Below are 125,772 nucleotides of genomic sequence, written 5' to 3'. Positions count from 1 at the left end.
GCCATTCAGTGTGCATAATATATAATGCTGGTGTGTTGTTTTTTTTTAAATAAGCAAAGGAGAATATATATATATACTAGAGCAGCGGTTGTGAACTGATAGTCCACGGACCACTGATGGTCTGTGAGGTCCGAAATGTTGGCAACCGCTGGTTTAAGGAAACCTTTGGAGCAGCAGTCGCCAACTGGTGGTCCGTGGACCACTGGTGGTCCATGAGGTCCAAAAGGTTGGCGATCACTGTACTAGAGGCCCAGTGCATGGATTCGTGCACCAGTGGGGTCCCTCAGCCTGGCCTGCGCCCTCTTGCAAATCTGAAACCCGCAGTCTGACATCCCCCAAGGGATGTAGTAGTGCTCCAAGCGGCAGGCGGCCGGGGAGGAGCCCAAGCCTTGCTGCGCCTGCATCTGCTCAGTAACACTGCCCAGGAGGCGGGAGAAGCTCTGCTGCCACAGCTGCACTCACCAGCTGTGAGCCCCACTTCTGGCACCCTTGGGTCAGCTGAGCTGCGCCCCTGCTGTGGGAGCACACTGACCACCAGGGGGCAACTCCTGCATTGAGCGCCTGCCCCCTGGTGGTCAGTGCATGTCATAGCGATTGGTCGACTCATTCGGTCGCTTAGGCTTTTATATATATAGATGTACTTAATGGAAGTATTTATTTTAAGCCAAAATTAATGCTCTTTTCTTCTCTTGTTTTTCCTTATACCTGACTTTGACACTAAACAATCCATTTGCTGTGCCTGGAAGATGGGAGCGAAAGTGAAGCCGAGTTGTTACCCAAGAACAACAAAGAAAAAAAAGGAATTCAGGTTTTGACATTCAAAACAGGATCTTTGTAACAGCTTTATTGAGATGTGATTCACATACCCTATAATGTACCCATTAAAGTGTACAATTCAATGATTTAGGGTATGTTACGTTATTGTTTTTAAATTGTGGTAAAAATACATATAATTTGCCATTTTAACCATTTTTAAGCATACATGAGTTGCTTTTCCAATGTTGTGCAACCCAAAACAGAATTTTACAGAGGAAAAAATAGGCTTTGTATTCCAGCATTGTCAAGAGAGAAAGGGTTATTAAAAGTTCCTTTAGCCCTAACCGGTTTGGCTCAGTGGATAGAGCATCGGCCTGCGGACTGAAGGGTCCCGGGTTTGATTCCGGTCAAGGGCACATGCCCAGGTTGCAGGCTCAATTCCCAGTAGGGGGCATGTAGGAGGCAGCCAATCAATGATTTTCTCTCATTCAATGATATTTTTAACTCTCCCTCTCCTTTCCTCTTTGAAATCAATAAAAATATATATATTTTGCCCTAGCAGCTAGGGCCTACCTGGTTTGGCTCAGTGGATAGAGCGTCAGCCTGTGGACTGAAGGGTCCCAGGTTCAATTACAGTCAAGGGCACATGCCCAGGTTGCAGGCTCGATCCCTGGTGAGGGGCATGCAGGAGGCAGCCAATCAATGATCCTCTCTCATCATTGATGTTTCCATCTCTCTGCTCTCTCCCTTCCTCTCTGAAATCAATAAAAAGATATTAATATATATATATATATATATTTAAATGACAACCACCAAAACAGCAATAGCTGTCCAGTGTGAATGAATCAAAAAATTATACCTTAAAAAAAGAATCAAAAAATTATACCTTTAAAAAAAGAAAGCTCCTTCAGTTCCCATGTGTCCTACCAAGGGCCTGGAAGGCCATAGTTTCTGCTATGATGTACAGAAGAGTCTCCTGTCTAACATTTAAGACTCGCCCGACTGGCGTGGCTCAGTGGTTGAGGTTTGACCTATGAACCAGGAGGTCACGGTTTGATTCCCAGTCAGGGCACATGCCCAGGTTGTGGGCTTGATCCTCAGTGTGGGGCATGCAGGAGGCAGTCTATTGGTGATTCTCTCTCATCACTGATGTTTCTATCTCTCTCTCCCTCTCCCTTCCTTTCTCTGAAATCAATAAGATAAATAGATAGGTAGATAGATAGATAGATAGGTAGATAGATGATAGATAGATAGATAGATAGATAGATAGATAGATAGATATAGAGATAGACATAGAGATAAAAGTATAAAAGACTTAACCAGGAGATTGGAGATAGGGAAAAAGAGGGTACAGCATAGAAGAAATAAGAGGATGTTGTACTTCCAGGCCTGGGAGTTGATGGGAAAAAAGGAAGAGAGAAAGTAAGGCAGAGCCACAGGTTGGGATCTGGGGCAGGGAAGAGGGTGGTTCCCAGAACAAGAGCATTTCCACATTCAAGAGTCTGGATGACAACCCTTAGGCAGGATGATGGCTCCATGCCAACTTGTATGCATGCATATAAGCATAACCAATGGACGCAAGACACTGGAGGGGGAGGGGGCGTGCAGGGAAGGGAGGGAGGGCATGTGCCGGGAGTTAGGGAAGGCTGGGGGAAGGTCAATGGGGGGGAAAAAAGGAGACATATGTACTACTATTTGTAATACTTTAAACAATAAAAAAAAAAAAAAAGACAACAGGGGTGAGGGGTGGGGGGAGGTTGTCATAAGGAAGATCCAGTTTGCGTTTCTAGGCCTGGGACACTGGGTGTCGTGAAAGGCAGTTGAGAGCTTTGTGTGGCTGCTTTGGGACCCACAGTAGCAGCATGTGGTGGAGACTCAGGGGTGCCTGCTGCGCCAGTGAGTGGGGAAAGGCTGAGTCAGCAGGAGGAAGCACCGAGTCCTGACTGAACCAAGACAGAGCATGTGTTAGGAGCAGACGCCAAGCAAACAATCAGTGGCCCCAGAACCAGGACATCCGCCCATAGAGAGCTCAGCTGTATCTGACACTGCTGATTGTCTACTCAAGATCCTTGCCTCCTTTTTACTTAAACCCAAATTACGTCTGACACAGCAATGTGCCAATAACTTACGCTCACTTACGCAGACCTTACCAGGGAAGTTGGCGTAGAGGCGCTCTGGGAAGGCTTTTCCTTCCCTGCTAAATGGACACAGACACAGATATGAGAGCTGGAGTTGAAGCAGCCATGTTGTTAACCTGAGGTCATGAGCGTAAAGACAAAAGCCAGCCGGCCACGGTGGCAGAACGGAACAACTGAAAGAACAGGATTCCTCTCCTAGGAAGAGAGCTACTTATCTGGGGGCAAATATTTGATAGAAAACAAAATAGAACTACTTAGAACAATAAAATAAATATCTGAGGGCTAACAGACTGGTTAAAAAAGGAACTTCATGAAGAAAATAGAAACCACCCTAGCTGGTTTGGCTCAGTGGATAGAGCGTCAGCCTGTGGACTGAAGGGTCCTGGGTTCGATTCCAGTCAAGGGCACATGCCTGGGTTGCAGGCTTGATCCCCAGTAGGGGGCATACTGGAGGCAGCCAATCAATGATTATTTCTCATCATTGATGTTTCCATCTCTCTCTCCTTCTCCCTTCCTCTATGAAATCAATAAAAATATATTAAAAAAATAAAATAGAAACGGCTACTGAACATTTGTATTGTTTTACTATATGTTGCCTGTGTTTTATTCCAGATTCTTCAGAAAATGTACCTTACTGGTTAATACTCTTTGTGAACTTGAATTTGCTTTTGGGAGATACCACATAGTTCTGAGTCCTGCTCCAAGGTAGAAGAGGTAGACTGTGTCTAATGCTTTATTCATATGGATAAGATTCAATTTGTGTCAATTTTTTAAAATATTTTTATTGATTTCAGAGAAGAAGGGAGAGGGAGAGAGAGATAGAAACATCAACGATGAGAATCATTGATTGGCTGCCTCCTGCACACCCCCTACTGGGGATCGAGCCCGCAACCCGGGCATGTGCCCTTGGTAAGATTCAAACCTGGGACCTTTCAGTCCGCAAGCTGACGCTCTATCCACTGAGCCAAACCGGCCAGGGCCAATTTGTGTCAACTTGTTAATCCTCACCGGAGGCTATTTTTCCATTGATTTTTTTTTTTTTTAGAGAGAGAGAATGGGAGGGAGGGGTAAAGACAGAGAGAGAGAGAGAGAGAGAGAGAGAGAGAGAGAGAAGCATCAATGTGAGAGAGACACATCCATTGATTGCCTCCCATAGGTGCCCTGACCAGGGCCGGGGATTGAGCCTGCAACTGAGGTACATGCCCTTGACTGGAATCAAACCCTGGACCCTTTAGTCCGAGGGCCGACACTCTATCCACTAAGCAAAACTGGCCAGGGATCAACTTTGAATTTTATCAAACTGATGTCTATTAGTTATCAACAATCAAGTGAGACAAAAACAAATATGACTTTGAACCTGAATGTGGTACTTTGGGCCAATCATAAACAAACAACTCCTTGGAAGAGCAGTCTGTTATTATAGGCCAGATGGATAAGAGTCGAGTGTTTTAAAAATGTAGTGCACTAAAATTAGGTTGGTTTGTTAACATTACTGTTTGACACAGTTATCCCAGCAGTTTCTAATTTTAAACACTCTCTTATTCCACTTATTTTTTTTTTCCTATTCTGGAAGTTACCTATTTTTTATCTTAAACATTTCCAAAATAGGTGAGTTTCAAACCAATTTTAAATCATACTTGTTAGACTACACAGATTGCAGTAAGTGATTACATGATACATGAAAATGCTCAAAGAACCGGAGACTTAACAATACATCGCTTGAAACATACATAATAGACTTAAAAGAAAAAAACACCAGAATATCTTGTAGCTCATCCAAAGAGGAGGAATCTCTTTCCCCCCGCTGAATCTGAGCTGGTCTTCCTGACTTGCAAGATTATCGGTGGATAGCAATCGCTGTTCATGTGGAACTTAAATTCTAGTGAGGGCGGGAAGGCAGACAATAAACAATAAACAAAGTAACTATGTAATAGTAGAAAGTACTATGGAAAAATGTAGATCAAGGGAGATTGGGAGTGATTGGGTGGCGTGTTGTGTGTGTGTGTGTATGTGTGTGTGTGTGTGTGTAGACTCTTAAATCAGGTGGTCAAGGTAGTGTCACTGAGAAGGTGAAATTGAAGCCCAGAACTGCGGGAGGTAAGGGTAAATGGATTTCAAGGGGAAAGTGGTTCAAGCAAGAAAACAGACAGAGCAGATGCCCCAAGGCAGGCATGAGATACCTCTGCTCTGGCCACTCTAATCAGAGGACCATCAGAGGAACCTGTAATGTGAAATTCTCCTCTTTTTTTTTTTTTTTGTGAGATTTTTAACTATGAGTCCATAGACCTTTGGGGCAGAATTTAGAAAAACTTAACCATTTCTTTCAAATATAAATGTAGGCAATACATTCTGTTCCTACCACATGCCTGCTATGTCTGTCCTGATCTTTTTTTAAAAAGTATATGTTTATTGACTTTAGAGATGAAGAAAGAGAGCGAGAGAAACATCAATGATGAGAGAGCCATTGATTGCCTGCCTCCAGCACACCCCACACTGGGGACTGAGCCCACAACCCGGCCATGTGCCCTGAACCTCCTGGTTCATAGGTCGATGCTCAGCCACTGAGCTACGCTGACAGGTCCTGTCCTGATCTTTGATTCCCTAAATCAGTGGTCGGTAAACTGCGTCTCGCGAGCCACATGCGGCTCTTTGGCCCCTTGAGTGTGGGGCCACGAAGTTTCAATCGCACTGTACGTGCGCGCCCGCACGTGGTATTTTGTGGACGAGCCACACTCAAGGGGCTGCAGTTTGCCGACCACTGCCCTAAATCATGCAACCATATTAGCTTTCAACCACCTTCATATTTTGAGCCTTCATATATTCTTCTGTATACTAATCTATAAAACCTTTAAATTGAACCAACACGAAAAGCAGACTGTGATTGGTTCAGAGAGTCAAAAGTCAGGATAGGCATGGAGAGAGAGTGGTAAGAACAGAAGGACATTTGTTTGAAGCCCGTGAGAAATTTGCCCTGGGTCTAGTCCCACAACCTATCCTAGTCCAGTTTCACGTGTCATTCGCCAATTATGACTAACGAACTGGCCTCCACGACTGAAAACATGAACAATTCACCCTGGTATGATGGCAGTCCTCCAGGGAAGCAATCTTGTCTGTCTAGAACCATAGGAAGCTGAGTCAGGATCTACCAGTTGTATTTTCAGTGAGTCCTTGTATTACAAAAATTCCACATGTAGTCAGATTGTGAATAGTTAATTTTGTTTAGAAAATGCACTTCTAGAATTTGTGATATGTCAGACTTTCCCCATTACGACAGATATAATAAAAAGATTAGTACTATAACTTTTCTTTAAAAAAATTTCTTGATTTCAGAGTGGGAGAGGAAGAGAAAGAGATCAATGGAAACATCAATATTGAGAGAGAATCAATGATTGGCTGCCTCCTGCACTCCCTCTACTAGGGCTCAAGCGTGCAACTTGAGCATGTGCCCTGACTAGGAATTGAACTGTGATCTCCTGGTTCATATGTTGATGCTCAACCACTGAGCCACACCAACTGTTTTTTTCTACATGACCTGTTCTTTCCTTTGCTTAGGTTATAAAATATTTTTGGTATTTTTGCCCCAGTCATTCTTTCTACACTTTAAAAAATATTTCATACTTTAAAAAATCTAATAAAAGATTCAGAAAGAAAACCTAAAATATAGTGAGATTGGGGCACAGTGAACCAAATTTGGACAGGAATTAGTAAAATCATCTACATGAAAAGAAACTTAGTTGTAAGGGGATAGTCTTACTAAGCACATTTAAATCATGGGGAGGGAAGTAATTTTCCTTTTTTTTTAAATAATGCTTCACCAATTTGCATGTCATCCCTGCAGGGCCATGCTAATCTCTATTGTTCCAATTTTAGAATATGTGCTGCTGAAGCGAGCACAGAAATAATTTTTCAATATCAGCTTTAATCAATAACCACATTATTGGATATCAGATGCTGAATTTGCAAAACAAAAATGATTTTGCAAAATAGATCATCACACCAAAATGGCCAATTGATAAAGGAAAAGATTCAAAGATTTGACTCCTAACAATTTGACACATCTGTACCTCAAAAGGCATCATAAATAAGTAAAAATGTACATGACAAATCAAAAACATAATTTTACAGTGTACTTAACAAAAGGTATATATTTTTAATAGCTCCTTTAAGTAAACAAATAGAACAATGAGCAAAGGATATAAAGCCAAGTCACAGAAGAAATAACAATTGCAATAAAAACATATTCAATCTAATATAGTAATGCATCCTATATACATTTGCACAAATATTCAAACATTTACTTTTAAAATGTTTGATGCAGCAATCATTGATGTATCTCTCTCTCCCTTTCCTGACCTCCCTGAAATCAATAAAAACCTATTTAAAAATAAATAAAATGTTCACTGCAGCATTGTTAACAAAATATTGTAAACAATCCTATATAATAAAAGGCTAATATGCAAATTGTCCCCACGGGCTGGAGTTCAACCGACTGGGAGTTAGATGTGTGCTGAACACCAGGAGGTGGTGCGGAACATGGTGGCCATCGGCGACGCGGTGCTGGCAGCGGGCAGCAGTGGAGGTGCTGCCGGCCCAATGGGCCCCAATGAGAACGGCACCATGGTGGGATGGTGGAGCAGGTGAGTGGGCGGTGCCAGGCCAAGGTGGGTGCAAGCAGGCGCCCTGATCGCCCTGACGGTTGCCCCGATCACCCTGCCAGTCGCCCCACAGATCAGCCCTGATTGCCGGCCAGGCCTAGGGACCCTACCCATGCATGAATTTCATGCACTGGGCCTCTAGTATTGAATAAAATATTGTATGCTATTATGCAGCCACTAAGAATAATAGATTCGTCCAGACAACGTTGCTCAATGGTTAGGCATCTATCTATGAACTAGGAGGTCATGGTTTGATTCCTGGTCAGGGAACATGCCCGGGTTGCGGGCTCCATCCCCAGTGGGTGTGGAGGCCGATCAATGAATCTCATCATTGATGTTTCTCTCTCTCCCTTCCTCCCTGAAATCAATAAAAATAAAAAAAAATTTTAAAAAAAGGATTTCAGCCCTACTGGTCTGGCTGTGGTTGAGCATCAACCTATGAACCAGCAGATTATGGTTCAATTCCCAGTCAGGGCACATGCCCAGGTTGCAGGCTTGATCCCCAGTGGAGGGCTTGCAGGAGGTAGCTGAGCAAATGATTCTCTCTTATCATTTATGTTTCTATCTCTTCCTCTCTAAAATCAATAAAAAATGTATTTTTAAAAAAGAATAATAGATTTCAAATACTGACAAGGAAAGTGTAGCGTAATCTCACTTTTATTAAAACACATACTTATAAGACTTATATATACAAAATACTAAAAAAAATTCTTAGTATTTGCTCAGAAAAAGTTATACCAAACTGTGAACAACGAGCAATGGGAACTGAAACTTGTGATTATATAAAGGACTTTTACTTGTTTACATTTATGAAACAAATATATATATATATTACATTTATATTCAACAAAATCAAGAATTTCCATTTTGGGGAAGAAATAAACATTTTGGGTTTAGAAAATGGCTTGCTGAGAAAATAAATTTGACAAGTAACAAGTTGGGTATCCTATCTATGGGTTATTCTCCTTCAAATGCATGGCTTTGTTACTCCTTCCACTTATAATTTAAAAAGCATTTTAAACAAAGAAAAATAAAACATCTTCACCTTAATTTACTCTTTAAATGGTTATAAAAGGGTATAAATTAATTGCAAATGAAAATGCACTAAAAGTGGGACCTAAAGCCTAGACATTTAACACTAGCTAATGGGAGGGTATGAGATGTGAATTTTGCAGAAAGGCTGTTTTCTAAATTATAAAACCCACAGATTCAAATCCAAGTGTGAATCACAAAGACGTGCTCTACAACACTAGAAGGAAGGACTTCGTTCACTCTCATTTAATCTTATAGCCTCATTCTCTGCCCCCCACCCCAATGCAGTTATTTCTTTTGGAGACAAAAAAGAAAAAAAAAGATCCTGTTTTTTGGACAGCTGCACTTTTGATATTCCAATATTCTAGCTAGATTGCTGGAGACTTACAAAGCATGTTTGTTCATAGACTTCTGATTTATTAAGAATATAGTCATGGCTCTGTAATTGAACACTATAAATACTTTAACAAAATAATTTAATCCTAAACACTTAAAAGTGAATTTATAGCACTAATTCCAACAAATCTATTAAGTTGAGGAAAAAATAATTCTAAATGCTGAAGAAAAACACAGCTTGTGTGGACATGGGTTCTTGAGAACAGAGTCACGCCTTACAAGCTACTTGGGTGTTCACAATTGTTACAACACCCTTGTTTGTTTTACCTTCTAATGACAATCTACACAGTAGGAGACAGAAGGGACAAATGATTCCAGCAGAGAACCTGAAGAACAGAACCAACGGAGGAAGGCTCTTGTTGGTAGAAAGTAGACTGAATCTTTGACCACTTAAAGAAATGCAATCTTTTGAAAAAAGAAATCCGCCATTTGGTAGTTTAGCAAGGCTTTCTACTTACCTGTGCAAGGAGGTGGCAAAGAGCTGGCTTTGTTTTAGCAACCTGTGTATTACAACGCACATGCCTTTCACCCCAAGGCAAAGATTAGAAACTGGTCCCCACCCCTGAGCCAAGTCCATCCTGAAGTACAAGTGTTTGGTTATGACCTCACCTACCACACCTGGAGCCCTGTCACAGCATGGACAAGTCCAAACAGTACCTTGTTCCTCCATCCAACATTCTTCATATACTCAAACACAGCCAAGAGAATCAGTTTTAAAAGTGGGGCACCTTCAGAAGGCAACTACTTCCCATTTTTCTGGGCCCCCTTCTATAAAAGGTCTCCTCTCTCCAATTTATTCTGAATTCTGCTTCAGGATTTCTCTTCCTAAAACTCCTCTTGGATATTTTCAATTAGGTCACTGCACTGATAAATCTTTAGATCATTTTCCCTAATAAAATTCAAACTCCATGGTAAAGCATCAAGAGTTCTTACATCAGTGAACTTTTCTACATGAGTCTTTTTTTCTACCATCCTACAATTCTTGAGTGTCTGCTTATTTTTGTTTTTAATGATTTTTAAAAATTGATTTTACAGAGAGAGGAAGGGAGAGGGAGAGAAACATCTATGTGAGAGAAACATTTCCATATGGGACTAAACCCGAGACCCAGGTACACTACTAGTATGGCCTGACCAGGAGTCGAACTGGCAACCTTTCGGTGCACAGTATGACACTCAACCGAGCCACTCCAGGCCCAGCAAGTATCTGCTTGTTTTAATCAGGTGATTTCCTGTACATTTTGATGCTCATTGTCTATGGAAATCCTCCTACCTACGCTTTTAAGGATTAGCTCAAAGGCTCTCTCTTTCCAGGAGTCTTCAAATACCCTCCAAATGAACTTAAACCCATGGCCCTGTGAATTTGAAGCCAGTCCTCCCTAAGTGCTTCTCCCATCACCCTAAAATAACCCAGGTACCTTCCCTCCTCACATGGCCACTTAGTGAATCTCGGAACTAAGAAGTATTTTCTCCCACTAGTGTATAAGCTCCTTAAAGCAGAGTCTATCACTGCCTCAATATGTAATTGAATGAATCAAGAATTAAAAGCCAATTTTTGGAGAAACCAGGGCTTTTGGCAAGGAGGCAGGACAATGGTTGTAAGAGCATGGATGTGGCGATCAGAGCGATCTAAACTTAGATTCACTAGGTTATTTACCAGCTGTGTGTCTTAGGCATTTCCTCTAAAAAAATGAAGTTTACAAAACATACCTAATATGGTGATTGCGTAAATGGGGTAAAGCACAAACATAACATTTCATCTGTGGCATATGCTAAGGAGATAATTGTTAGATATCTCTGTTGTTCAGAGATTCTGCTAATGCAATACTTAAAGGGACATTTAGCCCCGGCTGGTGTGGCTCAGTTGCCAGTTAGGACACATGCCCTGGCTTGATCCCTGGTGGGGGGGTGCGGGAGGCAGCTGATTGATGTTTCTCTCTCCCCTCCTTCCAAAATCAAAACTTTTTTTAAAAAATATATTTTTATTGATTTCATAGAGAAAGAGAGAGGGAGAGAGAGCTAGAAACATCAATGATGAGAATCATTGATCGGCTGCCTCCTGCATGCCCCCTACTGGGGACGGAGCCCACAACCTCGGCATATGCCCTGACTGGGAATCGAACCATGACCTCCTGGTTCACAGGTTGACGCTCAGAGTCACGCCGGCCGGGCAAAACTTTTTTTTTTTAAAGGCACATTTAAACAACCACTTCTGTGATTTAGGGCAGCAGTCACCAACCGGTGGTCCACAGACCACTGGTGGTCCATGAAGTCTGAAAGGTTGGCGACCGCTGTTTTAGGGAACAGGCAAATCTCTGGTTGAAGACTGACCTCTCCATCACCGCTGCTTGGATGTTGACGAGTACTTTAACCTCTATGCCCCTGAAATTTCCTTATGTTACATACATAACGTGGTGACAATATACTTCTCCGATAGAATTACTGAGTAATAAAGATCATAGAAGAGGTTACTTTTATGTACTTCAACTCCTAGAGAAAAAAACCCAAAGTATTTAACATTTTATTCAATTTCTAGCATGTTCTGTGAGGGCCTTGAAAATAAATTTTCCTCTTTCATATATAATTTCCCTTCCCTTTACTGTTAATAGAACAATTGGATGACTGAAGTTCTCAAAATGAAAACTAAAGTCAGAATGGTTCTATTTTGCTCCCTCTGCTGGCCTAAGAGCAGGATAGTACCAGGTGGGGCAAAAGTAGGTTTACAGTGTATGTGAGTTTATTCCTGTATTATTATTTATTAATTATTGGATTATTTTTCATACAAACAACTGTAAACCTACTTTTGCCCCACCCAGTACTACCTGAGACTAATAGTTCAAGATCACTTAAATATTTATTTTCATGAACTTGACTATAAAGATGTAATAGTATTGCACATAAAGACAAAAACCCCCCGCAAAAAACAGATTCAGATCCTGGTGGGGTACCTCAGTTGATTAGAGTGTTGTCCCCATACGCCAAGGTTGCAAGTTTGGTCCCCGGTCAGGGGACACACAAGAAGCAACCAATGACTGTGTAAATAAGTGAAACAACAATTCGATATTTCTCTCTCTAAAATCAATAAATTAAAAAAAAAAGGGGGGGGACACACACCCATTGTTTCAGCTCTTATAGACCTGATAATTAAAAGCAATTTTTTTATGTCTACTTTCTACTTTTAACTATTATTTATCCTGGGGTTCAAGTCCAGAATTTTTTTTTTGGTACAAAGGCTAGCTGCCCTCCATTATTTTCAAAATGATTAAGATTCTGCTCCTTTATATTTAAGGTTGAAAACCACTGAAAACACCCAAATTTTCCAATTTCTTATATTTCCTTTGCTTTTTCTTCCATTTATAGTTCCACTAATTTTTACAACCACATAATTTAGTTCCAAATTTACAGGGTTTTATTTACTAATTTAACTGTGAATCACTTTTTTGTATTCAAAGTCTTAGATTATGTATTTGAAAACTAATTTATTAAACCTTTGTACACAAAGACGATCGATCATACCTGTGTCGCAAGCTTATATGAAGAATGAAGTTATAAAAAAATAAAAGGGTCATTAAAATTGATGTATGTAAATCACTTACAAAAATACCCCAAGTGGGATAAAGCTGCTCATCCCTGATTTTTCTCATTTGGTTGTCGAAGTTGAAATGTGAATTTAAAATGGTTAGAATTTTTTCTTTAAAAAAGTGATCTATTAAACTTATATACAAGATAATTAGAAAAATGTAGAAAGGGAAAACAATGTACAAAAGACGATAAAAACCATCACTCTGCACGGACACTCACAACCCAAAAATAGTATAAGCAAACTACCTCTAAACTCTATACTCACATTCCCCCACGTTCTTAGTAGTGAGAATAAAATACGGTAAACCAGCGAGCCCGATCTTTCCATTCATTAAAACAGGCCTGACTTTAAGCCACAAATAAGCCTCGGACAGATTTTTAAACATGGGAGGGACAAACAGGAAGACGGTTCATCTGCCCACTTAGTACTAGTGACCAGGACACAAAGGTGTAGATCATGAACTAGGTCTTGGTGCTGTGTCAAGCAGTTACTCCGAAGTCTTCTTGTTTTTCTGCTGGTTTCGGGGTGAGTTCTTTAACAAGTTTCTTATCCTGAGGTACATTCCAGTCGATTCTGCCATATTCTCAAATTCGAATGGCATTATTCCAGTTGCGAACTTGCTCATATCAGGGATAGGACTGTGAGTTTTAGTGGCTGTGGAAGGACTGGGGTCCAGGGGCAGGAGCTTCTGGCTGCCTCCGTTCCTGATGTCACAGTTCGAGACCACACTGCCGTCCTCGAGAGGCGCACCTTCAGAGCCTCCCTCGGCAGACTCCTCCTTGTCCTGCCGACAAAGCAATGTCGCGTCGGACTCTGGACTCTCTGGATGTTCAACTTCTGATTTCTCTGCACAAGTGTCCTGTTCCTCGGCCTCAGGCTCATCTGGCACCTGCTTTTCAGATGGTTTTCCCTCTGGGACAGGCTGCTCTAGCTCGTTTGGACAAGGGGAAGAGGCAACCGAATTTCCAGTTAAAGGGGTGTCAACAGGAATGTCAGAATCGCTGTTGACGCTCTCAGCCTGCTCCAGGGCTGCCCATATCCGCCTCTGCTGCTCTTCGAGCTCTTCCAGAGTCAGCGTGTCCTCCTCCGTAGGCGCAGGTGCTGTCCTGGTCTGTGGTGAGTCACTGGGAGTCAGTGGTGGGGTGCCCTTGGGGAGCGGAGGAATGAAGGTGGGCGAAGTTCCCCGTGGTAGTGGAGGAGTGTTAGGGGGCAATGGTGGCTGAAACCGAGTAGCATTCCCACTCGGAGATACATGCAGGGCCTCTGCATCTGCAATAAGAAAGGCAAGACACTTTCATTGTCAGAGCACTTGGCTGTACTAACATGTGTTACTTGAACTTGGGGATAGTCAGAGATTCAATGGCCAAAAATAACTGGCTTGAAGGGGAAAACCCTGTGGATGCTCATACATGACCTTCACCTCATCCTCAAGCCACCTGAAAACAGGGACACCTGCAGGGGAAGCTACAGGACCTTCCAGTGCCAGGAACATTAACCGACCCCTTGGCAAATGTTTTCATGCTGTTACATCATGTTAGAGCTAGACACTATGAACAACAGCATGGAGATACAGAATAATTTCTAGGTTGTCTCCTGTAGCTGAAGATGGAATTCGCTAAAGAATACAGTAGAATGCTTGGCTGGAAATGTAGGCTGGCTGGACTGCTGAGTGTGTGGAAGGCAGGAGGAGACAAAGGTAGGCAGACGAGGCAGAGACAACCCTTGGGCTTATTTCTAATTCTGTGTCTCTAGTCTAGACTATTTGCCTGATCAGTGGGTTCATATAGCTAACTGGTCACTGGTCATCACCAGCTGGCTGTCCCCCACACACAGAGATCCAACCTGTGCAAAACAAAGGATCTTCTTCCAAAATTTGGACTCTTCTCCTATTTGCTATTCTCGCTAATGGCAGCATTAGTAGTATCTGGCTAAAGACTCCAAAACTGAACTCTGCTGATCATCTGAGAGTCCTCCTTTCCTTCTGCCGCACCCAGGTCCTTGGCTCTCCGGGGTCCACCCTTTCCTGAAGATTGTCATAGTCACTACATTATTTCAGGCCATTCCTGTTTGTCACTTCAATAAATTCAATAAAAATTAGAAACAAAACAAAAAAACCACACAACACAGTTGGGAAGAATAACTGGGGAAGCTTGGCTCGGCTCTGCCTACTTCCTTGGACCAAGCTGCCACTGCTGGTCTCTGAGCACTGCCCCATCCGAGGGGCCAGGCCAGTGCAGGACTGCTGGGGCGGGGGGGGGGGGGGGGGGGGGGGGAAGGGAATCTAGGTCTGTCTAACTCAGGAACCCAGCACACCGGCCCATTCATCCCTCAGACCAAATATGTCTTCCAACCCAGCTTTTACCGCTGACAGTGGTGATGCTCGGATCTCCAAGAATAAAATTTACTATTTAGTTGGTGCTCACAAAGAGCTTCTTCTTTCTTACGGAACTCAGGAGCATGCGAATTTGTTCTACCTTCTCAATAAAATCACAAGATGAGGTGAAACCTACCCGAGTCAAGCTCCATGTCCGCGGGGGAACCCGAGCTGTTCCCCTTCTGCTTCTTTGGACTACAAGGGCTGGACCGAGACGAAGACCTCTTGGAGCCAGACCTCACACTCGGCTAACGGAGGAACCAAACCACAGTTACAGCGGGCAGACAAGAAATGAAACTTCATTCATCCCTTCACTTAAACATGACGCAGAAAACCAATCCAGAACCAAGTCCATGTCACTGGCGAATGCAGCTACCTTTTCCTTTTGATTCACCAGGAAACAGCAAGAGCTTTTATACAGAGCAAGCAAGGCAATAAGATGCTAACGCATTACAGAATCCCACAGCCACATGCAATACGTTTCTATAGAAGACTCTGAAAGTCTCTTTACCGCTTGGAAGTTTGAAGTAAGGTAACTGGCAAACACGTCCTTCTGCTGACAGGCCTGCATTGGTATAGAACCAAACATCCTCCATTCCTAACGACGAGAAGAGAAGGAAGGAATAAGCGTGTACCTAGGAAACGCCATGCTTTGAGATTTCTGTTCAAAGGAGGTAAAGTGGAGGTATCAAATTACATTTCTGCTTCATACGTGACTTTTCCTTTTTTGGGGAATTAATGAAAATAATGGTGCATTGAAGGAAAAAAAAACCTCAACTCTGCCTACAGAACAGTCAGGACTGAATACTAAGAGCTACTTGACAAAAATCACTTGGCCCCAAAATGTCCTGCTTACTACAGAAAGAAGTTACAAGCAGTACCAGCAAGGGCTCTTATCCGGCCTGGCTGGCCCAACCCTCTCCCGACTGTTCACTGCTCATTCCTCCTGACACATTCACTTGTGCTGTTTTCTATCTTCTGTTCTTTCCCTTTCAAAACTGATTACTCATCTTTAAGGTCCCACGTTTCTCTCTCATCACCAATAGCACATTCAACAGTGACTGTTACTAAGAATCACTCTGGGCTCTTGTCAAACCTGTAGATTCCAGAGACTGAGTCCATTAAGTCTAAGGGAGGGACTCAGAATGTGCATTTCCTATGAGGCCGCAAGGGGATTCCCATGTGGGCCGGGTCTTGGATCCACTTTCAGAGGCTCTGATGGCTTGTGCCAGGCAATTCAGCCCTTAATTTAGCCCATGCATTTTTTAAATTAAAATACTGCTGCTACCATCACCATCACAAGAGTTAATTGTTGAATTTTGAAACATAAGAGTTGGAAAAAAGTGTAGAAATCATTCTCATATAAGATGAAAAATTTTACTTTGAAAAAAACACCATTTTTTAAGGTATATATAAGATTTCACTTAAGATTCTAGTCAACATAAAGAAAATTTAAAAGTTAAACACATTTACTTCTTTATGTAACAGTAATTGCTAAATAAAGCTAACATTTTGAACAATTTACACAGCTCATAAGAATAAAGAAACAATATACTTACATCTGGAATTCCTTTGGGAGTAGATATATTAAAACCTGGATAGTTTACCAATTTCGAGAGATCGTAAGTGACATTTTGATTGTGTTGTATTTCTCCAGATTCTGTTTCCCCATCAGCAGCATCTATCACAGACCATCAAAAGGGTTAATATTGCTAGATGCCAATATAAATCTCTCTCCAGACCAAAAGCAGACCTGGAGGGTGCTTACCTTCATGGCAAGAGCGTTATTCTGAGAAGGACTTTAATCATAGTATGTCCGAACCACTAGGTCAGAACTGTTCAACAACGTGCATGTGTTACTTTGATAAAATATTTAATATCTGGCAAATCTGGTTCTTCTATGGGTTGCTTAAAAGTCTATTTTGCACCTGGCTGGAGTGGCTCAGTTGGTTGAGTGTCGTCCTGCATACCGAGAGGTTGCTGGCTCAGTTCCCCTCGTCAGGGCACAGGCCTGGGTTTCAGGGTTGATTCCTGGTCTGGTCTGGCCTCTTGATGTTTCTCTCTATTTTTCCCTCCATTTCCTTTCCTCTCTCTCTAATATCAATAAAAAAAAATCCTCAGGTGAGGATTTAAAAAAATAAAAAATAGCCTGGCCGGTGTAGCTCAGCGGCTGAGCGTCGAACCAAGAGGCCACTGGTTCAATTCCTGGTCTGGGCACATGCCCAGGTTGCGGGCTTGATCCCGTGTGGGGCGTGCAAGAGGCAGCTGATCGATGATGTTTCTCCATCATTGATGTTTCTATTTCTCTATCTCTCTCTAATAGTCAATAATATATATTTTTTAAAAATAAAATAAAAATAAAGAGATTTAAGACTCTGAATTATCCATAGCCTTCTGTCCAAAGAATCCCTACCCAAACAAATAAGCTAAAAAAGAAAAGAGTTTGAATATTAGCATGACCTACAGATTTATTAAAAGGACTGTGCTAAATACCTCTTTGGTATTATTTGAGAAGGGGGAGGAGGTGTGATAAATTTTCTAAAAATACTTTTATTTTTAATTGCCTAAGTAATATATAGAAACATTTTCACTTAAAAATATTTAGAGCATTAGAGATAAAACTAAAATCTGTATCCCATCCTTTTTCCTGTCTCAGTTATGGATAAGCACTGTTATGTTTGCTGAATATCGGTTCAGACATTTGCATTTTATAAAAAAAGATTTATTTACTAGCTACCATGTGCCAGGCAGACACTGTGCCACATGCTGGGGATATATTGAATACAATGGATATGGTTTTAGCAATTGTAAACCTTACCATCTAGTTGGGAAAATATATACCATTCAAGTAAAACAGAAATAAATATAAACGGTGACAGGGTCTGAAGGAAGCACACAGGGCACGGTGAGAAAAACTGGAGGACAGTGGGTGAATGAGGTGGTCGGGGAAGGCATCTATGGGGCTAAACCCTAAAATCTAGATGGTTCTTGGTCGAGATCTTTTAAAAATATTTTACATAAATAAGTCCTTAGAGAAAACACAGGATTGTTTCATCCACGTGGATTTCTTTCTTTTCACAACATGAGATCAATGACGTCACAGTAAGTAATCCAGAAACTTGCTTTCCACTTGGCATTGCACAGAGATTTTGCCATGTCAGCTCATACAGGTTTATTCCACTCTAAATATTGTAGGGATTCCACAGCCCAGTTTTCCGGGGTTTATTTAGCCATTCTCCTGTGGGGACTTCATGTTGTTTTTAATTTTTACTATCATGTTCAATGCAAAAATATATACACACCCAAGTCCCCTATGCACAAGTGTGAATAATTTTAGAGTAGATATCTAAGAGAGGAATTCTAGATTATAAGAGGCCATATATATTTTAACTTTTATAGATCTCCTGGCATTGGTGGGTATATCTGTTACCATTACTGAGAAAGGCAAGAACTGAGGGGCACTAGCTGGAGAGTTGGTACTCTGGCCTAGGCAGTCATTGAACAGGTCTAGATAACCATCCGACAATTCTCAGTGAAATTTTAGTTCCTTCTTTGCAAAGCAAAGAAAATGCCATCATGTTATTTTTTGTTGTTGTTAACTCAGCACACACTAAAGAAGACAGACATTCCTATCACGTTTTATTGATTCCTTAATTTTAAAAAAATAGATGACACTGAAGGTGACTTATCTAACCTGATATTACCTTTTCCATCATAGAGCGCAAGCCCTGAATTCTCCAGTTCAGCCTCTTTGAGCCATCCTGGTGGGTATCCTAGCTGGCGCATTCGATATATAAAAGGTGGCAGGCTCTTATCTGTCACACCAAGTGCATCCTGAAGTTCCTCACTAAGTATAAAGAAAAAGGGAAGATGAAATACTTTCTTGTTTGGATGAAAACACACACTATTCCAATGTTTTAAAATAATTCTTACATTACACAGCATGTGGCATGGTGTCTATCAAATATACACAAGGTGTCCCCAAAATACGTATACACACGTCTGTAGATTCTATTACATTTTGAAAATGAAATGTATTTTAATAAACACCACCTTTATAATTATTCAAAGTGTATGTATACATTTTGGGGAGACACCCTGTAGTTAAGATTTCAATGAACGTTTTCAAATGACTTGATGTATATTATCTGCTAGAGAAAACTTACATATAATAATTACCCTAAATACACAATGTCTCAAATACTGGGGAAACAGAAATGGCATTCTATAGGAAACTGACAACAAGTACCTAATAACGCCTGGCTTGAATCTTCCAAACCTTTCTTCGACTTCGTCTGCATGGTACCGCTGCTGAAAGTTCTGATTGTTTGCTTCACCACAGGCATCCAAGTACTCTTTTCTCTTTTCGCTTATTCGAGCAGCATTCCGAGGCTGAATCGTAATGTATTTGAAAAGAATGGTATCAAGCACTTTAGAAATATTTCAGAAATTAAATAAATATAAGCCCTTTGCTTAGGTCAAGCAGATTATTTTAGTTTTTAATGTATAAGGAACAAGTATAAAAGAGGCTGCAAATTTTAGAAAAATAAGCCAGAAAGAGAAGCAGTCACTTTAATGTTTTATTACCTCAGTATTACCATAACATAAAATCAAGTTTTAAAAATGTATTGTCTAAAAATTAACTAATAATCTTCCATTCATTTCAAATACAGAGCACTGTAATCAAGTTTTAAAACAATCTAATGCCTTAGAATTTAAGTAAATTTTTCAAAATCCAAGACCACAGGAAATTAACAGAGGAAGTTTCTTCATATCACACAATGCCATAAATATGTTGAAAACACTAGAAAGCTCTGGTTCAAAGATATTTTTTTTCATGGGAAAAAACTTTACCATTGAGCAATCTTTCATTTGATGTTCTTCGGAACCACAATTGAAACAGTGAGGCCTTGGCCTATTTGGTCAAAAAACAAAGATTTTCACAATGTAAGTGAAACTATATAAGCAAATCGATAAAATCCTAGATGACAGCAAAGTGTACCAGAAATTAGAAAGTGCACTGATCACAGATTACTAAAATCTGCAATGGGTACACTTTCAGCTCCCGTACTTGGTGATTTAAACAACAGCACTTTTAACCAATAACTGGGTGCTCCTGATTGATCTGTTACCTCTGAGTTTTGCCAGTGGTTTGTACCAAAAGCACCGAGGCAAACAGATCATATTCCTTTAGGTCACATGGAAAGGGGCAGATGGTTTTAAGGCAGCAATCACAGTGACAGCAACAATTTAAACCTTTCCACCCACCCAAACACACTAGGCACGAACCAATGAATTCCAATCAACAGAAGATCAATTTAAACATTTAATACAGGTCTCTATATTAAAATTATAGCTTAATCTGTAATTTATTTACAGTAAGCCAGCAATAAAGAATATTAACTTTTCAAGCTAAGGAGTTTATGATTTGTGTTGTTTTTTTTTAAAAAAGCAGAAAACAAAATAAAAACAACTCCCCACACAAACCTTTTGGCCTTTACTTGTATTTCTTGCCCTTCTAGAGAAACAATGTGGCTGAAGACTTGCTGGTACCTTTAGTACATTTTATTAAGGAATGGTTATCATTGTCTGCAAAATTTGGTAAAACTTTTAAAAGGTGAACTTAATGGCAAGATGAATAAAAGATCTTCATTCACTATGTAGGATACTTGGGTATTTCCCATCCTTCGGTAAGCTGAGGGTTTTCATTTAGTAGCGGTTGCCCCAATTTATCAAGGCAAAAATTAGTAAAATACAGGACACTTCCTACAACCTGCAGAAAACAAGTCAAAAAATATTGCTATTGAAGCAGGAAAAAGAAGACATTGAGTAATGTAAGACTATGATTAATTGTTTTAACAATTTATTTTGGATGAAGTTATTAGAAATAATCAACTCCCTCATTAAAGGAGCCAGATTTTGATGTGTAAGTAAAAGCTACATGTTTATATTTCCCTATGCCTCCACGATTATTGAGCATTTTCTCTTTGGATCATTACTATCAGCTGTACCCTCTCCAGACTTAAAAAATAAAAACTTGCCCACAACTCTCACTTTTCCTTCCAATTCCCCATTTCTCTGTTTCCCTTACAACAAGACCCTCAGAAAAGTTGTCTGTATATTGATTCCATTTCCTTTCCTCCCAGTCTTTTCTTTTCCCTCCATTTTTTTAAAAAAAATCTCATACAGAAAAGTTGAAGAAATGGTATAATGAACACTCATGTACCCTCCATCTAGATTTAACAATTTGACATTTTAGTACGCACATCTGTTTTCTCTCATACTCATACTCTCATTTTTCTTTCAGATTTACTTTTTACTGAGCCATGTAAAAAATGTAAGTCACCACCACTATCATCACAGTATAAGCCATTATTTTATCTGGCCTGAGATGAGTACAATAACTTCCTAGTTTCCAGTTTCCGATTTTTATACTTCACCCCTACGTAATTCAGTATGGGCCTTCTAAGAATAAGAACATTCTCTTATAAACCATCTCTCTACATTCTGTAAGGCCAGCCCTTAGTCCCCCTCTATGTGATTCCAGACCCGTGTTATGAAATATAATTTAAATGCTGGTAACCCCCAATGTCGTCTGACTGCTCCTAGACTCCAACCGTGTATATGCCGGTGCCAACTTGACAGCCCTCACTGGCCATGTAAGAGGCTTCTCAAACTCACCTATTTAAAACCGCACTAGAACCCTATCCTCTCTATACCTGCTCCTCCCACCAGCCTTTCCCATCACAGAAAAGGCAGCAACGTTCTTCCAGTTGCCGAGGACAAAAGCTGGAGTCATTACGACTACCCTCATTCTCATATTCTACATCCAGTTCATCAAAATATTTGATCAGTTCTACTTTCAAAGCATCTCCAGGTTAGAAGTCACTTCTTATCGCCATCATCATCATCTTGGTCTAAGCTATTTCATCTCACCTGCGATAAGTGCATTAACTTCTTAACTGGTTTCCAGCTTTCATATGCAACCTACAGACTTCTCCACAGAGAGCCAGTTCTTTTATAAATTCAAATTATATCACATCCCATTTCTACTTAAAATCCTCCAATGGCTTCTCATCTCACTCAGAGTAAAATCTGAAGTCCTCACTGTGGCCTGGAAGGCAATGTAAGGATCTATTCTAGATCAGTGGTTCCCAACCTTCCTAATGCCGCGACCCTTTAATACAGTTCCTCATGTTGTGGTGACCCCCAACCATAAAATTATTTTCGTTGCTATTTCATAACTGTAATTTTGCTACTGTTATGAATCGTAATGTAAATATCTGATATGCAGGATGTATTTAGGCGACCCCTGTGGAAGGGTCGTTCGACCCCCAAAGGGGTCGCGACCCACAGGTTGAGAACCGCTGATCTAGATCATCTGCTGTGCAGTCAGAGGCATGGATGCAAAGCCTGACTTCACCACTTCCTAGCTAAGGGGCTACTGGCAAGTTACTTAGTTCCCAGATCTGTTTCCTCATCTGTAAAATGAAATGAACGACAGTATCCTTCGGAGGAACATCTGCAATGAGCTTAGAATAGACAGTACTGGCTATGTATAGTGGGCAATGTATGCTTACTTCTGCCCCGGGGCTTTCCACTCCCTTCTACTGCCTGGAACTCTCCTCTCTCAAACTGCAGTAAGGCTCACTCCCTCAAATTACTCACGTCTTGGTTTAGAGAGGCTGTCACCAAGTACTCACTATATAAACCAAATACCCCTCAGGTACTAACTCCTCAGCCTGCTTTATTTTCCTTCAGAGCACTGCCTTCCCCACTATAATGTAATTCAAGGAGGGCAAGGACTTTGCCTTTCTTAAAATTTTATTACTATGTCCCTGAAACCTACAACAGTCCATAGTACAAAGGAGCATTTAGTAAATAGTTATTAGTATTTATTAAAGAACAATATTAGCCCAGCCAGCATGGCTCAGTGGTTGAGCCTCTCTAAACCAAGACGTGAGTAATTTGAGGGAGTGAGCCTTACTGCCGTTTGAGAGAGGAGAGTTCCAGGCAGTAGGTCATGGTTCAATTCCCAGTCAGGGCACATACCTAGATTGTGGGCTAGATCCCCAGTAGGGGGCGTGAAAGAGGCAGACGATCAATGATTCTCATCACTGATGTTTCTATCTCTCTCTCCCTCTCTCTGAAATCAATAAAAATATATTCAAAATAAAATAAAGAATCAAATTAACAAATGTGTACAATTCCCATTTTCCAGGCAGGTGCCACTAAATCCCAGAATCTCAGTTTAGAAGAGAAATGAAAAGTGATCTGGTTCAAATTCAGAAATCTTTCTTTAAAGTGCCCGATAGCATCTCAGTCTTTGACTCCAGTACCATGGAATTCGCTTTTTTTAAAAAATGAGACAAACCACTTTGTTTTTCACAGGCCTGATAGAAATTCCTACGTACTAAACGTTGAGTTGAAATGTGCCTTTGTTCTCAATCCAATGACTGGGCCTAGTTCTGTCACGTGGCACAGGATGACCTAAAATGGCACCTTTGCAAATAACAGCCTTCACTGCATTTGCAGAGATGTGACCTCCCTTGTAAATCTTTTCAATGAGATGTGTGGGCTCTTCATCACCCCAGCAGCCCCATGTTTTTAAAGCTGTGGTTGACCAATGGGACACAGTACTTCATAAACATGAAAACTAGTCTTCCTCTCATAGAACCCAGGCTTACATCATCATCTTAAAAAAATTGTAAGTTGCAAAAAAAATCACACCAGTGCATCGCATTGACATTGCTCAATTCCGCACAGGTACTGAAAAGGCCTAAACATAGGTTCGTCCCTGTTAAGCTTCTTCTATTTAAAATGTTTTCAATTTCATATCTGCCATCTGTGATATTAACTATGTACCCCTCTCAGCTTCAACCATTTGTAGGTTCAACAGCATGTTTTCTATACCTTCCTCCAAGTTCTTGAAAATAAACACAGAGAGGTCGGTCAGGATGAATCAAGTCCTCCAGGCAATGTTGACTGTGCCTCCAGGTCACAATAAAATAGTCATTAAAAAGCAAACGATAGTATTTAAAAGTTGAAGTCCACACGGTTGTTTGTAACAAATGTAATGAAAGAATGTGTGACCATTTGATGACATGTGACTATCCACATTATCATTTAAATGCTGCCCAGCTGACACAGGATAGGAAACAGGTTCCTGCAGAATTCCAAAGCTAAAACGTCCAAACTTACACTAAAAGCTTCCTTGTTGTTTTCAATGGCACAGGATTCTTCTACTTTATGGTCCTCTTCTAGCATAACACTGGATGGCTGACACAAAGAAAAACACACATTACAAACGGTAACCAAATTTCAACTTTAAAACTCAAATATTAGCAATTTGGACACACCCACTTTATTTTCTAATACATACACAATGGTATCATTATGGTATATAAAAGTTTGAATTCACTTGGTCATAACTAGGGTGAGTTAAGTTAAGCTAGGTAGGAATGCTCATGAAAGAAATTTCACAAGTAGGAAAATTAAAAAAGATATACAAACTGTCTTCTGAAGCATTAGCACATACTATGACTTTCGTGTTAATAAATTTATGGAACTTTCAACATTTGAACTGATAAGGCAGACTTTCGTTTCTCTTGAAATCAGATAACCAGAAAGATTAAAATATGTAAATTTATATTACTAGTCAATTCTACTATCATCTTCACTGACCTCAAGCCACCAAAATATTCTCAAGTGTACCTTGAATCAAAACGTTAATATTATTTAGTGTTTTCTTATTGTTAACTGTATTTCCCATTTCTTGAATCTTCAAAAATTGTATATAGCCCGGCTGGTGTGGTTCGGTGGTTGAGTGAACCAGGAGGTCACGGTTCAATTCCCGGTTAGGGCACATGCCTGAGTTGTGGGCTTGATCCCCAGTAGCGGGGGTGAAGGAGGCAGCTGATCAATAATTCTCTTATCATTGATGTTTCTATCTCGCTCTCCTTCTCCGTTCTTCTCTGAAATCAATAAAAATATATATTTAAAAAATTGTATCTAGGTGAAAACTAAAGGTGATTTTAAATTTAATTAATCAGAATACTGTTCTCTAACTTCAGATAGACAGCTCAAGATCCTTATCTGAGAGACTCACCTTAATTTCTAATTTTAAAAAGGCCCCGCAAACATAATTCTGATCTTTTAAACATAAATTCATGCTCTAATATTCACAGAGTAAAATGTCTCCAATTTATTTGGGCATGCTATTTATTTATTTAACGTGTGTGTGTGTGTGTGGGGGGGAAGGACGGCACATGTTGGCTTTAGGAAAAAAGAATCCATATTCTATAAACTTAAGAAATACAGATTTTGGAGGAGCCTAAAATTAGTTTTCTACACAAATCCCCATGTCCAAGTTAGAAAATGAAAGAAAAGCCTTCAACTTTTCATACAGTCAGGTCTGAATCTGACTCCCATGAGAAAAGGAGCCACGATCCAAAAGAAAGCCCATGGCTGCTGGGCGGAGCACAGAGAAAGAAGCCAAGTGAAAGACTGGAGGGGAACAGACCATCTTCATCATTTTGGCTTTGATTTAAGAGGATCCTGGTAGCCTAATAATTATCAGTGAAAAGCATAATCTACTAATCTTAAAGTCTCTTAAGTTTGAAATACCTGGGGCAAAAGATTAAAGGAAGTCTTTTCCACATCATTTTTCTGCTGTTCCTCAAATCTTTTTACTAAATTTGATACAAATTCCTCTATTTCTTGATGATATTGCCTGCAGGAGAGCACAAAATGGTCAGAACTCAGACAGAGTAAAACAAGGAACAGACTGAAGTCAAGATTATGCCACGTGTCATTTTTGTTACTTTGTTTCAGGTTTATCAAATCATTAACTCTGTAACACTCAGGATCTATAGTTGGTGCCAAGTTCACAAAACAATTATGATAACCCAACATAGTGCTTGGCTCATCTGCGCTAAGAATAAATGGACTTTTAAATAAGTTTCATGGATTTAACTTCTAAATACATAATACACGCAAGTAGTTCCATATCCAAAAGAAGTGAAAGGGTTACACGATGAAAAGCTCCCACCCTGTGTGTTAGCCACCTATTTCTGCCACACAAAGGCAACCTATGCGTTCGGTTCTTCCGCATCCTCCTCCCAGAGACTCTCTATGCACAATAAGGAAATACAATGCATAAATATTAAACTTGAAAAAGAAAACAAAAATGCAATGCCAGCAAAACTACTGAGGTCTACTTCCTCCAGCTTTCCAGCTCAAGAACCACATTCATAAAACTTCTTCAGTCTCATGCGGGAGGTCCCGAAGGAGCCCAGCTTAGGCTGCAGTTGGGCAGCCAACTTCCTCTTCTGATTGGAGGATCTGTTAAGTCTCTTTAGCTCTGACATTCTAAGATTTTTGCAGGTGGGGTGCGCAAGTTAGACTGCCGCAAGCTAGAGTAGATGCTGATTCTAATCAGAAGGGGACAATGGTGTTAGAGCCCAACTGTGCCGGGCATCTGGCTGCTGCTACACTCACCATCCAGCTTCCCCTCCCCTCAGACCCTCAGGTTCCTCTTCTGCTGAGACAAAGAAGGTAATGGACCTGCCCCACGGGGACCACTCTATGTATGGTTCCCTTTTCCTTCTTCACTTTACCCAGCACATAAGAGAACGTGATTAAGTGACATGGGAGGGGGCAAGCAACTGTCTGAAATGTCTAGAACCAATCTTTGAGGAAGGGCCTCAAACCATTTCAGAGCACTAGCAAGCACTGCAGGAATGCAGTCATACTAGACTCAAGCATGCTGAAAGACTTTCAAAGGTCTAGTTTTGATATTAAAAATTCAAAGGTCTAGTTTTGATATTAAAAAATATATCATGCCTGGTCGGTGTGGTTCAAGAGCTGAGCATCGATCTATGAACCAGCCAATCAGTGATTCTCTCTCATCATTGATGTTTCTTCTCTCTCCTTTCCCTTCTGAAATCAATAAAAATATATTAAACAAATATATATATAATGTGGGGAAGCTTTGAAGATAGCCAACAGGGAAGACTGTTACCTGACGTGGCAAGATAAATGGCTAACATTATTGTTGCAGTGGTACTGTTTTTTTTAATTAGGCAGTGGTTCTCAACCTTCCTAATGCGGCGACCCTTTAATACAGTTCCGAATGTTGTGGTGACTCCCAATCATAAAATTATTTTCGTTGCTACTTCATAACTGTAATTTTGCTACTGTTATGAATTGTACAGTGAGGCCTTGACTTACGAGTTTAATTCGTTCCATGACGAAGCTCGTAACTCAAATTACTCGTATGTCAAATCATAAAGTGAACGAGTGAGACACGTGATGCTGGGCTGATGTTGTGGTGTTCATTGTGATGTTCACTGCGCCAACTAGCGGTGGGGTATCTGAAGCTGGCTCGTAACCCGAATTTTAGCTCGCAACTCAAAGCAACAAATCGGCCGAGAGACGGCTCGTATCTCGAAAAACTCGTTAGTCGGAACACTCGTAAGTCAAGGCCCCACTGTAATGTAAATATCTGATATGCAGGATGTATTTTCATTGTTTGCGACCCACAGGTTGAAAACCGCTGAATTAGAGGCTATTGGATTCTTACAGGTGATCACTTAGCTACCTAGGAGGTGGTCACTATTAATATCATGTTTTCCAGTGAGGAAACTGGTATGCAGAGAGGGTCAGTGATCTGCCCAGGTTCAGATATGCAGAAAGAAAGAAACCAAATTCAAGTTTACATGATTCTAATGTCCTTGCTCTTCATCAGGATTCCATAAATTTTAAGTAAAAGAATAAGGATGGGAGAAGTACAAATGAAAACAGCATTCTTATAGAAGACATTGTTTCATAAGCACATGAATTCATTATATTTAGAAATGGGAAAATGACTTACTTTGAAATAACATTGTTCATAAATAGAATCTGTAACAAGGGTCCATCTAACTTAGTGTTTTTCACCAATATTCCACTAAAACAGAAGTTAAAACATATTCTTAGAAGAGTTAAAGCAAAACTTGCATACATACATATAAACACATGACCTATATAAGTACCAAAGATAATAGTTTCCGTATAAGACCAGGAACACAGTTTTCTCAGGAAAAATCTGTTTCACCACTTTACCTACTTTAACGGTTTTCCACAGAGGTATCCCTTACATAACATGTCTTTAAAATATATCACAAAAAATTAAAAACCAGTTAACCTTTCAGTTTTCAAAGACAAAGTTTCTTTACCTGATGGCTGTTTCTTTGTAAATTAGGGAGGGAGAGGGAACGGAAGGAATGGGTAAACCAGCAGGTTACAAGAATATATTTCTAAAAGAATCAGAGTGAATTTGCCTTAGAACTATATAGGAAAAATACACACTTTATAAATAAATGAATAGGTTATTTTCGGAGGGCAGAGCACATTGCACTAAATATCTCAAATCCAAGATTCTAAAGTCAAGATGGAAAAAGCATACTGTTCTGGATTTCACTTTCAAATACTGCAAAACAAAGCAAAAAAAAAAAAAAGCAACCTGGAAAACTGCAATATACCCCGTCGGGAACCTGGGACCAGTTGAGTCTCTGATTCCTTCTCACCTGCTTCATATTTCTATATGAAATACATCAGTCTGTATTTGGAATTGTTCTCATCAAGTAGAGAAATAAATTTAAAATATAAAGTTGTTTCAACTTGAGCAAACTTCAGTTTATAAAAGATACATCCTGTGTGTAAAACCCCATGTAACTGCATGGTCTTTGGTTGGAGCCCAGCTTGAACAATCAGCTATAAAGACGTCCAGTTGAGGAAATGTGAGTAGGTACTGGGCTGGGAATGTTATCAAGGAAATCATGACAATTACGAGGTGTGATAATGGTGGTGTGGTTATGCTTGAAAAAGTATTTTTTTTTAAAAAAAGATACATGCTAAAATATTTGGGGTGAAATGTGCGCATGGGATTAGAAAAAAATATGGCAAAATAGTCACTGGGAATGTAAGTGATCAAAATGGGTATTGATTCTTCTTTTCATGTTCTTTGAAATGTCTCATAATATAAAGTAAAAACCAAACAAACGAAATGTTAATTGGATAAATAGAGAAACTTCTGATCCAAACCAAGAGACTTGGGGTACAAATTTCCCCTAAATAATTTTATTTCTTTTTCTTCCTTGGTTTTCTGTAGAATGCTTTATCAGACACTATGGAGGGCACTAATTCTAAAAATAAATTCATTTTTCATTTTAATGTTTACTTTTTATAAATTGGCATAACCCATGACACGTAGTCATTTGAACACAGGTGATTATAATCCACTTTAAAATGCTTAATGTTTAAATAATCAACTCTATTGGAAAACGTGCTTATCTAAAGTATATTTTAATATATAAAAATTACGATTTTTAAGGAATCGTAGTTATAGTCAATAGTTAATAACTAACCAAAAATTAGTTTAAATCCATAAAATGTGCTCACATAGACGAATAAAAGTAGGGCACAGGGAAGTTATTCTGAAAGGCATCAAAATTCTAAAATTTTAAACTTCTAGTCACCAGGGAAGCCAGTTAGTTACTCCAGCAGGTACCACGCATCAGGCAGCCCAAAATTCTGAAAGCTTGAAAATATTTGTACTTTAACTAATATTTTAGATTAATACTGTAATTTTAATTCTGATTTCCCAGAAACATTTGTTGACTAACCAGCTGGGTTGACAATGTGCCTGTTCTGATCATTAAGTGAAAATTTTCTGGATTGTTCCATAAATATTTTCGCCCAGTAAGTCAGTTTAATGCAATTATGAGAATTTCAAGTGTTACAACCCATAAGTTAAAAAAAAAAAAGGATCATTACTCTGATTTGAGTAGTCTGAACATATAAAAATGATACAAAAATCCTAAACACCCTTTTTATAAAGAAACTATGATTAGCCCTAACCGGTTTGGCTCAGTGGATAGAGCGTCAGCCTGCGGATTGAAGGGTCCCAGGTTCAATTCCGGTCAAGGGCATGTACCTTGGTTGCGGGCACATCCCCAGTAGGGGGTGTGCAGGAGGCAGCTGATCGATGTTTCTCTCTCATCGATGTTTCTAACTCTCTATCCCTCCCCCTTCCTCTCTGTAAAAAAATCAATAAAATATATTTAAAAAAAAAAGAAACTATGATTAGACATTAACATCAGGATTAAAAAGAAAAAAGGACTACTATGGTGTAATTTCAAGATCTCATACCTTGGTCGAGTCAGAATGTTCAATTTTCTTTTAAGTTCTTGATGTTATTACGTGTTAAGGAGTATAAGCCCTCGTTAAACATTCATAAAGGTCATAAAATTCAACTACTAACTCTCACTTTTGGTGACAGAATGTTATACGGTTAAAAGACACGCCACTACTTTGAAGATGACACGGTTACTGAGTTTCTTTAGATTAATACGGTAATTAATACTGTAATTTTGTTGCAGGGTTAGGCATTTGGACCTAAAAATTCAAGTAGTTTTCATTCCGTCCAACACAGACATTGCAAAGGCACCATGCCCTGTAGCTGAGAGGAGACTAACAGGCTGGACCAAAAACGTTATTCAAACAGCAGTGTCCCCTCCACAGCTAAACACTCACTCACTTAGGAAAATGTTCCAAGGCAAAAGCATCCTGATAAGCGGAAAAAGTAAATGCGGCACAACAAACTGGTAACGACTTTTGTATTTTGAAATTTTTCATAGTAACATATTGAAGAAAAAGGCATCATGAAAAAAAAATCGGACTTCGAAACCTTAACAGATAATTTACCAACCGCTTTTAGGGATCTTTAAAATTCTAAAAGGAAAAAAACCCCCACCCGAACCAAAATTTTATATGTATATACATATATATGTATATATAGATGTATACCAGTACAGTTTCTTAAAAAATCCCTAAGACCGTAAATAAACACACTAACAAGTCTTGCTAGAAAGGCTGTCATCATGGTAAATAAAGCCAAATGGAAACATTTGGCGCCTTTTCCCTACAGGTTTGCAACGCACCTTCACTTCGGAAGCGATTTCAAAGTGGAAGAACTTGAACATGAATCCCAATCTCACTCAGGCCATTAACCATGTCGCTTTGCACCCCTCGACTCCTCAAGGCCCCCAAACTCTACATCTTGGGACCACTAGCTCTGCACAGGCACACACACAAATAAGTAAAAAATACATGAGGTCTACGCCCAAGTCTCACTACCCGATATCCCCCAATACACAACGGTAACAGGACCGCAGTAACTAACCGGGCTGCAAAGAAAATGAAAGCGGGCGACTCCAGGAAGTCTACCATCGAGCAGTGGCGAGAGTCTGAAATGACCCAAAAAACCGGCCCCGGACCGGGTGACGGGAGAAGCGAGTCCGGATGCGGGTCGCCGGGAGGTCGGCGCCGAGGCCCCGGGGCAGCTTACGCAACCCGAACCCCCGCTTCCCAGCCCGCCGGAGGGGGCGAGACAAATTTACACCGGGTTCCGGCCCCGTGGAATCTCCGCCCGCGCCCCGAGGGGCGCGGCCCCCACCCCACGCCCGGGCGCCGGGCCCAGCGGGCGGGAAGGATATTCTCGGCGCGGAGCCGCTCGATCGTCTCCTCGCTCTGCCGGAGCCGCTCCCGCGGCCCCGCGTCGCCAACCCCGTTCTCGTCCTCCTCGTCGCCGTCGCCGTCCTTGAAGCGCGTGTGAACGGGCTTTGGGAGCGACTCCTCTGGGTGGTCAAACGCCTCGAACAGCTCCAAATCCCCAAAATCCACCTCTGCCGCCATTTTGGGCTGTGGGAGAGATTCGAGAAGAGGAGCTGGACACCCGGGCCGGGGTCAAAGGTCGTAGGGCGGCACCTCTCTCGAGGGCGCTAAGCCACCCAGTAGGGTTTTCTTTAAACGCAGGCCCCGGAAGCGGCACAAGGGGCGGGCCAATCCCGAGAGACTGCAACTACCAAAATGCAATGGCGTCCCTCATACCCACTTCCGAGGTTGCTGGAGAGCATGGCATGCTGGGACATGTAGTTTCTGACTGACTGTTAACTCATTGTTTGCATTGCATACTGGGATTGCTCCTTATTAAAGGTTAACAAAGCTAGAGTAAATCAGAATGTGTTGAAACAATATGGGTTGTCCTTGTTATGCATCTAAGGCTGAAAAGTCGGAACACATTCTGGTGTGCATGCCAAACAATGGAATTTTAGTTTTGCCACGGACTACCTTTGTAATCTTGGATAGTTATTTCAGTTTATTGGGCTTGTTTTACTTTTTCATGAAGAACTAGCTAGAATAGTCCTGGCCAGGTGGTTAAGTCGGTTGGAGCCTAGTTCATACCTAAGTTGTGGGGTCTATCCCTGGTCAGGGTGTAGATGGGAAGCAACCGATCGATATTTCTCACATCAATGTCTTTCTCTTTGTCTCCCTTCCTCTCTAAAATCAAATTTATCCTCAGGTGAGGATAAAATAAACTAGCTAAACTATTTTAGATGTCTTGTGCTCAAAAACGGGGATCACATACTAAACCTGACAAGCTCAGGGGAGGCTTGGGAGACCTAAACTACATAGAATGATCTGAAATTAAAACTTTAAAAAAAAAGACCCAGGGATTGAGGATATTTTTCCCCATTGATTTTTAGAGTGGAAGGGATGCAGAAATGGGGGTGGGGGTGGGGAGTGAGGGAAAGAGAGAAACATCAATGTGTTAGACATCCATTGATTGCTTCCCAATGCACCCAGACCAGGGCTGGAGATTGAATCAGCAACCGAGATATGTGCCCTTGTCGGGGAAACTTAACCCATGAACCTTCCACTGAGCCAAACCAGCCAGGGCTGAAATTAAAACTTCCTAAAGGGAATTTACGGCATGTAGTCATGTCCTGGGCTGGTATCATTTCTTGACAAAGGTCAATCTTTACCTTAACAGTGCCTTTTTTTTGGATAATGTACCTTTGGAATGTCGGTAATTTTTTCCCAAATCCCTCAGGGCACCATCTCCCAGGAGACCACAGAGCTCATTGTTATTGTTGTTAATTATCCTATACCCACTTAAGTAAAAGATGTCTCAATTCAAGACCTATAGTCAAGGCATATATAAGCAGCAACCAATGAATGCATAAATACATGGAACAACAAATCAATGTTTCTCTTTCTGCTCTCTACAATCAGTAAGTTTTATCCCAGCTGGTGTGGCTCAGCAGTTGAGCATCAACCCATGAACCAAGAGCTTGCAGGTTGGATTCCCAATTAGGACATGGGTCAGGGCACATGCTGGGTTTCTGGCTCGTTCCCAGTACGGGGCAGCCAATCACTGTTCATCCCATCCATCTTTCTCTCTATCCCTCTCTCTTCCTCTAAAATAAAAAACTTTTAGAATTGCATTTAAGTATATAAATCTTTTGGCCTATGAAACTCTTGATTAACCAGGAATGATATATAAAACGACTTATTTCCATCTCTTCCCAACTACTTCTTAAATGGTATTTAAGTTTTCTAAACTTAAAATTCACCCAATAAAACCTCATCTTAATTTGCCGTTTTCCTCAACACCTATACACAGCTATGAAATTCTACCCTACCTTCCAAGTTAGCCTCAAACCCACTTGCTCCCACACTCATCATACACTGCGCCTCAGTGTGGTTTAGTTTTACTGCCCCTCAAGTATCTCCTGGACAGCAACCCTATCCTGTTGCTTACAAGGGTAAAGCCATCATGGAGCACAGACCTTGAAATGTAAAGCACAGTAACATACAGGAAAGAAGGGGTAGCAAAAGGTTTAATAAAATCAAATCTATCGAGTATGCCTCCCATATACACTTATTTCCAATTGTGTGAAGCAGTTAACTGGCCTCCCAACCCTGGACTCCAACAATTGCTTCTTAAAATTTAATTATACAAGTTACAATTACTAATCTACCTCCCTCTAGATGCAATTGGATATGGTTGCCCATGGCTACATATGGCTGGTCCCAATTAGGATGTTAAAACAAAATACACACTGGATTTACAACACTTAAGTATGAAAATATGTAAAATCTTAACTAAAAATACTGATTACCTACTGAATTATTTTAGATGTTGTAATAGTTTTATTTGTTTAAACTTGGCTACTAATTTTTAAAACGGTGCACTAAATGAGTGCAAGATGGACCATGTCATTCTTTAAATGGCAAGCTCCTAAAATACTGTAGAGCAGTGGTTGCCAACCTTTTGGACCTCATGGACCACCGGTTGGCGACCACTGCTGTAGAGAAATACAGGAAGCAGTCAGTTACTGTGTGCTTTTATATCCACTATGCCTTAAAGCTTATGAAAATTTTTAATGAAATTAGAGGTATACATAAAACTGAAAAATGTTCATCTGTGATGCCAAAATAAAAAATCATTATCATTGATTTTGTCACTGAAGCATGAAACCATTTCTCCACAGAACTGTTATACTCTGGGAAAACTAATTTAAAAATTTACCAAAATCCATTAAAAATCTTATAATACAACCACTTGATTTTCCTGTATCACAAAAACATGCCCAACAAGCAAGTTGATCAGACTTAGTAACTCTGGTTTTTAAACATAAAGGTTGTCCCTAGCTGGTCTTGCTCAGTGGATAGAGCGTCAGCCTGTAGACCCGGGTTCAATTCTGGTCAAGGACACAGGCCTGGGTTGTAGCTTGATCCCCAGTAGAGGGCGTGCAGGAGGCAGCCAATCAATGATTCTCATCATTGATATCTCTCTCTCCCTTCCTCTCTGAAATCAATAAAAATATATTTTAGAAAATAATAAAGGTTTAAATTTTACCACTATTCACAGTATTGTGCTACTACATTGTGGCAATCTTTCCCAAAGGATTTTTCTAGGGAAAGCTAATGAATTACAAGTTCTGTAGTCCCCTCCCATCACCAAATTTTTAGTACTTTACTTTCTAATGGATAATGAGCAAAGGGAATACAAAGAACTTGTTATAAGGCACTTTATTAAAATAAAAGTGCTTACATCCCTTTAAAGTATTAATCTATTTCCTGAATAACATACGGAATATTTAACAAATACTGTACACCAATTCTGGCCCTTATAATAGTAGGAAAACAGTAGTATTTTAATAAGTTTACTTGCTCCCAACTTCCTTTTACATTTTTGCTCACTATGGTACTGCCAAAAAAATTTTTAAAAAGAAGAATTTTTAGCCAGTGTTTTCTAATAGAAATTGCAAAATGCTCCAGAAACCATAAAATAAATTCAAATAATTCCAGGTAACTGAAATTACCACCAGTTTTGAGAAAACCATTTTTATTTTCATCACCACCCAGCTTATTTGTGCTGGTATGTACCAAATGGCCAGATCTTCTAAAGAACATCTACATAACATTTCTTTCATGTTTCAAGAGATGAAAATAACTGTACAAGGTTAAGTACAAAAGTACACAAGACAGCGGACACGAAAAAATCCATGTATGAGATTTTTATCCCACCTGCAGCTTTTATATATATTTTGAAAGTAGAATTCATGAACTAAAAAATATTGTCCTTCTATAGTCCTGTCAAGTTTAATGGAAGTGGGTTTAACCTAATTACAACACTAACACCAGTATCACTGATCTGATATTTACAAAAAAATCGTTATTTTTCAATAAATTAAAGTCAATGCAACACCCATGCAAGCTAGAATACTAGCTGTTTGGTGAACAAGGACCTGACATCAGAACCAGAAGTTTAGAAAGTTCCAAACATTAAGCGATCTTTTTCAAACTGCATCCATTCCTCGCATTGATGATGTAAAACCCAATCCCATTCCTCTTTGTGTATGGGTCTGTGACCTTGCCATTTCATACTGAGCATCTAGATTCCTAAATACTTCTTCCTGTTGCTTCAAAGTCTTGTAACTTTCTTCATCAACTGAGCTACATCCAGCTTCATCTTCACTCTAAACAGACAGAAAAGTATTATTAAAATGAATTTAATAGGAATAAAAAGTGCTTCTCTCACTTGACAATACAGGTAAATTACATTTTTGGGATACATATTTGACTTCAATTACTTAGCTTCATTCATTCATTCATTCAGCACATGTGTTCCTTCTAGGATGTAACAAAAATCAACTTTAAGCCCTAACCAGTTTGGCTCAGTGGATAGAGCGTCAGCCTGTGGACTGAAAGGTCCCAGGTTCAATTCCGGTCCAGGGCATGTACCTTGGTTGCGGGCACATCCACAGTAGGAGGTGTGCAGGAGACAGCTGATCGATGTTTCTCTCTCATCGATGTTTCTAACTCTCTATCCCTCTCCCTTCCTCTCTGTAAAAAATCAATAAAATATATATATTTAAAAAAAAAAATCAACTTTAAGTGGATGGGCATGATGAAGAACGGGCAGCACATGCCAGACAGTGTAAATAGCCAGCTCAGTGCAGCTTAATATCCCTTTAATGAAAAACTAATTTCCTTAATAATGACCAATGTCTGAGCATTGAGGAACTTTCCATGAAATCTAACACTGTACCTGTATTACCCTTTACTCAGCAAAAACTCAATGTTCTAAAAAAAAAAAAAAGCTTCTTTAAAACTTTCAATATCAAAAGGGTCCTATTCCACCAGGTAGCATTAACCTTAAATTGAGAAGTGTTTATTCTTTTAAAGCAAATCCATTATTCCTTTTCATAAACAGAAGCTTATGAACTCAATGTTCACCTAAGGTACAAATACACAGTAATAATCAATAAACCTGTTAATTTAAAATAATTTGTGTTGTAAACCAGTGATAACAATATTTTAGTTAATTCTGTAAAATTAATGTGGAGAACATAAAAAACAAGAAAAGTACCCAGAGTTGATACATCACTGAAATAACTTTGAAGTTGAGAATCAATGTTACCCTGAAAATATGTTAGTATGATTTTAATAGAAAGTATATATACTCACCTTAATACCCATTAGTTTCCTAAATTTGACATTTTGGTCCTTGTTTCCAAAATTCAACTTTTCCCATATTTCAGCAGACTGGGATTTGTCCTATTAAGAAATGGTGAACTTTTAGAATATGCAAAATTTAAATACCTTTTACTAGGGTATTAAATCTTTCCATAATATAGTATGAAGTAAAAGGAACAATAGCATTTATGACATTCTATCAATGGAGTTTATAATTATACTAGAGGTGCGGTGCACAAATTTGTGCACCAGTGGGGTCCCCTGGCCTGGCCTGCGAGATGGGGCCAAAATCGGCTCTCTGACATCCCAGATTTCGAGAGGGCGCAAGCCAGGCTGAGGGACCCCACTGGTGCATGTTGGGCTGGGGAGGGACCGCAGGAGGGCTCCAGGGCCTGTCCAGCCCATCTCCCTCAGTCCCGATTGGCCAGACCCCAGCAGCAAGCTAACCTACTGGTCGGAGTGTCTGCCCCCTGGTGGTAAATGAACATCATAGCGAATGGTTGAAGGCCTTAGCATATCATTAGCATATTAAGCTTTGAATGGTTGACTGGACACTTAGCATATTAGGCTTTTATTATATAGGATTAAGATTTCTATTATAGAATGAAGCAAAGAAAATTAAGTACGTCATAAAAAATAAATATATAACACTATTGGCTTGCTTTGAAAGCCTGACCCAGATGATGCATTTTCCTCTAAATTAAACTATTCTAATTAGGTTCTCAGAAGAAAAACCCAGACTAATTTTTTCCAATTCATATTTTTCTTAAGCAATTGCTAATTAGGAATAAATAACAAAAGAGGGGAATAGAAGAACTTACCCCTTCTTTCTTGCCTTGCCAAAGCATTTTCCTTTTTTTCTCTTGTTCAGCAAATTTCATTGGATTCACAGCTGCTGGGTTATAATAGCTAGGTACAGCTATTCCGGTTTCTGCCAAAGCTTTAGCCTGCAGGGCTGCCATCTGAGCTGCCATTGCTATCTGAGGAGTTACCTGCGTTCCCGATGCCAACAGGGCAGCCACATTGAGAACAGAACCCCCAGTAGCTGCAGCTGCTGGAAGATGAAAGAAGTATGACTGGGCATTAGGTTACAAAGCAGAAACATTCACCAACATTCATGGAATGTATTTGTTGATATATACATATATTTCTATATATGACCCCCTATATGTACTATAACTTCATTTACTTCTTGAAAATGAAAAGAATTCTGCAAACAGTAAAAAGTTCGTTTCAAGGAAATGAACTTCGGTGCTTGTATCTAAACTTATAAACACAATAAAAACTTTTATTGTATGGTTCTTCAGTTTACCAAATTATTTCAAACATTTCACAAACATTTAAAAATACTACAACAAGTATTACGCACATTTAACAGATACTAAACAGAAAGACTTCTAATTACATTTTTCTGTCAGTCCAGAATACAAGTTTAAAAAGTTCTCTAAATTACTAGCTTTATTCCCACAAACGGTAAGTGTTAAAATTACCTGCAGCTATTTCTTGTTGTTTCTGTTTTTCAACCATTTCCTTTTCTCGTTGTTCTTGTAACTTCTTTGCCCTTTCCAACCTGTCAAAGACCATGTAAATCAATTTAAAATGATATAAAACCAATATTTATCTTTGTACTTCTCTGAATGTGCACAAGTAGACACAAAACACTTCTAGAATTTTAAGTTTAACACTTTCCCAAGTTGAAATCTACACGTGGGAAAAAAGGGCAACCAGGGAATCACTGTTCAGATGCTATCAGTCACAGGTAAATATTTTAAAACTGGTTTTAAACATTTTTAAATTCACTAAATAGCCCAAAACTGGAATAATTTTCACACATAGTTCCCACAGAGTATCGTTTAAAAATTAAAATTATTCAGTTTTTTTCAGTGCTGGTCACAGAAATAAGGGTAAAACGGTATCTTACAAATAACATTGAAAGCTGAGTAAGTCTTAGAGTATCTTAAGTAGTAAGTAAATAAGGCTTACAGATTTACCAAATGCTTCTTGGGGGAGGCTGATATAGAATAAGGCCAATCTACATGCAGACAATGATTTTTGCATTTAAATAGACTTTATTATATAGCCTTCAAATTAATAAAAACAACACAACCCAACCTCCTCCCAATACAGGCACACAAATACAAACTATCCTCTATCATCTAATAAAAGAAGGGTAAAAAACCTCAGTATTAGGAAATCACTTTTAGCAACTGAAAGAATTTATCATTAGCAAAGGAACTGGAAACATGAAACGCAAATTCATCCCCCAAAATAAAAACATATTTCTGGCTCACATTAAATTCACCAATCAATACACACACTAACTGTGCTGCCAAGTCAGTACCTGCCCTAAATGGAAAATCCTAAGTAATATTATCTTCATAATGAGTTCCCGAAAGAGAAACCCTTTTCTTTGAAGAATTCCTTGATTTACTAATTACAAGTTAAAGGGCACCCCTTTTTCCCTGGAGTGTGTTATTATCAAGGGGCGAGGAATGTGGTATTATCAAGTAGTAAAACATAGTGGTAGTTCAGTTGTAGATCATTTTTTAAGTAAAACAAAATACAAAACAAAAAAACAACACAAAAAAACCCCACCTTTTAGAAGGTAGTAAGTTTCAATTTTAACAAAATCCAAAAATTAAACAATAAACGTGTAGTAAATAAATGTTATGACTTAAAAAAATAACGGTCAGAGTTAATGGACCAATTCTTTATAAATTAGTTCTAATATTGTCGTAAATTATTTCCTAATTCTGTTGATCTTAGTTTTGAATGAAAATATGCTTGACTACTATTGATTGCACATTTAAAATGGCCACTGCAAGTTTGGAATAAACACCATTCACTAAGGTGAATGGAGTGAAGAAGGGGTGAGCTCACACCTTTGCTGCTGCTGCTGCTCAGCTGGAGTTTCTGCCAGGCTGGGTTCACAGGGCAGCAGCCCATCAGGTTACATTTGATAACTGTATTTTTGTAATGGAAAAAAAATACAAACTCAATTTCATAAAGAAAAAAAGTCAAAATCAAAAGAGTATAGTTTTCAGAATATGGGAAAACCTGCAAATAAGGACTTAGATTTTACTTTGTGACTTTATTGATGAGGCAGTTCTTTTAATGGTTTTGCAGATTTCAGTAAGACAGTCCTGCTGTGTGTGGTCCCAACACACCTTTGAACCATTAGAAAATGGAAAAATACAATGGTCTCCCTATGCTCTCAGGAGTAAAATTTACAATATCAAGTTAATTGGTTTATAATACGGAAACCATTGACAAAATTCTACTTATTGTTTCAGAGATTCTTTTCTTGAAGGAGAAAAACAAAAAACCCACAAAACAGTTTGAGGCAAACTCAACCAAGTTCTGAAATCTGATTTAAGATTTAAAAAAAAATTTCAATTCCAAACTAAAAATATTTAAGAGTCTAGAGTTGAGAAAAGTTCGTTAATCATGAAGGGAAAAAGCGGAACCCTTGTAGAATCTTTCCACAGTTGTGCAATAAGTAAATGTTTAGAGTAAGAAGTAAACTACTTACCTTAGTTCTAGATCACAGAGGTGCGACAGCATTCATGGCTATATTTAACTATTTCCATTATTCTCTGACTGAAAGCTTTCATTTTGTCCACACAATTGAGCATCTACTTCAAGTTGAAAAGGGGAGAAAAATGGATCAAATAAAAAGAAAATAAACACACCTTCTAGCTAAAGCTTCTTGTGCATCCATTGCTGTGTTTCTGCCTCTGAAGGGAGGTGGACTAGGAGTTCCACTTAAACTTCTGCTAAATCTTCTTGGTTTTTCAATTCTCTTCTTTCTATCTCTGTAATAAATCATATTTTACATGTCTCAGTATGGCCCAGTAATAACTTTGTTGAATCAAAATCAATTATATTTACATGGTTCAACAAAAATAAAACTGCATAGGAAATATATTTTGAACCCTTTGCTTTCTGCCCGCCCTACATCTTCCACAGATATCCTAAGTTCCTTGTGTATATGGCTAGTTTCTAAGTTCATTTAACCGGCCCTGTTATAGATGGACATTTAGCTTAATTCCAATCTTGCTGCCGTTACACCCAACGTTGCAAAGACTAGCCATGTACATTAGTCATTTTATACTTGTGTAGGTCAATATATAGAATGCCTAATAGTAAGATGGATAGGTTAAATGTTCCTAGCCTTTTAACTTACAATGAATGAATTTGCAGATGTTTTAAAAAATACAAAGCATGAATCACTGTAACAAAGAATTAGACATATAAAAGATAGGCACTGATCAGAATAAAAAGTATCAATAGTTAAAACTAGAAATATCATAAATGATCTGAATTCCCCAAATGGCAATTTAAAAAATTAATGGTCAAATTATCACGTACCTTAGATTCACTAAATCTTACAATTGTTAAAGCTCAAATGAGTAAACCACTACAAAAACTGATTACAAATGGATAAACTGATCAAACAAGTAATAAACCATGTTATTGTAATAAGCTCAAGTCCACTTTTATCTATATTTCCATCTATTAGATGGATGTAAACAATAAAATCAACAAAGTTTTCCCATTACTTTAGTAACAGTACCTGTGACTATATAGTACACTGCAATATTCTTATGTAAATGAGGACATATTCCCTGAATGTTAATAATGCCCCCCATGCTCCTTATTGTCCTGTCTCAACAAATTAAAGCCTCCTCTCAGTCATGACAGGTTTGAACTAAGGTCATCTTTAAAAGAATTTAATTGATTGGGGTTACACTGGTTAATAACGTAAGTCTTAAGTGTACAATTCTATAAAGCATAATCTACGCTCATCTTTTTGGGTATCTGAGATAGTATATACAGTACGGTGGGTTAAGCGCATACACTGACTTTGCATTCAGACACATTTGGGAACTGGTCTGAGCTTTATCATTTAATAACTGTTTAATTTTGGGCTTCTGGGCAAGTTATTCAACCTCTCTAAGTCTGATGAGCCTAGCCCACAAAACAGTTGTTTTGAGAGATGAGCGAATACACAGAAAGAACTATGCCGTAATATATACCACAGAGTAGGGATGCAAGAAGCTATTGTCATTATAACACGAGCACAATGAATTCAGTGTATCAAACAACTAAAATAATTTTAAATGGGACTATTCATACCTGCTTCACAACAATCTGGTCAAATTAGACTATGAAAGAATGCCACATAAATATTTAGACCTGTTCTTTCTCAGTTAGGATGTGATTATTCTGTAAATTTTGACCCACAATTTAAATATTCTCAGGTTGACAGAAGACAAACAGAGCCTGTGAAGGGCTTATTTGAATTTAACCAAGATGGGGAATACCCACCGACTTCTACTCCTTGTCCTACTCCTGCTTCTACTCCTATGTCTGTGTCTTGATCTTGAGCGGGAACGAGATCGGATTCGGCGTTTTCTTTCCCTGCTTCTGGATCGTGATTTCTTCCTCTCTCTGCTTCTGGATCTTGACTTCTTCCGCTCCCTACTCCGGGATCGAGACTTCTTCCGCTCCCTGCTTCTACTACGATGGCGCCTAAAATTAAAGCACAGAAATTTGTAGTTAGAAGTGTGTCTTTTCAATTTATAGATGTTACAAATTAGTTATCTGTAGTGTATGCAGTCAAGATACAATAAACTACACTGTAATGCGTACAGAAAAGATAGTTTGAGGTTTCTGCCAGCATGGGGGGCAGTGAAAAGTTACAATAAAAAATTAACCTTTGTTCTTGATGTCTCTTAGCAAACACAGTACAACTATAACATGTCAAAAAAGCAAAGCATCCTACCCAATTTAAGATTTAATAGTTCAAAACCTATTGCCTTACTAATGTATTTATAAAATTTAAGAACATAATCATGTTAAGTCTACTACTGAAAAATTTTGACTGAATCTACCACATATTCCCCACAGAAATCTATAAACAAGTTAAATACTCGATTCTTAAAACAAAAACCAAAAATCCCACAAATTGGAGCCATGACCCAGTATCTCAAAAATCTCTGCATTTTTATCTATACCACAAGAGGAACATCTAGATTAGAATTTAGGAGCAAATAAATCCTGTATCAGCAATGTAAAAAGATTGTTATATTGTTTAAATTATATAGACATAGTTTAGCAATAGAATTTTTTTCACTGCAAAAGATAGCCCAAAAAATTTCTATTAGTGGACATCAGTGAGAACAGGAATAGTCAAGTTAGGAAAAAAAAAAAAAGTTCTAATTAAGATTTTTGGGGGTAGTGCTGGGTAATGAGAAGCTTTATGCAATTTAGGGAGCTCTTTAAAGGTACTTATAAACACTGGAACTAGTTACCTTTCACGAGACCTAGATCTTGAGTGACTTCTGCCTCTTGATGACTTTCTTTCTTTGCGTTTGTGTCTGTCCTCACCATTTTCAGATGAATTTAGTCGCTCTCTTCCCTTATCAGAAGAGTGTTCTTTGTCATTATGTTCGTCAGACTTGTGTTTCTTAGAGGATTTATCTTTGGATTCATGTCTTCTTGCCTGTTTAAGAAGAAGTTGGTTCTTTCAGGAAAATAGTGCAACAAAAAAAGTTAGTATGGGTATCAGTAAACAAAAATGTTGTGATGCAACATTAGTAACCTTAGGAGTATGTGGCAAATTTTAAAAATGACCTAGTTTCACATCACCCACATGTTGCAGGTATATTACTAATTTTACCCTTTCTTTATAAACCCCCCCAAAGGCAGTTTCCTCCCCCAAATATTTTCAATACCACAATTAAAGCAATTTTCAACGTTGAAAATATGAACCCATAATGTTTTTTTTTATCTAAAATAAGGGAAGTACACATGTATCAAAATTTTTGAAAATTTTCCAACAAACCTTTTAAATGAACAGACCAAATATATGCATCAACTTCTAAATCCAGAATATATAATATTATTTGACATTTAAATAGTTAACAATAATAAAGATAAGAAGGACACATAGAAATGCACCAGAAAATGCATTTCAAGTTAGGTAGCTAAATAAAATTAATTTTACTCAGTATTAATATTTTCTGCAATTTCAAGTTACTTTACGCAGAGCTGAAGTGTCCTTTTTATAGCTATATTGCAATATCCTTTCTAAAAGACGTCTCTTGATTTTTCTCCCAATGTCTAAAACTGTGAGGCAATCACTTTTCATCTTGCAATATCCCAACAGGCTTCGAGTTCTATTACATTTCATGTACCTAGGATAGAAAATGGCAACCGTATCTGTTTTAATTTTTATGCAATCAAACTAGATATAACAATTAATCCCCATACCATAACACAATACATACTTCTCCCGTTATTTTGAAAGATTAAAAACCAAGGCTTTTGTTTTCACAACATTATGCATTCAGAGACTGAGCTAAAATAGTATGATCAAGTCTCCATCCTATACTCACGTACTTAGTTAGAAGTGTAAAACATCATATATTTCCCCACATTAATATTTGTCAAATCCATCTTGTGGCTAAAGCTTAAAATCCTGGACATCTCAGAATCACAATTTTAAAGCTCAAAGGAAACTCAGACCCTCTAATTCCTCTGACTTTATGTATAACAAAACTAAGATCTAGTCACAAAGCTACACAGCAGCAGAGCTGAAACCAGGCCCCATGTTCTCCTGATGCTCAGCCCACTGCTTTTCTATGATAGGACACTTATTTCATGTTTCCCAAAATAGGCTGTAAGTTATTTCTTTACACTCAAGATTAATTTGAAAACAAACATTTGGCCAAACATTTTAGAACATGCATGATGATATATCTGAAAATGATGATAGTATTTATTATTTTGCAGAAAAATAAGAGACCTGGAGACACAGCTAAATTTTAGTTTCATTGCCAGTTCTCTAAAATGAGCTTATAAAAAATATTCCCTTGATTTTGCCATACAGCAGCAAACTGTAAAGGTGTTTAGTTAAACTTCCAAAGGTTTTAGAGTTTATTTCAAACCAGTTTTTCACTTGTAACATTACTATTAATTTTTTTAAAAAACCATTAAAACCCTTAACTGATTTAAGATATACTTAAGGGAAATAGGAGTTTGAATGACTAATAGTTACCTTATCATGAAGTAGGCTTATTATTTTGCTATCTGAGTCTGCAGCGTCTTCAGTTCAGTCTCTTCGCGCATTAGCACGCTGAGTATGATTTATTATAGAAATGTTATCATGTGAGCTAAACAAAATAGTCATTTTCACAAAAACTCTCCTAAATTAAAAATTTAACAGAGCTTCCATTAGGGGAAGAGGTGAAGTCCCTGCCCATGTTTGTTTTAGGACCCTTGCCCAGCCCCCATAAGACTGCACTTTTTGGCTGCTACTTCCGCTATCCCTGTTGGCTCGCTCTGTCTTCTCAGGTGGGTTAACTCTGTTACAATAGAGCTGCTGCCTTTCTTTTTCCTCAAGTTTTGCTGTCACCGCCACTTTTCTAGCTGTCCCTCACTGATGCTCTTACTTCAAAATTCAATACCACTATTACAGAAACAGAACTATAGGTAACTAATGAAAAGAGGACTCTTGTTATCTTCCATAAAGAAAAAGTAGCCCACAGATATCTAGTGTATTGCTATTTAAAAATCCTGAATGGTTATCAGGCATAAGGAGACTCGGGACCTCAGATTAATGGAAGCTCTGTGTGACAGGCCTAAAAATCCAATTATATTCTTCATATGAAATTTTTATTGTGAATACTTTCACAACACAATAAAATTAATAGTTTTTGAATGAACTTTTCATATAAACAACTATCTTCTTGAAAAACGATGAATCCAAATCATGCTTATTTTATAATTCAATTAAACCTTTTAAATGTCAAGTTTTGGTACTTACCTTGACAATATCACATATTCACACACAAACATTTCTACCAGATATTTTACAAGTACTTTAAACTGCCTATTCACTACAAAGTGTTAATTACCTCTTTGCTTCTGCTCCGGCTCCTGTGTTTTCTTCCTTCATTATCTGTGAAGACACAAATATTCACCATAAACAAAGATACAGAATCATCTCAAACACAAATTTCAATACTCATATAAAGAACAATTTCCAGTCCATTTGACTTACTAGTAGTCTCTTTCAGAAACTGTTTTTTTTTTTATAGCAGAGTAGGGTTATTCTACCCCATTAATACTGTACATATTTAGGACATATCAAGCAATACGAACAAACCAGAATATAATCAAGAGACAGAAGCAAAAAAAAAAAAAAAAGTTCCATGACAAGTAAAAAGACATTGTCTTTTAGACTCAAAATCGTTTATAATATGGACACAAAGGATAAAGAACTAGAGCTCAAGCCTTAAACTTGTAACTCATTACTATTCTACTTCTCTTAACCTCTTTATTAAATAGTAATACTTTTTTAAAAATAGCAAAAAATCATGCTATCTACAATGCATCAGTCTAGTTTTTTTTTTTTTTTTTTTAAATAAATGAGTAAGGTGCATTTCTAAATGCCAAACCTCTTGCTTCAGAAATACTCTAACATTAAATAAATAAAAAAAGTGAAGTCCTGGCCGGGTAGCTCAGTTGGTTAAAGCATCATCCCAATTTGCCAAGGTTGTGGGCTCGATCCCCAGTCAGGGCACATGCAAGAATCAAGCCAATGAATGCATAAATGGGTGGAACAACAAACTGATGTCTCTCTCTCTCTCTCTCTGAAAAAATCAATTTAAAAAACCACACACCAAAAAAAAGCCCAAGGCTAAAAATGTTCTTGTAACTTACAACAAAGGATATTAAATAAGTCTAGAATAATATACCTCTGTCCAGACTACTACATCTTTCAACATATTTTGCCATTGTTGAAAAAATGATACTTAAACATCATAGTTAACAAGTAGTCACTATGACACAAATTTAAACATACACTGTAGCCTTTGGACAAGTAAGAAAATTTCTACATTAGAATATTTGTATTGCTCATAACTGAAAAGGTCTCCAGAAAAATCACCAATGGATTTTCATTATCCATCTCTAAAATGGGGAGAACACATTACTTATATCAACAAACAGTTTGTCTTATACATGTTTACCGATTATGCCGGTAGTATTTATTACCATTTTCAGCAATTCATACCTGACTTTCGTTTTCTTTCTCTTGACCTTGATCGTGATCTTGAATAATGATGTTTTGAGGCTCTAGGAGAAACAGATACATCTGACTGCTCTTTTTTCTTATCGCTATCTGGGGATGTCTTTTCTGGGGCTAGTCCATCTCGCTCTGTATCACTAGCCTAAAAGTTTAAAGGAAAATGATTGTAAGTTCTTAATTACATTTAAAATATTACCAATTTCTTAAAAGAGAGGGTGGGGAGCCCAGTCGGCATGTCTCAGTAGTTGAGCATCAAACTATGACCAAGACGTCACGGTTCGATTCCTGGTCAGGGCACATGCCCAGGTTGCAGGCTCAATCCCCAGTGTGGGGCATGCAGGAGGCAGCCAATCAACAATTCTATCACTGGTGTTTCTATCTCTCTCCCTCTCCCTTACTCTCTGAGATAAATAAAAAAAAAAGAGGAGGATGGGGAGGGGAGGGAAGATAAATAGGCATGAATAAATCAAAATGACTAACCCAATACCAAAGGCATATGCAATTATACTGTATTTTTAAAAAATATATATTTTATTGATTTTTACAGAGAGGAAGGGAAAGGGATAATTAGAAACATCAATGAGAGAGAAACATCGATCAGCTGCCTCCTGCACATCTCCTACTGGGGATGTGCCCGTAACCAAGGTACATGCCCTTGACCAGAATGGAACCTGCGACCCCTCAGTCCGCAGGCCGACGTTCTATCCACTGAGCCAAACCGGTTAGGGCTAGACTAATGTATTTTTAATCATTTTTTTAACTTTCAAAATAAGGGGGAAGAGAAGGGCTCCAACTATTTCCAATGAACATTCAAATAGAGAAAATTTAGTCCATTTAAAATTTGTGAACTCAATTAGCCAACTTTAACAATACCTTTAAATGAGCTGTTCAAGAGACTTCCATACGCATACTGTAAAATCTTAACCCTTTGCGGTCCAATTTTATTTTTGGAATTCAAACAGTCTGGTCCAAATTAATTGACGGGATTGAATGTTGATGTTATCTGTCTCACTAGACCTCAGCTCGACGTTGGACCCGCTCCTAGAGCCTGGTCTGTCGAGTCAGCCTCCACGTTGGACCGAAAAGGGTTAAAATAGCAGAGAGAATACTCCGGAAAAGAGTAACAGAAAATTAACTTACCTATCTGAGAACCCAATCTTAATTCCATTAACCCTCTTTAATGAAAACAGCCCCCTGGCACAGTGCTGCTGCAAAATATGGTCTGCCTCTCCTCACATATGCTATGGAAACATTAAGTTTTTTTTCTGCTTTAAAGCAGTTTTTAAGTTATCACAATATAAGAAAATTTACAACATTAGTCAAATTAACTGCACATACTCTTTCCTAGAGACCTCATATACCTAGATTCTGTCATCTAAATATCACTTTGTTTTCCAGTTTACAGAAGGCAATTTCACCTGCCTTGCACATAACTACATAGTACTTAGCAAAGAAATAAATGAATTCTAGTTATTAGTTTTCTGTTAAAAAATATTTCTGGGGCTCTGCTGAACAGTGTGGTCCAAATTACAAATAACCTGAGGAAAACCACAAAGGAAGAAATTAATATAAATGAGTCAGATTAATATGCCTGGGGAGTTGATTACTTAGGACGGGCTGGCAAAATATGACTAATGAGCTAAGAATGACTTGTGTATTTTTTAAAAATGTGTTTATTGATTTCAGAGAGGAAGCGAGAGGGAGCTAGAAACATCAATGATGAAAGAGAATCATTGAGAGGCTGCCTCTCACAAGCCCCTACTGGGGATCGAGCCCGCAACCCGGCTGTTTGCCCTTGATGGGAATGGAACCCAGGATCCTTCAGTCTGCAGGCAGACACACTCTATCCACTGAGCAAAACCTGTTTCACATTTTTAAAAGGATTGTCAAAAGGAGTGAACAAACAAGTCAACCAGCAAAGAATATGACAGAGATTCTATGTGGCCCACAATGCCTAAAATATTTACAATCTTGCCCTTTACAGAAGAAAGCCGAATTGGATAAATGGGGGATCATTATAAAATATCAGCAGGAATAAAACATAACAAAATTCTCCCTTTAGGAAGGTTAGCTCAGAAAATAAACTTTAAGTAAATCTAGACGGGTATTTTAATAAATGAGGTGTGAGAGGTTGCATTATTTCAACAATTGTTTATTGAGTATAAAAATGTACCAAACTCCATGCTAGACTCCAGGAATAAAATTATAAATTAAGCCGAAACCGGTTTGGCTCGGTGGATGGAGCGTCAGCCTTCGGACTGAAAGGTCCCGGGTTCGATTCCGGTCAAGGGCATGTACCTGGGTTGTGGGCACATCCCCAGTGGGAGATGTGCAGGAGGCAGCTGATCGATGTTTCTCTCTCATCGATGTTTCTAACTCTCTCTCTCCCTTCCTCTCTATAAAAAATCAATAAAATATATTTTTTAAAAAAAATTATAAATTAAAAAGGAAGGATTTACAGGCTAGTTGGGATTAAATACATAAATTATGTGTTAAGCCTCTAACAATGGTACCCAAAAAACCCCAGCAGGAAACACAAGGACCCTGGTAGGATAGCTTGGTTGGTTAAGAGCATCGTTGTGATATGCCAAGGTTGCAGGTTCCATCTCTGGTCAGGGCACATACAGGAAACAACCAATGAATGCATAAATAAAGAAGTGGAACAATAAATCGATGTTTCTCTCTAAAAATCAATCAATAAAATAAATAAAAAATTTTTATGCTGAAAGGCTTCCATCCCTTAGAATCGAGCTCAACTATCTCATTTTAAAAATGAGATCCAGCAACATTAGCTGACTCATCTGAAGATGATACTCCTCTGTGTCCTGTTTTGTTTAAAAAATAAATAAATAAAGATGATACTCCTCACTGTCTACTATTAACAAAGGGTGCTGTATAAAACAATTAAAGATTCTGATTTTCACAACATTAGTCCTTATTTTTAAATAAGAAATTGCAAAAACTGGGAGCAATGCTGTCACTTCTCACAGTTGCCTGATACACCAAGAGCGCATTCCAGAACCACTGGCACAGCTCACTTTTACAGTTATCATGACTAGAACTGAAAACCACCTTTATAGGGAAAAGCCAACATCTAGGCAGGCAATAAAAGTTTTCTGGGTTTATTTAGCAAAATGCTTTACATCACGAAAGGCTGGCTTTTAAAGGAAGTCCAATGCCCTCGGCTTGAGGAAAGGCACCTGGTCTTACAGGCTGCCTAATGACACCCAACAGCCATTTCCATCTGTAAACACACCGTAGGTCAACAAAACCACCCCATCACTCAACAGACAGGAATGATAGGCAGCGGTTTAGCTCACGCAGAACTTTTATTTACTCGAGCATATTTTCAACTAGCATAATGAAACTACCACCCCCAACCAATTGAATAGTGAATTTCTCTAACAATTTATAACCTTTTACCCTACTAAGTTTGGTTCAGTGGATGGAGCTGGGTCCCAGGTTTGATTCCAACCAGGAGCACATGCCTCATTCAGTTGCAGGCTCAATCCCTGGCCCCGGATGGGGGCGTGCAGGAGGCATATGATGTGTCTCTCTCTCACACACACACATCGATGTTTCTCTCTCGATCTCTCCCCGTCTCTTCCACTATCTCTAAAGCTCAAGGGAAAAGTATCCTCGATGAAAATGAAAAAAAAACCTTTTTAAGTTTCTAAGCTTTTAATTTAGCAGGGACTTCTATATGAACACCTTAAACTGCAAAACTGCCCTGTACTCCAGCATTTGCTCTAGTGGAAGGCCACCATTGTTTCTTGAAATTTACATTTGGTTTAAAACCCTAGTAACGCTCAAGACATAGCATACACACATTTTTCCCAGTGCAAAGAAGATAGTTGGATTTAATACTAGGCCACTTCTCCAGGAATTATGTCTTTTTATTGAAGGAGGAACTGCAGAAACACGTTTGAGTTGATTTCATTTTTAAAAACATGAGACCAGGTGAAATACATTAAGAGGCCCAAAACACAAAACAAAGGAAAACATTAAATCGATTAGTTGCATAAATACAAAATAGCCTGCCAACTGTCTGAAACCTTATTTTATATATATATATATGTATATAAAAAATAGATTGCAAATTCAAACAATTCAGTGTGTGTGCGGGGGGACCATCCTTACTAATTACTGATATCCCAACTAATAGGAACAGTAAACTACGTATTTTTCATTATGCTTACCAGTACTATTTATTTTCGAAAACGAGAAAATCTTTGTAGTCACTGGAAAAGAATGCAAAATGCCTGCATTTTTCTTTTAACGGGATTAAGTAAAAATGAAGTAATTACACAATACTGTAACGAGATCCATCGGGTTCGGGCGTCTTAAGCCCAAAGCAGGCTTAATGTTTAGAAGAGATCACTTAAGAGCTTTATTTTTTAAAATTTAAGGTTAAATAGGACACCTCAGAGTGTTCTATTTAACGGAACGATCCAAAGATAGGGCTTGATTATAATGCTTCAGCAAGACTTCAAACCGATTCTATCATGAGCCGCTCGGGAAACGGAGCATCAATCAGAATCCGTCGTTCCAAAGCCTTTTCTAATGAAGTCGAATTTTCACTCCCTTCCACCAACATCTTCCCCAGTGAGGAATAAACGAAGGTTTACACAGACGAAACGCTAACTGAAACTATGCAACTAGAATCATCTTTTTGAACGTAAGCAAAAAACAAAACAAAAAAAAAACCGCTACAAGACTGCTCTTTTCACCTTTCTATCCCTTCTAGACCTTACTTGACCCAATATTTTTCAGACGACCCGGATCACTTTTCTCTCTGCCCCATCGCGAACGTATTCCCAAGTCCTTAATGAAACTCCATGTAAATCAATGACCCGAGGGATTAAGCTTAACTGAAGGCAGTTCTGCGGGCCGAAAGGGAAGAGGAAAGTTCTGGAAAAAGACACTCCTTGCAGCTCCCCACCCCCACAGACACCGCGTTAGTCCCCCTCCCTGAGGCCGGCAGCCATGATGGCGGGCGCAGAAGAAGGCCGCGGCGCCATTTTGTCCACACACGCGCGGACAACAGCTCCGGCAGCCGTTCGCGCACTCTTTGAGAGGAGCCGAAAAATATCCCTGGCTTCCAGCTCAGATTCGGCACCTACCTCCATAGTCAGAGTCCTGGCCGCTAAAGCGGCTCCTCTACTTGCCGCTCTCAACAGTACTAGTCGCCCTGACGCTTCGCCACAGACTGAACAACTCGGGCAAAAAGACCCGGATGGCACAAAGGGGAAGAGGCCCGGCGTTCCGCACAGCTTGCTGGGAGTAAAGAGGGTGGTGATAAGACTCGCTATAGCAACGCGGTGATCGGGGCAGTGATTGGTTGCTCTTTGGAAGGGGGCGTGGAATGCCTGGAAGGAGGGCGGAGCCACTAGAGGGCTCAGCCTGGCGACCGGAAAGGGTGGGATTTAGGGTGGGGCGACTTCCTATTTCGATTCTACAGCAATCTTGGCCTTGTCCGGCCGCCGTAAGAGGGGTTGGGCTTGGACTTCTCCCGCCAATTTAAAGTCGGGCTAGAACCTGAAGACCTTAAGGGCGGTTAGAGTCCAAAAGAGCGCCCCTAAAACTGAGTGTTCCGTTTTAGTTTCTCCAATTGCAGGTGAGGATTGTCTGTGTGTGTGTGTGTGGGGGGGATTGTCGCGCTGCTGTAAGGACTGGGAGTGGGTCCAGGTCGAAGTAGCAGCGCCCTCAGTACAGTTTGGGGTGTTTTCCCTTCCAGACTCTGGTGGGAGAGGTTAGAGTCGGCTCTTTCTGGTCCCGCCGTCCAGCCGACATTGATGCACGGTGGTCTGATTGATACTGTTTCATTTCGCTTAATTCGCGGATCTGTTCTCCAGCCAGCAGCCAAAGTGCTCCCACGTCATTAGTTAAATCGTATCACTCAGTTTGCTTGGTGTCTTCTCCCTTGTCCTGAGGATAAACCCAACCTGGAAGTCGAGGATGCGTTTAGCTCCCTTACTGTTCCATTCTCGCCCCAAACTCGCCCCAGCCTCTGAGACTTGGCATAGTTGGCTTCTTGCTGTTCGGGTCTCAGCTTAGATTTCATCTCCTTCCCTTTCCAAACAGGTCCTCCTTAAGAGACCCTTAGCACCGTTTTGTTTACTTGATACACTTGACCTGTTTGTAATTGTTTGTGCGTTTGTTTATTTTTTCGTAGGGAGGGAGTGTAACAGGTCATAGCAGGCGGAGATTGGCGTTTTCTTGTCTCGCTGCATCGTTTACTCGCTTTAGGTGACCGTGGCCGTTTATTTAATCTCATCTGTCAAATGGGCTGTTGTGTTGACTAAATGAATAAAGCATTCCAAACTATCTTGTATACTCAATACGTGTTAACTATTTTATTTATGACCTTCCTACAAGAATATACACTTCATGCCTGGCCGGTGTGGCTCAATGGTTGAGCATCAATCAGGAGGTCACCATTGGATTCTTGGTCAGGGCACATGCCTAGGTTGTGGGCTCTGTCCCCAGTAGGGGGCGTGCAGGAGCAGCTGATCAATGATTCTCATAAATATTTCTCTCCCTTCTCCCTCCCTCCCCCTCCCTTCCTCTCTAACATCAAGAACATATTTTTTAAAAAAGAATATACACTTCATAATGATAAAACCCTTTTCTGCCATCACTATTTTTACAGATGTGGGACCCTGAGACCCATAAAAGTATTCACTCTACTAGTATCCTGCCACGCCTGTCTCAATCTCCCAACTCCCACCGGAACACCAGCCACTAAAACTATGGGCTATTCTGACAAGCTTTCTTTCTGTGCCCTTGCTTACGCTCTTAGTAAGAACTCTTCTCCTGTATTTAAAGAGCTCCTCTAACAAAAACTCACTGTTGTCCACCTGAAACTAATATGACTTTGTTAATTCTAATTGAAAAATAGCCCTAGCTGGTTTTGCTCAGTGGATAGAGTGTCAGCCTGTGGACTGAAGAGTCCCTGGTTGCAGGCTTGATCCCTGGGGCACACAGGAGGCAGCCAATCAATGATTCTCTCTCATCATTGATGTTTCTATCTCTCTCTCCCTCTCCCTTCCTCTCTGAAATCAATAAAAATATATTTTAAAAAATATAAAAATAAAAAACTGTGACCTTAAATTATTACTGCTTCCACCAAGAGCAATAATAAATTCGCTAACCCTTAAAATGGAGTGCTTTCCATGAACCAAGAATTATTTTTTTTATAATATATTTTATTGATTTTTTACAGAGAGGAAGGGAGAGGGATAGAGAGTTAGAAACATCCACGAGAGAGAAACATCCATCAGCTGCCTCCTGCACACTCCCTACTGGTTATGTGCCCCCAACCAAGGTATATGCCCTTGACTGGAATTGAACCTGGGACCATTGAGTCCGCAGGCCGACGCTCCATCCACTGAGCCAAACCGGTTATGGCCCAAGAATTATTTTGTGAACATTTAAAACTCATAACCTTTCAGGTAGGTACAACTATATTCCTATTCTATAGGTTAGCAAATTGAGAAAGATTAAGTTGCTTGCTAAAGGACAGGTAAATATGGAAGAGCGCATAGTTTACATAAAAATTTTCCTTCCCTGTGCTGCACTTGCCATAGATTTTAAAACATATTCTGACGTGTATCAAAATAATTGTAATTAGCCGGACTGGCGTGGCTCTGGTTGAGAGTCAACCTATGAACCAGGAGGTCACGGTTTGATTCCCGGTCAGGGCACATGCCCGGGTTTCGGGCTTGATCCCCAGTGTGGGGTGTGCAGGAGGCAGCCAATCAATGATTATCTTTCATCATTGATGTTTCTCCCTCTCCCTTCCTTTCTGAAATCAATAAAAAATATATATATTAAAAAAACACAATTGTAATTATTTGTTTATTGTTCCCCAGCAGTCTTAAAGTCTTAATCCAGAGATTGCTTTTCATTTTTCATCTTAGTATTCTGCTCTGACTCAGACCACACATAAAATGAGTTATATAAATCTTTGTTGAGATGGTTATATGACTAAGGTTACAGATATACTCTTTGATTCAGCCAGAAACCTAATCCAGGTTTTTCTTCTTCCCCAGTATTGTTCATTTTTGTAAGATACTGGAAACATAAATGGATATTTATTTATTACTATTTTTTAAATCTCATCTGTCTTCTATGCTATAGATTACCCCATTTTTTAAAATATATTTTTATTGATTTCAGAGAGGGAGCGATAGAAACGTCAATGATGAGACACAATCATTGATCAGCTGCCTCCTGCATGCCCCCCACTGGGGATCGAGTGGGCAATCCACGCATGTGCCTTGACCGGAATCGAACCCTGACCTTCTGATTCATAAGTCAACGCTCAACCACTGAGCCACACTGGCTGGGATAATGGACATTTTTTTAAAGTTCATCTGGAACCTTACCATCCTGAGATATCCCATACAATCTGACTTCAGAGCTTTTATTGATTTTTTGTTATACTGCTTAAAGGTTTATTTCAAATGAAACCTTGTTATAAATTCAAGCCAGGCACACAAAATGCTAGAAACTCTAGGATGACATTGATAAGATTAGAATTGTTATTGTTCCTAAACCAATATGTGCTTATCTGGTGATAATCATAGCCTTTTCATTTCCCAACAAACTGGATCTGTTAAACAATAAAAACTGGTGTCTAATTTTGCGTATTGTCATAGGGAAGGCAGTGATTCTCGAATCAAAAACAGTCTCAGAAACATGTGGAATGAGATTGAGCTGCTAACAAGTGATGATACAGGAAGTGGGTACCTAGGTGTTGGATCAAGAAAAGAACATGGAACTGCTTTATATCAAGTAGATTTACTAGCCAAGATCTCTTCCGAAAAGGTAATGATTCTGATGCTGTTATTCACAGAATTTTACTGAGTGTTTGATAGGCCAGTAGATACCTAGTAAATGTTTTGTGAATGAATATAGCACCCTCTCAGGCAATCGAGGTTCAGTTTCACATTATTGGAAATTTCCATCTGAATTCCCCTTATATCTTTTTAAAAAAATATATTTTATTGATTTTTTTATAGAGAGGAAGGGAGAGGGATAGAGAGTAAGAAACATCGATGAGAGAGAAACATCAATCAGCTGCCTCCTGCACACCCCCCACTGGGGATGTGCCTGCAACCAAGGTACATGCCCGTAACCGGAATCGAACCTGGGACCCTTCAGTCCGAAGGCCGACACTCTGTCCACTGAGCCAAACCAGCTAGGGCCCCCTTATATCTTAAGATTTGTATTTTCAAACAGAACTTTTCCTAGATCAGGAAGGAGGAAATAAAACTGTCTTTGTTCTCACATGACATGATTGTCCATGTCGAAAATCTGAAAGAATCGACAGAGAAAACTGTAATAATAAGTGATTATAGCATGGTTGCAGGATATAAGGTTAATATGCAAAAGTCAGCAGCTCTCCCTGGTACCAGCAATGAACAAGTGGAATTTTAAATTAAAAATACAATCAAATGAAATCTGTGACCTTGGATTAGGCAAAGCCATTTTAGATAAGATGTTAAAAGCACAAGCAATGTAAAAAGAGATAAATTGTACCTTAGATGTATATTACTAAGTGGAAGAAGCCAATCTGAAAAGGCTACATTCTCCGTGATTCCAACTAGACTGTATGCCATACTGAGTAAGGAGAAGACAGGAAAAAGATCAGTGGTTGCCAGGTATTGGGGTTGGGAAGGAGGGATGAATAGGCAGAGAACAAGATTTTTAGGGCAGTGAAAATACTCTGTATGGCACCATAAGGATAGCTGCCTGTCATTTGTCTAGACACACAGAATGTACAACATCAAGAGTGAACTATAACGGAAACCATGTACTTGGGGTGATTATGTTGTGTCAATGTAGCTTCATCCTTTGTAACAAATGTATCATTCTGATGAGAGATGCTGATAATGGAGTCTATGGATGTGTGGGAGCTGGGGTTATATGGAAAATCCTCAATTTCGCTGTGAACCTAAAACTGCTCTGAAAAAATAATCTTGAAAAAGAGTTAGCCCTAACCAGTTTTGCTCAGTGGATAGAGCGTCGGCCTGCAGACTGAAAGGTCCCAGGTTCAATTCCAGTCAAGGGCATGTACCTTGGTTGTGGGCACATCCCTAGTAGGAGGTGTGTGGGAGGCAGCTGATCAATGTTTCTCTCTCAATGTTTCTAACTCTCTATCCCTCTCCCTTCCTCTCTGTAAAAAATCAATAAAAACATATTGGGGGAAAAAAGAATTAAACAGTTCAAGCAGAGAGAACAGCATGGATTCATCCCTAGAAGGTGAAAGCACAGTTCATGTTTTGCAATGCCTTGGTGTAACTTTTCACTAGTCGAAGAAGCAAGTAAAAGAGCATAAGGGGTCAGAATGAGGTGGAGTTTTCAAGAATTACACCTGGAGAAGGTGACCAATGAAGTAGGCACAAAATGAACCGATTAGCCTAAAACTGAGCATGGAAGAATATAGTTAACGTTTATTAAGCATGCTATATGCAAGGCTGTCTTCTAAGCCCTTTACATGAGTTAATTTCATCTCCAAACAAGCCAGTGTTGTAGATATTATTAAATTTATTATCCCTATTTTACAGGAGAGTCAGTTGAGACATTTGTCCAGAGTACTCAGCTTTTTCAATCACCAAACTGTCCAACTGCTTCAGGGTACATATGTGTGGGAAGCTTAATCAACAGAAGCTGAAAACAGGAGACTCATATTTGGCTTGCATAGTGCTTTTTAAAATGTTGACTTAGCTGCCAGTGTTTAAAAATCAGAACATTTCACATAAAGATGCAGCTTTTCTTTTCTTTTTTAAAAAATATATTTTATTGATTTTTTTACAGAGAGGAAGGGAGAGGGATAGAGAGTTAGAAACATCCATGAGAGAGAAACATCCATCAGCCGCCTCCCGCACACCCCCTACTGAGGATGTGCCCACAACCAAGGTACATGCCCTTGACCGGAATCGAACCTGGGACTCTTCAGTCCACAGGCTGACGCTCTAGCCCAGGGGTCCTCAAACTACGGCCCGCGGGCCACGTGCAAATACAAATATTGTATTTGTTCCCGTTTTGTTTTTTTACTTCAAAATAAGATATGTGCAGTATGCATAGGAATTTGTTCATAGTTTTCTTTTAAACTATAGTCCGGCCCTCCAATGGTCTGAGGGACAGTGAACTGGCCCCTTGTTTAAAAAGTTTGAGGACCCCTGCTCTAGCCACTGAGCCAAACTGGTCAGGGCGATGCAGCTTTTCTTGATAAATTGGAAGATGTGGCCATGCCTGGCATCCCATGGGTCTTTAATCTGGCTGATTTTGCTCTCTCTCTCTCTCTCTCTCTCTCTCTCTCTTCTTTACTGGAACGCTTCACGAATTTGCAGGTCATCCTTGTGCAGGGGCCATGTTAATCTTCTCTGTATGGTTCCACTTTTAGTATGTGTGCTGCCAAAGCAAGCACTGATGTTGCTCTCTTTAAGTTTGTGTGGGCATGTACTCTCCAGTTCACAATACACCAAATCCCCCTCCCTGTCATGTCCCAGACCTTGAGACTTTATGCCAATCCTGTTTTGTTTATGTTGATGCCTGTTGGCTCCTATTGGCCTGAGATCAACCCGTAGGGAACCAAGGCTTGTGTTTAGGAAACCTTTGCCCTTTCCTAACAATCCTGGACTATTTCCCTGTTTTGTAATCTGAGTGGATTCAAGATACACTGTACAAAGAAAAAACTTGACCAATTAGACACATGGGCTAAAAAAAAAAAAAAAAAATTAGGCCTGTCAGGTTTTAAACTTGGGTACTTGGGACTATGATGCTACTGTTGATCAGTATTGTTAAACATGTATAAAAATATCTTATTTTACTCATGCTTTTCCCTCTCACAGGCCTCATTAAATCCAAAGATACAAGCATGCAGCTTAAGTGATGGGTTTATCATTATAGCCGACCAGTCAGTGATACTGCTTGACAGTATTTGTAGATCGCTTCAGTTGCACCTTATATTTGGTAAGTTTAACATACTGTAAAGCAATAAAATATATTGGAAGCCACGTATTTGCTACCAATTTCTACTGCAATGCCTTTTCTTTATTACCTCTAAGACTCGAAATTGGACTAATTTCAAGACATTAATCTTGAGTGCCTTTTTTGTGCTGAGTTATTAGACTCAAAAGATATTGGGGTGAACCCTTCTCAGCAGGTCTAAGGCAGCAGTTCTCAAACTGTGGGTCTCGACCCCTTGGGCGGTCGAACGACCCTTTCACAGGGGTCGCCTAAGACCATCCTGCATATCAGATATTTACATTGCGATTCATAACAGTAGCAACATTATTACAGTTATGAAGTAGCAACGAAAATAATTTTATGGTTGGGTCACAACATGAGGAACTGTATTTAAAGGGCCAGAAGGTTGAGAACCACTGGTCTAAGGGGAAACATACAGGTAAAGCTACAATTTACTTTACTGGCATGGCTTTTGTATTAGAATACAGTAGGAAACAGTTGAGCCCAGTTGTGTTCAGGTACCTGAATCTTGTACATAATTTCAGTATCATCAACAGATATTTGAATACTTTTAGAATGTGTAGCACTATAAAAAGCTTTCTCAATACTTACGACTTCTTCTTTGAGTTAAAGAGCTTTAAATATATGCAAATATGGACTTAAGAGTAAATTAAGAGATAAGTGATTGTGCTGGAAAACAGGTGAAAATATTGTGAAAGCTTTTTCTGAAAATTTGAGAGGAAGATGATGGTTGAAGTGTTTGCATAAGAACTGAGACGACTGAAAAGAAATCCAGGCATGCTTGTGAGAACACAATCTTGATTACACTATGGAGGCAAGGTGCTCCTATTTTGTGGGATCTTACCATTTCTACCCTGATGGGTCCACAAAATTCACAATTTCACCAATGAAGTCATGGGCTGTGTTAGTGTCTGATACATTTGTAGAAGGTGCTTCTGCTGAGCCCGGCTGGTGTCCCTCAGTGGCTGAGGGTCGATCTATAAACCAGGAGGTCACGGTTCAATTCCTGGGCAGGGTTGTGGGCTTGATCCCCTGGTGGGGGGCGTGCAGGAGGTAGCCTATCGATGATTCATTGATGTTTCTCTCTCTCTCTCTCCCTTCCTCTCTGAAATCAATAAAAATATATATTATTTTAAAAGATACTGCTACTGAATAATTTCAATTCTTAAGCAGTTTACATGCTACTGCTTTTATTCCTTCCCGTTCCCCTCTCAGCCTCCATTTCACTCCCCTAGGCCTCTTGCTGTTGCACAAACAAGAACTTCACCTCCTTCAAGTCTTTGTTCATATCTCACCTGAGCACTCTAATTAATACCTCGCTGTGCATGACTCCTCTGAGCTCTTTTCCTGTTCTACTTTTTCTTTTTTTCCAGAGAATTTATCACCATCTTACATGCCACATAACTTTATTATGCTCATTGTTTATCATCTTTATTATTGCCTTAAAATTTGAGCTCCATGAAGATGAGACTCACATTCTCAACTGTGCAGAAGGCCTAGAACAATGCTTAGCACAGAAGCAGTTCAGTAAATATTTGTTGACTGATGAAGAGTCAGTAGCATTCTTTTCTACTTTGATTACAAATTTTATTAAAAATATTTAAACAAAGCTTGAACAGTTGACTTGTAATGACAGAATGAATAATTTTTTGTTTTGAAAACAAACATTTTCAAAGGTAGCTAGTAACTTCAATTTCAAATTTTCAGATACGCAAGTGGATGTAGTTGGCTTATGTCAAGAAGGACAGTTCCTATTGGTTGGGGAGAGGAGTGGCAACTTACATTTTATCCATGTCACGTCCAAGCAGACCTTGCTCACTAACGTAAGACCCTATTTTGTTTTTCATTTCTTTTATCTAAATTCTAAATGATCTCTTAGACAACGAAAAACTTGAGCAAAGCATGACTTAATTTGTGTTTTAAATTAAAAGAATAATGTTGCTCTTATTTAAATTTAAGAATCATGCCTTAGAAACATATGAAGTAAATGCCAAATTGTAAAATTAAGCTTTGCAAATATTCTTAGTATGCTTGTTCAAAATGGTTTTTCATTTTAAAACTAAAATGTTTGGCAGTTATTGCTAATGATAATCGATAGCTCTGTGATTTTAAAGAATAAAATTCTTGATTATATTTCTCTGGGCTTAATCTTATATGAAATTAATTTGCAAATAGGCTTTTGTTCAGAAAGCTCATGATGAAGATCAGTGTACCTACCGAACTCTTGTTATTGAGAAAGATGGTTCAAGTGAAGGTAAGTTTTTTGAAATTTTTTATGTCTTCTAATACCCAATCAAAAAATCAGATTTATAGTAAATGAATTATGTAAATTCATTATTATGCTACCTACAGTGTTAAATTTTCTAGTGATGTGATCAATACTATTGTAAGAAACAAGTTTTTATTGTAGTTTCTTTCAGAGACTTACATGACCTTTTCCTAAATATAATATTCTAAACTAATTTTTACAGTTGTGAGAGTTCAATAGATCAGTAAGGAGACATTATATTCTTTTAAAAAAATTTTTTTGTGTGGGTTCCAGCATATTTGTCATAGTTCCATTTCAACAAATGTTACCTGAACCTTAATTAATTAATTAATTAATTTTTAATATATTTTATTGATTTTTTACAGAGAGGAAGGGAGAGGGATAGAGAGTTAGAGACATCGATGAGCGAGAAACATCGATCAGCTGCCTCCTGCACACCCCCTACTGGGGATGTGCCCGCAACCAAGGTACATGCCCTTGACCGGAATTGAACCTGGGACCTTTTAGTCCACAGGCCGACGCTCTATCCACTGAGCCAAACCGGTTAGGGCTAATTTATTTTTATATAGCTGAGGTTTTTTTGTTTTTTCTTTCTAGGAAGTGAAGTTTGCTTTATAAAAGCTTCACAGGAGCTAACATTGTTTTTGCAGTTCTTTGTAATTAAGTTTTATCTGTATTATTATTATTTGATGATTGGAATTTAAATGAGCAAGTTAATGTATTTTTAAGCTAGGTTCAGATCCTGGCTTAAACTTTATATTCACGTACTTTTAGAGAAACTGGATTGGTTTTATTTTAATAGGTACCTATTATATGCTGCTGCTTACAAACAATGGATTTTTTTATATTACAAATATTCAGCTTGTAAAAATTCAGCAAGGTAAGTAATGTATTATTTTCTTATTATTGATTTACAGCGATTTTTTTTACTAGTCCTCCAGGTGAATTTTTAAATGTTCTCTTTAAGAATATTATTTTAGTTCAATTACATTCTATGTGATACTGAATATACCTTTTAAGTATTTGTAATATACTTATTCTGCACTGTTAGGGCTGCAACAGAATCTGAAGAAATATAATTTGTTTATAGCCTCCAAGAAGATTACAGCTTAGTTGGAGAGACAAGACATACACTAGCGTATTGATAAATGCTTTTTTAATTTTTTAATTACTTGTAAGCATTTATTGAACTTCCCTCCCTCCGTGTGGCTTCAAGCTGCCAGGACATGGGCCCCACCAACTTAAAAATCTTCTCAGCTCTTCTGCTGAAGAATGTGGCCTTCACCGTGACAGGCTGCTGTGGGAGCCTTCCCTCCCCCCGGCTTTGTAATAGCTGATCGAATCACTTCATTGATAGGAGCAGCTCCTGCCTTGTTTTTGGCAGCATTTGCAGGGCTGCTCACTGATCAAGGTCCACACTTTACCAAGGTTGCCAGTGGGCAGAAGCTCTGGGTCCTCTTTAAGTCGTAATGCCTCATACCAACTTTCCCAGAGTAACTTGGGGGATATTTGTTGAAGTTGATCCTGTGATGATGATGCAAGCCAGCAGCATAAACTCGGCCTCCCGGCTGCTTCTGGTGCTAACGGGGCCACAGCTGTGGCTCACATGGCCCTAAGGTGTCCAGGCCTTCCTCAGTCTGGATAGCACGTTGGTGGCCGAGATGCAAGAGGGAGCGATAAATGCTTTTTGATGGAATGAATGAACCCAGAAACAGAAATGACTAAATAAGTATTAACAATGTAGTTAACAAAACTAACTTAACAGTAACTCGCTATGTGCTAAGTGAGTCGTGTGGACCATACATCCCTCTGAGCTAAGAGAGATTGAAGAATTGTTTGGGGGCATGTATTCAACAAATATATATTTTTAAATCTATGTGCCAAAAATGTGCAACGTCTGGGGAATACAACAAGTTTAAGACACGTAGCTCTCCAGTTCAACGAAAGAGGAGTCAAATAAAGTAGCTCTTCCAAAACGTGCAAAGTGATGACTTCACAGGTAGGACTTCAGAGCTTGAATAGGACGGTTGGAGCCTATTTTAATAGAAGACCCTTTCAATAGGAGCGGAAAGGAAGGGAACGTGTAGGAACCGTAAGGCAGTCTGGTGGGTGCTCTGAGCACAACGGGTCACAGTTTATATCGTTGGTCAAGGGCAAAACTGAAAAGTCACCTCTGTCGTATTAATCTCTGACCAGTGTTTTTCTCACTAGACTGCATGTAATTTCACTTTGACCCAAAAGGGGCGACTTGTATGTGCTGTATATAGGTTAATACTACACGTTTAGCCTGCTTTCTCTTTTTCATACAGCGATTGAAAATGTAGACTTCAATAAAGCAAAAAAGGTAAGAAAATAAAATTGCCTTATCTTCTTAAAACTTAGACTTCATGGAAATTGAGGAGTGTTTCTGGATATAATTGTCTACTGGTTGAACTTTTGGGAATTAGCATGATATAACATATTAATAACATTTCCGTTTTTATAAAAATATAATTCATTGGTTTAAGAAGATTTTTATCAATCTTTTCAAGGCATTTGGACTGTGGAGCCTATGTGTAACCTTCTTATTTTTTAAATTTTGCAGTTACAAGGACAAATCAAGTCCAGTTTCATTTCTACTGAAAAGTATCATACTCTTGGTTGTCTGAGTCTTGTGGCTGGAGATTTAGCAAGCAAAATCCCTATGATCATTGGGGTAATAATTCTTTTTATAAAATGTTTGTTTTTTTGTTTCCGAAATGTTTTTTCATTAAAACATTATTTTGGTTAAATTACAAATTGATTTGTGATGTGTTCCGGTAACAGAAATAGGAATTATAAAATTAAGTTCACAAAATTAATAAGTAAACCTAAGTTTCTATATTGAAAAAATACTGCATCTTTATTTTCATAAATCTCTACCTGAAATTTATGGTTTCTTTTAATTATGAATGTAGACAAAAACAACAACAAATAAAACCTCTACTATTATATTTAAGGAGTAGGCAAAGATTCAGAGTAGTTACAGCATTTAACACCTTTTTTAAAATATATATTTTATTGATTTTTCACAGAGAGGAAAGGAGAGGGATAGAGAGTTAGAAACATCGATGAGAGAGAAACATCGATCAGCTGCCTCCTGCACACCTCCTACTGGGGATGTGCCCGCCACCAGGGTACATGCCCTTGGCCAGAATCGAACCTGGGACCTTTCAGTCCCTAGGCCGACGCTCTATCCACTGAGCCAGACCGGTTAGGGCACATTTAACAACATTTTTACTTGCCAAATTTACATGCGAAGTTAAAGTTTACCCCATGGCCAGCCAGTGTGGTTCAGTGGTTGAGTGTCCACCTATGAACTAGGAGTTCACAGTTCGATTCCTGGTCAGGGCACGAGTTGCAGACTCCATCCCCAGTGAGGGGCGTGCAGGAGGCAGCTGATCAATGATTCTTTCTCATCATTGATGTTTCTATCTCTCTCCCCCTCTCTCTTCCTCTCTGAAATCAATAAAAATATATTAAAAACAAAATAAAGTTTAGCTCATGTCTTTAGAGTGAGTTGCCTGAATATACATACTCCTTATTAAATATTTGTGCAAACACAACAGATACCAGCAGCTCACTGTCCTTTTCATTCTGTTCTGTTGAAAATAAAGAGAGGAACTACAAGATGAAAGCGAGTTGGGTTTGAATATATTAGTATATATTTTGAAATTAGTAATGTGTACAACTTAGGTGTTTCCACTTTGAGAAGAATGCAGCTCTAAGAATGAAATTTGTGACTGATGTACTGTTGTCACTTCTGTAGGGAACTGGTAATTGCGCAATCTCCAAATGGGAGCCAGATCCGCTCAAGAAAGAAATGACAGTTAAGAATGTTATTGATGCAGAGATTATTAAAGGTAAAATAAGTTAATTAAACTACTTTTGGTATTTATTAGTGAGTTCTAATGTTCATGTCAATATTCTGAGTCTGGCTTTTGGGTCCTTGACCAAACCTCTCTTTGAAACGAGGCAGATTAAATTGATAATTTTCCACATACATGACTTTTTCTTGATATGTTACCTTTGTTACTCTTTTTTTTTTTTTTGGAGGTTTTACATTTTAGTGATCATCTAAAAAATATAGAAACAGGAATAAATGAGAATGGGAACTTTTTGTCCATAAATATTACTTTACTATTTAAACATAGCTATATGTAATGCAGAATATGATCCTTATACACCTTGCTTTCTCTTTTGTAGGTGCAAAGAAGTTCCAGCTGATAGATAATCTGCTTTTTGTTCTTGATGCTGATGTATGTTCTTGACATTTCTCCTTTCATGTTTCCCCTTCGTATTGTGTTTAACACCAAAAATGTTGTCAGACTTACAAAGACACTGACCTTAGCCAGGGTGGATGAAATGCTGTCTTGTGTATTATGCTATATATATATAGACATATATATAGCATATATATATCCATCCTGAAATGGAAATCTTTAGTCATTAAGAAGACGTGTCAATGAAATGTCTCTCTTGCAGAATGTGCTGAGCTTATGGGATATTTACACTCTGATTCCCATATGGAACTGGCCCTCTCTTCACGTAGAAGAGTTCCTTCTTACCACCGAAGCAGATTCGCCTTCTTCAGTCACGCGGTACGTTGTGATGCTGGTAGTGCTTGCCCTTCTGTTAGGACCAGGTTTCTTGCCCGGTTCTGATCTCATCATTCACTATATATCACATTCTAAGTAGCACTGTGAACAGACCGACAGGGTAAAGACCATGTCATTGTTGGCCAAGCTTATTGAGAACAGGCAATACGAACCTTCAAGTGACTGTGTTAGTGTCTGTCCAAAATAAATAAGCCAACAGGCAAGCAAAGGAAGTGTGCATCTTGCTTGAGTTATGCATCCAGATTAAAAATGACTCATAAAAAAGAAGAGTGTCAGTCTTCTGAACCATAATGTGTAGAAATCAAGTTCAATGTCATCTGTGTATGAATTTTAAATTTTATGCAGAATGTCACTTTGACTTAGCTTACAAATCTTATGTGATTCACTTAACCCTTCTTTTCTCTTTTAGGCAAGGGATTACAAATCTCAAATTAGTAGCTCTGACATCTACTAATAAGAAGGTACTAGAAAATTTGTTTCACGTTGTGTTTTCATATTATGTGTTAGAAATAGCATTAATATAAAAGTAGTTGTTAGGTAATGCTCACAACATATTAGCTCTTAGTTCATGCAGACCCCTCACAAATCAGAAATAACCCTGCAAGAGTTCTTTTTTTCCTGTTTAAAAAATATGGATATAAATCCCAGTTCTACATTTTAGTTGGGGCATTTTAGGAATAAAATGTCCACAAGAGAATGTTTATTAAAGTGACTCCTGCCCAGGGTGGCTCAGTGGTTGAGCATCAACCTATGAGCCAGGAGGTCACAATTCAATTTCTGGTCAGGACACTTTCCTTGGTTATGGGCTCGATCCCCAGTAGAGGGCGTGCAAGAGGCAGCTGATCCATGATTCTCTCATTGATGTTTCTATCTCTTCCTCTCCCTTCCTCTCTGAAATCAATAGAAATATATTTAAAAATAAAGTGACTCTTACATAGTTCTGACACTGAAGGATTACATTCACCTTAAATACAGATTGTAGAATGGACTTGAGCTATGTGGATTTTCATTCTTCAGATTTGGAAGGTGGGATAGAACATAATTTTATATGTAACATTTACGTAATACAGTAACAGACTCAAAATTAGTTTTCCCATGTTGCTCTGTACCAAGTGTTTTAATCTGTGTCCTTGATTGTGAAGTGCTGGCTTGTGCTCGGAGGTTTATGTTGACCTACTAAATTAATTGCTCTACTTTTTTTTTCCCAGATGAAAAATTTCATGGTCTATTCATTACCTATGATGGAAATACTGTACTCTTTGGAAGTATCTGGTGTTTCTTCTCTGGTCCAAACAGGAATTAGCACAGTAAGTTGGTGTACATTTTGAACTACTTTATATTTAAAAAATTAAGAATAAGCTAAGCCTGAGTGGAATTTAGTGGAATACCTGAGTAGATCACAGGTTTATAACTATATTTATTGTTATCATATATCCTCGAATACATTTGCCCAAGGTCAGTCTTCATTTTAAAAAAAAGAACAGAAAATTTAATCAAATAAAATATCAGTCAATTCCACATTCCATTTTCTTGTGTCTTCACAAGAAATTTAGATGATAACGAGGCAGGGAGATATTGTTTTTATTTAATTTTTAACTGTGATCTTTAAAAACATTTTTAATTGCCCACTTCATGACCTATCACCCCTAAGTACTTCAGCAGGTATCTCCTAAGAATAAAGACATTCTTCTGCAACACAGTTACCACACTTACAAAATTTAACTATTATGAATTATACCATCCAAATTCAAATGTTATCAATTGTGGCAAAGCTATTTTTTTTTTAAGCTATATTTTTTTCTGATCCAGGATCCAACCAAGCATCATGTATCGGATTTCGTTGTCATGGTCACGTGGTAGTCTACTTAAATCTGAACCTTTCCCTAATCTTTTTTTGTCTCCTACCATATTGACATTTTTTTGAGTCCTAGGCTGCTGTGTTATAGAATATCCCTCTATTTCAGCGGTTCTCAACCTGTGAGTCACAACCCCTTTGGGGGTTGAACGACCCGTTCACAGGGGTCGCCTAAGACCATCGGAAAACACATATATAATTACATATTGTTTTTGTGATTAATCACTATGCTTTAATTATGTTCAATTTGTAACCATGAAATTGGGGGTCACCACAACATGAGGAACTGTATTAAAGGGTTGCGGCATTAGGAAGGTTGAGAACCACTGCTCTATTTGGATTTGTTTGTTCCGTCATGATTAGGTTCATGCTAATCTTTTTTGGCAAGAACACTTAGGTAACATTGTGTCCTAGCTGCATTACATTAAGGGGCTCATGTCTGTTTGTCCTGCTTTGGTGTTGTTACATTTGATGACATGGTTAAGGCGGCGATGCCAGATTTCCATTGTAAAGGTACCTTTCGCCCTTTGTATGTAGTAAGTTGTTTTTGTGGTGTTATTTTGAGACTACGGGAATATTCTTTTCCCCAACAGTTTTCCCAGTGATTTTAGAATTTCATTGATAGATAACTTTTGCCTAAACCAGTTGTTACTCTAGTAACTATAAAATGAATTAATTCTGACCCTACCGGTTTGGTTCCGTGGATAAATCATAGGCCTGCAGACCGAATGGTCCTGGGATCGATTCTAGTTGAGGGCACGTACCTCAGCTGCAGGATCTTCCCCCAGCCTTGGTCAGAGCTTGTGCAGCTGGCAACCAATCGATGTGTTTCTCTCACATCAATATTTCTTTGTCTTTCCCCCTCTCTTCCACTCTCTCTAAAAATCAGTGGAAAAATATCCTCGGGTGTGAACTAAAAAATAATAATAATAATTTAAAAAAATGAGAAAACTCCTGTTACTATTTTAAAAAATGAATTAATTCTGTACATTAATTTTAAACATGTTTTTGTTATTGTTGTAGGATACCATATACCTTCTGGAGGGAATTTGCAAAAATGATCCAGAGTAGGTCATGCTTTGTTTCATCAGATAAGTTGTTAAATAACAGCTAAGTTAAATTTTACTTATTAATATGAATGACAAATGCACTTAGAGTGAAAACTTTTTTTCAGGCTCTCTGAAGACTCAGTCTCTGTCTTAGTACTCAGATGTCTTACAGAAGCTTTACCAGAAAACAGGTAACTTCTCATTTTCTTTTAACCCTTACCCCTTAATGAAAAACTTAAATCCCGTGATTAATAAAAATTTTACCGAAATTTTTCCCCCCACTTCACAGATTGAGTCGGTTACTTCACAAACACAAATTTGCTGAAGCCGAGAGCTTTGCCATTCAGTTTGGGCTGGATGTTGAGGTAATCACTTGTGAATTTATTTGTTCATTGAAAAACATTTTTTTTCATGTACCAGATGCTAGAGAGACAGCATTTTTGGCTTCAAGCTACTTGATGTGGCATGTTTATATTACAGCTTGTTTACAAGGTGAAATCAAATGATATATTGGAGAAACTTGCTCTGAGTTCTGTGGACACCGGTGAGCAGACCGAATGGCAGAAACTAGTAGATGAGGCTAAGGAGACGCTACGTAAAATCCAGGTGTGCTTTCCCTGCCATGTGCTAGGGTGTCTGGATTGACAGATGGGTCAACGTTAGGTCACCTCACTATGTCTGGCATTTATGCAACAGGACGATGACTTTGTGGTGAATTACTGCTTGGAGGCTCAGTGGATCACCTATGAAACGACCCAGGAAATGCTAAATTATGCCAAAACCAGGGTACGTTTTCAAAACATTTAAAACATGTTTGTCTTATGCAAAACAAAATTTCAAAAATAACGAGCTCTTTTTCTACCATAGGCCTTTTAAAAAGTGTATTTTTGCTGTTGACTGTTCTCAGTGACCTTTGAACACCACTGCTAGTTATATTCCTTAAAATCCAGGTGTAACAGATGGGCAAAATGTTGGGAGCTTCTTTCATAAAACGCATTGCTTTTAAGATAGGTCATTTCTTTATTGTTCACTGTTTATTTCAAAGTTTGATGCAATTTTATTTTTAGAGAGAATTTTTCCTTTAATTCACAAAAATACTCATCTTTCATGAAAAACCTAACAGCAGATATTCTAACTGTGTTTCTTGTTCATCTTAGCTTTTGAAAAAAGAAGACAGAACTGTGCTTGTCTATTCTTATGGCTTAAAAGAGGTAATTACATTATATTTATGGATTAATTTTCGAGTGAATATACTTTACAGTCAGGAACCACTTAATGGTCCTGAGAAATGTGTCGTTAGGAGATGTGGTCATTGTGTGAACACCACAGAGTGCACTTACACAAACCTAGATGGTACAGGAGCATTTGAGCTCTTGCTCCCTGGCATACGTCATCAGTTTGGCTCAAATAAATTCTTAAAAAATTAAAAAAACACACACCACAAAACCCTAGGTGCGGTATAGTCTGCTATATCGTATAGCCTGGCCTGTTGCTCCTAGACTACACCCTGTGCAGCATGTTACTGTTCTGAATACTCGAGGCCGTTTTAACAGCAACAGTGAGTATTTGCGCCGTATCTAAACACAGAAAATGTGCAGTAAAAATACTGTATAAAAGATAAAAACCTGTACCTCCATAGGGCACTTTCCATGGGTGGAACGGGCAGGATTGGAGGTTGCTCTGGATGAGTCAGTGAGTGAAGTAGTATTCCATTGTGTAAATGCACCACAGGTATTGAACTACCCATCTACTGATGGGCACTTGGTGCAGCAAACTTTTGTTTTAATGTTTCATTGATTTTTAGAGAGAGGAAGGGAGAGTGATAGAGAGATAGAAACATCGATGAGAGAGAGGCACATCATTGATTGGCTGCCTCTGCACTCCCCCCACTGGAGATTTGAGTCCGCATCCCGAGCATGTGTCCTGACTGGGAATTGAACTGGCAACCTCTTGGTTCCAGGGTTGATGCTCAACCGCTGAGCCACACCAGCCGGGTGCCAGCTGTTTTTAGATAAGTAGAAAGAGTACACTAACAATAAAAAGTAAGTATAGTAAATACATAAACTAGAAACATAGTCATTTATTATCATCAAGTATTATGTATTGTACATAACACATGTACTATATTTCCATATGACTGGCAGTGCAGTAGATTTCTTTCCACCAGCATCACCACGAATATGTGGGTAATGCGTTGCACTATGATGTCACTAGGCTATAGGAATTTTTCAGTTCCATCATAATCTTACAGGACCACCATCGTATGTGTGGTCTGTCATTGACTGAAACATTATGCAGCTCATGACTGTATATTTTTCAATTAGAGATAGGCCTGTAGTATTTTTCAAGAGTTAACTTTAATAACCAAATAGAGGGTTATTTTGAGGTCAAATGAAATTATTTAGATAAATCATTTTTTGCATAGTGCCTGGCACCTGTTAAGCCTGCAAATAAATGTCAACTGTAATGATGATTGTTATGATACAAAAAGTGTGTGTGTGTGTCCATGTGCATATATATTTTCTAACTCTCAAAGTAAATTTTTGGTATAATCTAGCTAGGTTTTACCCTGAGGGCATTTATAAATTAGTGGAAAACTAATTGCTTTTGAAGGCACCCACAATTAATGTGCAAATGGCTTCCTCTCTTTTGCAGTTTTATTGTATTGAATGTGATTGGAAATGTTTCCTTTATTCCAACTCTTTTTTGTTTTGTGTTGAAAGGCAGTCATACTTATGGGAATCGACAGGATGAGGCTTGTGTAAGCCTTCTCCAACAGAAGGTCTAATTGTAATATTACTGCACACAGCATGCAGATGATCGATTATTCCTTTTTAGGTTCTAAGGGCTCATGAAAAATTGACTACTTTTTATGGAGCATTTGGACCAGAAAAATTCAGGTGTGTGCATACCTCCTTTTTAATGTTTAGATTGTGAATTAGATTTAAATTTGGAATGTCATAAGAGATACAATATTGCTACGAATGAATTATGTTTCTGAGGATGGAAAATATTTGTCCCTGCTAAGCTTTAGGCAGTTCCTACATCATGTGTGGGAATTGATACATTGGAAAGGCAAATTTAAATGCATATAGCTTTTGCCTTAGCAATTTCACATCTGGAAATAGATTTTATTAGATGTACTAACGTGTGCACCAAGAGTACTATTATTTACAAGTATAACTACCCTAAAGATCACACAGTGTGTTTATCAGGATAAGTGAAAATGAAGGGAAGATTTATTTTTTCCTTGTGGCTAGTCATTTATTTCAATACTCTCATTAAATGACGTACATTTTCACTGCCAATTGAAATGTTCCCTTAATCATGTGCTAAAAATCTCACATGTATTTAAGTCTATCTCTGGGCTTTAATTGTATTCAATTGATCTCATCTCCCTATTCACTCACCAGTATCAAATAGTTTTAACTTAGGTAGTTTTTATTTTTATTTTTCAGGATTTGGAAGGCTATTTTCTCATGGTTGTATTTTTTTTCTTTTGTATGACATTTGAAATCAGAATCAGCTTATGCAGTTTACAGAAATCTTACTTTTATTTTAATTGGGAATGTGCTGAACCTAACATCAATTTGGGGAGAAACAGCATCTTTACAATATTGAATCTTCCTAGTTAAGGACAGTATGTGTCTTTCTACTCATTCTCTCCTGTTTTTTTTATGTTCCTGAGTGGTATCGATTCACTCGTCTTTATATAAATTTTGTACTTTTTTTGTTTAAATTTTGTTGTATCTTTTTTTCTCTACTGTTACAAATGGGACTTTTTTCCCTCATATTTTCAGAAGAGCATAGAGAAGTATTAAAATTAATTTTTACCCAGCTGCCTTACGGAATTTATTATTCATGGCAACATTTCAATTGCTCTGTTCTTTCCAAGTATATAATTATATATTTGAATAATGATAATTTTGCCTCATTTTTCCCCCTTGCCTAAGGTGATTGACTGGTGCTTATAAAATAATAAATAACGGTGGTTAATAGGTATTCTTGTTCCTGACATTATTGGAAATGCTTGTATGAATTTTTTTAAGTACAGGTAGTATATAAAGAAAACTCTCATTCCTTTAAAAATTAAAAATGGAGGCTTGTGTATTTAGTCATCTCAGAAAGGACCTGCAAGAAGAGACATGACTTCCAGGGACAATACAGGAGGCTCATAGGTCAGAGATAAGAAGGAAATTTACTTTTCACTGTTTAATCTTTGGAACTTTTTAATAACTTTTTTGGGGGGGGGGAACTAGTTAAAATGCATAGTGATATCCACTTGTAACTAATAACCTTAATATATATATATATATATATATATATATTTATTATTTTATTTTTTCTTAATTTATTTTTAAACTAGTAACTTTTTTCCTCTCTTTGATTTTGCAGTGGTAGTTCTTGGATTGAATTTCTGAATAATGAAGATGACCTTAAGGATATTTTTTTGCAGCTACGAGAAGGAAACCTTGTTTGTGCACAGTACCTTTGGCTTAGACATCGGGTAATAAGTTTTGCTTTTTTTTTCTTTCTTAATGGCTTTATAACCCCTAAGATAGGTCATTGAATCAGTGCTGGGAACGAACAGGGTGGCAAATGCAACTTGGCAATGGGATGTTTTCACATTGATAAAATATGACCTTTCCCAGAGTAAACTATTCTGTGATGATATTAACTCAGAGGAAATATTATAAAGATACTAGAGGCCCGGTACACGAATTCATGCACAGGTGGGGTCCCTCGGCCTGGCCGGCAATCGGGGCCCATCAGGGCCGGCTGGCTGTGGGGAGGGACTGCGGGAGGTTGGCTGGCCACAGGAGGTTAGCTGTGGGAGTGCAATGACCACGAGGGGGCAGATCCTGCGTTGAGCATCTGCCCCCTGGTGGTCAGTGCACATCATAGTGACCGGTCAAACAGTCGTAATGGTCACTTAGGCTTTTATATATATAGAAATAGGAGCTTACTTTATCTCATCAATCAGAGTCTAATTAACTCCTAAACTTAGCTCAAAAGCAACATTTCATTAAGTGATTTATTGAAGGGCTTTTTAAAAACATTGATCTTTATTGTTGAAGGTATTACAGATTTCCCCTTTTTCCTCCACTACCCCCCGACCATGGGCTTTCTTCTGTAGCACTGGTAGAGAAGGTATTCCTATTGCAGACCAGATTGTGGTAAAGGGAAAATTGTTGGCATATAAAGTTCGGTCCAAAAAGGAGTTTTCTGGGTGTGATGTCATCAGTGGACACATGGCTAGGATCTGTATTGTCACCTCCAATTACATTTTCCTTGGAAGGCCACCCATACCAGTTCCTCTGCCACTTAGTTTGTTATTTGGAATTTTCTGTCATGAGATTCATGAAATTTGTGGCTCCTGGCTCAAATCATTTGTCTAGAGTAAATCACCTTTGATGCTCGTCAAAATAGTAAAACAATTCTGGAAATGACTTCCTAAGAGGTCTTTCCTTTTTGGGAGGCTGTCAGTTTCAATTTGGCAGATAAACCTTAATTTCTCACTCTGTATGGTTTAGGCAAACTTTGAAAGCAGGTTTGACGTGAAAATGCTTGAGAACTTGCTCAACTCGATTTCTACACCAGTCTCTCTGCAAAAGCTCTGTCCCTGGCTTAAAAATGACGTGATCCCGTTTGTCAGAAGGATTGTACCGGATGGACAGGTGAGTCGCCTTCAGTATTTCCACTTTTGGTGACTCAGTTTTATTTTTTACATCATATCATTGAACATTAAGTCACATAACACCAGTTAGTTCATTTTACTGTCTCTTTTGAAAGATTATCATGGATGTTTTAAGTTATTTTGGTGATTAAGTAATTGAGCATTATATTTTTAAATAATATATCTATTCCAGAAAATTCTGGCAAAATGGTTGGAGCAAGCAGCCAGGAACCTTGAATTAACTGATAAGGTAATTTGTATAATTAGCATTGAAAATTCATTTAAGACTCTCCCAATGGCATAAATCATTATTTTTAATGGTTTGTAAAATTTTTTAAAGGCAAACTGGCCAGAAAATGGACTTCAATTGGCAGAGGTATTTTTTACAGCAGAAAAACCAGATGAGATGGGATTGGTGTCCTCCTGGCATTGGATTTCCTTGGTATGACATGGAAAACAGACTTAGTGATAAAACATTCATTCATTTTAAAGAGTTTGTCTCTATGTATTAGAAATATATCCATTTCTGCAATTTTCTGTTTTCTTTTCTTTGGATGGGTACTTTTAAAATCCACAAAAAGGAAAATTTGCTTTTTCTTCCTGCTTTTTGTGTTATAACTTCAACCTATATTAATGCATTCTTTTTCTCTATTGAACTAACCAAAAGGGAAACAATATATATTTTACTTCTTATTTATTTTAGAGAGAAGAGAGGAAGGGAGAGAGAGAGGAAAAAAACATTGATTTGTTGTTCACTTATTAATGCATTCATTGGTTGATTCCTGTATGTACCCTTTTAGGGGAATCGAACCCACAACCTTAGTGTAGCAGGATGATACTCTAACCAATTGAGCTATCCGGCCAGGGCCAGAAACAATATATAAACATACTCCTAAGTAGTATACTGGGGATTTTCTACACTAGAAGCATTTCACATTGCTTTACAAAACAAACCTCACTAATGCATTAGGATTTGTTTTCAAAGGCTATGTCAATCAGATTTACTTCTTAACTAGTGAGCTACTCCCAGTTCTGAATGCTTACCTTAGACATTTCAGCAGCCGGTATGGCTTAAGTACCAATGAATTTTTTAAATGAAAATTGAAAAAAATCTGGGACTTTCCGGCTGTCTGAAAAATAAAGCAATGCTGAAAGGGAACTAAGATCAGGAATACTGATGTTAATTTGAATTTAATTAACTGAATTTATTGTTTGGCTTCTAAATTTCTTAAGTTCATTTCTTTTCCCCTTCAGGTCTAAAAACTAGAAAGCATACATTATATTGGGGGGGGCGGGGGGGTACATTCTTGTCTTTTAAAAATTTGTTGGTATGCCATAATTTCGTTTATAAACATATGCGACATCTCAGCTTAATCTCAACTCTGAAGTATTAAGTACTTAAGTATCAGAGGTATGACCTTACTTGAGGTTAAAATGTATGTTATGAAATTGAATTCTTTAAATTTCTGGAGCCCCAAAATAATAAATGTCCTCCTACTTTCTGATATAGCAGGTTCTTGTTAATTATACTTATTGATTATATACTGTTAAAAATAAAATGGGAATTTTTTATATGTTTCAAGCAGTGTATTGATGTATAAATCAACATATATATAGTGGTCATTATAATATATTTTTCTGCAGAAGAGCATTTTCTTTTTGCTATAAAACACTACTTTGTCTTTTCCCTGTTAACTGCCTTTTACCAATATTGAAAAGTCTGGTCCTTATATATAACTTTAAAAAATGTCTGGTCACACTCTAGCTGGTTTGGCTCAGTGGATAGTGCATCGGCCTGCGGACTGAAGGGTCCTGGGTTTGATTCCGGTCAAGGACACATGCCCAGGTTATGAGCTCAATCCCCAGCAGGGGGAGTGCAGGAGGCAGCCGATCAATGATTTTCTCTCATCATTGATGTTTCTATCTTTCTCTCCCCTCCCTTCTTTCTCTGAAATCAATAAAAAATGTATAGTTAATAAAAAAGAAAAGTTTGGTAATGATCAATACAGATAGGACATTGAGGGCTATCTATATAATGTTTATGTACCTAAGTATATTACACTAATAATAATTTTCTATATTTTTAAGAAAGAAAATTTCAGATTTCTGTCAGATTCTGATCTGTTTATTTGTACTAGTCAATTAGTTAAAATCCTACAATATTTAAAGGCATAATTTGCAGGTTTCCTCTTATGTACATAATCATGGCAATTTCACATTTTGTATAAAATAATTCTGACCTTTTTGCATATTTCCCTCACACTTTTATTTCGTATCCTTAACACCTCTATTTCAGAAGGATTATGAAAACACGGAGGAAGTGTGTCAGTTAAGGAACCTGGTAAATAACTTGCGAGAGTTGATCACATTGCACAGGAAATACAACTGCAACTTGGCCCTCTCTGATTTTGAGAAGGTAAAGGTCTAGGTTTATCAACGTTGCTTTGTACCGTAGCCAGGATGAGTAAAGTTGGCATTTATACCGTCTTTTTTGGCATCCAGGAGAACACTACCACCATTGTGTTCCGAATGTTCGATAAAGTGTTGGCGCCTGAGCTTATTCCTTCCATCTTAGAGAAGTTTATCAGAGTTTACATGAGGGAACATGACTTGCAAGAGGAGGAACTCCTTCTCCTGTACATAGAGGTAACTTTTTCTTACGTCTAGTCTGATTTCTTGCATCTATGCAGTGTATGATTGCATTAAATTTTAATACGATGTATTATTAAGTCCTTTGAGTTAAACATTTAATGCTTTACTGTTGGGATTTGTGCAGATTATTGATTAAGAATGTGGGTTAACTCTGTTATTGATTGACTGGTAATCTTGAACAAAACAGGATAATATTAGGGCTTTCTACAAATGGTTATTGTGAGATAATAGGAGCATGAGCTCTATAAATATTAGCAGTTATTTTTTTGTAGACATTAATAAGGTGCAGTAATCTTATTTATAGATTCTTCAAGAATGTTTCCTTCCTAAGTTTTCTGCACCATGTAAAACTGAAGGCCAAGGTTTTAGCAATTTTGTATTTTTTTACCATTGCTAAGTAGAAGTTTTTGTTTTTTCACACATCCATAAAAGTTATTTATATCTGTATGTGTGTTTTACTTTTTTGTTGTTGTTTTAGTCAGAGTTTTAAATTTAAAAATATATGTGCTTATCCCTCGTTAGGATTTATTGAAGAGATGTAGCTCAAAGTCCACGTCACTCTTTGAGACGGCCTGGGAAGCAAAAGCCATGGCGGTCATAGGATGTTTATCTGACACAGACGTGAGTACATGGTGACCATGCAGTTTCCTTTTCAGCACTGCAGCTTTTCTTAACACTTACTTTCTCGTCACAAGAGAATTTGTGTAGAATGGAAAAGGAATAGGAATAATTAAAAAACCACCCATAATTCTATTTTTTAATTATGAAAATTAAAAGGGAACATTTTCTTATGCCCACCCAAGAAGAACCACCATAGACAATTGGATGCATATGGTTTCTCAAACATAGAGAAATTTGAAAAATACATTACAATATGCCTTTATTTCTACTTCACTGTTATTAAGCACCACTATAAAATATGAATAAAAAAACTCATGAAAAAATATTTTTAAAGACAGTCTGTAGGAAGTAATAGAGTTATATGACTTAATTTCCAGCAAAGAGAATATTTATTTATATTTCATTGATTTTTTACAGAGAGGAAGGGAGAGAGATAGAGTTAGAAACATCGATGAGAGAGAAACATTGATCAGCTGCCTCCTGCACATCTCCTACTGGGGATGTGCCCGCAACCCAGGTACATGCCCTTGACCAGAATCGAACCTGGGACCTTTCAGTCCGCAGGCCAACGCTCTATCCACTGAGCCAAACCGGTTTCAGCGAGAATATTTTTTTAAATATTAACATTGCCCTTTATGTGTGAAAATCGGAAGAAAGGTATACTTTCGCAGTCATACAGTAGATGTAGGACCTCTGCTATAGAGAAGGCAATGCCATTAATTTGCATGACCTCCCAGGCTACTCACTGCCCTGTGTGTGTCTTTGTAGCTCATATTCGACGCTGTGCTTAAGATAATGTACGCAGCCGTGGTTCCCTGGAGTGCGGCGGTGGAGCAGCTGGTGAAACAGCACTTGGAAATGGACCACCCCAAGTAAGATTGCAGCCCACCAAGCAGCTTCGTTGGTGTTGGATAAACCTCGTGTGTTGAGTTGACAGTCATTTCTGGTGTTCTGCCCTTTACCGTGTCCCCTGGTATTTCATAAAAGAAGATAATCCATGTTAATACCAATAAATTTACATTTAGGGTCAAGCTATTACAGGAGAGTTACAAACTAATGGAAATGAAAAAACTTTTACGAGGCTACGGAATAAGGGAGGTGAACCTCTTGAACAAGGAAATAATGGTAAGTACAATGAGGAGTCTTTGGACCCCATTTCTAGGGCAACCTGGGAAATTTAATGAGAATTTCACGTTCTTCAAGGTAATAGAGTTAGGTTCTCCACTAACTTGCTTTTGTCAAACAGAATGTTAATAGGGCACTTAATTGTTTATTAGAGTAGAGAGGACGACAGATGGTAAATTAAGAAACTAAATGAGTATATCAAATCATCACATTGTACACCTTAGATATATACTATGATTTTTCATTTATACCCCAATAAAGCTGGGGGAGGGGGGGTTGGGCAGGATTGTCATAAAAGTCAGAATGTAGCCCTAACCGGTTTGGCTCAGTGGATAGAGCATCGGCCTGCGGACTAAAGGGTCCCAGGTTCGATTCCAGTCAAGGGCATGTACCTTGGTGGCGGGCACATCCCCAGTAGAGGGCGTGCAGGAGACAGCTTATCCATGTTTCTAACTCTCTATCCCTCTCCCTTCCTCTCTGTGGAAAAATCAATAAAATATATTTTTAAAAAAAAGTCAGAATGTAAATTATTTTTTAATGTTTTTCATACAGCTTAGTTTTTTGCTGCCTTATTTTTTTAAATTTTATTTTTTAAATATATTGATTTTACAGAGAGGAAGGGAGAGTGATAGAGAGTTAGAAACATCAATGAGAGAGAAACCGATCAGCTGCCTCCCACACGGCCCCCACTGGGGACGAGCCCGCAACCATGCCCTTGACCAGAATCAAACCCGGACCCTTCAGTCCGAGGGCCGATGTTCTATACACTAAGTCAAACAGGTTAGGGCACTGCCTTATTTTAATGAATACTTTACCTTTCGAAGGGCTGGTTTTTGGGTTCTCTGAGATTTTGTAACAAAGAAATTAATGTGTCTATTGTCTGTTTCAGAGGGTGGTCAGATACATTCTCAAACAAGATGTCCCAACCTCCTTAGAAGACGCTTTGAAGGTGGCCCAAGCCTACATGTTGCCTCCTGATGAAATCTACAGTCTGAGGGTGATAGACCTGATAGATAGAGACCAGGTGTGGACGTGTTATAGTGTCCTTTCTTCCGTGTGGTTTCTTTGTTAGCGAAACCCTTAAAAACTCAAAACCACCAAATTATCTACATAGATTAACACAAGATAAAATTATACCAAGATAAAAACACTGAATGTTAGGTTGACCCTGTTTTTCATATCTGTAGGTTCTGTAAAAGTGTTTTGTGAATAGCTAATGGGTTTTCACACTCTTTACTACTTAACAAAACTCAGATTCACGTCTTACATTTTCTGTGGTACCCTTTGATTCCAGAATAGGATATGGGCTTTTTATTTTTATTCAGAAGTGTCGTTATTTTTCTATAATTCAATAAGCATAGAATTACAAAATACAAAGAGTGGCATTTTAATTTAATTTCTTTGTTTGCTATCATCAACAGAATGTTCATGTTTTTATCTTACCATAATCTAGTTTTCAAAATATCTTTTTTTTCTTTAAATAGAAAATGAGAAGTAAGTCCCAACTGTTTTTTTGCACAAAGGTGTCAGCTGTTTTTTCTTCCTGCAAACGCTGTTTATAGGGTGAGGACTGTGTCCTTTTGCTGCGGTCTCTGCCCCCAGAGGAAGCTAAGAAGACTGCAGAAAGGGTCATTATATGGGCACGACTGGCAATGCAAGAAAACCCAGATGATTCTAAAGAGGTGAGATTTTCACTGAATAAAATGTAGATAAATCTAATTTTTATGGAGAGGGAGCAATAGGGTAGAAGTACAAATGTGAATATCTGCTTTTCTCACTGGTAGAATGGCCTAATATAAAAATTCCTGTGTCAATGCACTACGTAGAAAAAAAGCCAGCTGGCCAGTGTGGCTCAGTGGTTGAGCATCAACCCATGAACCAACAGGTCACCCGTTGGATTCCAGATCAGGGCACATGCCTGGTTGTGGGCTCAATCCCCAGTAGAGAGCGGGCAGGAGGCAACCAATTGATATTTCTCTCTCTCTCTCTCTCTCTAAAAATCAATAAAAAACATTTTTTTAAAAAGAAAAAAAGCCATTTCAATAATAAAAAGTTAAGTTGGTATAAATTCAAAAAAATTTTAAATTTAAAAAAATAAAGAAAAAAGCCACATAGGGCTGCTTTGGAGCTTTGGCTTGAGCCCACACTAAATGAATTAGGATTAATTGAAGTCTTTGTTTACTTAGGAGTTTCCCATCATGCCTTGCAGTATAAGCAATTGTCCTCATTGTATGGGACATAGTCATTACTATCAAATGTCAGCCACAGAAACAGCATAAATATAAATTATCTTAGAAGGTTGAAACTTAGAAACCATTTCCAGAGAGCCAGTTCACTTCTTTATAGAGATAAGGAACCAAATACCTAATTTATCCAGGGTAGCTGAGTTTTTTAAACCTTTAGAGATAGATACCTCCTAACCCGTCTCAGCAGTTCACATAATTTTTTTACTTTTAGGGAAATGAGGTGTTTGTTTTTTGTGGGTTTTTTTGGGGGGGGGGGCATTTCTTGGTTCCCCAGCTCTAGGAGAGGGAAAGGCAAAGGTAACTCGTAGGGGTGGGGGGCGGGGGGCGGGGGAGAAGAGCAAGACCTGAAATGCGGAAATGCCCTGGGAGTGCTCCTGAGAGGGACTTTCCAGCAATTTTTTATTGTTTTTTCTGATCCCATAGTTTTCATGTGTTTGTTATGTGTCTGTACTACCAAAGTGGCAAATAAGGACGTAGATTTCATTTTGCATCTTTCTTTTTAGGACAAGGCCTGGAGAACATCTGTAGTGAAGACATCAGTAGACGTTCTGAAAGTCCTGTGCGACATTCAGAGAGGTGATGTCTCCCTCTGCCCCCTCACCTTGGCTTTGTTCTAAAGTTTATCCTTTTCAGAAGGGAGCGTCAACGCCAATCTTATCCTGACCCACCGTTGCTCTGCCTGATGGTGTTTGCTGGCCCCACCCACTTTTCTTCATGAACAGTCTCCCTTGCCTTATTCTGTTGGTTTGTAGCATAAGAATAGATGCACCTAAAATCAACTTTTCATTTGTTATGTTTCAGGAAGCTGTTTCATGCTAGACTAGATTTCTCTGGTGCCTTGCACTTTTTATTCATATTTCTTCTTATCATTTGGTTATGATGGGGGGGGGGGAACCTATTTAATCTTGAACTTAAATACAATGATTAACAAAGTAACTCTTGGGCAGAAAAAAAGCTACAATTTATTTCAGAAAAATTGCCATTTCTTTTGTAACCTATAAGCTTCTCTTTTGTACCTTCTGAAAGAATAATTAGATTTCTTTTTGAACTTAAGTTGTCTTAAATCAGCATCTCAATAGACCTAGCTAATTAAAATTTGGCTTTTATAAATTGTGACAATGTGGGAATTTAGATGTCTGCAATAACTAAAAATTTTAATTACAGACAATCTGCAGAAGAAGGATGAGTGTGAAGACATGTTGAATCTATTTAAAACTGTTGCTAGCTTACAGGTAAAGGTGTTAAGCTATACTGAACATTATTACTGGACTAATCAGTGCCTTTGACATAGATGGTCAGCCCCTCCTTTAAGTTTTCTGCACGGGCCTCAGAGACTGGATATACTGTCTACTCTTTCATAGTGTCTTAAATATTTTTCTATATAGTTTTATTTTAGACAACTCAGTTTTCTTAAAAATGAATATTTGTTACCTTTGAATTGATGAACTGTCCTAAGATATGAGATTTGAAAACAATTTTATTTTGGCTCCAGGGCCTTCCTAATGTAAATGATTGTGTAAATAAAAGGACTTTCAAAGTTTAGGGATAAGTTTTATCAAATTGAAAAAAGTAGAGGATCTCTTTGTGAAAACTTAAATTAACACTGGCAGATTTAACTCTCAAAGTACAGCCCATGGAATCCTAAGGGACCCTGGAACCCTCTCTGGGGGTCCATGAGATAAAAACTACATTGACAGCAATAATAAGGAATTGTTTGGGGAGTTTTGTTCATGGGCTTTGTGAAATGATAACATCGTCACTCTGAAGGCTAATGGAATGTGCACTTTTATAGCCCCTTTTGTTTAAAAAATTTCTCAGTTTAATTTCTAATATGGTAAGTATTGATAGATATCCCATAAGCAGACTTCTTGGGGGTCCTCAGAGTATCCAGGGGTGCTGCACCAGGAAGTTTGAGACCTACTGTATTAGACAACAGATGTCTCCATGAAACCACCTGGGGAGTCAGCATAAGTTAACTTCTTCGTGTTCTTAAATTTGAAAGAGAGCTTTTAAAGCAATGGTTTTGATCCAGGCAAAGTCATGTGCATTTTTCGTGCTACTGTTTATTGAATATTTATGGCACCAGATCTGGTGGGTGGAGGCCAGGGATGATGCTACGTGTCCTGCTATACACAAGGCAGTCCCCACCACAAAGACTCATTCGGCAAGACTGAGAAACCGGCCCTGAAGTAAGGCATCCGCTGAAAGGTCTGCCTCACTCCCACCACCTCTTGGTGTCGTCACCTGGCCTTCCATGGGATTGCCCTACTGGGTCAGAAAAATCCATTAACAGCCAACCAGGAGTTAGGATAGAAAAGAGCAAAGCTGGGTTCTTCCAGCCTCCAGAGTAGAATTGCCCAAATCGAGGACCTATCCCTCCCTCCTTCTATTCAGGGCTCCCCACAGTTCTGGCCCAACTGTCCGTAGTGCTGAAGGTGAGAACACCTGGGTTCAAGTGATGTTTCCCTATTTTCTAACCTTGTCATGATGTTGTTACTTTCATGACTTGGACCATGAAGTGTTTTTTGTTTTAACTTTAAAAGTTTTTTTATTACAGTTGACATTCAATATTGTACTCGTTTCAGGTGTATAGCATAGTGCTTAGATGTTATATGCAGTCTTATAGTAAATCCTTAATTTACACAGGAGTAGTCTCTGAGGGAGGGGGAGAAAGAAGTTGGAGACATCCCGGTGCTTTGTACAACGGATGAACTAAACAGACTTGGGGCTTTGTCTTGCTTTCCTTGCGGCAGGAGAACTTCGAGGTCTTTCTTGCCTTTGAAGATTATAGCGATCACTCCCTGGTAGCAGAGCTCCGTGAACAGTACATCAAAGCTCAAGAAGTCGCGCAGGCGAAGCACAAACCCAGGGGCACTGCAGAGCCGGCGGCGGCCAAGAAGAGCCTGAGCACCGAGTCCAAGCTGCACCGACAGGCCCTGGCCCTGCAGGTGTCCGAGCAAGAGCTGGAGGCGGAGCTGACCTTGAGGGCCCTGAGCGACGGGAAGGTGGGAACGGCGCTGAAAAAATGCAGGTGCGTCCGGCTCCGCACCCCACAGCTCCTCGGCGGGAGCATTTGCTTTGTTTACTTCTACGGTGGTCGGGGAGGGCCAGTGATACTTTCCTTTTCCACCGCCGTGATTCTCCGTTTCTCACCCTGCGAGCCTATTTTGGGCTTCTGGGTCCGGAGGTGGTAGCATAGAAGACAACTGACTAACACTGCACAGTTAGGTAACCTCACCTTGCATCTGACAGCTAACAGTATCCTAAATAAGTTGAGGAACAAAACGAACTAAAGACCATGAAGTCATTTTAAAAGTTGGTGGTGGTTGTATATTGATCCGAGAAAGGCAAGTGCATTTACCTTCGATAAGAGTGTTCTAACTTCCAGCTCCTCCTTTCTTCCGAAGAGACTTGTTCAAGTATCACTGCAACACGGACACTGGGAAGCTGCTGTTTCTGACGTGTCAGAAGCTTTGTCAGATGTTGGCTAATGACGTTCCGATGACGGCACCGGTGGGACTAAGCCTTCCTTCCGAAATACATGACCTCGCGTGCCAAGCTGCCACCATCTGCAGTCCAGGTGACAAGATTTGTCCTACACAGAGTTTGATCTTCTGTGGTTCATGTCCTACTTAGCTCCCAGACACTGCCCCTTTACGATTGGACATCGCAGTCACGAGAGAAGAGGTCGATCGTATCTCCATTTACAAAGGGATGATTATGATCCATTCTCTGTGGGGATTCTTAAAACATCACCAAATAGTAACGATGTCATTTCGGACCGTGACGATGTTCACTTTCGTAGGACTGTGAAATTCCTTGCCCCACCCCCATACCTGGTCTTACTTTCCAGCCAAGCTTAAGAAAACCTTTACTTGCGTTACTTAGGGTTATATGGGAACCTCTCTGCTTTGTGGCCTGCCTTAGAATTTTGAATTGTGGTTATGAACAGGTTGTCAGTATTCTATATAAGTGAACTATTAGTTAATGATTTTTCTTGATTGTCTTTCAGATTTCCTCCTAGATGCTCTGGAACTGTGTAAATACACGCTAATGGCCGTCGAGCTTTCCAGACAGTGCCAGATGGACGACGGGGAGATCCTGATGAAAGTAAATGCTTTTGAATTTTCTCCTTAAGCCAAAGCTCTGCCACTCCACACGCACCACTTTTAAGTCACATGCATCGTCTACACAGATACTGACTTGTCTCTTTGTAGTTTCTTATTCTGGACCAGTGGGCATGAAGCCACTTCTCTTTTCCAGTCACATTTATTGCCTCTAATTTGCACAGTCTTAGGAAATATTGGGCCTCAAACAAGGCACCTCTGAGCATTGTCCTTATCTTAGGCTAACAGTTTAATTTAAAATGGCATTGCTGCCCTAGCTGGTTTGGCTCAGTGGATAGAGCGTCAGCCTGCAGACCAAAAGGTCCTGGGTTTAATTCCGGTTGAGGGCATATATCTCAGTTGCAGGCTTCTCCCTGGCCGGGGCCCTGGTCAGGAATGTGCAGAAAGCAACCAATCGATGTGTTTCTCTCAAATCGATATTTCTCTCTGTCTTTCCCTCTTTCTGAAAATCAATTCTCTCTGAAAATCAATGGAAAAATATCCTCGGGTGAGAATTTAAAAATAAAATAAATAAATAAAATAACATAAAATGGCATTGTCAGCCTGGCCAGTGTGGCTCAGTGGTTGGGCATCAACCTATGAGCCAGCAGGTCACAGTTCAATTCCCGGTCAGGGCACATGCTCGGGTTGCGGGTCAGATCCCCAGTGGGGGGCTTGCAGGAGACAGCTGATCAATGATTCTCTCTCATCATTGATGTTTCTATCTCTCTCCTTCTCCCTTTCTCTCTGAAATCAGTAAAAATATATTTTAAATAGATATTAAAATAAAATGGCATTGTGATAAGTCATCGACCAGAAGGAACAGACTATGTAGTTGTATTTGACCATCAAACTTCATTTGACTCTAATATCCCCGATTCTGGATTCTGCTTGGTGAGGATAGTTTTGTGTGCTTTGGAGTTTCCTTATGGTACCTTTTCTGTGCGATTTGGTCTTCAGACTTCTTTTGGAACACACAAAGACCCATATGAAGAGTGGTCCTACAGCGACTTCTTCAGTGAGGATGGGATCGTTCTGGAGTCGCAGATGGTGCTCCCTGTGATTTACGAGCTGATCTCATCACTGGTCCCTCTAGCTGGTAAATCTCATTCGTGGCCTTACTGTCTGTGTATCTCTGCTTTATTGACAGGAGTTTAAACTATAGAGGTTTGGAACTAGAACTACAACATAGTAATGTAGACGAACCTCCCTGGCATCATGCTGAGCAAAAGAAGCCAGACACAAAAGAATGTCTCTGTGATGTGCGTATGTGCTCCATGAGAGAGTTACTTTCTTGATTTTTATTTAATTTATTCTCTTGTAGAAAGCAAGAGACATCCCCTGGATTCTACGAGTTTATCATACTGCTCCATCAGTGAAGGTATTTGACATCAGAAATGCACGGCCTTTGTATGATGATTTTGTGAATATACCAATGTAGATATTCCTTGGAATCCTGAATATGACTCTGACTTCATGTTCTTAATATAGTTAGTTATTTACTAGAGGCCCGGAGCACGAAATGCGTGCATGGGTACGGTCCCTATGCCTGGCCTGCGATCAGGGCCATCTTCCCTGGCTGCCCCCAGCCAGCCCTGCCCCCACCTCCCCCTAGTTCCCGGTTCGCCATGGGGTGATCAGAGCCTGCCGGCTGGGGAGAGGGACCAAGAGGTTGGCCATTCCCCTGCCACCCACCCCCTGTTGGGCGATGGGAGCCTGCTGGCTGGGGAAAGGGACCAAGAGGTTGGCCATTCCCGCCTGCTCACCGGCCCCGCCTCCACTGCGGGTCGCCCTCTGTGTGTTGGGCGACTGGCAGGGCGGGGGCCTTGGCCTGGTGCCGCCTGCATCCCCTGCCACCCACCCCCTGTTGGGCGATGGGAGCCTGCCGGCCGGGGAAAGAAACCAAGAGGTGGTCAGTGCACCTCATAGTGACTGGTCGAGCCATCATTCTGGTCGTTCTGCCGTTGGGGTCAATTTGCATATTACCCTTTTATTATATAGATTACTGTTACATTGTTACTCTTTCAAAGGGTCAGAAAGCTATGTGATTAGCTTTATAGCCTTAAGTTTTTGAAGCTGTTCATAAATTTTGGTTTTCCAAGTGGAGAAATGGTTTCCTCAGGTAATGATTTAAGCATCTCAAAATAGGCAGGTCACAATCAAAATACCTCATTATCTAGCGGACTTTAAGATTTTCTGGCGTAAATCAAACCTCATTGTTAACTCTCTCATTTACTAAGTTGGAGACCATTATCTGCAATGAGGAAGTAATTCTGTCCCTCAAAACAATTTCTAATTATATGATCTAATTTGTTTAAAAATACCTAAATATTAAAATACTTTTATCATTTCACAGGAGACAGCCTTACTTTTTTACCCTGTATAAATTCCATCTCCGCCCTGCTTCAGAGCCTGCAGGAATCGAGCCAGTGGGAGCTGGCCCTGAGATTTGTCGTTCTTTCATTTGGTACCTGTCTTCAGTACTCTGTGTCAAACTTCATGGAGGCCAGTTTGAGTGAAAAGGTACAGTTCGAGAACAAAGACTTTGGGTGAATACAGACACAGAAACACTGCCAAACAAAGGCATTTGGGGTCCACATTTTCCTATTTGGCTCTATAACAAGGAAATCAATAATTCGTCAGATTTAAGAAACATTTGTTGAGTGTCCCTAAGATTCAGGTGGTGGTCAGATCCTTGCACACATTTCATAGTCAATCTTTGCAACAACCCCAAGACTCTCCATTTTCCAAATGAAAACCTCCGAGGCCAGGGATCCCATGAGGCCAAAACTATCATCTGCTGTTTGTTCTGTTGTGGCCCAAACTATACTTATTACCTGACAGCATCAGGGAACAGATTCTAGAAGACCAACTGCCTGTTCGTAACTTGCCTTTGAAGCTGGTCTCAGGGGATTGCGATCATTGCTACTACTCTGTTGCTATTTACTGATTGATTGATTGATTGATTTTTTATATATTTTATTGATTTTTTACAGAGAGGAAGGGAGAGGGATAGAGAGTTAGAAACATCGATGAGAGAGAAACATCGATCAGCTGCCTCCTGCACACTCCCTACTGGGAATGTGCCCGCAACCAAGGTACATGCCCTTGACCGGAATCGAACCCGGGGACCCTTCATTCCGCAGGCCGATGCTCTATCCACTGAGCCAAACCGGCCAGGGCTATTGCTATTTATTAAATAACAATTCTTGAAAAATGAACTTCATTGAAGTCTAACTTTCAAAATTAAAATGCACATGTTTGAAATTTATCACCCAATTTATTCGCCTTGTCAACAACACAATCAAGATATAGGCTAAAAAGTAAAGATATAGACTCAAAGGTATAGACAGATTTAAGAATCTAGATATTTGAGCCCAGCCAGTGTGGGTCAGTGGTGAAGTGTTGACCTTAGAACCAGGAGGTCATGGTTCAATTCTCAGTCAGGGCACATGCCCAGCTTTCAGGCACAATCCCCAGTGTGGGCATTCAGGAGGTAACTAATCAATGATTATCTCTCATCATTGATGTTTCTATCTCTCTCTCCCTTCCTCTTTGAAATCAATAAAAATATATTTTAAATAAATAAATAAATAAATAAAATCTAGATATTTGAAAAGGTTCCTTTTTGCCCTTTCCTAGTCAGTTCTCCCCCAGCCCCAGCTTTCTGTCATTATAAATTAATTGCCTGTGCTTTTTGCATATATTGATGAAAGTTGTCACAATGATGCATAGAAGTGGACCTAACAAGTTTTTTGTTCTTTTCTAAAAGCTGTTTGGAGAGGCCATGTTAGTTAATTCAAGGAAAGTTATGGTGGCATTGAAAGAGAAAGCCATTACGTTTGTCAGGGGAAATGCTACAACACTGTTGCACAAAGTGAGTATTTGTTCTTGGTAAGCTGTTTTGTTTTCGGGTGTGTTTTTTCTCTCTCTCTTCTGGTTGCTTCTGCTGTCTCAGGTTAAGAGTGAAGAGGGAACCCAGCCCACATGGCTCAGTGGTTGAGGTCACAGTTTGATTCCCGGTCAGGGCACATGCCCAGGTTGCAAGTTCGATGCCAGTGTGGGGCGTGCAGCAGGCAGCTGATCAATGATTCTCTCTCATCATTGATGTTTCTCTCTCTCCCATTCCCCTCCTCTGAAATCAATAAAAATGTATATATTTTTTAAAAAGAGTGAAGAGGGGGAGGGGATTTGAAGAAAGTGATGTCATAGTCATTCAAAAGAAAAGGTAAGGTTACTGTGCCATAAACACAATCCTTTTTTTGTTTGTTAATTCTCACCCAAGGATATTTTTTTATTGATTTTTAGAGAGAGTGGAAGGGAGGGAGAGAGAGACAGAGAAACATTGATGTGAGAGAGACACATCAATTTGGTTGTCTCCTGCATGCACTCTGACCAGGGCCAGGGATCGAGCCTGCAACTGAGGTTCATGCCCTTGACCAGAATCAAACCCGGGACACTTCAGTCCGCAGGCCAATGCTCTATCCCCTGAGCTAAAACTGGCCAGTGCTAGAACACAATTCTTATAGTTGCTTTCCTTAAACTTATAATATTGATAAAGGACATTAAAACTAAACAAACAAGTTGGAACTGTGTTACAATAACTAACCTTGTGTGAAACGATTGTTCTTTAATAGGGTCTATAATTAAGTTTAATGAGGAGCTTTTAGAGCCCATTTTCTGTTTTGATTGTAAAGAATTTGCTTCTCTGGGTGCTTTCTTCCCATAGGTATTCAATTGTCGCCTGGTGGATCTTGACTTGGCATTGAGTTACTGCACTCTCTTACCCCAGAAAGAAGTGTTTGAAAGTCTCTGGAAGCTCATCGATAAAGCATGGCAGAATTACGACAAAATTTTGGTATGACCTGGGAGCACACACCGTTAATACTTAAAATATTGAAGATTTAGCCCAGCCAGCATAGCTCAGTGGTTGGGCATCAATCTATGAACCAGAAGGTCACGGGTCGATTCCCAGTCAGGGCACATGCCCGGTTTGCAGGCTCAATCCCCAGTGTGGGCGTGCAGGAGCCAGCCGATCAATGATTCTCTTCATTGATGTTTCTATCTCTCTCTCCCTCCCTCTCTGAAATCAATAAAAATAGATTTTTAAAAAATATTGAAGATTTAGGGGGAAAAGAAGTTGGCTTTGCCATCAGATCTTAAGATTTCACAGAAGGAATGTTATACTACCTCACTTGGTTTCTACCAGCTTTTGCTTGACTAGTGGCACTTCGGTGAATGTATGCAGGTTCTAAGCATTGCTCAACCAAAAGAATTACAATGTTTTATTTCTTAAAATCTGTACGCAGCCATAGACCTCATTTCTTATGTATACTCTAGTGTATTTGAATCCTTTGAGCTATGACCTTGTTCTTTTTTGTAGGACAAAGTTGAATCAATGCAAAATTTCTCTTCGATGGGTGTGTTTTAAAATTTGCCCTGGGGAAGGGGGAGTTGCTTTTGCAGGATAACTACAATTTGGTCTTTTCTTATGAAGGAAAGCCAGGCTAAATTGATGGCATCATGCCAAAAGCTGAATGACCTGAATGTTGTATAAGCAATGACTGTGTACAAAGCAATATATAGCATGTCACATTATTAGCACAAAGAAAGGTTATGGTTTTTATTGTTGGTTTTCATCTAAAAGGTGTTGGAACATATTCTGTGTGCAGTTGAATTTTACTTGTTTTCATTTTTTAGGCAATATCTCTGGTGGGCTCTCAGCTGGCCAGTCTCTATCAGGAAACAGAAATGGAGCTCAGATTTCGTGAACTCAGTACTGATGCCCAGTGGGGTATTCGCCTTGGTAAACTTGGTGTAAGTATTCTCTGTGGTACTGAAAATTCCATACATTCTAATATCTACCCCAGTGATGGCGAACCTATGACACGCGAACTCATTTTTTTGGTTAATTTTTCTTTGTTAAATGGCATTTAAATATATAAAATAAATATCAAAAATATAAGTCTTTGTTTTACTATGGTTGCAAATATCAAAAAATTTCTATATGTGACACGGCACCAGAGTTAAGTTAGGGTTTTCCAAAATGCTGACATGCCGAGCTCAAAAGGTTCGCCATCACTGATCTACCCAGTTAGAAAACTTCAAAGATCTCATTCTTTACTTTTGGGGAGAGAAATATATATACATATAATGTGTGTGTGTGTGTGTGTGTGTGTATGTATATTTGTGTGTGTGTGTATATGTATATGTATATATGGTATATATGTATGTTTTAAATGTGTGTACGTATATATTAAGTACACTTACTGGTGCTTTCAAAGAAGTAGAGGCCTTTTGTCTCATTTTCTTTTCTCTATATTTTTAAGGCAATTAAGAGGCTTGACATCATTTTCATCTGTTTACCTTTCTCATTTATAGGAATATGTCTAGCATTAATTGACATTTATACTATTTCAGGCCTAGCCTTTAGCCTTATACTTTTGTGCTGCTATTACTTGGTTTAAGATAATATTAAAATGTATGTACAGGTGCAGTAAGCTTTAAGAACTCCGACTAGGGAAAAGTAAATGGCCCTTATTTTTACTTTTCAAACACAAACAAAATCCTGTTTTCTTTACTATAAATGTAAAACGTTTTATTTAATTTGCAAATAGTTGACCTACCAAGAATGTAACCACTACAGAAGCGGTATGTGTTTTGGGGTGTAACTCCTGTGCAGTCATGGGACTGGTTGTTGCTAACAACCAAACTTACCGATGAAGAGGCAAGGGTTAGTGTGACTGAGAGAGATTTAGGATCCACCGCAAAATATACCTGAAGTCCCCTAATGGTGGTCAGGTTGGGTAGTGTGCTAAAAAAACAACTGGGGGGGTCTCAGAAAAATGCGCTTCTTTTAAAAAAAAGATAGTAAAAAGGCACAGCACAATGCTACCCTTATTCTAATGCATTTCAGTGTAGTGGAGTTTTTGTTTTGCTCTTTTTATTTCTAGATTTCTTTTCAGCCGGTTTTCAGGCAACATTTTCTCACCAAGAAAGACCTCATTAAAGCTCTTGTGGAGAATACAGATATGGACACAAGCCTCCTTCTGGAATATTGCAGGTAACTTAAAACTTGAATGGTATTTTTGCTGTTAGCCATACAAACTGTGGCAATCCTTACCGTGAGAACACAGTAGTAGGGATGGTTATTACTGTGGTCCCCAGACCTCTGAAGTTTCTCTTCCCCCCGCCACCCTAATTTGGGGATCCAGCCCAAAACCCAGGCATGTACCCTGGCTGGGAATCAAACCGTGACTTCCTGGTTGATAGGTCAACACTCAACCACTGAGCCACATTGGCTAGGCATGATGTTTTCTTTTGCTCATCCTCAAACTGAATAAATCCAGGATTAAATTCTCTTAAGATAACACCTTTTTAAGTGTTTTCCCAAACTCCCCTCATGATAAGCCTCACCTAGGACACATGATTTAAAAAATACAGATTCCTGGGCCCCTCCCTGGTGTTTCTCCGGCAGGTCTGGGCAGAGGCCCAGGAATCTGATCCTTAATAGGAGCTGCAGATGACTCCCACAGTCAGGGAAGTTTGGGAGTATTCTTTTGAGCAATTAAACTTCTAACTCAGATCAATTTAGGAGCAAGGTAATCTTAAATAAAAAATCAGTGAAAAGTAGGATTTAGGGAGAATTTTAAACAATAGTTTAATAAGTGAATAAAAAAATTAAAGATTAAATGTTACTTACAGATAAAATTTACTGTGATGAGTAGGAATAGGTGATTGGTAATTTATATCGTAGATGTTTCTAATAGAATGACCTATTTCCTGGCACATTATTAGTTTCAAAGAGCTTTCACAATTCTCTTAATTTTTACAGTTTTTATTGCATATTATCAATTTACATATCTCTTGCCTAGATAGAATTCAGTCTCATCTTGAGCATGAATACCTTCAATTTTAAGAAGAGCTGTCTGCTCTCTCTGGTTCCAGAGACCCTGCTAATAGCCACAAAAATGATCTTGGACCACAGCCTTCCAGACTATTGGTCGTTTGAGGGGTCCTGGTGCCAATAGGCCTCCACAGGCTCCAAGATGGCAAAAGAGCAAGAATAACCTTTGATCTTTTTTTTTTAAAGGCAATAGTTAACTCCGGTGACAGGTAGATTAGCTGATTGATTATAAGACTGAACAACAGGCCCTAACCGGTTTGGCTCAGTGGATAGAGCGTCGGCCTACAGACTAAAGGGTCCCAGGTTCGATTCCGGCCAAGGGCATGTACCTTGGTTGCGGGCACATCCCCAGTAGGGAGTGTGCAGGAGGCAGCTGATCGATGTTCCTCTCTCATCGATGTTTCTAGCTCTCTATCTCTCTCTCTTCCTCTCTGTAAAAAATCAATAAAATATATTTTTTTAAAAAAAAGACTGGACAACAGGAGGGTTAGATTTCAGCGATAGGAGCGGGGACTTAAGTTTTCCGAGATATTTGTGTGGGAACGTGTGCATTTGCAGGGCTTGGTGTGTAACCGCATACTTCTCTCAGCACCTTTCAGCTGAACTGTGACGCCGCTCTTCAGCTGTTCATTGAAACTCTGCTCCACAACACGAACGCCAGCCACAGCCAGGGGGACGCGAGCTCGGCCTCCGCACCGCAGCGGCACGCCAGACTCCTGGCCAAAGCCCTGGAAATGGTGCCTTTACTGACGAGCACCAAAGACTTGGTCATCAGTCTCAGTGGGATACTCCATAAGGTAGAGTGTGGGGAAGTGAGCGTGGTCGTCAGCCTTGGCGGCAGACTCTCTAAGGGAGAGGGCTGGTGGAGGGAGCACCTCGGGTCATTGTGAATGCCCCTCTCCCCTCAATTAATTAGCTCTAAGGACCAAATTGGAAATGTAAGCCCTGCGTTATTTTAATAATTTTTACTTTTGAAGTAATTTTAGATTTTTCATATAACTTAATACAGCAGTTTTTCTTTTTAAAAAAAGTAAATACAGCCTTTTTCAGATTTTAATAAATAGCACATATTCTTTGAAAAACTAGAGAGAAAAGTATAAACCTAAAAAGTGAAAAATTTTAACCCTACTTCCATAGATAAAAATGTTAATAGCTGCCGAAACCGGTTTGGCTCAGTGGATAGAGCGTCGGCCTGCGGACTGAAAGGTCCCAGGTTCGAGTCAGTAAATATCCGTCTATCTCATTTTTGACAAATACATATTTGTTATTCCACAATATGGATGAAATGTTTCTCTCATCGATGTTTCTGGCTCTCTATCTCTCTCCCTTCCTCTCTGTAAAAAATCAATAAAATATATTAAAAAAAAAAAATGTTAATAGCTTGGTGACTATCTTACACTAAATATATTATCCTGTTACTCTCTTTTTTCACTTACTATATTGTTATTAAATGTCAGTAAGTATCCATCTATCTCATTTTTGACAAATACATATTTGTTATTCCACAATATGGATGAAATCTGTGTTTTATCAGGCTTTTATAGATGAACGTTTAAATTATTTGTAAATTTTTTTTAGTATAAATTGTTACAATGAATATCTTCATGCATACATGTTTGCCTTCTTGTTTAATTATTTTTGTTAGGAGATCTGAGAGTTGGAATTTTTAGGTCAAGAGGTAGTTTGGTGGTGGGATGAAGTTCGAAGGAAGGGGAAATAAGATTCTAAGAAATACTTCAGTTTTATATTTTGCTTGCACTTCAGCCAAAAATTATATATAAGTTGCTCAAAATTTCTAGGTACCATAGAGATCATCTTCCCACTTTGTTCAGTGTTATTCATGTGCCTTGGGTTGGCATTTAAAAAATGAAGAAAAAAAAACTAATGATGTGTAAGTAGGAACAAAGAACAAAGAGAATATTCCCTTTTAATAAACATATAGATGCCACCCAATTAATTATTCATGTCTGTATATGATTAGAGCTGGAATGGAACCCTTGGAGACATTTGCTTAGAGGTCACATTCTAGTTATGTCATTTCCAAGAAAAGGTCAGTTTCCTTCTATTCTAATTTTCCCATCATAAATGGAAGAAATAGAATTTTAATTTTAAAATATTTCAAAATTATAAAATTTTAATATGTTTACCTTTTTAGGGTTTTAGGCCTGTACGAATCTCTTTCTTTAGTAAAACAACATTGCTTTATCCAGCTTTTTAAAAAAGACATTTTGAGGCATTTTAAAGCATGTATGTTTATCCTAACAGAACTAATTTTAGAAGTGAGAAAATGTTTTTTAAAGAATAATCTAATTTACCATTGCTGTGCACTGAGATTTTGTATTTGCAGTCTCTGTACTAATGAACATAACTGAATAAAACCAACTACCAGCCAGGTACCATCTTCTCAGGTTTTGATATGTTTTTGTTTTTATATAGTTGGATCCCTATGACTATGAAATGGTTGAAGTTGTCCTGAAAGTGATCGAAAGAGCTGATGAAAAAATAACCAACATTAATATTAACCAGGTATAATATATATTTTTTAATTATCCTTTTATTTTTATTTGGATCCTTAAAAAATTAGTTATCCGATGTCTTACTGGGCGGTCTTTTGAGGTTTCTTAAAACTCCATGTTTTATTCTAGTTCCTTTTCTTTAAAAGGGATACAGAAATAAAAAGTTTTTTCATGCTTCCCATATTTTTATCATTTACCTTAATTCAGTTTTTGCTGTACTGAGGCGATTTAAACCTAAGAGAACGAAGTCAGTAACAGACTGATTTGGAAAAATTAAGGCAAAACTATTTGTTATGGCGGGGGGTAGGTCATGTTTGTGGTACCTGCATTTGAATCAGCTTTCCTCTATTAGTAGGTAGGTTTAGGACTCACTCATTCTATTTCTGTACTTTCAGTAACTTCTTAGTGTTTTTTCTGAATTTTGATCATAGAAGCTTTTATATCTTCTTTTTAAATTGGATTTTTAAAAAATTAGAATGAGTTGATTCAAAAGGTAGTTTATATAAGTCTGAGAAATATGAGATCTAAACCAAAGAGAAGTAAAGGATATAGAGGATTAATTTTAGATCTACTGCCTCTATATTTAAAATGAAATCAAGTGTTTTGGAGATAGCTCTCAAACTATTTGAAGAGAGCATAGGGAACACTCTCCTTTACCAAACATCCCACCAGCAACAGGGTTCCATGGATTTACATGGTATAATTTTTTTCATGACCATATTAATTATGGTTTAGAACAGTGATGGCGAACCTATGACACGCGTGGCAGAGGTGACACGCAAACTCATTTTTTTGGTTGATTTTTCTTTGTTAAATGGGATTTAAATATATAAAATAAATATCAAAAATATAAATCTTTGTTTTACTATGGTTGCAAATGTCAAAAAATTTCTCTATGTGACACGGCACCAGAGTTAAGTTAGGGTTTTTCAAAATGCTGACATGCCGAACTCAAAAGGTTCGCCATCACTGGTTTAGAAGAATAACATTAAAGGTAAAACTACAAAAGATTTCCATCATCTTGATGAAAACAGTACCATCTCAGAAATAGAAATCTACGATGGTATAGAGTTAGGTGGGGTTTTTTTTTTTAATTTCAGAGAGGGAGGGAAAGGGGGAGAGAGAGAGAGAGAGAGAAACATCAGTGATGAGAGAGAATCATTGAGCAGCTGCCTCCTGCATGCCCCTCACTGGGACCAAGCCCACAATGAAACCAGGACCTCCTAGTTCATACATTGGTTGACGCTCAACCACTGAGCTACACCGGCCAGTCAAGAGGTAGATGATTTTAAGACACTTAGGGTTAATTTAGTCTCAAAGGAAAATGCTTTCTCTTGTGATACAGGCCTTGAGTCTTCTAAAGCACCTGAAGTCCTACAGGAGAATTTCCCCGCCAGTGGACCTCGAGTATCAGTATATGTTGGAGCACGTGATAACGTTGCCATCGGCCGCCCAAACCAGGCTGCCTTTCCACCTCATATTCTTTGGCACCGCACAGAACTTCTGGAAAATCCTCTGTACGTTCTTTAACTCCTTACGAATTTTACTGAGTAGCCAACACTTTCCTCTTAAGCCAATTGCACCGTCCTTGTTTCCTTTCCAGCCACGGAGCTCAGCGAGGAGTCCTTCCCAACACTGCTGCTCATTTCCAAGCTGATGAAGGTAACAGGTGCCAGCTCTGTAAGGCGTTTCCTTACCCTTCCGTTAGTCGGAGCCTGCGGGGAGGACTTTGTGCTGCTTTCTGTCACCCATCAATCAGCCTTAGCTTTTCTTTTTTTCTTCTTTGAAGTTTTCTTTGGACACTCTGTATGTGTCTGTCGCCAAGCATGTCTTTGAAAAAAAACTGAAGCCAAAACTAGTGAAGTCACCACAAGCGAAGTCCTCAACAATGATGAACAAGGAAATAACCAAGATTGCTCAGACCATCGAATCCTACTTACTGTCGATAGTCAACCCGGAGTGGGCGGTAGCTATTGCCTTCAGTCTTGCCCAGGATATCCCAGAAGGTAGGGGTTCTTCCTTTAACTGCCCTTAGAATGGCCAGCTGTGTTGCTTTGTGAACTTTTAGTAAAAAAAAAACCCAGCCCTGGCCGGTTTGGCTCAGTGGGTAGAGCGTTGGCCTGTGGACTCAAGGGTCCCGGGTTCGATTCTGGTCAAGGGCATGTGCCTTGGTTGCGGGCACATCCCCAGTGGGGAGTGTGCAGGAGGCGCCTGATCGATGTTTCTCTCTCATTGATGTTTCTAACTCTCTGTCCCTCTCCCTTCCTCTCTGTGAAATATCAATAAAATATATTTTAAAAAAAAACACTACGTTTATAGCTTTGAGGAGAAGCAATATGATACTTCAAAAAAGTCTGTGCCCTCTCTCTGCACTTGTTTTACTGCTGGATGTTAAAATGGCCCCAGTCGGGGAAGTAAGGCTCCTTGCTGCTTGCTCAGGGCGTGTGGATACGGGCTCCACCTCGACGGTGGGAATATGAATTGATGCTTAACTTCCCACTATCCAGTCATACTTCCAATAATGAGTCCTTAGATAGTCTCATCTAATCAAACAGGTACACAAACACAGGTACTCGTTGCCATGGTTTTTGTTGTAACAAAAGTTGAAAAAAACTATTTAAAAAAAATGTTCATTGGTCAGAAAGTGGTTTAAAAAATAGAGCACATTCTTAGAATAGAATGCTATGTAGTTGATTTGGAAAGATGTCCAAATGTTATATATGTATACATATATATTTTTTTTCCTTTTTACTGAATTTATTGGGGTGACACTGGCTAACAAAATTATATAGATTTCATGTGCACAATTCCACATCACATCATCTGTACACTGTATTGTGTGTTCAGCACCCCAAGTCAACTCTCTTTCCATCACCATTAGTCCCTCCCATACTCTTCTCCACCTCTCCCTGGCCCCCCCTCCCTCAAACAATCACCACACTGTTGTCTGTGCCCATAAGTTTTTCTTTTTTAAAATTTTTTACTCAATCCCTCGATCCCCCAACCCCACGCCCTCCCCCCTACCCAAACAGTTGTCAGCCTGGTCTCTATCTGTGAGTCTCTCTATTTTGCATGTTAGTTTATTGTGTTCATTAGATTCCAGAAATGTTTGAGATTATGTGGTGCTTGTCTTTCTCTGACTGGCTTATTTCACTTAGCATAATGCTCTCCAGATCCATCCATGCTCTTACAAAGGGCCAAGATGTATATTAAGTGAGAACAGCAAATTGTACCATGTATGATCTTATCCCTTTTGGGTTACAATGTGTGTGCGCCCACACAGGAGACTTGGGAGGAGTATAAGGCTCAGAAATAGAAATGGAAGCTAACGAAGGGGCCTCTGGGTTTGCTCCCTAGTTGGTACTTTTCTGTCCTGTTTAGGTTGTTCTTACTGTGAGCATGCATTTTTGTAACTAAAAAAAAAACTTGCTAATTTGACTAACACACATTGTTTTGAAAGGATTAAGATCTGCTCTCTTCTTTATCTTTTCAGGTTCCTTCAAGATGTCCACTTTGAAATTCTGCCTGTATTTAACCGAGAAATGGCTACAGAATATCCCACCTAAGGTGTGTCTGAACGCTGAAATCGAAGGCTCCTCTTTCTTTTTTATTTAAATTGTGCTCACCTCGCATGCCTCCTCATCCTGCCCTGGTGGTCAGCTTTCCCCAGGGTTTTCCAGGGTTGGGTGCCTAAAATGGAAAAAGAGAATGAGGCCTTTGTATTGGATCCTTAAGGATGTGACTAAGGCAGGGCCCTCCCTCCCAGGATTGGTAAAGAAGGCTATTCTGTGTCTCCCTTGAGATTGAGAAAGCAAGCGTTTCTCTGTGTTTGGGAATTTTTAAAGGAGGAAACGCGTGAGAAAGCCGAGGCTTTGTTGAAGAAGCTCCACATTCAGTACCGGCGGTCAGGCACAGAGGCCGTGCTCATAGCCCACAAGCTGAACACGGCGGAGTACCTGAGGGTGATTGGAAAACCGGCACACCTCATCGTCAGTCTGTACGAACATCCTAGCATCAACCTCAGAATTCAGAACGCCTCTGGCAAGGACTATCCCGGTGAGGACAACACCCTTGCTATCTTGTGGTCCAAGGAGAGCTGTCATTTTGATTCCCAGTTCTCTTGCATTGAGAATGTGGACTTTTTTTAATTCTTCATCTTGAATATTTTAGATATTCACGCAGCAGCTAAAGAAATCGCCGAAGTCAATGAAATTAATCTGGAAAAAGTGTGGGACATGTTGCTGAAAAAATGGCTGTGCCCATCCACAAAACCTGGCGAAGTAAGTTTGTCCTCAAGACTATCACTGGGAGAACCTTCTACCGAGGAGCACAGAATCTTAAAAGAAGAAACCTTTGTTCAGTTTAGTACCTCCTATTCTCTGATGAGTTTTAGTGACGTTTACTTTTTTAAAAATATGTGTATTTTTAATGATTTCAGAGAGAAAGGGAGAGAGATAAAATAAAAAAAACATCAGTGATGAAAGAGAATCATTGATCGGCTGCCTCCTGCACGCCCCACACTGGGGATCGAGCGCACAACCTGGGCATGTGCCCTGGTTGGGAATCAAGCCGTGACCGCCTGGTTCATAGGTGGATGCTCAATCACTGAGCCACACCGGCTGGGCCACTTTTTCTTTTAGCTTAAATATTGTTTTGCAACTATTTTACCTTTTAATTGGCGATTCCAGGTGAATATAGGTATAAAAGAAATGGCCTGTTCTTACACTCGGATTCGTGGGATTTACTGTATTCTGAAGTAATTTCAATCATACAGAAAAGTTGCAGTAGTATGAAAGAATTCCTGTCTATCCCTCACCCAGCTCCATCAGAGTTCAACGTTTTCCCATATTTGCTTTATTACTCTCCCCATAATATATATATTCATAATATTTTTCTGAACCATTTGAGAGTAAATTGCATACGTCTTGCCCCTTTACCCTTTAATAGTTACGAGCACATTTCCTAAGAACAAGGCTTTTCTCTTACTTAACCACAGTATAATTATCAAAGTCAGATAATTTAATATTGACATAATATTGATACAATACAAACAGACTTGAGAATTTATAGTCCATGTTACAATTTAACCAATTGTCCCAATAATCTTTTTTATAGCAATTTTTCCTCCTGGGACCAGGATCAAGTTCAGGATTATGTGCAACATTTATTTGTTACATTTGTAATCTCTTTTAATCTAGAACAGTTCCATGACTTTTCCTTGTCGTTGGTGACACTGACATTTTTGAAGAGTAGAACCCAGGTTACGGACTTGATCCCCAGTGGGGGGCATGCAGGAGGCAGCTGATCAATGATTCTCATCATTGATGTTTCTATCTCTCTCCCTCTTCCTCTCTGAAATCAATGAAAATAATTTTTTAAATAAAGTGTAACGCAAATAAACCTATTTTAAAAAAATTAGATACCTTAGTGAAAATATTGTCTATTTCTCTATTACACAGTTACTATGTTTCCTTTTGTAATTATTAGAGAGAGGTACTTTGAAACAGTATATTTTGTTTCTCTTCAAACTCCTCCCCCACCACGCATATGCCCCAATTTGACATCTATTGATAATTCTTTTTTTACGATTTATCTTTGTTGTTGAAAGTATTACAGATGTCCTCTTCCCCCCCATTGACTCCCGCCACCTCACTCCACCCCTCCCCCAGGCCTTCGCTGCATTGTTGTCTGTGTCCATGAATTCTCACTTGAACCTATATTAACTCTGACGGACACTGTTTTGGAAGGGTGCAGGCCAGTTTGGTTTGTAAAGTTCTTATTGTGGGTTTGCCGATGTCAGTTTTTTTAGAAATAATATCATTAAATCTAAATTTATGGAAGGATTCAGCAATCCAAATGCAGAAATGTCTGTCCTGTTTCCTCTAAGTATTTACCAAGAACAAAATCTGTGCTTCAGGGGGCACAGAGGAGTCAGAGGCACATCTGGGCCCTTCAGAGTGCGGGGTTGACTCAGGAACCAGAATGGTTTAACCTACACATTTGGAGTTCTAAATCGAAAAGTTCCTCAAGGCCAGGAACTTGGTTCGTACACAGCACCTAAAACATTGCTTTGTAAATCCCATGAAAATATACTGAATTAGTGAGCGACTCATTTGAAATTCATAGAGTCCTTTTAAAAATTACCCAATGACTGCAAGCTTCAGGAGGACAGGAGTGCTGGTTTTGTTTGCTCAGGGAACCCATGTGCCCAGAACGATGCCTGGCACCTAGTGAGTGCTCAGTAAATATTTTCTTTCCTTTTTTTTTTGGTATAATTCTTTATTATTGAAAGTAGTATACATGTCTCCTTTTTCCCCCCTTGGCCCCCTCCAACCCTCCTACAACCCTCCCCCCATCCCAGGACCTCACTGTCCCATGGTCTGTGTCCATGGGCCATGCATATATGTGCAAATATTTTCTTGACTGAATGAATGTTAGTAAACCCATTTTCTAAGCAAGAATCTTAAAGTAGTGAATTGTACTGAAATTTCTTGCATATAGACATAATTTTTATATTGGGTTTTTCATCTAATAGATTTTCCATAATTTTATCTAGCTCAACAAACTTTATTAAGTTTTGACTTTTTTTTTTCTTCTTTTTTACTTTCTCAAAGAAACCATCAGAAATATTTGAACTTCAAGAAGATGAAGCACTGCGAAGGTATTCTTTCTTTGCTTATATTTATCCATATCCTCTTGCCCAGTCGGAATCTTACTAGTAAATTTGTCAGAGGTCGGTTTTGAAAACCCTTTCCTGATAGAGCTTGGATCAGTCTCTGAGAAGAATCAATTCTTTGATATGTGGCTGTGAGCAGGTATAAGTATCTGCAGCGCAATAAATAAGCAGCAGCCAAGATTCAGAATTTCTGAACCTTCAACGAGTTCCTACTAATGTCGAGGCCTCTTAGAACACCTTTAGCAGAGACTGCGCCTCAGGCAAAGGAAAACTTCCAATTAGCTGAGACCTAGGCCCAAGGCCCCTTTATGTTCTCTCCCCTGGTGAGCTGGGTTGGCTCAGCCGTGGGCCACCAGGATTTCCTCTCCCTTCCAACCTGAGACAGAGACCAGAGAAGGCACATCGGTCTCACCCATGTGCTCAGTCTGATTGGTCACGACTTGCTCTCCTGGGAAGACTCTCTGGGCCGGAATCACAAAGAATGTGGTAACCCATTAGTGCTGCTTGGCCCAGGCGTGGGAGAGGGCGTGGTGACACACATGCTAGCTTCTGCCATTCCTGGTCTAGGCCGCAAGTAGGTCAGGTCCCCCAGGAAGCCCTGCATCAGCCCTGGAGATCTGAGAGAGGACGTGGAAGGACCAGCCCAAGGAAAGAATCTCTCCTGGTTCGGACAGAGCTGGCCTGCCCCCCCCTCATGGCCTCCTTGCCTCTGGACTTCACTGAGTTGCTTGCATAGTGTTGGGGGTGGAGGCACCTTTGGCACGAGGCAGGTCCTAGGATGTCTGACTAAATTAGCCACAGCGAAGTCGTGGAAACAACTCGGAGAGAGAGAATCCCTAGAAAGGAGCCCAAAAGGGATTTTTCCTTCGTGCCAATTGCGTAACTTCCAGCCTTTTCCCACTGAAAGCTCCACGCCCCCCACACCCGCCCAGTACGCCGGTGCCTCTGATCCCATCCTGTGACCGAAAACAAAATCGTCCATGTGTAGTAGTTGGTGTATTTTGCAGCTATGGTTTGTGTTAATTTCTTACATAGAATTTAAATGATCAGAGATCAACTAGCCATTTGATGGATGAGAAGACTGTTTATTGTGTTATCATCTAGGTAAAAGGGAAAGCAAAAATGTCCTTGACCCAGAACCCTTCAGATCTCTGTTTGGGATGCCTAATGACTTTCTCTGTGTATCTAAATATGTATCTAAATATAACAACTTTTTTCAGAGTCCTGTATCTCCTTCAGTCTCGTCCGATTGATTATAGTTCAAGAATGCTGTTTATATTTGCAACATCAGCTACAACTGTAAGTCCTGGGAACTTAGTCAAAACTCATGTCCTGCATCTCAGCTTAATATTTTCCTCTGCATACTTGCCACGCTCGATATCATTAACAGGTGATTAAGATAATGCTCACTTGTGTACTTATTCAAAGTATGCCTTACTTTGTTATATCTGCCAAACTCCCTGTAGTGCTGGCTTCTGTAACATCCCGCTTAGCAAACCGAATGGTGTGCCAGTTCCCACAGGTTATCTACACTCACGGTTGCTAACTCCCTGGTTGGTCAGCATTCCTGATAGCAAGGGGCCAACCAGAGAAAACTCCACCCTGGCCTCGAGGCCCTGCGCAACCGGCTTCCCCTCCAGTCACGCACTGAATTTGAGCTGGACCGACCCATCCCTGTTGCTTCCCCTAAAGGCAGCACGGCCTCTTTGCTTTCAGGCTTGTGCATGTGTGGAGGCCATTGGACCCCAGGGAGACAAAGGTGTAGCTAGAAGGATAGGAGGAAGGAGAGGGGGAAAGTGTGAGAAGCTGAGGGTGTGTCCTCGACAGCGAGAGGGAAATATCCCCTTTTTTCATGCATATCAGTTATTATTTCCCAGGAAAAGTGGCTCGCGCTTTCCCCTGAAAAAAACCATCGCGCTGCAGTATGCCTGGCGCACACTTCCTATTTTGTCAGACAGAATATTCATGAGTACATTTTAATTAATTAATATTCAAATGTGAGCTCTTAATCTATTCAAGAGTTGAGGTTTAATCAAATTAATTTTTACTGCTTCATCAAACCCTCTTGAGTGGAGGTCATCGCTCATGTTCAGTGCTGCCACTGCGGGCTGTGCAGGATACAGCAGCGCCGCCACAGGGGGGCGTCCCTTCCTTGGTTTGAACCAGCAGTGTTATTAGGAGAACAGTTTTGACCGGTCCCTCCTGAATGAGTTCGAGGAACACTCCTCAGGGTTCCATGGACCACACTTTGCTGACTTCTGACTCCCTCAGAACGGAGATTGACTTTAAATGTTTTTAAAATGATGTTGCTTGTGTTACCTGAGTTTTGACTCAAGCACAGCCTGCAAACATGCAACTCCCCAAACGTTTGGTTTTACAGACATTGGATATGGGTCAGTTAACCTTTGCCCACAGAACACGGGCTCTTCAGTGTCTCCTGTATTTGGCTGACAAGGAAACCATAGAATCGCTCTTCAAAAAGCCCATCGAAGAAGTCAAGTAAGTAGACTTTTTAAATCGCATTAAGAAATAGGCAACAACGCTGAAACCGGTTTGGCTCAGTGGATAGAGCGTCAGCCTGCAGACTGAAAGGTCCCGGGTTCGATTCCGGTCAAGGGCATGTACCTGGGTTGCGGGCACATCCCCAGTGGGAGATGTGCAGGAGGCAGCTAATCGATGTTTCTCTCTCATCGATGTTTCTAACTCTCTATCTCTCTCCCTTCCTCTCTGTAAAAAATCAATAAAATATATTTAAAAAAAAAAAAAGAAATAGGCAACAACAAGAAGAAACAGCGGCAGGTCGTTGTTGGGGAGGGTAGCTGGCAGGGCCGTGGATCGGAGAGGGCATTAGCGAGGCGTGGAAACGGACCTTGGGTGTCCTTGACATGGTGGCAACAGGGAAACAGGCCTGTGAGGAGCTCTCCTTCCCCTCGCTCCCGCGAGACCTTTAGACACGGACTGTTTTCTGCCTCTTGCTCAAACTGATGTCTTCCTAATAGTATGTTCAGTGGATCTTTTCAGAAACCCAGAATAGGCATTTAAAAACAAACAGGCCTAATTTATCCAGATGGTGGCTTTTATTTTAAGTGTAAACGTGGCCTAAGAGAATGCTTACTGTGAATGCCTCTGTTTTCCAGATCTTACTTGAAATGTATAACTTTCCTGGCGTCTTTTGAGATGTTGAATATCCCCATCACCTATGAATTATTTTGCAACAGTCCTAAGGAAGGCATGATTAAGGGCCTGTGGAGAAACCACAGCCACGAGTCCATGGTATGTACACCGAGCACCCGTCCCCTCAGCTTCCTGAAAGACAAAACCAGAGGAACTGTTCCCGGGCAAGTCTGCCGCTGTGAGAGCTTTTCTTCTGTCCTGTCCTGCGGGTGACGAGGCGACTCGGGCGTCTTACCTCTCTTCCTGACGGCTAAGGCCGTCCCTCTCAAGAGAAATCACCCTTCCCCAGGCCTGTCTCTCCCCGTCTGGACGAGGGAAGAGATGGCCCTGGGGAGGAAGGGGAGAGCTTCACCTCCTCCTCGTTGTCTGTGGGAAGTTAGTGTCCGAGGCAGTCGGAGCCCAGGTGGGTCGGATGCCTTCGGCAGAGGTGGTTTGACTGTCTGGTGCCGGAGAGCAGTACGACTCTTCTCTCTCCCGTAGGCAGTGAGACTGGTGACTGAGCTTTGCTTAGAATACAAAATCTATGACCTGCAGCTGTGGAACGGACTCTTGCAAAAGCTTCTTGGCTTCAACATGGTAAGACTTGGTACCCTCCCCTGCAGTGTCGTTTCCAGCTCTGGCCCGGCAGCGCTTCAGCCGTTGCCGGCGATGCTCGCTACTGAACGGATGCATGCTGCAAACGTCACCCTCCCTGGCTCAGGACTTCATGTGAGGCCCGAGAAAGTGCAGGCTCAGAATGATGCAGATCTCCCAGGAAGCAGGGAGGGAGGGCTCCCTGGCCTCGTTTGATGTTCGTGGATGTGTAAGCGCACTGCCCCGGTGGTTCTCAGGGAAGATGAATTTGACTGATGCTCCCTTTGAAAGAATCCGATATCTCATGTGGAAATTTTCGGTTTTGGTGATCTTTGGAACATTTCGTTTTTTGTTTATTTTCCCACAGATTCCTTATCTAAGGAAAGTTTTAACAGCCATTTCTAGCATCCATTCTTTGTGGCAGGTATGTAATTTTTTTTTTTAAGTAAGTTTTATAGAATTTAATCTCTATACTCTCTGGCCTGGTGACTCCTGGGCACGCCCGGTCAGTGACTGTCTCCTTAATAAAGGACAGAACGGATCGGCTGTGGGAGGATGTTCCTGGCAGTGGTGCTCACACTCGGAACACTCAGCTCCGATGTCACCTCCTCCAAGACCTCACTGTCCCCAGTTCTCCAGGCTCCGTGCCTCACACCTCAAAGCGCTGGCTCATCTGTGATGGTTGTCAGAGCACAGTTTACCCTAATTACACGTTCGACCACCCCTCGTGGACTTTGAAGATCTTTAAAGTCAGAGACCACGTCATTTTTTTCTAAATTTCATAAGTTGTGCACCCACATCATCATTATTACATAAATATGTATACACACACACACACACACACACACACACACACCCTAGCCAGTTTGGCTCAGTGAATAGAGCCTCAGCCCATGGGCTGAAGGGTGCCGGGTTCAATTCCAACGAAGGGCACGTACCTCGGTTGCAGGCTTGATCCCTGGCCCTAGTCAGGGCACATGCGGGAGGCAACCAATCGATGTGTCTTTCACATTAATGTTGCGCTCTCTCTGTCTCTCCCCCTCCCTTCCGCTCTCTCTAAAAAGCAATGGAAAAATATCTGCGAGTGAGGATTAACAATCAAAAACATTTATAATTCACATGTAAAATTCACCCTTTTAAAATGTACAATTAAGTGGGATTTTTAATTCATTTGAGAAAGAGAAAAAGAGAAATGTTGATTTGTTGTAACTGAGCTACCCGGCCAGGGCTGCTGAAAAATTATCCTACAGTCTAATCACCTCAAACACAGAGGTATCAGTTGAGGACTTTGGTTGAGCATCCAGCATGTGAGCTCTGGGTGTGCGTGTTGTGACTGTCCAGCAGCCTCTGCTGGCCCAGGCGTGCGTTCTGACACACTTGTCCCCACAGGTGCCCTACTTCAGCAAGGCCTGGCAGCGTGTGGTCCAGGTCCCGCTGCTTTCAGGTACTGCCCCCTCCTCTGGGCCATGGAGGGTCGCATTTTGTGGTTGTGCGTGTGTACACATTGTTTTTATTTGTTTATTTTCAGCCTCTTGTCCTTTGAGCCCCAGCCAGTTATCAGATTGTTGTGAGAGTCTCATTGCTATTCTCGAGTAAGTGAAATATTTGTTTTCCTACCAAAAAAAAAATCCAATTTATTGCTTGTGAAATTCCTTTTTAATAGATATCTGTTACGGGGTAGTTTCTTTATCTTGGGAAGGTAAACATACCACTTGCTTTTAAATTAAATCTCTCTTATTTTTATAATGTCTACTTTCCATGTGTGGTACCACTGGTAACCGGATATGCCATTGGTCCCCAATGTCAGTGTGAGTATAGAGTACCGTTTGTGACTAGCCTGAGTGACAGACACAGTGTTGTCTCGTAGAAAGTCTGTCTTTATGTGGAGGCTTTCAGACATAATCATAGCAGCAGCCAGTGGTCTGCATTCCTGTGGGTAGATCCTTTTACTGCAGGAAGAATGCCATAGCAGACGTGAGTTGCTCACTGCTAAGCAGGTGTTATGCACAGCACTTCAGTGTCTTAAGATTACTGAAAGCATAGGCAAGTAACAGGTGGGGACCACTAGAAACAAGGGACTCGGACAGGGTCATCTCGTGACTAATCGCGTGCTCTCTCCAAGATGTCCCGTTTCGGATGATCTCGACATGGTTGGAGTCGCCAGGCAGTATGTCCAGTTAGAGCTTCCAGCTTTTGCGTTAGCCTGTCTCATGCTCCTGCCCCACTCAGAGAAAAGACACCAGCATATCAAGGTATCCGGGAAAGTATGCTCTGGGGCTGCCAAAGAAATGGAAGGTCTTAGAACTGCATGTCCCCTGAGAAAGGTTGTGTGTTCTTTTCACCAAACCAGCAGAGCAGGGGCACATCAGTGTGGACAGAACAGGATTGTGGGGTGGGGGTGGAGGGTTAGTGGAAGGTAAGACTGGAAGCTAGATGGAAGCTAGTCTGAGGGAAGCCTTAAGAGTGCATCTTTGTCAGTAGGGAACAGTTTTCCCAGAAGAGTAAAGTGAAACGATCAGAAATATTTCAGAAGGAATAATCCACGTCAGCTTGACCAGAGGAAAGAGGTGTCAAGAAATGAAACTCTGGGGAAGCTATTATCTCACTAAATCCATGCACAGCAACCTTGTGGAGAGGCCAGGAAAGCGTGAGGGGATCAATCCTCAAAGTAGGTGGTAGCAATGAATGAAAGTGAACTGAAGGGAGAAGACTACGAGGAGGGCAGCTTGACTTCGTGATTGGAAGAGGGAGGTAGAAGAGAGCGGAGAGTCAGGTCTGTGTGTGGGTGCCACAAAGGGAGCCGCAAGGACTCTAAGGACAAAACTTAAAAAAAAATAACTTGCCATTTTGCTCAGTGGTTAGAGCACCAGCCCTCGGACTGTAGGGTCCCAGGTTCGATTCCATTCAAGGACACGTACTTCAGTTGCAGACTCAATCTCTGGCCCAGTTCGGGGAGTGTGCAGCAGACAATGAGTCAGTGTGTCTCTCACATCAATGTTTCTCTCTCTGTCTTTCCCCCTCCCTTCCACTCTCTCTAAAAAATCAATGGAAAAATATCCTCAGGTGAGGACAAACCAAACAAAAAAACTCTCATTCCTGCTGTAACACAGAACAAGTAGAACAAAGCATCTGGAAATGTTTCATTTGTCGTTTGTTCTACTCGTTTTATTTTTTTCAAAGCCGTCTGTGCTTATCTTTGACTTTGTTCTTTCCTGACTATTCATAACCTCATCTGTTGCTGCTCTTCCGAGTGCTAGTATTTAAATAGATTCCTTTTGGCACTTAGAATGACAACATGCCTGTTATCAAACAGCTCTTACTGTTGGAATGGGCATTTTTGTAAAATGCTTCTTACCTTATTTCAATAATTTTTGGTTGACAGAGGCATTTTTTCCTATAATAGAAATCCTTTAAGGTATTTCAAATTTAAAAAGTGAATACTTTACAGATTGGACAGACATGAGTAGTAATTATGCTTTTCCGTCAACTATGTTTTGATTTGTTTCTCTAGACCTTTCTGAACTCGTGCAGCCCTCAGGTCATTTTACAGCAATTGGAGGAGCATATGAGCACTGGCCAGCTGGCAGGGTTTTCACATCAAGTAAGAGAAAATTTCATCTCCTTTTTGCTATGAAAAATTAGGTATTAGAAGGTAATCGTTTTCCCGAAACCTGGATGAAGCGGAAAATTACTGTCTCAATCTTTTCGTTAATACATACTATTCATTGGCTTTTATTAAAACCTATACATTTTTTTAACGGCGGGGACCCTGGCTGTCTTGTTTATTGCTGTGCTTTATTAAAAGTCCCAAAGTGCTTAACCACAATTACTTCCTACTGATTCACTGTATACAGTACTGAAACGGGCCAACACAGTCCCCGGCCCCCGGCCCACCCCCTCACAAAGGAGTGAGTTACATCACGATGACAGTCTCACTCCGGATTGTCAGAAATGTTTCGGAATTAACTAGGACTTGGCATTTAACACATTGTTAATATGACGATACCTGTCATTCTATAGATTCAAAATCTGGTTCTGAATAATATCAGAAATAAGAAGGAGTTTGGGACTTTGGCGAAGACAAAATACTTTCAAGTGTTGAAACTGCACCTGATAAACACCAACAACATCACTGACCTGGTAAACTATTTGGCAAATGAAGTAAGGTAAGTCAATTAAAAAAAAAAAAACTTACCATAGAATGTCCTTAAGTTGTATCTTTATTTTGGAGGAAGACATCAAACAATTATAGAGCTGTTTGGTTATAACTCAAGGCTCCAAACGTTACCTTGTAGCGTTACTACCCGTACCCAGAGGTCAATTGTCTTGTAGCCCAGTCCCTTGGAACATGCACTTGGAATCAGACAAACAAGTCTGAACCCCCAAAGTAGGTGTCTCACAGCTCTGCTCTGAAACCCTACATGACAGCTTTAGTTCTTAGTGTTTGCTCAGAGTTGATGGCTCATGTATCATAATGTTGGCCAAGCTTGGTTATCTAATTTTCCAGCATCCACAAGTTTGGAAACAACAAGCTTCTCTTGGGATAAGGTTGGGAACAGATCTGTAAAGTGAAAAGGAGAAAGAAGAAATGGGGTGACCCTGAAGAAAGGCAAGGGATTACCATGCCTCCTGGGTCTATCCCTCCGTTCACCTAGCTGTGCTGATCACATGGGAGGCGTGCTTCCCTCCTGACCACAGCACGGATCTCTTTCTGCTTGTGTGTCACTGGGGTCCAACCATAATCACTTGCTGTCATTTGTGAACGAGCGTTATTTTTTGATGCGTGATCTATATAGAACCAGCTGCACATATTTCAGACATGCAATCTGATGAGTTTTGACACATGTCTACACCGGTGACGCCATCACCACAATCCAGTTAGCGAGCATAGTTCCCACCCCCAAAACTTTCCTCATGCCCTTCTTTTTCTCTCTGATGCTGTAGTATAGATGAAGCTTCCGTCTTTATAAGTGAGTACTCAAAGCACCGTGGGATCCCCGTGCCCGCAGACGCCGCGCCCTGTGAGATTCTGAAGGTAAAGCTGCCCGCAGTTACCTGGACTCTCACCAGCCTGACACCATTTCTATTTCCAGGGTCTTGACATTGAGCCAGACTTGTTCTGGAGATCACTGTGTTTTCACATGTGACTGCATATATTTTTTATATTTTCCTTTTTTTATAAGAGAGTCCCAGGCCAGCAATGAAGAGGCCATGGCTCTCCTCTGAGCTCTGCACCAAGCGGCCATGTGGCTTCTAGCCAGTCACTGACCCTGGGCCAGCTCTGGCTTTACTCCTGGGCCACCTGCTTTCCAGCTTCCTCCTTAAGGCTTGCTTTTCAAACTGAAGCAAGTGAGACACTACATTTCCAAAGGCCTTGGTTAATGTGGTGCTTGAGTATCAATTGCTTTTACTTCTCCTTTTTTAGTTACCTAAGACATAAGTGTTCCCTAAGGAAAAAAGAGAAATTTGCAAGAGCAAAAAAAACAAAGTTCTTCATCTCTTGAAATCTCACTACCAAGAGAGAGTATCACTGTTAACATTTTGGTATATATTCTCCCAAATGTCTTTATATATAAAATATGCATGTAAATTACTTCTGCTTCTATTTTGAATTTAAATATAAGGTAAATATTTTTATTTTGATCATGAATTAGTAGTTTTAGTAAACCTAAATTTTGTGGGGGGTTTTCTCTCCTTTGGTTCAAAATAGACATATTAAAATAAGACTACGTGTTGTTAACTTTCATTAATAACTTCCAAGTCTGTTGTGCTCAGTGGCATAAAATTGCTTTTTTCAAAAAGGGAGAATATGAATTTAGGAGATGAATTTGTGGCCCTTAAAAATAGGTTTTTCTATAGTCCTAGTCATCTGAACTGCCCAAGAATGTTATGTGTCGATTTTTAGCAATACAGTTAAACCTTAAGTTCTTTAGTTTATCTGAGCATTTTCTATTTAAAAAAAAACAAAAACCTAAATGACATTCATAAAAATACTTCTGTGTTTCTTCCCATTTAGATGTTTCTTAATGGATCATAGTCAGTCATCAAACCTTTCTCAGGAAGAGCCAGAGGAAGTTTGGAGCCCGCTATCAACTGACCATATTTATTACGGTTGTTAAAATTGTGCAATCTCTGTGTTATAGCTGCTGTCAAATATTATCTGACAAGTGATGCTAAGACACTTGGTAGTTTGTCCCATAAAAAAGTTATATCCTGAGTTAATAAATCTTTTATTTGCCAAGTTACGTGTATAACTTAGAGAGACAATTTTTCTTACCATATATGAAGGAAACAAAATGCAAAGATATTTTGCTCCCCGCAGAAGAAAAGCGAGTACTTATAGCCTATTTCTTCCACATATAAAAATAAGAATGTCAATCTTTTTTTTTTTTTTTTTCGGAGAGGAAGGGAGGAAAGAGAGAAACATCAATGATGAGAGAGAATCATCCATCAGCTGCCTCCTGCAGGCCCCCTACTGGGGGACAAGCCTGAAACCTGGGCATGAGCCCTGACCTGGTTCATAGGTGGACACTCAACCACTGAGGCACACCAGCCAGGCCAGAATGTCCTTCTAACTAGTGTTATTCTAGTAAACATGTATATAATTTTTTGCCTTAACCAGTTTAGCTCAGTGGATAGCCAAGGGGTCCCAGGTTTGATTCCAGTCAAGGGGTCAAGGGCAGGTACCTCAATTGCAAGCTCCTCCCCAACCCGGGCCCTGGTCAGGGCACGTGCAGGAGGCAACCAATCTGTGTGTTTCTCTCACATTGTTATTTCTCTCTGTCTTTCCCTCTCTCTAAAAATCAATGGAAAAATATCCTCGGGTGAGGATTTTTTTAAAAGTATGTAATTTTTGCTGCAGATACAGAGTATGTCAGTTCGTGGCCAGACAGGAAAATAGAAAACACTCCAGATAATTCAAGTGGAGATGGATTGAATGCCAGAAATTGGTTCCAAAGTTGTTAAAAGAACCAAAAGGCCAAAAGGGGGATGGAGGGAGGCCACTTGGGAGGCACAAGGGAAAGGGCTATTAGTCTAAGATCGGGGAGCTGCCCCTTCCTGCCCCTGGGTTGGAGCCTCCAGCCCCCATTCTCCACGGAGCTGGTGGAGCCCGCTGCTCTGCTTGGGGGCTGAGTCTCCTCCCTCCAGTACTGCTGCGGCATCACCACCGCAGCCCACAGCCGTCCTCGGGCATCCTCCGCTGTGGCTGCCTCTGCCAAGCCACTACTGAAGGGAAGTACCAACCTCTGATCCTTGTGCCAGTGCCAAGAAACGACGGGACAGAGCAGGAAGCCATCTGGCCGGGAGCGTGGGGCGTGGCGTGTGCAGGCTGTAAGCCCCAAGTAGGAGGATGGCCCAGAAGGGCAGCATGGCGCCGAAAAGCCAGCAGACACGGCCGGGCACAAAAATAATCATAGCTCTTATTCCGCCTTCGTAATCTGTTGCTACGCTTGTGAATAACTTGATGATACGAGGATTGGTTGGCCTTTTTGTGCCAGTTGAGAAAATACTTGTTTCTATATCAGCATCATGATTTAAAGCATGGGTTTTGGAATAAAACACATCTGGATTTGAATATGGTTCTATCCTGTACCAGCTGTGTGAACCCTGGCAAGTTACAGAATTTCCCAAAGCCCGAATGCCCCACTTGTAAAGCCTCCTAGTTGCAGGCGGTGTAAGTGGCCGTTCACCTGCTGTCTCCGGACATGCACAGACTGCACCACTATTTCCCGCAAAGCTTTCCCACACTTGCAATGATTTCCTTAAGATACATTCCCAGGAACATGTTTACCAGATCAAAGGACATGAAGACCGTTTTTAAGGCTCTAGATCAGTGATGGCGAACCTTTTGAGCTCGGCGTGTCAGCATTTTGAAAAACTCTAACTTAACTCTGGTGCTGTGTCACATATAGAAATTTTTTGATATTTGCAACCATAGTAAAACAAAGACATATTTTTGATATTTATTTTATATATTTAAATGCCATTTAACAAAGAAAAATCAACCAAAAAAATGAGTTCGCGTGTCGCCTCTGACACGCGTGTCATAGGTTCGCCATCACTGCTCTAGATGCAAACTGCCACTGCGTGCATGTCAAGAGGCTTTGGCAAATGTCTGCTGTCCTGCACCCGTCCTCCAATGCGAAGCCATCTTACTTTTAAAAACTTTTTGCTGCCCGGCCGGCTTGGCTCAGTAGTTGAGCATCGACCTATGAACCAGAAGGTCACGGTTCGATTCATGGTCAGGGCACATCCCCAGGTGGTGGGCTCATCCTCTGTGTACAGCGTGATCAATGATTTTTCTCTCATCATTGATGTTTCTACCTCCCTCTTTCCCTTCCTCTCTGAAATCAATAGAAGTTTTTAAAAAATTTTTAAATCTTTTTGTTGATTTGCTAGGTAACAGTGGTGTCTCACTGTTTAGGATTGTATTTCTTTGATGTTTACGTATTGAACCTTAAGAATAGTAAACGTGAGGCTGACATTGCAAGCAAAGCCCATAGTTGTATCCTTGGGCATAAATGTGCAAGGAATGGAAGGGTCAAGGGGTGGCACTAGACCGTCACAAATGGAAATGAGCCGCCTGCCAAACCGTCTCAAGCTCAGCCAGAACGGTTCTTTTCCAGTCCTAACACCCGTGTGCTTGCTCAGAATACAGATCTCAGGTAGGGTGGGGAACCTTTTTTCTGCCAAGGGCCACTTGAATATAACATCATTTGGGGGCCATGCAAAATTATCAGCTTAAAAGTCAGCCTGCTAGTCAACCAAGGACCTTGTATGCATATATGCATGGCCCATGGGCACAAACAATGGGGCAGTGAGGTCCTGGGGTGGGGGGCGCGGGTGGGCTGAAAGGGGTCAATGGGGGGGGGGAAGGAGACATGTAATACTTTCAACAATAAAGAACTATTTAAAAATAATTACAACTAACCAAAAAAAATTAGCCTGCTATATATGGTCAAACATTTAATTAACTCACCGCTAATGCCTTGGCAGGACCAGACGAAATGATTTCACGGCCTTAGATGGCCTGCGGGCCAGGTGTTCCCCACCCTTGTCATAGGTGAAGGGTTAGCTTCTGGTATGCCAGAGAAGTAATTTTAAAAAAATGCTTTGAAATTGATTTCAGAGAGGAAGAGAGAAAAACATCAATGATGAAAATCATCAATCGGCTGCCTCCTGCACACCCCCCACCAGGGATCGACCCCACAACCCGGGCATGTGCCCTGACCAGGAATCCACAACCTCTGGGTTCATAGGTCAACACTCAACCACTGAGCCACACTGGCTGGGTGAGAAGTAATTTTTTGAAAAATAATATATTTGAATTTACTTTAAGATAAGGTCATTTGAAGTTCATATATACAATTAGCCAGATCTATTATATTTATTATACCATTTTTATTAGCTATGATCATTTTTCTAAATTATTCCACTCTTGTCTCCATACTATTGCCGAAATATATATATATTTTTTTAAATATATTTTTATTGATTTTTTACAGAGAGAAAGGGAGAGAGATAGAGAGTCAGAAACATCGATGAGAGAGAAACATCGACCAGCTGCCTCCTGCACGCCTCCCACTGGGGATGTGCCCGCAACCAAGGTACATGCCCTTGACCGGAATCGAACCTGGGACCTTTCAGTCCGCAGACCGACGCTCTATCCACTGAGCCAAACCGGTCTTAGCGAAATATATTTTTAAGACATAAGCCAGCCCTAGCCGGTTTGGCTCAGTGGATAGAGCATCGGCCTGAGGACTGTAGGGTCTCAGGTTTGATTCCAGTCAAAGGCACATACCTTGGTTGCAGGCTTGACCCCCAGCCCTGATCGGGGTGCATGCAGGAGGCAATCAGTCAATGTGTCTTCTCTCATCATTGATGTTTCTATCTCTCTCCCTCTTCCTTCTTCTCTGAAATCAATATATATACTAGAGGCCCGATGCACAAAATTCATGCAAGAGTAGGCCTTCCTGCCTTAGCCAGTTTGGCTCAGTGGATAGAGTATTGGCCTGTGGACTGAAGAGTCAAAGGTTTGATTCTGGCCAAGGGCACATGCCCAGGTTGCAGGCTCGATCCCCAGTAGGGGAGTGTGCAGGAGGCAGCCAATCAATGATTCTCTCTCATCATTGATGTTTCTATCTCTCCCTCTCACTTTCTCTCTGAAATCAATAGAGAGAGAGAGAGAAAGAAAGAAAGAGTAGGCGTTCCTTCCCCCAGCTGCCGGCACCATCTTCCCTCTGGCACCCGGGACCTGTGCTTCCCTCCGGACCTGGCTTTCGTCCAGAAGGACGTCCGGAATGATGTCCGGTCGAATGATGTCCAGTCTAATTAGCATATTACCCTTTTATTATTATAGATATAAAAAGAGATAAGCCAAATATCCTCAATGCCTGACCTCACACTTTCCATTGGCTCCCCATTTCACTCGGCATAAAACCCAAGCTGCCGGCTAAGGCCCACAGGCCCCTTTGTTCCAATTAGAAACAGGATGCGTTCTGAGAAGATGAAATATTAAAAAGGCCCTTCTCTCGGTGGACCTCCAAAAAGGTATTCCCTATGGAGGGTCCCGTTTTTTAAAAAGCACTGTGTTTAAAAGCTGGCTCTTTACAACTCTGCTCCCTGCCCATGCGTGCTGTGGCTTAGGATGTCCTGCATGAGCCTGCCCCGCCGTCTCTCTAACCTCAGTGCCTGCCGCTCCCCCTTCCCCTGACCAGCCTTCCCAACCAGCCCAACCAACTTGCTATGACAATGACACTCCTTTGCAATACCACCCAAAGTTACCTTTGTTGACTTGTTGATCACCTCACTATTCATCATTTTGTCCCCAGTTCCTGGAACAGCACCTCACATAGTAGGCTCTTAACAAATATCTATGAGCCAGGGGGATTTTGACTACGCGTTATCTGGGTGAAATATTTTCCTTGAATGTGTCATGATCCCATGAACTATTGACAGCACCTCCTTACACACAGACAAAAGGGGAAGTGAGCAACCCCAAAATAAGTGAAGGCACTATATTTAATTTTCATGACTCACGCATTTCATCATCTCTTGTTTTGGATGAGGTGGCTAGATGTCCATGCCTGTGACTACTTAGAGGAGAGAATTGTATTAGTAGGATATGCAGTCTTTTTTGTACGGCTTCTCGGGGGCCCAGAGATTTGGAAGCTATGTTTATTGTAAACACATTGGATCCCTCCCTTGAGCAGTTTTTTTTTTAAATATATTTTATTGATTTTTTACAGAGAGAAAGGGAGAGGGACAGAGAGCCAGAAACATCGATCAGCTGCCTCCCGCACGCCCCCCACTGGGGATGTGCTCGCAACCAAGGCACATGCCCTTGACCGGAATCGAACCCGGGACCCCTCAGTCCACAGGCCGACGCTCTGTCCACTGAGCCAAACCGGTTAGGGCAGCCCTTGAGCAGTTTTTGACATGTTTTTGAGTAAGAGAAAAAGACTAATTTTGGTGATCATGTCTATCCAGTTGGGGAAGCCAACAGGTTCTTTTTCAGTGGATGCTGGTGTCATAGGTACCATAGACCAGTGGGTACCTTTTACATGCTTATGCTGCTGTATAATAATGATCCTTATCAAAATCTAGAACATTCTAGGACCCCAGACGACTTACCTCGTACCCCTTCCTGGAGCATACTCTCTCCAAAGGTAACCACTGTTGCGACCTTTATCATCATAGATGATTACATTTTCCATGGTTTTTAACTTTCTATAAATGGGCTGACCTAGAGTCTGAATTCATTACTCAACATTAAAAGATTCATCTATGAGTATTCAACTATTGACTGGTCATCATTAAAAAAGCAATTAAATGAGTAATGAGATTTTTTTCATTTAAATCAAACACAAATTTGGGAAACAACATAAATGTGGTCATATTACATACATAACATTAAAAATCTAAATATAAAAGAATAAATAAATAAATAATGAAAGATTCATCTATGCTATTTTGTGTAGCAGTTCATTTTTTTAAAATATGTTTTTACTGGTTTCAGAGAGGAAGGGAGAGGGAGAGAGAGATGGAAACATCAATGATATCAATGATGAGAGAGAATCATCACTGCCTCCTGGACGCCCCCCCACTGGGGATCAAGCCGCAAACCTGGCTTGTGCCCTGACTGGGAATCAAACCATGACCTTCTGATTCATGGGTTGGCGCACAACCACTGAGCTACACCAGCCAGGATGTCAGTTCTTTTCATTCTACCCATTCTTATGGGAGACCTTACAGTATTCTTTTTTGTTTTTGTTTTTTTGTTAATCCTCACCCGAGGATATTTTTTCCATTGATTTTAGAGAGAGTGGAAGGGAGGGAGGGGAAGACAGAGAGAGAAAAAAACACACATTGATGTAAGAGAGACACATTGTTTGGTTGCCTCCTACACCTATCCAACTGGAGGCTGGAGATCAAATCTGCAAACCAGGTACATGCCGTTGACTAATAATCGAACCCGAGACCCTTCGGTCCACGGGCCAATGCTCTAACCACTGAGCACACAGGCCAGGGCACCCATTCATTCTTTTTTTTTAATATATATATTTTATTGATTTTTTTACAGAGAGGAAGGGAGAGGGATAGAGAGTTAGAAACATCGATGAGAGAGAAACATCGATCAGCTGCCTCCTGCACACCCCCTACTGGGGATGTGCCCACAACCAAGGTACATGTCTTTGACCAGAATCGAACCCGGGACCCTTCAGTCCGCAGGCCGACGCTCTATCCACTGAGCCAAACCAGTCAGGACACCCATTCATTCTTTATATTATATTTACTCAGTATCCAACTTCCTTAAACTACTTAAGAGAATCTCTCATTTATATGGCTATGCATATTCGTATGAAGCATTAGGATATTCCTTGTACAGTATTAAAAGAGATCATGCGATAAACCAGGAGGAATCGAATTATCGCATTATCACAAAACCAAGATTGTCAACTCATTTCCCCCCAACGTTTTTAATATAGATTTGGTTCTTTTTTAAGTCTCAAAAGGATATATTACTCATAACCCATACTATATTTCATAACTCAAAAGGAGAAGTGGTAATTTACAAAATTTCTTCCCCTCATCCTCAACCCGTAATGTCACAAGTCCTGTAGTTGATGTTTTGGTCACATGGAGCCAGAATATCTAGGAAAACTTTCCTCATCAAATGATACGAAAGCATATGCTGGTGCTTCTCTCTCTCTCTCTTGATTGATTGATTGATTGGTTGGTTGGTTTTGGAGAAGGGGGGTGAAGAGAGAAACATCGGTTTGTTGCTTCACTTATTTTTGCATTCACTGATTGCTTTTTTTTTTTGAAGGGAGGGGAGAGAGAGAGAGAGAAACATCTATGTGAGAGAGACACATTGACTGGTTGCCAAACCTGCCCCGACTGGGGGCTGGGGTACATGCCCTTGACTGGAATCGAACCTGGGACCCTCAGTCCACCGGCCAACACTCTATCCACTGAGCCAAACCAGCGAGGGCCCAATCTCTTGTGTATTTTAATTATCCCCTGGAGTCTATAGAAAAGCTAAGGAAGTAGCAGCTTTCAAAGCACATAAGAGTAACTGGAGGGACAAATCTCAGAGAACAAGGTTTTATTCCTCTTTCCTCTTCCTTTCCTTGCAGCTGGCCCCCAGCAGGGCCCGCGCCCCCCGCCAGGCGGTTGGCCTGGGTTAGACTTTGTCCTCATCCCCCGGGCCCTCTGAAAGTCAGCAGGGTTTTGTATTTTGTTTCTTCTTTTATTTTAGCTCATTTACTCATTGTTTTGGAAATACCTCACATTCCAGGCGAGTCAAGTCTTCTGGAATAAACAGCTCACCTCTTTCTAGACAAGACCCATTGACTATTATGAGTTCCCAGCTGAGTGGAAAAAACCACCACCAAGATGTGAAGACAAGAGAGGAATGCCATTCCACAGCCCCGAGAGCGTCTCAGAGGAACCAACCTCCACGCACTGTCATGGCGGACACTTCCCTGCCACCTTTACCTGCACACATCGCACCTTAATGAGCACAGATAAAGGATCTGTTTCCCTTCATCCATCCGCCGTGGAACAGGTTTTTACCGAGGCGACTTCAGTCATTTATTTCCACAGTTTACACATTACACAACGACTTACGCCTAACTGCCAAGAAACACAGTGAGAGCAAGATCAGATCCAGCCCTTCAAGTACTGATCCCTAACATTAACCTTTACACGTCCTCAAAAAACCCCGCCCAGCCCCAATCGCCCCTTCCTGAAACCTTTCTGTGTGTGTAGAGCAGGAGCCGAGTAGGCAGGGCTCTCCGGAACCACGAGGAGGTGAGGGACAGGAGAGGTGGAGAGAGAACCACCCTTTCTCTGCTTCCCCCCAGTCACAGCCTCGTGATGCAGGAAAGTCACCCCGACTTTGAAAAGGGACGCGCTCACCTTCACCACGGAGGACTGACACCTCGCACAGAGAAAGGGCGGCTTTTCAACAGTGTTTGGTGGCATCTCGGTGTTCAACGTGAAGTTCTCGAATCCCCAGGGAAGCCGCACACACTCTCAATGGTGGGGCCAGCGGTTCCATCTTGCCTGTAGTTCTCAGAGCCGACAAGCCTATAATTATTTCAGTATTGCACCTAAAGCAAGTCCACCCTGATTTTGTAATACTAAGACTGGCTAGACACAACAGGGAGGCTGAGACTGGGCTTCGTTTGAGAATCTCCCTCTCTCTCTCTCTCTCTCTCTCTCTCTCTCTCTCTCTCTCTCTCTCACACACACACACACACACACACACACACACACACTCCATGCTTAACCCTGAGAATTAACTACTGTTGAGAATTCTTCATCATTAGCTATTTATAAACTGAAATGCCTTTGCCTTCCTTTTCCAGAACCTTGAAGTCCATATCGATTAGGCTGCAAGTAACAGAAAACCCCACTAGAAATGGTTGTAAGAAAAGAAGGCATTTACTTACTACATTGCATCATCAGGAGTACAGAAATCACATTCCCAGAACGCGCCAAAGAGCCCAGGTTCTTTCCATCTTTCTGCTCGGCCATCCTTTCATCTGCTTGCCTCCTCACACTACCAAGGGGCTCAGCTGCTCCAAACATTACACCCTTAGGCAAAAATTCCTCAAGGTCCTTTTAAACAAAATATTGAGGTGCAATTTACATGACATCAAATGAACCATTTTTAAAGTGAACAATTCAGTGGCATTTAGTCCATTCACAATGTTTGCAACCACCACTTCTATCCAGTTTCAAACAGTTCCATCACCCCCAGTGGAGCCCCCATACTCACCAAGCAGTTACGCCCCATTCCCTCTTCCCTGATCCTTGGACTAATCTGGTTTCTGTCTCTCAGGATTTACCTGTTCTGAACATTTCGTATCATTGGAATCATAAAACATGGGCCTTTCATGTGGCTTTGTTTGCTTAGCATTCTTTCAAGGTCCGCCTACATTGTAGGATGTGTCAACACTCATTCCTTTTTATAATATTCCATTGTATGGATCCACCACATTTAAAAAATATTTTTTTAAATTGATTTAGAGAGGAAGGGAGAGGGAGAGAGAGAGACAGAAACATCAATGATGAGAGAGAATCATTGATTGGCTGCCTCCTGCATGCCCCACACTGGGGATCGAGCCTGCAACCAGGGCATATGTCCTGACCAGGAATCAAAGCGTGACCTCCTGGCTCATGGGTCCATGCTCAACCACTGAGCCACGCCTGCCGGGTTCATCATTAATGTTTCTCTCTCTCTCTCCCTCTCCCTTCCTCTCTGAAATCAATAAAAATATATATTTTTTAAAATGTGTGTTGGAAGGATATAGCATAATCCATTCCATCCTCCCCTTTTTCTTTAGATGGGCATTTGCTTTGTTGCTCCCCCCTCCCGCACCCCCCCCTCCCCACACACACACGAGCTCCAATAAACATCCTTATCCTTAACTAGTGGTCTTTTTATTTCTTTGGGACAGATTCCCAGAAGTGGGATTAATGAGTCAAAGGGTATGTTTAGTTTCAATTGTAACAGATGTTGCCAGATTGCTTTCCGCAATGGCTGCAAACCTTCACATGTGTGAGCGAGCGCGCCCTTTCCTCCATATTCCTGGCAGCATTTGCTGTGGCCGCTTGTTTTTGTCCGTGTCACTCTCATGGATGCGTAGGGAGGTCCCATTGCTTCCTCCATTGGCACTTTCCTGACCTGTGTTGGACGTGAGGGTCTTTTTGTCTGTGCACTGGCCATTTGGTTGTGGCTGCCTATCGATGGTCTATTTATAGGCTAAGTCCATTTCTGTATCGGTTGTTTGTCTTGCTCAGGTCAGTCCGTAAAAGCTCTTTATTTAGTGTCCGTTGGCCTTTGGCTGAATTGCTCAGAAGTGATTGAGAGCCGTGGCTCTGGGGCCGGCGGCCAAGGGTCACTCAGAACTCCGCCCCGGACCCGCTGTGACCTCGGCAAGTCCGTTAAGCTGGTCAGGCCTCCGTGGGCTCACCTACGGGGCGTCGCCGTCACCCTCATCCTCGCCATCCCACTTCGTAGTGTTTGTTCTGGACATACATGACTCAGGACCTGGAACGTACAGACCACGGTGCCCGGCGCGCAGTACGTTCCTCAACGGCAGTTGTGACTGTTATTTATGTGACAAATCTTTTTCCAGCGCCGCCATTTGAGCTGGCCTTATTTATGGCATCGTTTGTCACACAAAACGTTCTAATGTTGACATAGTCAAATATGTCCGTCTTTTCTTCCCCAGCTCCTGGGTTCCCAGGCTTGGTTGCAAGAGATGAATTTCCCCCCTTGGTTACGTGATGAATTTCCTTCCTCTGATCCTCAGAGGCGCAGTCCTGCCCCTAAGCGCACGGTCGCCCCGACTCCTCGGTCCATTTCTCGTCTTCTCCTTCACCCAGTAAGATGAGAACTTTAGAACACTTTTTTATTTTTAAAAAAATTTTTTTTAATTGACTTGAGACAGAGAGAGAAACATGGATTTTTAAAAACTTATTTGTATTGATTTCAGAGAGGGAGAGGAAGGAGGAGATAGAAACATCCATGATGAGAGAGAATCATTGATCAGCTGCCTCCTGCACGGCCCCTCCTGGGGATCAAGCCCACAACCCAGGCATGTGCCCTGACGGGGAATCAAACCGTGACCTCCTGGTTCTTAGGTCCACGCTCAACCCCTGGGCCACGCCGGCCGGGCAAGAGAAACATGATTTGTTGTTCCACTTGTGGATGCGTTCACTGGTTGACTCTTGGATGTGCCCCGGTCGGGGGATCAAACCCGCAACCTTGGTGCAGCCAGACGATGCTCTAACCAACTGAGCACCCAGTCAGGGCGGCTAGTCTTTTCTTCAAGCAGGTCCCTCCGAGCGCTCTATCATTTTGCTCTTTGTTTTGAGACGTTTCTAGCACTCGATCTAATCTGGATCTCAGTAGAGAACCTGCTCTCCTTTAACTGAATTTCTTAAGTTCAAGAAATCGTGTGCTGTTGCTGAAGAAGTCCCTGTGCCGTCTCTGGCTTTCCTCCTGTGCGCTGGTGTCTGGCCGTTTTAGTTCGAGGGTAGAGTGTTCTGAGCTGTGCCCGCGGCTCTGCCTCTGGGCGCCTGCGCCTCCTCCCCGGGCTGCTATCGGCTTGGTCGGCTGCCTGGGGCGCAGGGTTAGTTGCGGGGCCTTCCTACCGTGTGGAAGCCACACTCAGCTTCCACCCCGTGGCTTGTGGTATGGGGGGTCTGCTTTACTCACAACACTGCTGACGCCAAATGTGGGGGTGTCCCCCTACACACCAACCAGTTCTCCAGCTCTCCGGTTAAAAATGGCCGTCCTGCCCTAACCGGTCTGGCTCAGTCGAACTGCGGACTGAAGGGTCCCAGGTTCGATTCCGGTCAAGGAATCGATGTACCTTGGTTGCGGGCACATCCCCAATAGGGGGTGTGCAGGAGGCAGCTGATTGATGTTTCTCTCTTTCCCTCTCCCTCTCCCTTCCTCTCTGTAAAAAATCAATAAAATATATATATTTTTTAAAATGGCCGTTCTGCTTGGCCAGTGTGGCTCAGTGGTTGAGTGTTGACCTATGATCCAGGAGGTCATGGTTTGATTCCCTGTCAGGGCACATGCCTGTGTTGTGGGCTCGGTCCCCAGTGGGGGCGTGCAGGGGGCAGCTGATCAATGATTCTCTGTCATCATTGATATTTCTCTCTCCTCTCCCTCTCCCTTCCTCTCTGACATCAAAAACAGTTTTTTTAAAAGGGCAGCCTGCCCTGGCCGGTATGGCTCAGTGGTTGGAGCACCTGCCGGTGCACCAAAGGGTCTCCGGTTCAATTCCTGGTCAAGGGTGCGCACTCCTGTTGCAGATTCAATCCCTGGCCCAGTTGGTGCACACACAAGATACAAACAATCAATGTGTCTGTCTCACATCGATGTCTCTCTCTCTCTTCCCCCTCCCCTGCCTTCTACCCTCTCAAAAAATCAATAGAAAAAAATATCCTTGGTGAGGGTTAAAAAAAAAAGGTGTCCTACAATTCAGTTTAATTGTAACACTAATTACCCAGAGTTAGCATCAGATCCCACAGGTGAGGGGCTCAGCCCCACCCCCACCCCTCCCACCTCCTCACCCCTCCCACCCCCCACTTCAGACGCCAGTTGCAAGCCCCTGGGTTGCCACCTGTACTTCTGACCGACCGACCGACTATAATCAGGGACTTCCATGTCCGATCACTTGCTAGAACGGCTCCCAGAACTCAGGACCTTGCTTTCCTTCTATTACTGATTTATTATGCGGGATGCAAACGCACAGGTGCGTAGGCAGGGTCTGGGCGGGTCCCTAGCACTGAAGCCTCTCTGCTGGGGAGTTGGGATGCTGACTGACTCCCATAGCTTTGGGGTTTGTAATGGAGATTTCGTTATGTAAACAGGAGTGATGAAATCACCGGCAATTGGTGGTTCCACTCAATGTCCAGCCCCGCTCACCTCTCTGGAGGTCCGGGGTGGGGCCCGCAAGTTCCACCTCTCCATTCATGCCCTGGTCTTCCTGGCCACCAGCCCCCATCCTGAAGCTCGGGGGGCCCCGGTGCTCCCAGTCATCTTATCAGCATATAACGGGCACATCTCTCGGGGGGATTCCAGGGGCTTTAGGATTCCACCTATGAGTGAGATCATATGGCATTTGTCTTTCTCTGATTGGCTTATTTCACTTAGCATAATACTCCCCATGTTCATCCATGTGGTCACAAAGGGTAAGATGTCCTTTTTTACTGCTGCATAATATTCCATGGTGTCAATGTACCATAGTTTTTTTATCCACTCATCTACTGATGGGCACTTGGGCTGTTTCCAGATCTTAGCTATTTATAAATAACGCTGCTATGTGTCTGGCACAAGCTATCCAATAAAATAAGTGGCAAAAAAAAGGTGAATTTTATAGTATGTGAATTATACCTCAAATATATATCAGGAGCTGAAAGAGCTAGAAGGGCCCTGGCTGGTTTGGCTCAGTGGATAGAGCATCGGCCTGTGAACTGAAGGGTCCCGGGTCGGATTCCAGTCAAGGGCACATGGCTGGGTTGCAGGCTCGATTCCCAGTGGGGGGTGTGCAGGAGGCAGCCTATCAATGATTCTCATCATTGATGTTTCTAACCCTCTCTCCCTCTCCCTTCCTCTCTGAAATCAATAAAAAATATATATATTTTAAAAAGCTAGCAGGGTCCCTAGGCCTCTTTCATCCTCTCTGTGTCCCTGGCACCGAGCGGTAAATGTGGAAAAGCTCACATTTCATCCTAGGAATGTCTGACTCCAAAGT

At 40.3% G+C, this 125,772-nt stretch overlaps 3 protein-coding genes, 2 long non-coding RNA genes, 1 other non-coding gene and 1 pseudogene across 16 annotated transcripts in view; 2 read left to right on the top strand and 5 right to left on the bottom strand.

Moving 5' to 3' along the window:
• LOC106694560 overlaps positions 1-899 on the top strand; it is a 2,491-nt gene extending 1,592 nt beyond the window's left edge. The window contains exon 3 of the long non-coding RNA XR_001345605.2: positions 747-899. This is a non-coding gene — a long non-coding RNA (uncharacterized LOC106694560). The remainder of the gene's footprint in view (positions 1-746) is intronic.
• A 5,790-nt stretch (positions 900-6,689) lies between these two features.
• On the bottom strand, positions 6,690-6,788 carry LOC111823495 (annotated as a pseudogene).
• A 5,645-nt stretch (positions 6,789-12,433) lies between these two features.
• On the bottom strand, positions 12,434-31,786 carry ZCCHC8 (zinc finger CCHC-type containing 8). 7 transcript variants are annotated; one of them, XM_006103825.3, is made up of 14 exons: positions 31,470-31,786; positions 30,124-30,166; positions 27,806-27,880; positions 25,558-25,663; positions 24,133-24,210; positions 20,601-20,704; positions 20,419-20,484; positions 19,786-19,846; positions 19,181-19,323; positions 18,636-18,778; positions 16,491-16,612; positions 15,443-15,529; positions 15,068-15,179; positions 12,434-13,826 (listed from the first exon to the last, which is right to left on the bottom strand). In XM_006103825.3, exons 1-14 carry the CDS (start codon positions 31,666-31,668, stop codon positions 13,045-13,047), a joined length of 2,121 nt encoding a protein of 706 aa, XP_006103887.1. In that variant the 5' UTR covers positions 31,669-31,786; the 3' UTR covers positions 12,434-13,044. The 7 variants fall into 7 exon arrangements, with proteins under 7 accessions (XP_006103887.1, XP_023600819.1, XP_023600816.1 ...); XM_023745051.1 differs by lacking the exon at positions 31,470-31,786 and adding an exon at positions 26,776-26,871 and having other exon boundaries at positions 13,045-13,826; positions 30,124-30,172; XM_023745048.1 differs by lacking the exons at positions 30,124-30,166; positions 31,470-31,786 and adding an exon at positions 31,157-31,356 and having other exon boundaries at positions 13,045-13,826.
• Positions 31,787-34,836: 3,050 nt separating this feature from the next.
• RSRC2 (arginine and serine rich coiled-coil 2) lies at positions 34,837-52,182 on the bottom strand. Of its 4 annotated transcripts, none has more exons than XM_006103822.3 (10): positions 52,024-52,182; positions 46,886-47,042; positions 45,726-45,769; positions 43,119-43,330; positions 42,133-42,336; positions 40,494-40,616; positions 38,292-38,371; positions 37,623-37,852; positions 36,793-36,882; positions 34,837-35,801 (listed from the first exon to the last, which is right to left on the bottom strand). In XM_006103822.3, exons 1-10 carry the CDS (start codon positions 52,027-52,029, stop codon positions 35,622-35,624), a joined length of 1,326 nt encoding a protein of 441 aa, XP_006103884.1. In that variant the 5' UTR covers positions 52,030-52,182; the 3' UTR covers positions 34,837-35,621. The 4 variants fall into 4 exon arrangements, with proteins under 4 accessions (XP_006103884.1, XP_006103886.1, XP_014301675.1 ...); XM_006103824.3 differs by having other exon boundaries at positions 43,119-43,309; XM_014446189.2 differs by having other exon boundaries at positions 37,623-37,855; positions 52,024-52,175.
• A 220-nt stretch (positions 52,183-52,402) lies between these two features.
• Positions 52,403-112,227, top strand: KNTC1 (kinetochore associated 1). Its single transcript, XM_006103821.3, has 64 exons — positions 52,403-52,517; positions 55,564-55,732; positions 58,762-58,882; positions 60,608-60,723; positions 61,076-61,154; positions 61,972-62,049; positions 63,479-63,513; positions 63,754-63,864; positions 64,957-65,050; positions 65,394-65,446; positions 65,673-65,788; positions 66,216-66,267; positions 67,015-67,113; positions 68,685-68,728; positions 68,836-68,901; positions 69,000-69,075; positions 69,191-69,316; positions 69,407-69,496; positions 69,868-69,921; positions 71,549-71,610; positions 73,106-73,217; positions 74,245-74,388; positions 74,581-74,637; positions 74,728-74,829; positions 76,684-76,803; positions 76,890-77,033; positions 77,562-77,660; positions 78,429-78,532; positions 78,686-78,785; positions 79,675-79,809; positions 80,348-80,467; positions 81,535-81,607; positions 82,196-82,263; positions 83,785-84,062; positions 84,439-84,611; positions 85,044-85,141; positions 86,098-86,236; positions 86,462-86,518; positions 87,494-87,660; positions 88,910-89,014; positions 89,867-89,995; positions 90,838-90,954; positions 92,091-92,200; positions 93,633-93,840; positions 95,480-95,569; positions 96,905-97,076; positions 97,163-97,221; positions 97,349-97,565; positions 99,053-99,126; positions 99,405-99,615; positions 99,730-99,839; positions 102,174-102,220; positions 103,456-103,534; positions 104,616-104,734; positions 105,373-105,508; positions 105,890-105,985; positions 106,350-106,406; positions 107,372-107,426; positions 107,511-107,574; positions 108,105-108,234; positions 109,494-109,583; positions 110,003-110,148; positions 110,927-111,017; positions 111,999-112,227. Exons 2-64 carry the CDS (start codon positions 55,604-55,606, stop codon positions 112,017-112,019), a joined length of 6,624 nt encoding a protein of 2,207 aa, XP_006103883.1. The 5' UTR covers positions 52,403-52,517; positions 55,564-55,603; the 3' UTR covers positions 112,020-112,227.
• On the bottom strand, positions 58,231-58,337 carry LOC111823494. The gene has a single exon (XR_002826512.1). It is a non-coding gene; the product is annotated as a U6 spliceosomal RNA (small nuclear RNA).
• Positions 110,177-120,558, bottom strand: LOC106694562. Of its 2 annotated transcripts, none has more exons than XR_002826510.1 (3): positions 120,407-120,558; positions 119,984-120,121; positions 110,177-110,543 (listed from the first exon to the last, which is right to left on the bottom strand). It is a non-coding gene; the product is annotated as an uncharacterized LOC106694562 (long non-coding RNA). The 2 variants fall into 2 exon arrangements; XR_001345608.2 differs by having other exon boundaries at positions 119,999-120,121.
• Between the last annotated feature and the right edge of the window lie 5,214 nt (positions 120,559-125,772).

This window comes from Myotis lucifugus, unplaced genomic scaffold, assembly GCF_000147115.1.
Source record: "Myotis lucifugus unplaced genomic scaffold, Myoluc2.0 scaffold_511, whole genome shotgun sequence".
In the NCBI taxonomy this organism is placed as follows: domain Eukaryota; kingdom Metazoa; phylum Chordata; class Mammalia; order Chiroptera; family Vespertilionidae; genus Myotis; species Myotis lucifugus.
Note: the sequence above shows the minus strand (reverse complement) of the source record. Positions and strands in the feature narration are given on the sequence as shown.

What these genes read in the sequence shown, in the direction of transcription:
- ZCCHC8 (XM_006103825.3), bottom strand. Translation starts at nt 31,668, where the DNA reads ATGGCGGCAGAGGTGGATTTTGGGGATTTGGAGCTGTTCGAGGCGTTT. An exon ending in CCTTTAATCTTTTGCCCCAG is followed by an intron (nt 24,211 to 25,557) that starts GTATTTCAAACT and finishes TCTTTGTGTCAG; the next exon opens with CCATCCAGTGTTATGCTAGA. An exon ending in CTCCCAAAGGAATTCCAGAT is followed by an intron (nt 15,530 to 16,490) that starts GTAAGTATATTG and finishes TCTCGTCGTTAG; the next exon opens with GAATGGAGGATGTTTGGTTC.
- RSRC2 (XM_014446189.2), bottom strand. An exon ending in ACAACAAGAAATAGCTGCAG is followed by an intron (nt 37,856 to 38,291) that starts GTAATTTTAACA and finishes TTCATCTTCCAG; the next exon opens with CAGCTGCAGCTACTGGGGGT. An exon ending in GGCAAGGCAAGAAAGAAGGG is followed by an intron (nt 36,883 to 37,622) that starts GTAAGTTCTTCT and finishes ATTTCTTAATAG; the next exon opens with GACAAATCCCAGTCTGCTGA.
- KNTC1 (XM_006103821.3), top strand. Translation starts at nt 55,604, where the DNA reads ATGTGGAATGAGATTGAGCTGCTAACAAGTGATGATACAGGAAGTGGG. An exon ending in ACCTGATAGATAGAGACCAG is followed by an intron (nt 79,810 to 80,347) that starts GTGTGGACGTGT and finishes CGCTGTTTATAG; the next exon opens with GGTGAGGACTGTGTCCTTTT. An exon ending in ATCACTGGTCCCTCTAGCTG is followed by an intron (nt 86,237 to 86,461) that starts GTAAATCTCATT and finishes ATTCTCTTGTAG; the next exon opens with AAAGCAAGAGACATCCCCTG.